Here is a 144,179-nt window from a genome sequence, read left to right on the forward strand (position 1 = left end):
GGACTCAAATTACAAGGTAGATTCTTCAATATTCATATACTCCAATTAAGTACAAAATATTATCATTTTCATTTAATATGAAGGAAATCAAGCACAAAGAAGTTCAGTGTTGGGGCCGGCCCTGTGGCTTAGCGGTTAAGTGCCCGGGCTCCACTGCTGGAAGCCCGGGTTCAGATCCCAGGCGCACACCGACGCACCGCTTCTCCGGCCATGCTGAGGCCGCGTCCCACATACAGCAACTAGAAGGATGTGCAACTATGACATACAACTATCTACTGGGGCTTTGGCGGAAAAAAAAGGAGGAGGATTGGCAATAGATGTTAGCTCAGAGCCGGTCTTCCTCAGCAAAAAGACGAGGATTAGCATGGATGTTAGCTCAGGGCTGATCTTCCTCACACACACAAAAAAGAAGCCCTCTCCACTGATGAGGGTCTTCTATAATAAAAAAATAAAAGAAGTTCACTGTCAAAACAGGTTTGTCAGAAGATAGAAGTAACATGCACTTTCCACTTGCTCTCTATTCTTCTTCCTGTTTTTATCCAGTAACAGAATTTTGTTCTGTCTTTAGAAGAGCAATATTAGATTCTGCTTTGGAAAGAAAAATAAGAAATCAAACTTCAAGTATTTTAGACTTCCCATTTGTAAAAACATTTAATTCTGAGCTTTATGGTAGATCCTCTTTAACTAGAATATTTATTTTAATTTAATGAATATCTGACTTATTTAGCCTTAATAGTTAACTAAAATAAGATTTTGATATTTTGTTAAACAACCAAACAAACCAAAATACACAAACAAAAACAAGTGAACTTTCTTTCTAAAATATAGTCTATTAAATCTAATTGAATCTGCCTGATGATTGAGACACATAAATATTATTAAAAATATTCCCATAGCTAGAAAAAAAAATTTGGAGACAAAATGTGCTAGTATCAGGTTATGCTCTGAAAGTTGTTTGCTAAAATACATCCCTGATTAAAAGTTCTTATTTTTGTTTTATTTTGGGGGTTGTTGGGGCTTGCCCCCACCCTCCCATTTACCTCTTTCTAATGAAAGTGAAATAGCGGAGACCATTCTGTCAAATTCATTTTGTGAATTTTGTCACAAACATTTTGTGTTTTGTTGTGGACATGTTACAGATATAACTCGTATTTCCTAGTTTGCTAGGAGTAAGGGAATGGTAAATTCCCATCTAGAGATGTTCTGGTGGAATGTCAGCACCCCGTAATTTCCTACCATATATGTTCTTTGAATCCCTAGAGGGCTTTGCTCTCTTGGCATCCATTGTTTCTTGCTCTGGACCACTGTGACAATACTGCCAATTATTGCCCACACCAAAAGTGGTAGATGGGCCTAACTGTTGACCAGCAAAGAGTCTGCAGTTGTTTAATAACCTTTCAAGATTAGCGGAGGCTGCTGTTGAAAACGGGAGGCCATGTGCGAGGGCCACGGTGAGGATGTCCACGGCAGTAGCCTCTACACCTGACTCTCTCCGTGCACCATCTCTGGAGATTTTAGAGAGGCCATTCTGCCGTTACAGTCCCACATATTTGACCTGTTGGTTGACATCTAAATGACTAACACAAAGTCACCACTTCCTTCCCTCCTGTGCCAATTGCCTTTGAAGTGAATTTGAACAGCTCTACTCTCTTTTCCTTTAGGATGAATTCTTCATCAGTGGTTTTCTTTCCTTCAAAAAAATATATTCTCAGAAGACCAGCCCTGCTGGGTCTCTAAAGATGTGCAGATCCTAGGGTAAATGTGGCTAAAATTTAAACTAAGACCCCCGATGCATCAACCCATCCATGCCTTTTAATACAAATGGCTATTCAGATAATCATAAAATGCACTTTTTAACGAACGGATGTTAATGGAATATATATTTACCTAACTACAGTTAAGGAAATGACTGGGTTCACACAAAGAATATTCATCAGGCATCTCTTATGTGTGCAGTTGTTTTTTGTGCTTGAGGAAGATTAGCCCTGAGTTAACATCTGTGCCAATCATCCTCTATTTTTGTATGTGGGTTGCCACCACAGCATGGCTGGCGAGTGGTGTAGGTCCATGCCTGGAATCTGAACCCCTGAACCTGGGTTGCCAAAGTGGAGTGCAGGGAACGTTAACCACTCAGCCATGGGGCTGGCCCCATTATGTGCACTCTCTGCTAGGTACTCAGAGGACATCAATGTACAAGTTTGGGCAAACAGCCTTCAAGTAGCATAAACACTTTTGCTGTTAGTTTGGGGTATTTGTAAGACACTCATGAAAACTTGCTGCAGCTTCTGATTATCCAGACATTCTCTTTTTTCTTATATCAAAAGTCTACTATAGGGGCCGGCCCGGTGGCGCAAGCGGTTAAGTGCGTGCGCTCCGCTGCGGCGGCCCGGGGTTCGCTGGTTCGGATCCCGGGCGCGCACGGAAGTACTGCTTGGTAAGCCATGCTGTGGCGGCGTCCCATATGAAGTGGAGGAAGATGGGCACCGATGTTAGCCCAGGGCCGTCTTCCTCAGCAAAAAAAGAAGAGGATTGGCGGATGTTAGCTCAGGGCTGATCTCCTCACAAAAAAAGAAAAAAAAAAAAGTCTACTATAACCCACATACTTGGAACAAAATAGGTTCCCAGTATGACTGTTAAACAAATAAATGACCCAGATTGTTGAAACAGATTGTTAAGGCAGAAATGTCAAATTTGACCTGTTATACTTTTCTTTGTTAACTCGAGTTTTCTTTTGCATATCTTTTGCTTCTGTTTCTTACTGCTTTCAGCTCAGGTAATTCCACCTCATATGAGTCTTTTCCCCAGGCAGGATACACATTTAATTCTTCTTCTTCTTCTTTTTTTTTTTTGGTGAGGAAGACTGGCCCTGAGCTAACATTTGTGCACATCTCCCTCTACTTTTTATGTGGGTTGCCATCAGTGTGGCCTGATGAGCAGTGCTGGGTCCGGGGCCGGGATCCGAACCTGCAAACCCCGGGTCTCTGAAGCAGAGCGCGCGAACTCAACCACTACGCCACCGGCTGGCCCCACGCATGTAACTCTTTTTAATGCCCTTGCATCATTACCTAGCCCAATTACCTCAGGATGGATGGTCTTTGATTCCTTAAATCAGCTGAGCCTATTAATAAGTTTTCTTTAGGATGGCCACAAAAGTAAAACCTTATCTATTTCCCTTACTATCCCATTGAACCAAGTTTTTCTCACACATCAGCATTTATGGCAAATGGACAAAAAAAATCAAAATTTGTTTTTACTTAACTATTTAAAATTATACTTAAAAATCAAATTTGCCTTTAAAAGGACACTATTTAATTCCCAATATACAGTATTTCAATTGCATCTTATTCTGTGATATAAGGGATATGGTTTTTTCTAAGGAAATTGCATTTTGAGTTTTAAATAACTTTCAAACTCTAGGTTATTTAATGTCACTAAGTGATCTAATACAAATGCACCTTTAGAGTATTTTACTAAGTTATCCAAATGCAGCTACCAATTTTCCTAATGAAATAGATTCTCTATTTTTCAAAGTCACAAATTATTTAAAATAACTACTATATTCCAGTAGAAATAGAAATAAAGAGAATGAGTATATATGATTTTGAAGAGTATTGTCACTGGATATCAAATATGGATAAATAATTGTATGAAATATAATTGCTAATCAAAATAAAACCAAAAGTGTTTAAGCTATGATTTCAAAATTCATAGAGAAATATTTTGAAATGTATAAAAATCTAAATTCATGATATAATGACTAAGTGAAAGCATGAGCTTACATGGAGAAATCCAGTGTATGCAAATAAAAAATAAACACGTTACAATATATTGATATTTGTACAAAATTATTTAATATTTATTTGTTAAATCTAAAAACAACTTGATTTGGAAGAATATTTCTTTGCTAACATTGTATACATATAAAAAATTGACTCTTCGGTTCATAATTTCATCCTTTTTGTTTTAAATATTCTAGAACCAAACTGAATATTATGATAAACGTTTTTTTCTTGTTTTAAACAGCATCACACAATAGTTAACGTGAAACAATGATTCTACTTTACGTTGTTAGCCATAGGCACTTTAAGAATCAACAGATACTCATGAAAGACCAATATCTGTGGAATAATAGTTGAATAACCAGATAATCTTGAGTAAAGTTCAAGTTCAATGCAGCCAGAGTTCAACCTTCTTCCTTGCTTATCTGGATTAGAGTAGATGTCATCTTAATGAAACAAGATATTCCTTCCACAAACGTAGACTGCCCACATATACCCATACCTCAATACACCATGTCAGAATTGCGGCTAATCCCAACCATTACTATAGAGGGATATCAGCACGTGTAGGATACAGGCACTTAAACTATTCTGAAGCTATCTGCAAAGAACTACTTTGAATTCGTACCTATTTTCTTGAGTTTCTCCTTAGAAACTAATGTAGTATGTAGAGTAAAAGTTGCCTTACCAAACTTTAATATGAAAGTACATTTAAGTGATATTATCTTTCCACCAATACTAATATGGGGAGAAAAAAGAAAGAAAGTATATTGCTTGAAGTGATAACATCCATGAAGTTTGGTAGTGTCTGTTTAAAACTTAAAATCTGAGTAAATTATTTGAAGTATTATGTACTAGCTCAGTCTTAACCCTGAGGAGTTTCTCAGCTGCAGAAACTTTGGAACTTTACTATGTATAGATTCTGACATACAGATATTTCTGGATGAAAAAAAGTGAAGGAAAATAATCAAAGAAAAAAGGCAGAGGAAAATTAATCTGCTGTGCAAGTCTAAGCTATCCATTACAGGTGGGTGAAAGAAAGCATCCCGCATTGCCCAATGCCATCAGGGAAGGAGGAATTCAAGAACTATTGAAAAGCTATCTACGTTTCCAAAAATGATGGCAGTTGCTGTACAAAAGCCTTTATGTAGTTTTCTGAAATTAAAACTCTAGTCTTAATTTCTAGCTGTAAATTCAGCTTTAAAGTTACATTGCTCTAAATTTCAGGACTTTGAATTTCAGAGCTGCCTAACCACAAGTAGCCCATTATCCCCTTAGCTCTGAAAGATGCTCCATCTAACACCAGCAGAGAGTGAGTAATAGTGAAGTCAGTCTGGTTTGGTTAACTGTGGGTTCTGCCTGCTGTAAATGGGTAAAGGAAATTACAGAAGTGAATTTTGTAAGAGCAAAGTGAAAAATCTCTTTCACTCATTGGACCCCAATTCTAATGCTTTTTAATAATCTGTGAAGATCATACGATTTCCAGATGACTCTAAATATTAACCCACTAACAATTAGAAACATTTTTCTTATTGCAACTGAATTCCTTATCTAAGGAAATACACATTCCAAAGGTTTTTTTTTTAAATTCAGATTTTTTGTAAATATCCTTGGCTACCTTTCCTATGAAAAATGACTGTTCCCTCTCAAAGTTTTCTTTTTATGCTATTAATTTATTAAGAAGTGCGCAAAATGTCCAACCTATTATACTTAGCTTTCAGAAACAATAAAATCCCATGTTGTAGTACTTGGGAATTCCCTATGTTATAACAGGAGTTTTAAACCCTACTTTTATGAATGATGTGAAACTGAATATTATATTCTGGATTTGTGTTTATAAAACGCTATTGCTGTACAGTTACTGGTATATTTCTGCAATTTGTAAAGAGAGTGCAAAAGACAGAGACAACTACTTTCAAAGAAGTTTCCTCAAGCATAGTGGAGTAGAAGCCAGCAAGGTATGGTGTGGTACAGTATTAAAAATACAGGCTTTTGTGTTCAAACCCCAGTTGTACCAACTCAGAGCTGTGTAACTCTTGGAAAGTCACGTAACTTCTCTGAGGCTTAGTTTTCTCATTTGCAAAATGGAGGTACTTACTTCCCAGGGTTATTGTGAATATTTAATAAGATAATGTATTTAACATTGAGCTCCATCCCCTGCCTAGCTTCCTAACCTTCCTTTCTCTAGCACAGAAGCAGGTTACAACTCACTTATGGTTCCCTTTCCCTTCCTCTCGTCACAGGTCAACAGGAAGGAGATCAAAATGGCTGCCTAGCAATTAAAACTGGCCTGCTATGTTACATTCAGAAATTAATCTCCATTTAATCTCCTAATCTCACCTACTATGATTATTTTAAGCCCTGTGTGTCCTTGTTGTCTAGTGGAATTCAACTAAACCTTTCTCAGTTGATTGCTGTTGAGTTAGGAAATATAAATGTTCTCTTATTTAATTCTCAATAGTTTGGACGAGGCAGTTTGAACACAGTTGGGAGGTAATGTAATGTGACAGAATGTTACAGACACTTTACTATCGCTACTTATTAGTTACATGACTTGGGGCATTCCCTCTCTGAGTCTCAATGTCTCAATTATCACCTCAATCATCATCTGTGAATAATGAGGACAATGGTACCCACAAAATATTGTTGTGGGGACTTTAGTTTCCAGTTCAAGACCCCGTCTATAATAAGTGCTCAATAAATGTTTGGTTTTCTTTTCCTTACTGCCATGTTTTCTCCTGTCATGTTTCTTATCATGGTTTTTAAACACTATGGAAAATCATTTTAATGACACAGACATTTTAATGCCATTATTTTAATTATTTCATGGCATAAATATTAATATTTGATTGAATCTTGAATTTTTAAAACAACATACTGCCCCCTATAGCAACTTAGGTGTTAAATAATATATTTAAAGTATTACAGAAACACTTCACACTTCTCAAATGATACATTGTTTCTTGAATTCTGTTCTTTGTGGAAGAAGTAAAGCCAAGTTAAAGTCTCTATAATGGATATGGAGCTTTCATTTCATTACTCCAAGAAAGGCAAGGAGTATCTTATGATCTGAATATCATCATCAAATTAAGATAGGGAAAGATTTAAAACTTTCAACCAGGCCCCACGGTCATGGAAGAACTAGGCCAAGGATGACTTCTCATTTTCATCATGGTACCATTATGAAAACACTATGCCGTCACCCCGTATTTGGCACAGCTTAAAAAAGAGCAAAGAATTTTGCAAGCAAAACACCTAAGCATTGTTATCCTAATCTAAGATAAAAATTTATGCAGAAGTTTACATTTCTAAAAACCTTTTTTATATTAGAAAAAGGAGAGGAATAATTCACTTTTTCCAAATTCCTGCTGGCCTGCAATAAGTTTGAAGGAAGAAAGAGCGATAAAAGTTCAGCAGCTGATGGGTAAATAGAGTACAGGCTCCCTTGGTCCAGAGTAGAGAGAAGCACATCCTGGATGGTTTTCAAAGTATTGGGAAGATAAATTCCTATGATGTACTTGTACTATGTGAGGCTGATACTTTGCAAACACCTCAGGCAAAGTAAAAAATGTGCTGGGCTATAGTTTAAATGGCAGCTGTGGCTGCCCAACCAACTGTATATACTCCACAAGAAAATTAATAAAACATTAATGAAATAGAAAAGTTATCCTGTAGAATTTAAAGGTAATTAAAAACCAAAAAGGCCTCAGTCTATTTTCTCATAATTTTAAGATATGAAAACCCCAAGAAGATATATTATAAAGGGTGACTGAGAGGATTATGATTCTTTTTTAAAAGGAAAGACTTTAGAATGAATGGTTAAAATCCATACACCATCTCTCCACTGAAGTTTATATTTAAGATTTAAGAAGATCTTCGGTCTGAAGAAAACAATTGAATTACATTTTTTTACCATTACTATTTAAAAATCATGTGTTTATAGAGACATCCCATCTATGGTGTAATTAAGCACAGCTAACTTTATCACACAGAACAATAACTTTACTGTACATTAGTATGTGAGTAAACATACCCATCACACACCAAATTCTGCCCCTATAGAAATCTATTGGCATGTTAGAAAAACTGTCCCCAATGTTCTTTGAACAAATATTTATAGCCACATTTGTTTTGTATTTTAATATCTATTTTTAATTACAGTATTTCATTTATTTTTGTGTATGAAGTTTCCAAACTTCTGCATAAATCCTCGGAACTTGTTTTCATTTGGCTGATATGAGTGGTAAACACCAGTGTTGTAATTAAGCAGTGGGCTTGATCTGCCATAACTATTACCTACAGTTGCGGATTTTACTTCTGGGCGGTGTATACCAGTATTTGGCATGTTGCTTGTTGGCTGAATAGAGCTTTCAATCTTACAAAACGGCTCAAAACGACTATAAACGCGCCGGTCAATTGAATGAGTTCTTAGCAGCTCATTGGGCTTTAGCCTTGGAGAAGCTGGTTTTCTTTCAGGAGCAACAACTGTATTCATCTCCTTCGAATCTCGGTATTGGATCTGTTCAGTGTTAAATCTCGGGGCAGAGGCATCTCCTGCCTTTTCCAAGAACTTGCCTTCAACTGGACCTGGAGAAGGTATTATTTTATTACTTTCATTGGATGGGGAATTTATCCCCTGAGATGAGCTCACTGTTACGTCTTCCTTACTTTTGTGGATGCTGCCTTGAGAGTTTGATGAGGAAGAATGCTTTCTTCTAGGAGATGAATCAACTTTTGGTTCTGATTTTTTGGGTTTTTGATTCTCTTCAGCCTCAGAAACTAAGGTGTCAGAACTACTACACATTCTATAGAAGGCAGGTGCTTTATTTTTGGATAGGTTTTCTTTCTTTTCTGGGGTAAGGCTAAGTAACGACCTTAACTTCTGAGATCCCTTTTTCAAAAAACTTGGGGAACCCTTAACTTCCTTCTTTGAAGTGAGTTCCTTGTTAGGTTCCTCCTTATTCACATCAAGCAAAGCAGCAATGGAAATGGACTTGGTAGCAGTCCCACTCGGAGGGTCTCTCTTGATGACCTCTGTCTCCTCTTCCGTGCTCTGGGTCACATTGTGCATGCTTTTAGAACTTTTCAGCAAATCCTCTTTGGGTGTTTCAGGCTGTCTAACTCGATTCCTGGTAAGTGTACTGTATACATAATGCTTACTATTTCCATGATCTAAATTGGCTTTTGAGTGGTCAAAGAATGGGAAACTTCGCCTTTTAAGCAGATTCTCATTTTGTTGATTCTTTAGATTTTCTGTCTGCTTATTTACACACAACGTTGTATATATATAGTTGTTTGACTGTGCATGGCCATTTGCAGCTTGGTTTATGACTGCTGAGTGGTCTTCGGGAACCTGCAAGTTGTGCATTTTCGGTGCCTCTGACTGCAACATGATCTTGGGGATTGATTCCGGTAAGGGTTTGTCTGTCAAATGCTGTGCACATGTAGGGCTGTCTGGTCCCTCTTTAGGTGGGTCACTTGCTTGGGAACCAATGATAGTTGAATTTGAGGAGCCGGTTGTACAACTGTTAACTTCCTGCTGCTCGGGTAAAGTTGGTTTAAACACAAAAGAGGAACGAAGCCGAGAATGAGTATAAAGGGCATTGGCTTTCAAATTCTCAGCACCATCATAGCCCTCAAACCGGTCACCTAGAGTGGATCCATTTGAATCAGGTGCAGCTTCTGAATGATCATTTAAGTAGGATTCAATTCTCCAGTTACGCAGGAATGACTTTGTGGTGTGTTCAAGGGTTGGCATTCGTTGTTGCAAAAAGCGAATATGATTATCCGTCCCGTTAAAAGACCTCCGCACATTTGAATTCCTTTCTGGAAGATTTGCTGTTTTTCTCTGGGCAAGCCGATCAGCAAAACTCTGGGCAGGTGGGTTATGGTGGCCAGCATAGCCTCCCCGTGATGAGGATGCCACGCTGAGACTATCTGAAGGCCTTTTCCAATTACTAGGAGGATTAATGTTTCGATTCAGAGCTCTGTTAAGCAGCAGGTATGGTGCTGTTTCTGGTTGTTCCCCAGCATAACTATGCCTCTTCCAATTTTCATTCATCTGACTGGGTTGACACTGACGGATTGTATTCGGGCCATTAAAGTTTGGAACAAAATGAGGTTTGTATACATAATTTCTTATGCTATATCTGTCATGTTCATTTAGGGCATATATCCCTCTGTTTTTGAAGTAACTAGAATCTAGCCTATGCATTTTGTCCTGTCTACCAAAAAGGTTTCTTTGGCTGGAAACAGAGGCTAATGAAGAAACTGAACGCTGGTAAGTGCCATTCTCCCAGAGTGCTTTCCCATGCTTCACCCTTGCTGATTCTTCCTGAGCGAATGAACTGGGGACACAGGATCTGGCATAGAGAGTTCTAAATTCTTCATCAAAGGACTCAACAAGTTGTCCTGTGATAATCTGGACCATGCTGAGGTGAGCTTTTTCAAATGACCACATGTAGCTAAAAAACAATCAAAATTGGAAAATTTTAATTTTGCTATTAAAAGATTAATGACAATATAATAGCTCTACTAAAACAAATGTCATTTAGTGTTGACAAAAGAGTATTTTTGTTTGTTTTCCTTGGCTACCATAATTTAGAACATCTTCAATCATTAAATTCTTGCCATACATATGTCTCCCCACTCCCAGGTTCCTATTTTGAATAACAAAGCAACTCAAGTCCTCACTTTTAATCCGCCCAAAATTTCTTACACTACTTTCTGGAAGTCCAAAGAAAAGCCTGCTGTGCATTTTGCATGTCTGTTTACTAAAATTTTATGGAATAAAAAATGGTATTATATTTCACATGTAGCATCCTGGAATGGTGCAGGCAAGCTAGTATCAGAGGAAAAGTTGAGAGACCTAGCTTCTGCAGAACTATCTATCCACATGAGCTTGGGCCTCAGTTTCCTCATGTCCAAACTGAGGACATGGACAGCATAATCGCTCCAGTTCCTTTTGGTTCTAACATATTATAATGCATGATAGGTCTGGCTAATACATGTGTGTATTACTCAGTATGTATTACATGGCTTACTCAGTAAGTGTAACTTAGGATGCCAGGAGGTGTAAACAGAGACAGGATTTGTGGACAGCGGCCTCAGTCACTAAAGGGCACACTTCACTGCACTCAGTGTACACAGGATTGGTAAACTGAGTCCTCAGAAACCATGAGGAAAAAACCATGCCAGTCAGAACGCCAATTAAGTTCTTTAAATACAGAATACAATTTCTAGGAAATTAAAGTTTGTAACTACTTTATAGTACTTTGTTGAACTTCTAACCTCTTTCCTAGAGTTTCTGGGTGACAGTTATCTTGAAATTTCATAGAAAATTTTAAATCTGATTTTTAAAAATCTAGATAATGTAACATACAGAGTCACTGAGCTGAAAAAGGAATTGCTAATGTGTTATGTGTCAAATAATGTAGATGATATAATGGGGGTCAATACAAAAAAAAAAAGGAGACAGAGACATTCTCCACAATGAAGAAGCTTACTGTTTTACAGGGGAGACAACAACAAAGGCAAATGAAAATATTAAAAGCATGCATAGAGTAATAATTTAAAACATAAAATATCATAAATGGCAGTATACAACTTAAGAATCTTGCTATTCTGATATGCTTAATTTTATCCAGTATGCTTATTGAATGCATGGTATGAAAAGAATATTTACGAGGTGCACTTTAAGTACAGATGAGCAGGCCACCAGCTCACTGAAAAGAAATGGTACAAAAGTGAATCATTGAAGGAATTTTCAATCCAACCGAAGACATGAATAAAAAATTTGCTAGATACAGCAAGTAAAGAAATGAATAGTCAGCTATCAAATATGAGAAAATCCTTGGAGACAGTGAAAGTTTAGCAGTATTTTGACAGAGACTAGATACCCAGAAGTTCAGATATGAAAAGTGTGGGAGGACAATTTGTGTGGAAGAAGAAACACGGAAAAAGGAAGGAAGCAATGATGGCCATGTTTCAGTTGAACACAGAAAACAAATTATATTCAGCTGAAGTAAAGAAGCTATATAAGAGATGTATGAACTAGTGGAGAAAATCTTGAAAGCAAAGCAGAGAGTTTGGTTGTATAGGATTTGTTTCCAAATTTGGATAAATTATAATAAAAAGAGATGTTTGAGGAATGACTTTTTCTAATAGCTATTTGCAGTATAGACTTGAAAGACGAGGGACTGAATTTACTAGGATGAGTTAAGTAGTTGGAATAAGATGATAAGAGCCCAAACCAGAGTAGAAATTGGACAATCAGTAAAAATGTTGAGCCAGTAACAAGAAGAAAGAATCAGAATATCTGTACGTCATAAAGGATGTGCATAGGATATGAAATAAAAATAACCTCCAGGTGTTGAGCTTAGGAAACTGAGAAGATAATGGTACTGGTGAATATTTTGCAATTGGAAAAGCTTCCCTGCTTTGGTAAATCAGAATATAATACCGTAATATAATTTTAAGTAACAGGAAGACATTCAATTGTATATATTCAATATAGAGATTATTCTTTGGAAACACTGAATAGCCCAGATAAAAGAGCTATTTATACTGACATTTAGGGATCTTCCTGTAAAACTGCCAGGATCCCAGCCAACCGCTGTGCCATAAACTCAACTGTTGATAAGCATTTCCCACACAATTTCCAATAAGCTCTATAGTCTCTAAATATCAACACATAGTAAAAGACCGACAAACATTAGAAGTTTAGAAGATAGCTTATAAAGCTTAAAAGCTTAAAAGTAAAACAGAGACCAAAACAAACAGGAAAAAGGCAGCTGGAGGAAACAGAGAAAATGAACAAATAAGAATACATTTAAAAAAACACACACAAAAACTATAATAAGTATCGTCAAAGAAATAAAGAGAGAAAATAATGCACCTATAAAACATGAACAGGATGATATGTAAATGGTGCAAGTAGCAGATGTTCAAAATATTTTACAGCAAAATTTAAAAAGAAAGTTATAATAGAAGGGTTGGAAGATATAATTGAGAAAATCCCCCAGGAAGCATAATGCCCCCCACCCCTGGATGAAATTGGAGGAAAAAAACACAATGGGAGCAGAAATCTAGTTAATAATAATTCCAGAGAGACAGACAATCAAGTTGAACACAAGAAGAAATTATCAAAGAATAAATAAGAAAACTTCCCGGAATTGAAAGACATGAGTATTTGGATTGCCCAGAACAACAAATGAAAAAAAGCCTAGACCTAGAAACATCATAATAAATTTGAGAATAGTGGGGAATAAAAAAGAAACTCTAGAAGTTTCCAGAAAGAAAAAAAAAAGTTATATGAAAAGAATGGGAATAACAATTGTTTGAGACTTCTCAACAGCAATTTTGATTGCAGGCAATGCCTTCCACTTCTGAGGAAAAATTATTCAACTTAGAGTTCTATCCCCAGTTAAGCCATAAATCACCTAAAATAATGAATTTTTGCACTTAAAAAAAATCCCATGCTGATGGAAAGTGTTCTTGAGCAAACTTGGGAGAAAGACTGTGACTTGGAAACAAAAATGAGAAAAAATACAGGATTAAAAATGGGAAACTGTGGCTCAAACAATGCAGGAACACGGGAAACACCAGGACCCCAGCTGAGCTCCAGGTGAAAGACCTGCTAGTCCGGACTGGACATCACAGATTGTTGGTAGTAAACGAGCATTTGGAAAAGTTGTTCATGTGCCAAGAAATCTGCAGACTCAACAGGAAAAGAAATATCAATAGATAAATAGAAAACAAAGACAATGAATAAAAACAAAGCAAAATGGTCCTTATTCACTTTATACAAAAAAGGAAACGTCATAAATCACTGCATGGCTCATCAATGATCAATTCTGACACAATTTCAGTAATGTAAACCCACACTTCTCATTTAACCAAAAAATTGCGGTAAAACTGTATTGAGTGAATGGGGACCAGGAGGGTAAGTGGATATGAGTGGGTAGGAAATATAATGCCTCAATTATCATAATATAAAGTCAAGAGGTCATATCTAAAAGTGATAAATAGAGAAATAGCAGTATAAACACATACTTATAAAGAGAACAGAATAAGTATCAGAAAAACTAGTTAAAAGAATTAAATAATTGCATCTGGAGGTCAGGAACCAAGAGTAGATAGAGACAGAGAACAAAAACTATTGTTTGTGTTGCATATCTCTTAGTCATATTTGATTTTTAAGAATATGTGCATATATTTACTTGGATAAAAAATGAAATTAACCTACTACTCTCACACCCTCCAAACACACTGTCATACATTAGTCATGAAATGAGGAATGTGGTTATAAATTCACATGTTAAATAGTGGCTCAAAAACTCTGAGTTCCTGGCTGGGGGTTAGAAAGTGAGGTTTATGGAGTGAAAGTAGCAACAACACACTGGTTGTAGCATGGATCTTTAAATGTGACAATTTTCAAGTCTGATCAAAGACGGCACCTTGGAGCCAACAACTTCAATGAAACTTGACTTTTGAAAGTAACTTTTATAGAGATCATAAGATTTTAAAAAATAAAAGCTTATAAAATTCTGTCAGTCAATTTGTGGACAATAGTAAATATCTTCCAGATTTTCATATGACAATTTCAAATGAAGGTATCCAATTCAAAATTTGATTTACACACTCTGATATACAGTATATAAGTGTTTTATCTCATCAATGTTAGTATCATGATACGGCAAAACACCTGTTGTGTTTTCCTGATAAAACCATCATCATGATGAGTGATCTGTCACACAATGTGTGACTATGTTGGGTACAGACACAAGGCCTCTTTAAAAATGCTGGGAATTTAGAATATGAAGACATTTTATGACAAAGAATTTTGAATTAAAGAAAAAGGCATTTTGAATTTGCCTATGAGTAAAACAGTGGCAATACTAGAATATGAGAGGCCAAGGCTGTTTATAACCAAAAAGAAGTAAATATTTTTAGCCAGTTTCTATGAAGACTGGTTCATAACTGTTCCATCAAATCCTGTTAGAATATTGTTACCAACAGGAAAAGTCCATGATAATTAGTCAGAAAAAGCAAAAATGACAAGAGCTGACAACCATTAATTATTTAAAGAAGTATACTTAAAATTAACATGAAATAATAAAGAACATAGAGTTGTTAGATAATAGTTTAGCTGAATTTTTATAATCTGTGGTCCTGGGCATTCTATATTCACTTCCATAAATAATAATTTAAATACTGCCTCTGGCTTACGATAAAGATAGAGAGATAAAAAGTTTTTGTTGCTGTTGTGTTTGTTTTTCCCAGCATCAGTTCTAAAGTAACGCAGCCACAGTCATCTCAACTTATAGTACCTAGTAATACCTAGTGGTAGCAAAACAAAGTTGAGGTGAGAAAGCATTCATTATGATGAGATTAACTAATAAACACAATATTACAAGTCAAGTGAAGTCCCAATTTTAATTAAAATTGCAATTAAAAACCCTCTAAAACCAAGTGGGTCTGAACAAATACATACACATATAATGAGTCTTTAAAAGGACTCATTAATTTCAAGCACTAGTTGTAATTTCTGCTCTTAACAAGTTTCCCTTTAGAACTCCAAACAGCATTTTCAAAAAAGGGTCCCTGAGCTTAAAGAGAAAGCTAGCAAATACTAACAGTTAAAACAGGCCCAAAATAATAGCTAACATTAGGAGCCTTGGATGCATTAACTCATTTAATTCTTACAACCATGACATGAGGTAGGTTCTACAATGATACTCATTTTACAGGGGAGCAAACTAAATTACAACCAAGTTAAGTAACCTGCCCACAGCTGTCCACTTCAACACGCTGCCTCTTTCTGGTGGATGTTTTAAACCCTTAAGAGAAGAGGGAAAGGTTCCCCTCACACTGTCCTGTTCACATCCATAGCTCTCCTGGCTTCCTCCCTTTATCTTCAGTAATGAGTCTACTCTGGCCTGGTGACCTAGCAGTTCACATGTATTTGTTGATGTTTTTATCTGCCTGTTGATACAGCCTCACTGTGTACCCCATTCAGGGCTGGTGCTGGGATTTATAAGGGGGTTGTTAGGGCAGCATTTGTACTCTGGAGCCAGCCTGACCCGGACTGTGCTGCCAGCCCTGGACTGCCTCTGGTCCTCAGCTGTGGGGTTTTAGACAAGTCACTTAACCTTCCGGCTCTTTAGTTTTATCATTGATAAAATGTAGAGGAAAACAACTGCCTTGCAGATAAGTCATAAAGACTGGGGATGAAATATGTAAGAGCCAAGCTTGAACAGAGTAGATATTCCACCAGTGGTAGCCTTGAGAGATGCCAGAGAGGAGCCTCTGGGGCTCAGTAATCTTGTCTAGTGTCGACCATGGCATTTTTAATAGCCAGACTCTTAAATGCCTTCTTGTTAGCACTATAGTGACCACACGATAATTATCAGATTCTTAGGAATACTAAAATAAGAACAATCCCTTCAACACGTTCTTCAAAGTGATAAACAGCTTCTATTTTTATGAACAATTGTTATTAAGTCCATACTACATACTGTTTTCATGAGTAAAAACACTTATAGTATTATACAGCTGGAAGAAACCTGAGATAGTAGTCAACCCCCACTTTTTGGGGATGAAGAACTTGAAGCCCAAGGAAGTTATGTGACTTGCCCAGTGTCCTAATGTTCTTTAGAGGCACAGGCTCTACACAGATTCCACTGAAATTTGAAACAAAAAATTCTACAAATGATTGATAAGACTGGAGGTAAACGCAATAATCTTACCTGTAAGAACCATACACAACTTTTTGGCAATCCACTAGCAAAAATTTCTGTTCCAATTTTCCATGAAATTTTGCTCCTGTTTTTGAAAGATAATCTTGGCCTTTTACGGTCCGCACTCGAATATTCTAGAATTATATGTAAATATAAGGTAAATATTATGCTTAGAAAGGGGATATTTTGAAAAGTAAAATATATGTCAGTATAAAACCTTAATACCAAACAACCATACTTGAAATAATTTTTAAAAACACATAACAAAAAACAATAACGAGAAGCAAGTTTTGAAACGTCACCCAAAAAAGAAATACTCAAGGGAAATAGTCACTTAAAATATGTATTTTAACATAACTTAAATAGGAGATATTACTTTTCATTTATACAGAATGGTTTCATGAATCACTTAGGGTCCTACTGCAAGAGATCCTTTTAGATTTTAGTAGAATGATGCCAAATAACTAAAATTGAAAGACACTCTTCTTTTAAAAAGTCAAATGTAACTGAAAACATTACGCCAAATGTTTGTGATAAGCAACATCTACTGAATGAAAGAATCACTCGAGTCAGCAGTTTCAAGGTTGCACATGCAAAATTGAAGCATTAATTATGACGGGCAGCAAAGTTAACTCAGAAACTTAAGTGCCCCACCATCAAGAAAAGCACCAGATAAAATCATCACGAAGATGTATGTTTTCAGTCACATTCCGAAAAGTACAAGGGGACCCTTCTGTAATCGATCATTATATCACCTTAAATATATACATATTTTTCTGTTTTACACTTGGAGTAATACAGTTTAACATGCCTTAAATTCAGCTGAGATAAAAACGGTACACAAAATACTTAAAAAAAAAAACAACACATGGAATTCTTACCCTGAGACGCTGAAGTTGACAGCCCTGTTTCTCAGTCATACTTAGGAAATGATTAAAGTTGGACTCATCGAGCAGAATGTATACAGATATCCCTCGAGTTGATGCTTCCACTATTTCTTTGAAAATGTCCACATCTGTAAACATATCCATCACTAAAGCAATAACCTGTTAAAGGTAAGAATACGAAACAATTTTAGAGACCCAATAGAAATTGCTTGCTTTCAGTAAAAACTGGATAAAATAGAAAATGATTAAATACAAAATACATATAAATGTATACATAAATATTTGTGCAGTTTTCTAAAATAGAAGATAAAAAGTATATTGGAAATAAACAAATGACTGTATACAGATTTGTAAACTAAGTAATTTCATACCAGCGTTAAGTCAAAGGGAATCTGCTTTTCAGTAGTTTATTGTGTGAAGGGCAAATTCGAATCATGTATAGCAAGGTTGTCTATAGGGTAGATGGAGGGGACAGATCGACGGAAGGTGGAAATCGTTGCTACAATTTTCCATGGGGAAACATTTCCAGGGATAAGCAAGATTTGTGGAACTAGCTGTTAAGAATAAAAGTCTTGGGGAACTAGGACAGAGGAAAAAAATCTAGAAATAGAAATATAGCTAAGACTGGGCCAAAGACAAGAAAGGGTATAAGACTTGAAGACCAGAAAATTAAATACATGTGCCTAAAATTAGCTTAGCAGACAGAATAAGCAAAAGAAAAAAATGAACAAAAAAGGCGATATGATTAAAAAGGTAAATGCAGAGATAAATATTCTAAAGAACATGTCCCTAAAATGGAGATAGTCCAGGTCAACTATTGGAAACAGAACCATTATTGACTCTGAGAAGCAATGTGAGTGAGATAAGGCTCAAACAAGGGGAAATCATTCAAATGACCACCTACTATGCACCAGACAAGAACAAAATCCCTGCCCTTTGTGAAGTTTCCATTCTAGTGGGGGAAGAAACTATATGCAATAAATATAATAAATAGATCAATATGTGATAAGCTATAAGACGATAAGCTTACTGGGTAAAAATAGAGGAGAGTAAGGGGGGATCATGGGTCCCTGGAAATCAAGAAGGAGAGATTTAGGGCTTTGAGGGTAAGTCTCTTTGAGAAAGTGTCCTTTGAGCAAAGAAATAAAAGGAATTGAGGAAGTCATCAACATGGACATCTTGAGAAATTGTGTTCCAGGCAGAGGAAACCAGCAGTGCAAAGGCCCTACATCAGGAGCACGCCTGGCATGTTCAAGAAACAGCAAGGAGATAGTGGAAACGAAATGAGAAACAGAGAGGGTAATCACAATGCCTTGAAGGCATTATAAAGCCTTCAGCATTTTTTCCTGAATAAGATTGTAAGCTATCAGATGCTTTTAAGTTGACGTAAAAATATGATCTGATTTATGTTTGAAAAGGATTGTTCTGGCTACTGTGTTAAGAACAGCCTTTAAGAGTAGGAGCCAAGGTGGAAACGGAGGGGCAATTAGAATTACTGGAACAATTCAAGTGGGAGGTGATGGTGGCTAGGACCAGATGGTCCTGGTCCTAGTCACAATCAGTGATGAAGAGAAATGGTCAGATACCGGATATGTCTGAGCCCAAAGAACTTCTGAATGGATTGAATGTGGGATATGAGAGAAAAAGGGGGAAAAGAGGATGCCTCTAAAGTTTTTAGCCTCACCAACCCGAAGGAGTGAATTGTCCTCAATTGAGATAGGGAAGAATACAGTTACACTAAATTTTAGGTAGGAGAATAAAAAGGCAAGCTAAGTTTGAGGGGCCTAGATATCCAAGTGGAATGCTGAGTAGAGAAGTCTCGGCCAGAGAGGTCAACTGGATGTCAGTGGTGTAAAGATGACAATTAAATCCAAATCACCAAGGGAGACTTAACAAATAGAAAAGAAGACCAAGGACTGGGCCTTTGGACAAGAGGAGGTACCAGCAGAGGAGACTGAGGAAACTAAGAGAAAGTGGCAACCCAGAAGCCAAGTTAAGACAGTATATCAAGAAGGAGGGTGTACTCAAGTGTGTCAAACCCTACACAAATCCTTATGTTACCAAGTAACATAAGGATTAAGAATTCACTAGATTTAGTAACATACAGGCTATTGATGACTTCCACAAGTGTAGTTTTAGTGGAACGTAAGAGTAAATGCCTTATTGGAAGGGGTTTAAGAAGGCATGGGAGGACAGATAGTGGAAACAGCAGGTACAGGCAACTCTTTTTGAGTAATTTCAATAAAATAAGAAGCAGAGAAATGGAGAGGTAGCTATGGGTGAAGCTGGGTCAAGGGAAGTTGTAATTTTTGTTTTGTTTTAAGATGAGAGAAATAACAGCATGTCTGTATGCTAATGAAATGCTCCAATAAAGAGTAAAAATTAATGATGCAAGAGATGGTGGGAGGTGGGGTGGGGAAGAAGAGAATTTCTGGAGCAATGTCTTTGAGTAGGCAATAAGAGATAGGATCTAGGACAAAAGTAAAGTAATTAGAGCACATAGAAGAAAGACCAGTAAAAGATTATCTGTAATGTCAATCCAGAAGGCCAAGTATAAGGGCGCAGATGCTGGGGGAAGGGCAGATGTGGAAGTTCTCTTCTGAATGCTTCAATTTTATCTAGGATGGTAGGAAAAGGAATAGACTACAGAAATATAGTATGATTGCAGGAAGCATTAAGGACTCACCAAGTCATAAATTTAAAATGAGACCAATCAACATGGTTGTGAGTTATTCTCCAACTTTGTTCATCTGCAGGGGTGCAAGCATGGGGCAGGCAAAGAGTTTGATTTAACCATGGATGTAGTTCTGGCCATGAGACTATAACAAAGGGAGAGAAGGAAGTGGAACTGAGGGTGTATGTAATGTGGAGTGGCTAAAATGATTGACCACGGGATTGAAACTAGATAAAGAGAGGAAGGAGGATGTCATGAATGTGAGAGGCAGTGAACTGGGAGTGGGATCTATGAACTCAAGGTCTTGCTGGGGTTAAAGGATGGTTAGATATTAAGGAACTGTTAATTTTTTATGTTGATAGTAATATAATAAAAGATATGTTTATCTTTTAAATATACATATTAATACAGTTACAGATGAAATGATACATTGCTTTGTATTTACTTCACATTATAATAAATGAAACAAAATTGGCAATGAATTGATCATTGTTGAAGCTGGTTGATGTTACATAAGGGTTCTATATACTATTCTCTCTATTTTTGAAAATTTCCGTAACACAAAGTTAAAAAAAAATTAAATAAAGGAATATTGGATATTAGCAGGTAGCAGAGGAAGTAAGCCAGAAATATAAGTAGAAGTGGTAGTCAGGTGGGGATGTATGAATTAGGTTATACAGGATCTGCAGTTATAGGCTATGATACTATCAAGGATTTGATTGGAAGTCAATGGGTGAAGTATATGTAGGACAAGATCATGGGAGGAGAGAAGGACAAGGAACTGGTCTTTAGAAGGCTCTCTCACACATATACTGCAATTGCCAGGAACTGAGAGAGGAGTAGTGCGGAAAAGAGTGATAGAGACCAAGGAACAAAAACTGTCAAGAAATGAGAGGAAATGGAATGACCCGGGAATAGACACATGGCAACAACAGCCATGGAAATGTAATGGATACAATGCAAATGTTTGAAGATGAAGAAAGTCATGGATAATATATAAACTCATTTTTATTTATTCTTAAGAAGATATTAAAACAAAATACTGGACCATGCTCAAATCATACAAGTTGATGACATTCTTCAAGCAACCTGTGAAACATCTTCTGATTTTCTCTAGAAGAACAATTTCAATCATCCTAGTGGCCTCTTATGATCTTTTTCTTATTTACAGATGGTATGAGGTGCCAGAAGAAAAGAGAAGCTAGTGATAACAAGCTCACCCATGTCTTGTGCATACTCTTTATAAAGTCAAATATGTGAAAAACCTCCAAATCACATCCACAGATATTAATTAATGCATTCAGTATGTCATAATGAGTGGTGTGATGATGTATGGACATTGAGATAAAGAAAGGAAAATTTCCATATTATAAACTTATTTTACAAAATAACTTTTAAAAATGGATGTCTGGGGCAGTCTGGCACTAATTTTTTTCAACTAGAAAGGAATTTTTAAAATAAAGAAACATTATGATACAACATGATGTTCTTTAAGAAATTAATCAGCATATCTAAAGAATTTATTTTTAACTTGCCAGATAGTCTCATGTAACAAATTACTTGAGACTTTGGAAATGAACAAAAACACATTACCAGGATAAATAAAGGTTTTTGTTTGCAAAAAGTAATTGAAGTTAGCCAGTGGATGATTCTAGCACACCAAAGGTAGAACAAATGACAGTCTCTCTTACATGACAGATAATACACGCGCCAGGATCCAGGAGAATAGATTACATATTTTTGACAAGTTTATCTGATGTCAACCGAGTCAGGTAGCTTATCAGGACTTCTGGTTCCCTGAACTCTCACTAGATATGTTGAAAAATTATATAAAGTCTGCAGAAAATTTCAGCTGTGCCAAGAAAGGCAAAATAAAATGTAGCTCTTTTTTTTACAGTGGGTTGCATTCCTGGAAAGGAATAATAGTTAGAAATGTGGTATGCCAAACCTGATCTGAAGGTATTACATTCCCAGTTAGTTAACTAAATCACACTGTGCTGTAGAAATGACCACAATGACTACATATAACGAAAGAAAAGTTATATACCTGATTAGTATAAGGCTTTTCAAAAGGTATATCAACTGATTTTACGTCAATTCAGAAACCAGTTACATTAAATGGTATTCATTAAACTACCATGACATTATATACTATTTAAATTCTTCTCTTGCTTTTTCATTAATTCTTGTTTTATTCTTGCTTTATAAATTGAAAAAATAAACAAATAAATGCATTCATCAGCAACATGAGACTTAGAAAATTTTATGGAGATATTCCAGGTCATTTTTAAGAGTGGAGTGAAACTTTGCATCTTTTAGTAGTTTCAGAGAACCTGACTCAAGATTGTTGGTTTTCGCTCATATTTCTCACAGTAGTAAATTTTCCTGAAGTGACCCAAACACTGGAGGTCACACTGAATTAAAATATAAATACTGACAATGAATTTACGAGAAGTTCATATTCATGACACAATTCAAGGTCATTCAGGAGAATGTTGTTAAGTAACACACTGTAATAGTAATTCAGAGAAAAAAAATTGCGTTGTATGTGCCTGGTTGTTAGTAGTGGGTACATAGTAGAATGAAATAGACTAACGGAGCTTCATGAATAAGCCTTAAATAATGAATAAAGATTATTTTTAACCATCTAAGCTAGAAGATTAGCATTGCAAAGTCATAGAAGCAAAGATTAGAATGAAGATGATAGTAATATTTCAATAAATGTTTACTGAATTAATCTAAAATTAAACACAAAGATCACTACACTTATGAATATGGAATAAATTTAATTAGGATTACACAGATTATGAAGGATCTTGAAAATCTGACACATGTTTAAATTCGATCTGATGAGCAATATAAATCCTGAAAAAGAAAATATCTGGTCAAAATAGTGTCTTGGGAAAATGCGTCTGAGGGCAATATTCATATTGAAATATCTAAATTCTACTGAATCATATTGACTGAAGAAGATTATGAAGCCCCCTTTATTATTTTTATTGTAATGTTCATATTTATAAATGCACTGACATACCAAAAAAAATAGTGAGGTAGAAACTAGTGATAAGAAAGATAAAAAGTACAGAACTGAAAATTGATGATAGTTTTGATAGAAAATTTTCATTACAACGTTGACACTGAATACTTGCATTTTCTTAGAAACATGCTTCACTATCTTCAGAATTCTAATTTTGAACCCCAAATTGTTTTCCCCTTTGTAATCCATTAAGATAGAAAGTATCAGCAATATGCTTCTATATGACCTAGATACTTAATGAAATGTAAGTATACTTTGGGTTAATGTTCTGTAGTCACAGAACTATCATTATAACCCTCAAAATTGAAAAATTGGATATTATACCTCTTATGCTTCAAAATGCTAAGCACCATTTGAAAGGATTCGGACTTCCTTGGTAATTGCCAGCATAGATACAGGAGGATTTATTTTTTCCAACAGAAGAAAAGCTAATAGGGAGTTCAAATTAAAATAAAACAAAAAGATCAATGGAGCTCTATGATAATTGTATTTATAATAAAATTCGACACAACTAGAACCTAACGTTAAGAAATGAGTAATAGAAATCAAGGGAAATGCTCACTTAGAGAATCTATATTTCTCAATCTGTGAAGCCTGTGAAAAGAAATGTGCTAAATGGACATCAGAAAAAAGAGAGGCTGATAATAATAAGTGCTTTTAGCCCTTATCCTTCTGCAGCCTATACAAAAGTGTCCATTTTCTGTGAAATTTTATATATGAGATATTGTGTGCACTATAATATTGTTTAGTAAATTACAGCTTTATATTCTGAATACCTTAATTGTTGCCAATATTTAAGTATCTATACTAATAGCTGTATTGATATATCAACTGGTTTGGCCTGCCATAAATTAAGTGATCTTGGGGAAGTCACTGAAATGATTTTGAGTTTCACTGACCTCTCTTAATATTAAGTAAACCAGAGAAGATCTTGCATGTACTAAGTTCTAAAATTTTACGTTTCAATAATTATTCATTCACTCTCAATTATCCAACCATTGAATTAAAATGTACACTGCACTTAGTTTATAAAAATCACACCAATCACGACTTTGTGAAAGCAAAAAAAATTTTGAGTACTGTAATAAAAGCCAATAGGAGATGTAAAGTGGAATGTTTGGGCTCCGTTATGGCAACAAAATAAATTTGTAGAACTAGTACGTATGTTTCACAACTCAGAAGAGAAATCACATAAATTATTTCCCACATTTTTTGCACTGTATTACATGATAGAAAGTACTTATGCACCACTATTATGGACTGACTGACTGTGCCCTTCCAAAATTCACAAGTTGAAATCCTAACCCCCAATGTGATGATGGTATTTGAAGGTGGGGACTTTGGGAGGTGATTATGTCATGAGGGTGGAGCCCTCATGAATAGGATTAGTGATCCTATAAGAGACTCCAGAGAACTCTCTGGCACCTTCCACCATGTCAGGACAGAGTAAGAAGACAGCTGTCTATGAACCAGGAAGGGGGTCCTCACCAGACACTGAATCTGCCAGCATCTTGATCTTGGACTCCAGAACTGTGAGAAATAAATGTTTGTTGTTTAAGCCACCCAGTCTATGGTTTTTTTGTTACAGTAGCCCGAATGAACAAAAAAGAATATTTTTATCTTTGTCATATTTAAGCACAGCCTTGTATCAGCTCTGTGCAAGTAGGAATCTTTGCTTTTTAAAATAGCTTTTACTCTAATACTTCAAGGAATTAGAAGGAAAGAAAGACTGAGGAGCAGGCCTAAAAGAAACCGCAAAGAAGAGCCGTAGTCCTTTTACAGATTTCACAATTCAATCCTCTTACGTGTTCTCATTTCCCCAGCAGTTCCCAAAAAGTGCCTTTTCCTGAAACTTGGCCTGGCAAGGCTCCCTAGCATGGGCCCCAAAAGTCAAGAGGATCTAGACAGAGTAGTTAGTGGTGGAAAAATGAGCTCGGGACTCCCCAGCCTATGCGATCACAGAAGGGGTCCACTTTACAGAGCCTCCGAAGCAGCTCTGTGGAGAGTCACACTGAGAGGTGGGAGAGAGAGAGGGAGGGAGCACCAAAGCCGATTCTTCTGTGCAACTAGCAAATGCTTACAACACCCCTAACTTTGTGCAAACTCAACTCTTGGTGTGTCAAAGGGATGCTCTTTCAAATAAAGATGTGTGCTTTGTCATCATAGCCTAAAAATGCTAGTCTATTCTGCTGCTACAGAAGAATCAGAGCCACATTTTAGTCAAATTCTGGCAACATTCATAAAAATAGAAGATAGTTCAATTTATATATTTATTTAAAAGTAATAATAGAATTTACTAGGAAACTACGAAGCATTCATAATTTTTCAAAGATAAAATACATGCTATAGCACACTAACATGTCAAGGTACATACATTATAGCGGTGTAGGTATATATTAGCATTACTTCACTAGGAATGCACTAAAATACCAAAATGTAACATTTATGCATGACTTTTTTTACTTAACTTTTATTATTAAAATTGTCAAACCTACAGAAAAGTTGAAAGAATAATACAATGAATATCCATACTCACCACTAATATTTAAAAAGTGTTAAAATTTTGTCATATTAGATTTAATTTTATGTAAATGTATTAAGAGATTTGAGATCCAAATTCAGAATAAAAACTGAGATAAATTTGATTATGGCTAGAATTTTCACCCAGGATTTGGGAGAAGGCTTGAAGTGGATGCATAGGGCAACTTGCTAAAATAGAAGATTTACTAGAGACCAAAAGCCATTTCTCCACTTAATTTCTTAATAACTTGCTATTATCTTTCAATTTTGCACTAAAATCGTATGTGCAATTAGTTATTTTCACTGACGATATTTAAGAACTTACTATGGAGAAAAACAGTTTATTATCGTAACTATTATTTTAAATCATTAATTTGAACCAAGCAAAACTACTCAAAAGTCTAACCAAGGAGGTAAAAATATAGGAAAAGGTAGATTGTTATTATATTTTTAATTTTCTCTGGCTTTTTAGTTTTCAATAAAAACGAGTATTAGCATGGCATTAAAATGAGAAATAATTTTTAAAAACTTATTTTAAATTTGAGAGGAAGCCATTAGGAAAGAAATAATTATGAACAGAAAATGTTTGAAATATCATTTTAGAGTCTTCTGAAAATTTTAATTATAAGTAAAACCTCTATGGTTAAACTAAAATATATTTGATCTTCCTGAATAAGTGTTTTTTAATTATTGGGTTAGTTAGATCTTTCCATAATTAACTCCACATAATTTGAGTGTAATTACATTGTTATACCTAATTCCCAAGGTAGGTATAACTAAAATATATCAGGTGTTCAATAAATTTTTGTTGTGATAACAGTGGCCACATGGTGCCTGCTCTCAAGGAGCATAGTTTTATGAGAAATTCGTTCATGGAATTATAAAGCAATGTGACACTTGCTATAATAAAATTATAACCAAACACTGTAAGGGAACAATTGTTTCTAACTAAGAATTATATGTCATCAGTACTTGGAGCCTGCAGTGAGCGAAGTATCCCCTTAGATCTTGTTAAATAAGGGACTGAGACTGCCTTCTGAGAATTAAATGTCAGTGAAGAGTGGATCAAAGCATCCACACAGAGTCCCTTAGCAGAGAGAATGAAGTCTGCAGGGTATGACTAGAGGCAAATGAATGGCAGTAACATACACAAAAGTAGATGCTTCAACAGCAGAATATGGCCATTGGTTGGTAAGCTGCGGAAACAGAGTCAGAGACAAACACTGCCCGTGTCGTTTTAAGTACTGTCCAGAGGGGTGGGTGGGTAACCAAAGGCATGAACTTGACCTTTCTGTAATATAGGCCAGGTATACCTGGTTTAAATAATGGCATCTGAGCCAGACGCATTTTAAACATCAGGTAATGAGTTCCTCTTATTCTGATTTTGTGGCCTTCGAGTATATCAGGGCTTCCTATACATATCACTTCAGAGAGAGAAGGAGCCAGCTGGATAACTCAAGTCTGTTAGGACAGTGAGCCCTTACAATGGGCAGTGCAAAGTGGCATTCTTTTGTCAGACATCAGTGTTCCAAACTTAGTCAATATGAATCTACTTTAAAGAAATGGATCTGGCTTTTAATTCTTAAGGCTAAGATCCAGAGTCTAGATCTTGGCAAATTGCCTAAAGTACCCTTTTTCCTGAGACTCTGGGGAGATCTCTTTTACTCTGTAACACAATCATCCACCAGCCAGGGATAGCTATTATCTTATCTGGGTGTCTGTCATGAAGAACAGAATGAAGGTCACCACAGGCGGAAAGAGAAAGAGGGAAGAAAGGAGTAAGAATCGAGGTATGTTAGGAAAACTGTAGAACAGTGCATGAAGAGGAGGAAAAGTTTGGGTAACAGGAAGCTGAAGCATTAGGAAGGCAGCACTACAGCAGGAACAGCTAGTGATGCAATTTTGCTGGGACCTGGAAATCTGTTGAGAAGTTAGCCATAAGGCTGGAAAGATAGAATGGTCAATTTGTAGGGGGAAGCCCTTGAATGCCAGGCTAACTACAGATTCCATAGGCAAATGGGGAACCATTTAAAGCTTTATAGCCAAAGAATTATGCAATTAAAACAATACTTGAGAAGATTAATAAGTTAGTATATATGGGATGGGTTAGAAATTGGAACATCCACCAGCAGGTAGAAGAGTTAGAGGGTTTCAGTCCTAACATAGCATAAATGTATAAAATCTTAAATGGTGGATGGTAGCCGGAACAGAAGGAAGAGATGGATGTAAAGTTTAAAGGACGATTCTACAAGACTCAATGGCTAAGTGCTTGTGGAAGACACAGAGAGGGGCTAGTTAGGGACGGTTAGGGGTTAGAGACCTGAATTACGTGGAGAATTGTTGTACCATTATAAGAAAACTTGAAATTCAAAAGCAGTATTTCATACATAAGGAAAGCCAAAATAATGTGATAAACAATGTGCTAAAAAGTTGTGCTCTTTGTTTTTTCTACCCACTTATCTATCCATCTAGCTATCCATCCATCCAGCCATCCATGCTTTTTTTCAACCATTGAAACTTGAGCATTTTTAGGCATCCAGGAGAAGTTGGGTGGACACCAAAAGAGTAAAATGGGAAAGAGGTGATTCGGTTGATGGCGTAAGATCTCATTAATGTCAGAAAGGAATGGGATGAGCAGAGGAGGAAGAGCTTGACCTAGGATTAGGTTATACAAATGTGCTCAGACTATGGGGAAGAAGAGAATGGGTGATAACTGAAAGAAATGTTTTGATGGCGTGTAGGGTATAGTGAGAGGAGGAGAGGGAAACAGATTAGGGACTGTCAGCAGATGCCCTTAGCACACACTTCACGGTTGGAGGCAAAGTTTTCCTCTGGGTGTACGGCCAGTGAGGGCTCAGACTGTGGGCTTGTATGGGAAAGAAAAAGATTCAGAATAGCTGCTCTGAGGAACACAGTAAGAAGTTAATGGGAAATTAAAAGTTTTGCAGTGTCACAGAAAGAGCCTAATTGAGGTCAAAAACACATAAACTTGAAGTTGACATTTTAGGAAGTTTTTAAGAAATTTTCCAGCAATGCTCAACAACTGTCAAAAGACATTTATGTTAGGGAAATTGGGGAAATTTCAATACTGACTGGGTATTTAATATTAATGATTTTTTTTTTGGTTTGGTAATTTATGTTTTTTAAAAAGCCCTTATTTTTCAGAGAATCACATTGAAACAATTACAGAGGAAACACAAATGACCACAAGTTGATACTTACTGAAACAGGGTGGTAGGTACATAAGGATTCATTATATCACTCTCTCTTCTTTTATATATGTTTGAAAACTTCCATAACAAGAGGATACATAATCAAGAAAGTATCTAGACTTTTAGGCCATCCATCTTATTCCTCCTCATTTTTTTCTATTTTTATCTTATTAATTCATATACCATCCTTGCTAAATTTTCCCTTTATTTTTGTACTCATTCTTCCTAATTCACTTTTCAGCGTTTCCTTTCTTCCACAAATGTCTGTCTCTACATATCTACTTGAATTTGGGATCTGCCATTTTCTAGCTGGGTGAACTAAGAGAAGAAAATTAACCTTTTTAAGCCTCAAATTTCTCATCTATGAAATCAAGTAAATAAATCTTATCCCAGAAGATTATTGGGAAAATTGAGATGATGAACATCAACTTGTTAGTAAGTTATTAAGTAAGTAAGTTAGTAAAGGATACTAAGCATTATAAGCACATGGCAAAGGATCATTAAATAGTTGGTATTGTTAATAAAAATGTTGGTGATAACACAGCTTGAAAAATAAACATTTTTGTTTTATTTGAGCAGAACTTTTTAGTCCCTAATTTAAAAAGAAGATGAGTGAAGTGTTTCACATTTCTCAAGCCATTATTTTCTTAATTTATAATGTTGACCTTAATCAAATACTTCCCAATAATTAAAACAACAACTACAACAAAACAGAACACACCTTTCTATTCCTGTTTTAAGAGGCTGCATTCTTTACTTGCTTTAATGTCAACTATAAACAATTAATCAACCTGACATAAAAAAATCAAACATACTGCATAGCAAAAATACCCTGAGTCCTATTTATTCAACAGTAATTTCTCTTTGAATAAGAAACTTAAATATCAAGGAGTTACATTAAAGTCATGAAATACTGCACTAGCATTTTTGTATTTAATGTAACTCATTCCTATGTCTTTACCCTATAGTAAAATTATATGTACTTAATCCTCTGTTTATTTAACGCTACTATTCTTTTCTCTTTTGGGTAATTTTCACACTACTAGCTTCTGTGAATTGTGTGTTATTTTTCACTTTGATGCCTGAAAGATGAAAGACAGCATACCTTTAGTGGGAGGGCACAGTCACTCCAAAAGCTAAGAGATATGGGAAATAATTTTCAGGGGACCATCAAGCTAAATTGAAAAACTTTAGCCACGTTACTTAGAATATTTCTTGAATAATCCCTCTCCTACACACTTCAGGTTTCTTAAGTATTTTTGAACACCTAATGATAGTCATTCTATGCAGATAAGCAATATAGAGACACAAAACACCAAATATTTTCCAGTTGGGATATAGTAATAAGGCAGATTTTGCATTTTATTAGCAGCTATTTTATTTTCAAGTCTTCAATAATATGATCGAAATCTCATTGTCAAAATCTGCATTTTATCTGCTGGGAAAATATTATAGTGTATAATTTATTTATTTTCCTAGAGTATGTTCATGGGAAGGAACTTGTCAGAATTCCAGATTGAAAATTTGTTTCTGTTTATTACACATTTTACATCTGAAAATCGAGGTTTTATCAAAATTGGGATTGCCTTTATCAAAAGCTGAAATAACCACATATATTCCAACCATTTTCATTAGATTAAACTAAATTCTTTTATCTATAAAATTAAGGAAGTTCCATGTCCTTATGTATCACCCTTGATTGATATTTGATATAAATACGTTGTTTGAAAATTAAAATATGTTCCATATAAATACATCGTCGAGTAGCCAGTAAAACTGTAAATATAGGCAACATGGAAGTCAATGATTAAAAGAGAAGAAAAGAATGAGACAAGGACAAAAAGGAGGAGAAAAATGACATTAAAAATTCTCTTGGAGTAATACATTCAATTTGGTTACTATACCAAATTCATAAAATGGCATTTTAAACCTCATTTAAATTCCAAGTATTTCCAAAGGCCAAATAATTTCATTTTTTATTTATAAGGATACAAATAATATTTAAAAGGAACTTCCATTCTAATGAAATTCTAGGTAGAGTTTCAATTTGGCAAGTGAAATATTTTTGGAACAATTTAAATACGCCCATAATTTAGATTTATTTATACTTTTAGCATAGCATTTATTTCATTCAGCTTCGTTGCTTACTAATTACTTTCAAGGGAGTAATAAACTACCAGAAGGTGCGGAATATATCTCAGTCCTTTTTTTATCCCCATCAACTTACCAATAACTGAATAAAATTTATCACATTATTCATGTTGTTTCTCCAAAGCATCAAATGTAGTTATTTTCAAATGGTAAACAAGGAAATATTTTTTAATGAATATTCACATTTCTTCTTTTAAATTCTTATGATTTTCTAAATAAAGCATGGTCTCAGAAATCTCTCATGGTACTCTTCATTTAAAACCTAGAATTCTGGGAAGGAGGTGGGTTGGAGCACAAGGACTGTTATTATTACGTACCTAAACTCATTATGGATGATTTCCAATAAGTGATATGCGATATGAAAGTTATGATTAGATTTTTTTTCTAAAAAAGTATAGCTGAAAACTGGTTATTTGAAAAATCCATCTCATTAATCAAGTTAAAAATTAAAAATCAAATAAGAATAAATCATATATATTCATCACAATAAAATGCATGGAATATTTAAATAAGACAAGTTTCAGAATGTTTAAAGGAGTTCTTCTCCATGGCGATAGAGCTATAATTTAGGAATATTTCTGAAAATGGAAGAACCTTACCTATTCAAGAGTCAGAATGCCAACAGTGTAAATAGAATAGCTCATGAAAGAAACTGCTTAGTTTCTAATAAAGAAATGGAGGAAAGAAGAAAGTGGCATGAGGGAATAAGGAATTTGAGGGTGAATAAAATTCCTGAATATAACTTCTATTAGTAGAACATATTTTTTTTTTTTGAGGAAGATCAGCCCTAAGCTAACATCCATGCTAATCCTCCTCTTTTTGCTGAGGAAGACCAGTTCTGAGCTAACATCTATTGCCAATCCCTCTCCGTTTTTTTTGTTTTTTCCCCAAAGCCCCAGTAGATAGTTGTATGTCATAGTTACACATCCTTCTAGTTGCTGTATGTGGGACACGGCCTCAGCATGGCCGGAGAAGCGGTGCATCGGTGCGCGCCCAGGATCCCAAGCCGGGCCGCCAGTAGTGGAGCCCATGCACTTAACCGCTAAGCCACGGGGCCGGCCCAGTAGAACATCTTTTACACAGCATTTTTGCCAGTATTTTCTCATGAAATCCCAAGAAGGCAGAGATCTCCATTTGGTCAACAAATGGGGTAGCAACAGCTGCCTTGTGTTTCACAAGCATCAAGTTCACTTATTTTTATCTCCCTCTAAATTCTGGGAAAGGACAGCCTTAAGTAAGTAATGGTAATTTTTTTTTATCCCTTGAGTGGATTTTCTTTCATAACAGGTCCTATATAACAACTGTTTAACACCATTCCTTTGATAAAAATCATATGGCCTCTTACTCAAGCTAAACGTGTTATCATAATATTTATGGCATTCTCTTTCCAAGCCATTACAAAAAATGCGTTAGCATTAGAAATAGAGATTCTTCAAACGTGAATACATTCTCTGAAATTTGGTCAACACTACCATGTTTAATTGGAATCCTGCATAGAATAGAAGAATTTCATTCATTGAACAAAGGCATGAATTAGATCAATTCTGACCTCTGAGTTGCCTTCGGACTTTGAGAGTCTATGCTTCTATTAAAAAAAAAAAGTCATAGAACATTCCCTATGAAAATATTACCAAGAATTCTCTTCTATTTCCTCTGTCTCCTGCCATTAGGAGGCTCCTTATATAACAAGCTAATGAGATGTTAGGTATAGAATTGAAAGTAAAGATCAAGATATGAGAGCAAAGAGAATAAGCAACTGAAGTGGTACAGCACTCGGCTTATGAGAATGACTACAAAAATTACTCAGAAATGTTAGCCATACTGAAATTTTTTACTTTTATATTTTAGCAACATTTAACAATGCTTTAGAGTTGTTTGGCTGTTTTCCATGGTAACACTTCCAAACAATTGAGATCAGTAAATAAAATTGCTGTCTAAGAAAACTAACATATGCTTAAATACCATTTAATTGAATAAAACAACAATAGGAATAATCTTCTTTAGCTGAATTAAAAATATAATAAGACTATTCTAGATAATGGCTTTTCTACACTAAGGAAATAACAAAAAAGGCAGGAATATGTTTCTAACATTTGTTTTTTTACAGTTAACCAGCACTCAAGAGAAGGTACAGGATGAAAATGAATGCACAGCACATATTAAAAAGCAGGCTTTCTCCATATAACTGTAATGAGGTTTATAGTTAATGGTACCGTTTATCCTAAACACACTACAGTGGAATAAAACAGAATCTGGCACTTCATAAAACAGAATGAATTTTAATATAATCAGGAAAGAATGTCTAACCAAAAAGATTCATAAATACATATCGAATGAAAGAGATTGCAGAATGCCTGCTGTACCAGTGAATGGATATTTCACTATGTTGTTAGTTAGTCATATTTTACCTGGACTTAAAGACAATTCTTAGCAACATTATATCAAATCACTATATATACATATATATTTTTTTTTTCCTGGCAAAGATTTGCCCTGAGCTAACATCTGTTGCCAATCTTTCTCTCTTTCCTCCCCAAAGGCCCGGTACATAGTTGTATATTCTTGTTGTAAGTCCTTCTAGTTCTGTGTGAGCTGTTGCTATACCATGGCTACTGACAGATGAGTGGTGTGGTTCCACGTCTGGGAACCGAACCCGGGCCACCAAAGAGGTGTGTGTCAAACTTCACCTGCCAGGCCATCTGGGCTGGCTCTCAAATCACCATACTTCTAAAATCACCTATTAATTGTGGGAATAGTCAATAACTCGTTTTGCTTTGACTATATACTATACTAGATTGAGTTCTGAGTCTACGAAAAAAATGAGTTTCCTCTTAATTTAAATTTAGATGATCAAAGCAGAGAAAATAGATAAGGAAGCACCAGCTCAATTCAGCCCATATATGTGACCTATATGGGGTCATTGTCACAGGTTCCGGTACTTTTATCTGCTCTTAATAGTGCAAAAGACCTAGCTTATTTCTAAATTAAGCTAGACATTCTGTAAGTTGTAGTCCTTTGAAAATTCCATTCAAATGGAATTTAGATTTTCCATAGGGATACAAAAGGATGAACAGCTGAAACACAAGTTTCAGATTCTTAATTTAGTCCTTTCACAATCACAGGTACACGGATAGCTTCAGGTTGCAGCGGGGCGGGAACCGGCTTCCTGCGGAGTGGATTCCCGGCAGCTGATCAGTAGGAAAGCAGCTATGAGAGGCAGAGCTGGAGCCAAGAGCGATTTCACGCTGCTCCACAGCCTTACCTTTTCTCTGCAGCAAGTAACTGCTCCCTGCTTACTCTAAGTCCTTTTCTCCGCCTCTCCCTCTCACCGTGAGTGGAAGCAGAGAAGACTTTCCTCTGAGGAAGCAGCATGACAGCAGCAGGTGGCCTGCAGCTACTCCTCACATCTGCCCACTCGATACCTGCCTGCCACCTGGCCTCTGGGAATCATAGCCCTGCCTGGTCAGAATGTCCTTCCTGCCTTTCCAGAATGTCCTTCCTTTTCCTTACAGGCAATTAATGCCCCCTCTCTCTTTTTTTTTCTTTCGTGAGGAAGATCAGCCCTGAGCTAACATTCGATGCCACTCCTCCTCTTTTTTGCTGAGGAAGACCGGCCCTGGGCTAACATCGGTGCCCATCTTCCTCTACTTTACATGGGACACCGCCACAGCATGGCTTGACAAGTGCTGCACTGGTGCACACCTGGGATGCGAACGTGTGAACCCCAGGCCACCGAAGCAGAGCCGGCCCATTAATCCCCTCTCTTCACCCCTCCTCTCTCTTCTTTTCTCTTCGCCCTCTCTCATTTTCTCTCTCTCTTTTTTCCTTTTTCTGTCCCTTTGGATATATTTTTTCTTCGCTTCTCCTTACTGCTCGTCTTCTCCACAAAGTAGTTTTTGCCCCCCACTGCCACTCTGCCAACTTTGGCTTGCGTGAGGTTCATGTAGCCAGAGCTAAACTCTGGTTCTTACTATTTATCGGCCTCATAGCTCTAGTACTGATGTCATCTGCTGACTCAGTCTCTGAATCTCTTAGTCTAATGTCTTAACAGTCAGAATCTCTTTGGCCCACCCATGGAACAAACACTAACAACTGCAATGGGCAGAGGTGGGGCCATATCCATCTGTTTATTTTTTGTTGAAAAAAATATGCACCAAGCTCTCATTCTCTGCCAGACACTGTGAGAGATATTAAACTGAGGCTGGAGGAGGGGGGCAGGGTACCACGGAGGAGTGTTTATCTTCAATTATCTTAGAAAGAAGTGGGGAGGCAATAATCTAGGTTAAAACTGTACTTAATCTTTGGACAATAGTACTTCTAGATAGAAATGGTAAAAAACTGTAAATTCACACAACAGGGTATCTTAGGACTTTTGGAAGACGATGCTACTCTCTGCTTTTAAATAAGTTTCGTTTGCTCAGGTGGACCTGTTGATAACTGCCTGCTCTCAGCATATTTACTGATCATCGTTCCCTAACACCATTAAATACCTGAGAAGAACAACTGCTTTGTAGAGCATTTTAAAAGAGAGAAATAGTTTTATACTTACAATTTTTTAAAAACATTGACTCATTACTTAACAAGTGAACATTGAACAGAACAATATATAAACAAAGACTTTATTTGTGATTAGTCATAGGAGTCTTAAAATAAGAAGCAAATATCTTAGCCAAATGGGGTGGGACAATAACAATCTAATATGCACAGAGCAGTTTTCAGCCTAACAAAGAACTCTTCTCCTAATCACACTGGATAAGGGCTGACACTAATTCCTTAGTGAGGAGGAGCTGGAAGTGACATCAGAACCTACATTGTACATGCATGATCTATAAGCACAGAGAGAAATTCTAACATTCGCCTGGGAAATGAAATGTGAATATATAGAAAAATTCAGAGAAAAGAGTAATTGAGAAGTGTAATATTATACTAGAATAAAATAGTATGATACTGGCATATAAAGAATAGACCAAAAGAAAGGAATGGAGAAAAAATAAAGAAGAATGAGTAAAACACATATTCAAGATGCTTTTTCATAAAGATGATTTTAGAACAGGTAAGAACAATGTATTACATTAATGGAGTTAGGAAATAAGAAAATAAAGACTAATATCCCAATAGAAAAATGATTAAAACCAATACACGTGGCCAGTAAATATATGAGAAGATGTACAAGACCTCAATAACAGACAGGATTGCAAATTAAACTATGTTTTACCATATCATTGTGTCAAAAAATTGAAGTGATTGACAACACTCAATGTTGGCAGGTGGTGACAGAAAACAGTTATATGAAATCTCAGCAGTAGTGTGCAGTGAGACAATTTCCTACATGACAATATGGTAATGTTCTTTACAGTTAATAAGTGACCAAACTACACCCTTTTACCACACCAGACCAATTTTCTAGACTTACCCTACAGAGAAACTCTACTCAAATGTAGAGCTGTATGTACTTGCAAGTTCAACACTACGCTCTCTATAATTACATAGATTTTACATATAATTACATTTGTAAGCAACCTAAATGTCCAATAAATAATAGGGCATTACAGTTATGGTACATTCATATAATGGAAAAAAGTGGTGAAAATAAGCCAGGTTCAAAGAAGTATGTAGGATATAAACTCATTTGTTGAAAAATAGAGAAATATACACATAGAAAAAAATCTATAACTATAATCACCCAAATTAATTCAGGTTATTTTTATGGTCTTCTACCTATCTCTTGTATTAATATTATTATAAGTACTAGTTCTATATTTTTGATTATCAAAATGTATTTGTTTTAAATATTTATTAAATTAAACTAGATAAATTTCACCTTACATATTGAGAGTTCCAAACAAATCATTTTATTTTATCCTAAAGGCTGAAGTTAGAGTCCCTCAAGATTCTTGTGCATAGAGAGAGCAAATAAATTAACCAGCACTCCTTGAAAAACTCTGTCTTCTTGAGACTTATTGCTGCGTGAGAGAGCTACAGGTTACCTATATAGAGGATGTTGGACATCATCAATAGAGTGCTAGAAATAAAATGAAGAGAATAATCTAACTTACATAAAATAAGGGAAGTTTGTCTGGAATTCTACAGTCCTTTTGTCTTAGGACAAAGACAAAAGTATTGGAAATTGTCAAAACCCAGAAAACTATAATGATTAAAAAGGGCTTGTGTAGCCTTCCCAGTCACCAAGACAAATGGATTAGAATTCTCAGAAAGACTACGATCACAATATAGTTGAAGACTGAAATCATGAAAGACCCGGACAATTCCTACTAATGTAGCCCCAGATAAGAAGAAATTCCATAGAGTACATATTGGACTTGCAAAATTTCTATCTCTGGAAGTTGGTAGAGTCAAAACAATGGAAATATGATCCAGAATTAGTAAAAGTGAATTCATGATTTAAAAATTCACAAATGCCTTTGAAATAGAACGTGAGGGCATTTGGGGACAGAGTCTTCCATTTTTGGAGTCAACAACATGGAACACAACTACTCTATCTCACAACATGCAGTTTGATGTCAAGGTCAAAAACAAAACACAGATATACATGAAACAATGTTCAACCCAACAAGGCAATCCCTTTGCAATGACCTAGATGAAATAAGCAACAACTGTGCTGAAAGTGATTCAGGCAAATGGTGGCAAATTCGTATGCTGTGATTGAGAATAAAGTCAGTCTTAGCCTCCCTAAATAAGAAAGACCAGGGATGGGAAGACAGCTGACCTCTAAAGACTTGAAAAGGAGGCAGGAGAGGAACTCCTGGAAGGAAATATAGTCTGTCACATTAGCTACTTGCCATACAAATGACACACCTGTCACTAAACATAGACCTGTCAGACTTAAAGTGCTTAATTACCTTAAATTACCTCTTTATAAATCTGGTTAATAAAAATGATCTGAACGCAAAATTCTGACTTCTCTTCAAAGTCATTCCAAGGTAGAATTTAGTACCTCGCCAGCATAACTTCAGCCAGCAGCTGTTTTCCTTTCTTTATGTTTCAATTTTAAAGGAATGGATAAATGAAGCCATGCTAGTTTTATGAGAAGCTACATAAATTATTTTATTAACTTTCTGTATCGTAGCAATGCTGTGTCATCACATTTTTTTTTTTTTCTTGAGGAAAATTGTCACTGAGCTGACATCTATGCCAATCTTCCCCTATTTTGTATGTGGGACGCTGGCATGGCATCTCTCGATGAGTGGTGTGTAGGTCTGCGCCGGGGATCTGACCCCGCAAACCCCGGACTGCAGAACTGGAGCACACGAATTTAACCAGTAAGCCACCGGGCTGGCCCCACACCACAACATTTTTAGAAGCTTCTTTCAGTAAGTATGTGTTGTGTTATATATTCTCTCATATGACAGGAAATTCTTCCACATAATGGTGTATCACCTCTTTGCCTTACTATAATAGGCTTTCCCCACACTTCTTTCAAGAGGATAACAATACACAACTTTTTATAAGGGTGAGCAACCTGATACAATTTTACTTAGTGAGTTTCTATATTGGGCTAGATTTTTACCAAATTCCCCAGTCCCACCGTGTTTCCAGTCCAGGAAAACATGGTAAATGTATTAAGAGGAGGGCAACAGAACTCAAAGTTAACAATCTAAAAAGCAGGATCAATAGAAATTGTATTCTGAGACATGTGTCATCTTTAACCTTCAGACTTTGTATTTTTATACTATTCAAGATTCCTAGATTGGCTAGATATATAGACAGATTCCAAGTTCTTTCCACATGTGTCAATAACAGCTTTTGTTGCCAGCAACTCAGCAAAGATGACTAGTGTCAAAAAAGTCATGTTCTATTGAAAAAATTTAAATTTTGACCTATGATAGCCCTTTAATGTCTGAATACACAATTAGAGTTGCTCTGAATGTTGAGTACACCAGTGCCTGATATTACTTAGTGGTTACACATGGGGACACAGTTCTTCTGGTCCTGCACCCACATTTCCCAGCCATTACTACTAAGCAGAATGGGGTGGTTTCTCAGTCTCATAAGTTTTGGCATCTCTCACTTTCTTGTTAAAGAAACTTATTTGAGGCTTGCCACCATTTAGAGTCAATTCAGCCTTCATAAGTCAAGCGTTTTATTTGCTATACATATTTGTTAGATACAAATGTATATATTGTCACAGACATGTCCGTTTTCTTTCCTCAGTCATCAACATTGACTTGATTAACAGAAAAGAAAATCTGTGGCACCAAAATTATTTTATTAGTGCTTCATTTTGAGTATGTAAAGATATAAAAGGCATTTTATTTTTGGTATTTTTGAAATATAAAACAGAAATCATATCAACTGCTGACTTATTTCTTCAATAGTACTCTCATTTTTTCTACCTCCACATTCTTCAAGAATACCACACTCCTGTCAAGCAAAAGTTTTCTTTATACATAGTGATTCCTACTGGGGCCAAGGAGAATGAACAGTTTGCAAGGGTCCCCCAGAGGTTCTGCTATGCTGCCAGGGGGTGGAATGAGGCTGTGGGTGCCTCACTCTCTTCCCACCACTCCACTCCCACCGAAAGGCCATGATCTAAAGACAGATAAGTTCTTTGTTCTTGCTTTCAAGTTGTGCCTTGTATTTACAGGAAAATACTGAAGCTGCAAAGCCCCACCACTAAGCTAAAGTATGCTATAATAATTATTACATAAATAACTTCATGTACATAATTATATTTTGCATATCAAATATTGTGCATTTTCACAAAATCTTAATCATTTTTAGATGTGGTACTGCATTTTGTAATCATCTATAAACTGTATATCATGGAATAAACTATTTTAACCTGTTTCATATATCAGGTTTTATTTTTGTTTGTTTTCACCTGAGTCATTTCATTTCCTTACAATTAAGAAGTGTGCTCTGGATAGATACTAGCTCAGAGCCAGTCTTCCTCAGCAAAAAGAGGAGGATTAGCATGGATGTTAGCTCAGGGCTGATCTTCCTCACAAAAAAAAAAAAAAGAAGAAGAAGAAGAAGTGTGCTCTGTGTCATTCGGCTCCTGGGGCTCAACTTGTGTTCAGTCACCAAAATCTGAGCATGAATACTTGAACAGCATTCAGTTTGGCAATTTCTACCAGCTTTTGAACAGAACATTGACAGAACCAAGTAAAGAGAGCACTGGAATTGTTCAGTATGACAAATGTGAACCTATTCTCCCATTCACATATTACGTACACAAATGCTGTACGTAATGTCTGTTTGAAATATAATAATGCCTTCCTAATTTCTACCTTATCAATTGATACCACTAATTTTGGATTTCATAACAAATCAGAACCCACCTTTTCTGTTTCTCATTTTCATTTAAGAAATATGCTGGTGTTGGGAGCCAGGGCAGGCCACCCCAAAATATCCCACAATGGCATATTGATTATTTTGAATTAAAGTTACTTGAGAAGCAGAAAGGGCATTCTGACCCCCCCGTCTCTGTTCCCTTGAAAGCAGGAAATAAATCTCCCATGGGAAAGGTACTCTCCCTGCATCCTTATCACCAGATCTGGGGAATTCAGGGGTGAGAAGCCTGCATAAACAACCCTTTCTAATTTACTACCTGGAACCTAAATTCTGCTTAAATTCCTCTCTAATTATCTCACATTTAAGTTTCTTTGTCCTGTCATTCTTCACAAATTTATTGTTTCTTTGTGTAAAAGATATATTGTCTGCTTTGTTCACTCTCCGTGCATCATTTTCATGATTCTCTCGTGCATACATAATTAAATTGAGTTTTTCTCGTGTTAATCTGGTCTTGCATCAATTTTATTATTAGTCCAACCATAGGAACACAAGAAGGGTAGAAAGGGGATTTTCCCCCGTCCCAACACTGGGCATATACTGTATAAAGAATCTTAAAGTGTACAAGATAAAGTTCCTTTCTCATGGACATCAAAGTCTAGTTGGAGAAACAGAGGCATAAACAAAGACTGGAATCACAGCAGGATTAAGTGCTGGAAAGACGTGCATGGGGGCTTGGAAGGTAATACTGAACTAACTTGGGAAGTTCAGGAAACGCTTAGCAGAGAAGACACGTTAATTAAAACTCGCTGGTTAAGAAGAAATCAACAGGAAGTAACACTGCCAGAGAAAAGAGAGATAAGTTAAGAGGTTCTCAAAACAGTCCAGGCAAGAGACCATGCAAGCCTGAAGCAGAGCAGATGGAACTGGGGACAGAGCAGACAGAACCGATTTGGCATATGCTGGTGATAGAATCAACAGGTCTTGATAAAAATTTGGATGGGTGCAAGGGAAGGTATATGGAAGAGGAAGGAGCCAAAAAAAAAAATGATTTCAAGGTTACTATTTTGAACGCATGGTAAGATGGTGATACCATTATCCTAGTCAGAAAATATAAATGCAACATCGGATTTGGAAGCGGGGTAGAGATCAGGAGTTCAGTTGTGGAAATACTAAGTTTGGGGTACATGGGACACTCAGGTGGAGGTGTCCAGAAGACAGTGATTATGAACAGGTGATAGGCAGCACTTCATTCTTTCTGGACTTTGTCCTAATTCTCAACAAATAACAAGTGACCTACAAAGACCAGCCATCTCCACATCTGAGTCCCCGCAAAGACCAGAGAGCCCCCGGGCCTGCTTCACACCTAAGCTAGTGAAGGATGAGTCTCCCAAGCAATCCTCTTATTCCTGCACTGCCGTGGGGCTGGCGGGGAATTGTTTTCTGTGTTAGAGACAGCTTGGGAGAGGAACAGCATTAGAGAGCGGCAATACGCAGGTTAGAGTATGCCAAAATCTTCTTGTGCACCTCAGACATTAATTCCCAGGGGATATATAGAGAAGGCAACGTTGGATCCTTGGAAGCCTGTTTAAGCAAAAAATGTTAGCTAAACATCCAAAGGAGGAGAAAGAAAATAACATTAGCCACTCTAAGAAAGGCCAATCTGAGTAGAGGAGGGAAAGAAGAAATGTTTTAGTTATATACAACCAAGCTGCATAAGTGATATCATGATGTTTGGAATGTCTGATGATGCTAGGTAAAAATGTATAATAATTCAGATATTTTCCTTATTCAAGTCTTCTCTTTGGCCTAAATAATTGATTGTTTTTCTTGATTATGCTATAATTATAACACCAAAATTCCTTAAACCTTAAGGTGGCTGATTAGGAAAATACTACAGGCACAATTCCTATTTTATACAGGTCTCATTCCTACCTGTTTGCCAAAAGCATTGCTGGCTATGAACTGGCATGTGAGCTGCTTAATTCTTCCTCTGTTAGATATCTTAGCATTACTTCCATGTCTTTTATACTGTCACATTATCCTACCAGTCCAGAAAAAGAGAGAGTGACTAAGAAGCTCCAGAATATAAATCTACCAAACCAAAGCTTAACCACTTTGACCTGCATCTGACAGCTAACTTAACAGTTAGGTTTTTGTGTTCTTTTGTCTTTTTCCAGACATCTGCAGAATTTTTCAGATGGAAATTGTTATGAGGTTTCTGTCAGAAGTTCTGTCTAAAAGTTCTCAGCATTCTGTCCCTATATTCTATGCATAGAGAATTCAATAATATGTAAGTAAAGGTCAGAAATTTCAACCTCATTTCAGGGCTTTCTTACTTATAACATTTAAACTACTCAGACGACACAACAATGCAATCAAGGCTTTCATTATCAGCAAGGAGAGATAAATATTATTTTAGATTAATCATGGTACTTATGGTGATTCCCAGATGTTGTTTGTTTCCCTGAGGTCACGTGGTGGATTACTGCCACACCTCTGTAGCAGCAGGGTTAGTTGGGAAAGCTGTCCCAGGACTGCTGGAAGGTAGTAAGCAGCCTACAGGGTCTCAGAGAGAGGACATGGGAAGGAATGTAGCACCAATGGATAGGAAAATAATAACAAAGGCAATAATAATAACAACAAAGAAGACTCAAGTGAAGGAACTACAGAGAGAACTTCCAGCTAAAAACTAACAGGGGGATGTCAAATTTATTTTCATACTATTTTCCATTCTGCTTGTTTCCACATGACCTCTAAGAATCTAGATTTGACTATAATATTCAATTACATTTAATTTTTAACAAATATAATTGATTTTTATTAATGAAGTTCCTTCCAAGGATTTTGGCTAACATGTATAAACTCAAACCAGGTAAGTTTTCCTGATAGTTGCAGAAATGTGATTTTAAGTACCAAAACATTTTTGTTGTTTTTCTTCTATCAATTTTAAACAGAAAACATCCTTCAATGTAGAATAATGTTCCCTGACTTCTCAAGCATGGTACACTGAATATAATTTGTCTGGTATTATTCGAATGTACTCTAAGACAATGACAGTTTTAAAGGTTGTTGACAATGGCAATCACCATATTCTAGGGCTCAACTGCTATGCTGATGGTATTCTTTGTGCTTCGTATTGTTTGTCTCTTGCTATCAGGATGTCAAGCTGACACTTCCTTTTCTCATCAGTGTGACTCCTTGTACTCTAACTTAATACTTGTAATGTGATCTGGATTTGGAAAGATCAGGGAGCTTCTTTGAATTGTGTGTAAAATAAGAGTAGAACCAGGAAGCCTGTTCCACCAAAAAGCTGTCATTTTTTGTCATGTCTATTTTGGCTGTTCTAGGGCTGACTTGTTTGTTTCTTGGTTCTCTGCATCATCCTAGAAGGATGCTATAAACAGGCAGCCAAATCTGGAAAGGTAGCATGTTAGGTGTATACTTCCGTTTTAAGTAATTGATAATGTATTTTAATCAATAATTTTTTTTAACCTATGCCATGTTATTGGTTATTGGTTTCGGAACTCATTTTTCCCTAATTTAGTTGAAGCCTCTCTCAACAGAAACAACCATTACACACCACACATACAAAATAAAAACTATGAATATGAACTTCACATGTATACTTTCAGAATATATGATGCCTTGATATGTGAGTATGTGATGCAGCTCTCTGATGTAACAACTGTGTTTGAACACACACTGCTTCTGACAGTAAAAGTCAGAACCACAAATGGGTACATCTACCTGAGGACAGAAAAGACACACATATTATAAAAAGAAATGTATAAGTCTCAAGGAAGCATAATGAGCTAGAACAGCATTTTAGGCAAGGCTAAAACGAAAAAGACTGGAGGGACTTGACGTGGTATTGAATCTATCCCTTTACCTTTCCAAGAACATACCTGCTCCAATCAAACCAAAACTTGTTCTCTTCAGGCTCAATAGTGATCATTTCTTAATATCTCTTTGCAATGCTCATTCACGCTGATCCAGATTTTGGATGTTGTTGTTGTTGTTGTTTTCCCACATCCCTGCTGAGTTAACAGAACTTACAGCAATAAAGTCTTTGTAACTGCCCTGGCAATATGTCAGAGACTTATTGGGTCCAGTCTTGGATCTACCATGTATCAGCTGCTAATCTGGTTCATATTACCTAACTTCTTGAAATCTCAGTTTCTTTATCTGAAAAAATGGGAAAATAAAACACACCCTACAGTGTTTTCAAGGATCAAATGAAATAGTCTCGTAGGCACATAACATCACACCTCGCATACAGTAAAAGCTAAGTGGGAGAGCTGAGACTCAGTCAGGCAGGCTGGACCCAGAGTCCATGCTCATAACCACTGACCTACGTGCCACAGACATTTGTATATTCTGACATTCCTTTATAAAGGGTATAATATCAGATTTGTCCCTGCTTATTTCTAATACTTTTTCTGGCAAAACAAAGCCATTCTCAATTAGAATCCTAAATTCCAAGGGTCTGTTACCCTTTCCAATATGCCATCTACTGAAAACTTAAGGAACGGGCTTTCTATTCTATTCCAGTCACAAACAAAAATGTTAATTCAAACACCAGATGGTTTAGGACAAACCCCTGTAGAGTTCTGTTTCCGAGGTTCCCTAAGATGACACATACTCTTAATTAAAACCTCTTCAAGAATGTTCTCACAGATATAAGATACCTGCGTGAACCAGATTGCATTTGTACATGTTTTTGGCATATGTGTGTTTTTTATTGGCAGACACCACACATATGTGTTAAGTTACAGAAAGTCGATTATATTTCCTCAATCTACCTATAAGACTGTCTCCTAAACAAAACCAGGAGATTCTTCAGAATCCAAAGAAACGACATGAACCATCTGATCACTATTTTATCAGAAAAAAAATGCTTCTAAGACTTGGAGTTTGCAAATTCTTGGCAGATCCACTGCCTCCTGAATTTAGATATGGAACACATGGGAGAGCCGCTTAAATCAACGGACACCACAGTCACGGAAGGCCACTGGCTACATATACAACAGCATTTATGTAATTAAAGTGCAAAAGACACACTGTTAAATAGGAGCCTAGAAAGAACTCTTCTCCTTCACCCTTAAATTAACCCTCCACAGACAAATATAAATGTCCAAATGGAAAAGAACAGTTTCCTTCATGCAATAATTAAAGAGTACTCTTCTCTGACCACCATAAAACATACTGATTTGGGTTAAAATAAGGTGACAAGAAGCCAATTACGTTTTAGCACTTATAACACTTAAAGTGATTAAAATGTCAAATCATTTCCAAAATGGAGGGAGAAGTAGGATGGCTACAGCAATCAATATTGAGGCCTCACACATATACACATATGCACTATCAAGTGTTCTTAGGAGATTCCTTTTTATTTCTCTGCATATAAGTATTATCAAAGAGAATCCTTGATGCTAAACATTAGAAGGTTTTTATAAAAAAGAATCACTTTCCATCTACATCACTTTGTTCAGGTATTCGACCTCAGATTTAATTCAGAAATTGGCTCTGCATGTAACTTGATTTAGTAGAATCATAATATTTTAATCGGTTCATGGGTGTTGGCATATATCATAATCGGAAATGTGAAACTTAAGATGCTGAGAATGACTTTTAAGAACCACCAGGTGATGGCAAACATTCATATCTGGAACTCTCCTAAGATATAATGTTAAGTTACTGAACTGATATCAGAAATTGGGTTCATACTTTAAGCTCTGATGTATTTACATAGTTTATTAAACAATTTAGACTTGTAAAAATTTGCCCGAATACACCAAGTTGTAAAATGTATTAACAAATAACTGCAATATGAATAGACTGTGCCGAGGAACATGTCAGTGGTATAAATCAAGAGGATTCTCAGGAGTAATGTCATCTCACTAGTAGAGATCAGGCTTCCTGTATTAGTTATCTATGCTGCATAGCAAATTACCCCCAAAATGTAGCAGCTCAAAATAACAAACATTTATTACCTCACAGTTTATGAGAGGAAAGAATTTAAGAGTGGCTTAGTTGGTGGTTCTGACTCAGAGTCAAGGTTGCAGTCATCTGAAGTTGGAAGGAATATCTGCTTCCAAGATGGTTGACTCACATATTTATTGGTAGGTCTTAGTTCTTCATCCCGTGGGCCTCTCTATAAACAACTGAGTGACCTCGTAACACAGCAGCTGGCTTTCCCCAGAACAAGTAATGAAAAGAGAGCAAAGAGGAAGCAGGATGTCTTTTATAACCTGGTCACTCCATTACGTCTGTCATGTTCTGTTCATTAGAAGGGAGTCACTAAGTCCAGTCCACACTCAAAGGGAAGGGATTTCAGCTCCACTCTTTGGAGGCAGGACTGTTGAAGAGTTGTAGATATATTTTAAAATTAGCACATGTAACATTAAAAGTTAGTGCACAAAAATATATACAATAATAGTGGGTAGAGATGGAGAAGAGTATTTCTGGAAGAGAGAAGGGCAAAAGCAAAGATTTAAAGGTAGAAAATAGTAGCATGTCAAATCTAGAAAGGCAGCTGCTGGATGAGGTCAGTGCTTCTGTGGCACTTGTAGAATGCAAAGGTACAAAGGTTTGTAATCATAAAAGGATCACATGGTCATTGATCATTCCAGCAAGTGGCTGTAGGAAGAGTGAAGAAAGCAGAATTGTTATATACCAAGATGAGTTAAAGGGACTATTGCAATTAACCATGAAAAGTAGAGAGCAGAAAATAGGCGACAGCAATGGAGAGAGTCAGGAGGGGGAACACATGGCAGAAGTCCAAAACTCAGGACCTGATGACAAAACTGGAGGTATAAGATGAGAGAGGGATGAACCACATGTGATTCCAAGGTATCGAAACCTTGGTGACTAAGAAAGCGATGATGCCTTTAACAGAGAGAGAAGACAGGAGAAAAAGTTTAGTAAGCTTCATAAACTTCTAGTTATTATTTTGGACATATTGTATTTGAAAGTCTAGTGGGCCGTTTGGTAAAGTTGTTGGACTGTCAGCTAGAATTAAAGACCAACATTCATAAGACAGGCCACACCAGAGCTGTAAACAGCAGGAGTAGCTGAAGGTGTGGGCATAGAGAGTAGTACTAAGGAAGAAAATGCAGAGAAAGAACAGACCCAAGGATAAAAATCTTTTAAAACATTCACTTTCAGGAGACGGAAAGAGAGTTACCAAAGGACATTAAGAAACAATAGTGAGAAGTACAGGAAAAGAATGAAGAGAGAGAAACCTCATAGAAACCAATGGTAAGAGAATTAGAAGTGAACACTACTTCAGAGAAGTGGAAGAAACTGAGGGTCATTAAAAGCTTGCTGGCATGTCTTGACCCTGTGGCCAACAGTGGCCTATGAGGCACCAGGTTAGGAGAGGAATGGAAGAGAAATCCAGAATGCAGGCCTGGGAGGAAAGAGAAATAAGGAAGTAGACAGTTGATAGGAACTACTTCTTAAAGGAAGAATAATGGTTAAGAAGTAAGAGATCAAGAATGGTAGCAAGAGATGACAGCAGGATGGAGGCAGGTAACCTACTCAGAGGAGTGTCCTATTGGAAAGCAGAAAAGAAATAACCATAAATACAAATTAAAGGTGTACAAATCAAAGTCATGAATTGCAGGGGCAGGTCAAGATCACAGATATTTTTGTTTTTTTTCTCTGAAGAAAACAGATAGAAGAGCTAAAATGAGGCTTTTGAGGTGGAAAAGCTGGAGGTTTAAAGGAATTCACCTGGAAAGTCCTCAGGACGGAAGGAAGCATCAGGGATTTATCAAGGGAAGCAGCCATTGGCGTTTGAGGAGAATAAAAATGTTCAATTCAGTTTTAAGTGTTAAGCTCCAGGATAAACCTGTCCAATTTGTAAAACTGCTCTTATCACTGTTTCTTCTCATTAATAGGATTACAAGAGTTGAATATATTGTTACACAGGTTATAACAATCTGCAGTGGTTTCTTCAGCAGTAACCAGGAAAAAAAAAATGTGGACTTTTTCTACTTCTGGGGTCGGGGGGGCAGAATTTCACACGTGTAACGGATCAGTATATTCTTTGGGTCACGTTTCCTGAGGTGTTATTTTTAAATAATTGTTTGTGCTCTCAATTTTTTTGATCTCACCCTTAAAAATAAAACAATGTGGACAAACACTTGAACGTGAAACCGAGCTCTGGGAAACCTGCGGCTTTGAACTCCAGGGATTTTGCTGCTGTGAAACTATGTACATAAATCCTAAAAGCTCTGCTAATTGAATTGGAATCGGTCTACTTTTACAGAAACATAAAAAAGCAGCTGACATGACAATCTTTTATTTGAGGAATGAGCTGCAAGGTTTTTCAAAGTGGATTGTTCACTGAAATAAACTATTTGAAATGTAACTTAGAGAAAAAGGTTGGTGTACTTGGCTCAGTGAATACATTTATTGTTTGAATGTGGCAAATGTTTTTGAAAAAAGATGAAATGAACATACACTTGAAAAAATTAACTAACGTTACACTTGCCCAAATCTATGTATTCTGGAATATAACTGTGAAGAATATAATGCTACGGAATTCTTGTATTTGGTTTCATTCGGAGCTGTTCATTTTCATCTTTATGTTTTGAATAGATTATGGCATTATATACTTTTGTTTAAAAAATTAAGTTTAAGAGAAATATTTAAAACAGAAAAAGTTATATATATAAATAAAGTTTACATATAAATTTTACTACTAAATTATATATGGCCGTATATGATATTTATAATGTTATTTTAAAAAGACACACACAGAGTTAATTTTTCAAGGCTTTAAACCTAGGTGCACTTAATCCCTATTAAATTTCCCATAGAGTTAAACATTTGTAAGTGTGTTTCAAGGACTTGAGGTTTCTCTCTAAGATTTAAACACGAGCAGTTGAAAAGTCTGTACATATATCCTCATATGTATACATGAACATCTATCCTTACACAGATAGAATATCTGAACATAAACATATTCTCATACATATACTATTTTAAGTGGTTTCTTAAACACAAGAATTTATCATGTGTAACTTAGATAGACAAAACTTCATTGGGATAATGGTTGAAATAATGAGTTTCATGATGTGCACTGCACAGAGAAATGTTGGGAAAGCAAGGCATAAGAAGGAAAAATAAAATACAGGATGGCTTCCATCCACAAAAAGGTTGGAAACGCTCAAAATAAGAGCAAAATAAAAATAGTTTTTAACTGACTTGCTGAATGAGCAATATCTATGTTTTAGTACTAGACATAAATTTTAAACAATTTTTTCTAAACATTAAAATAGTGATAGCTTATCAATCCTTGTATTTTAAACTCCTTTAATACATATGTAAGATATGTGTAATTTTTTGCTTAAGTTCACACGCAGATTTTGTGATATTTAATCATATTAATTCATTCAAAATAAAACAAAAGTGACTCCTCTGACACAGGACAATGATAGCTTGCATTGGACCAACTCTCTTACTGGAAACAGTGGTAAGGGCTGGAGAACAAAAATAAAGGCAGCCAGGATTTGTGGGGCCAACATCATAGAAAAGGAGAAACAACAGCGTAAGCCAAATTTTCCCTGCTACTTTTTCATCTAATGTTTTTTTTACATTTGCCAGTTCTTTAAATAAGTTTGCCAGTTATCTTTAAATAAGCAACAACAAAAGCCAGCTGACTTTACAATTGAAATGATAGAGTTTGTTTAAAAAAAAATTCTATAGGAAGTACTGTTCATAGTTCATGTTATGTTCAACATTGTAATGGAAGACCTAACAAGGAAGGAAGGAATCCTTTTGATTACTAAGGTAATCAAGAAATATAAAAGTTATATGGATTGAAAAAGAGAAAACAAAAGTAGCATTATTTATAGATATGATGATATATCTATAAAATTCCAAATAATCTATATACAAACTATTAGAATTAATAAGTGAACTTATCGAGTCATTGAACCCAAGGTCAAAATATAAAAAATATAGGGGCCGGCCCGGTGGCGCAAGTGGTTAAGTGCGCGCGCTCCGCTGCGACGGCCCGGGGTTCGCTGGTTCGGATCCCGGGCACGCACCGACGCACTGCTTGGTAAGCCATGCTGTGGCGGCGTCCCATATAAAGTGGAGGAAGATAGGCACCAATGTTAGCCCAGGGCCGTCTTCCTCAGCAAAAAAAAGAGGAGGATTGGCGGATGTTAGCTCAGGGCTGATCTCCTCACAAAAAAAAAAAAAAAATATATATATATATAAAAAATATATTGTATTTCTATATACTAGCAAAGAAGAAAAATAAAAACTTAGAACAAAAAATTTTTTAAATATTATTTACAATAAGATAAATAACATAAATACCAGAAATAAATCAAATGATGTGTAAAACTTATATACAGAAAACTATAAAATCTCACTGAGAGAAACTAATCATAACTAAATAAATGTAAGAATATGCCTTGTTCCTGGATTGGAAGATTCACTATTATAAAGTTCAATTCTGTTCAAACTGCTCTATAGATGCAATGTAATCACAATCAAAATCTCAGATTTTTTTTTTTGGAAAGTGATAAGATTATTCTAAAATTCCTACAGAAAAACAAAGGATTTAGAATAACCAAGGCAATACTGAAGAAGAACAAACCAGAGGACTCACATTACCAAACAGAGAGGCTTACTATAAAGTTATAATAACTAAAACACTGTGGTCTTGGAATAAGGATAGAAAACAGATCAATGGAACAGAATGCAGTCCAGAAATATATCGATATATAAGTGGTCCCTTGAGTTGTGACAACAGTGGCACTACACAATAGCATGTAAAGGATGACCCTTTCAATAAATGGTGCTGGGTCAACTAGATATTCATACAAAAATTAAAATGGACCCTGACATCATACCATATACATAAATCAATACCAGAAGGATTTGTAAATCCAAATATGAAAGATAAAATAAAACTTCTAGAATCTAATAAAAGAGAACATCTTCTTGATCTTATGATAGGCAAATATTTTTTCCATGAAATCTCAAAATAGCTAACCTTAAAATAAAAGATTAAAAACAATTGGGTTACATTAAAATTAAAGATTTCTGTTTATCAAAAAAATACATTATCAGGGTGAAAAAGTAAGCTGCAGGAGATATTTGCAATACAGGTATCTGACAAAGAATTCATATACTGCATAGAAAATTCTTACACATCAATTAAAAAAAAACAAATAACCTAGTTAAAAAAAAACAAAGATAAGAAAAGAATGAGTAAAGAATCCTAGGCCCTAAGACAGAATGGAGAATATATCTCACTAAAAATCAAAGGACAAATGTAAAGGTGACAATATTATAGGGGGCAACTAATCGAAGTCTGGCAAGGGAATTGATCAGAGCTCAACCAAACAAGTAAAATTTAACATGGATTTAAAAAGATGAATGGAAGGCAAAGAATATGGGAAAGGATGCTCCAAGTAGGGGAAAAATCATGCACAAACACAGGAAGGAATAAGCTACCATGGAAGCCCCAGAGAAGGCAACTGGGTAACATGGGAGCATAAGGTGACTGGAGGGAGGTGGGGGGAGATAAAGCACAAGGGTAAGGAGGCATGAAGAGCCTCTTTCAACATGGAGAGCCTCACATACGCCGTGTTATCGAGTTGGACTCTATCTGGTAGATAATCAGGAACTGAATGTAACAGTACCCGCACAAATATGTCGGGAGAATTCAGCTGGTTTGCATGGTACCTGAATGGAATGGTCTCTCAGAGGCAGCACTGATGGTGAAGGGCTCTGCCTGGGCCCACTGCTGGGCTCAACTACCAGTGCTGCCATTTCCTCTAAACGCTAGTATAAATCATTTAACCTCCATTCTTCACCTCTGAAAGGCGGTAATAGAGGGACTTATCTTAGAGAGCTGCTGTGAATATAAATGTTAATATAAATAAAGACCTTAGAACACTGCCTGGTACATACCACTCAATAAATGCTAGACATTATTAATGACATTAACAAATTTAGTTCTCCTTCCCAGTAGAGAAGCAACCTGGTATAAAAGAGTCTTGGGATGGAAATCAAGATGCCTGAACACTATCTGTTCTGTTACTAATCAGTCGGGTGACTTTGGACTTTCGGACTTTCCCAATTTCCCACTGCCCCTTTGTAAAAAGATTACATGGTCACAAACCTAGATTCTTTCTTTTGTTTCCAGTAACTGCTCCAGAATTTCAGCAGGCTTCAATATGACCACTATGACTCAGATACTGATTTTTTTTCATGATTATGGATTTTTCAGTAGGACATATTGGATTGATATTTAGCCAAATGGCAAGGTTGTTTCTGTTCACATCTACTTACTTGTTTAAAATATTTGTTTGAATTCTTGGGGGGAAAATCAAAATGTGATTATTAATACAGCCCAAAGGAAAGCTTTGGTTTGTGAAAGAAAATGTACACTTACTGCTTTTTCTGCTTTTAAAACTTTGAGAGTCAACTAATTATTGAGTGGCTCAGGATCACACAAACACAGTTATGAGGCTTTCTTCCTTTCTAAAGGAATATTATCATAAGACTTTCATCATATCAGCACTGGGGTACCAATGGGTGGGAGGAGGGGCAGGGGTGGCTGGAGGCAGCAGGGATCTGCCCTGGTGAGGAAGTGCATTTTATCACTGATATTATTGACAATTGCCAACGCATGGTGTAACAAAAAGCAGACGGCCGTTTAGTCAATCTTATTACTGTTCTTAAATTCTCTAGAAACAACGAACTTCCTTATTACCTGCACCCAGGGCAGGCAGCTCCAGCTGCCCCCTATTTTGTTATGCCACTGCTGATCCATACAGGAAATCAAGGGTTTTATTACGGGAAAAATCCTAAGTGAAAAAAGTAGGAGGCAAATTTGTATACATAATCTCAAGTATGATCTCAAGTATACTACATAAGAACATTCTATTTCACAGATCTATATAAGGTATTAAAATGCATACACACATGTGTGTGTACACGTACTTCTCTATCCATCTATTTATCTTACAGGGAAGAAAACTTTTAAATTTTATTTTCTTAATCTTTTCCTATATTTTTTCCATATTTTTATAAGGAACATATGTACTCTGATAAGAAAAAATAAGCCTTTATTAAATATATTTGTTGAACTAGTAAGCTGCGTTTGTCAATAAATATTTTGAAGGTATTTTATCTATATCAAAATTTTTCTACTTTGAAACTTCAAGAAGTGTCTCTATAATACTCTGATACCTAAAGAGTAAAAAGGTGGGAAAAAAATCCAGACCCTCTGTAATACAAAGGTCACTCACACAATGTCCATACAACCACAGCATTTTATCTATATATCTCCATGAATCTTTTAGCACATCTCCCAAATATTAGACTTCAAAGCATGAAGTGTTTCTTTTTCTACTTGCATGACCTAACAGAATGCCTTGCACATAGCAGGGATTCAATAAGTATATATAGAATTAAACTATGTGTATAGAAGTTGAAAGTTTTTGTACAGAAATACACCTTACTGAATTAAAATCAGATAATTAAAACATTTTAAAAATAGCTTTAAGACCCAAAAAACCACCTTCCTTAAGATACAGACTTAAGTAGTTATATTTTTCTATTCTAGCAGGAAATTGAAGGTATATTCTCACTTCAAGAAGACATCTTGTTTTATATTGAATTTTAGTAAGCTCCAGGCTATGGCTAATCTGTTGGTGAGCACTATTGCAACCTACGTTACAACCTGTTTTATATTTTCCCTTACATTTCAACTAACCAACAAAATGTTAATATGTCCAAGATCAGACTTGATGGCATCACTGACTTAAAAACATCTCATGACTTCCCACCATCCATATCCACAAAGCCACATTGAAGGACCTCCACAATTTGATCTGGGTCTACCTCTCTCACCAACCCATGTCTTCGTTTTTTCCAGCCACTCTAATCCGCCCACCTACATTCCCTGTTGCCTGAAAACACCAAGCTCTCCATCACACATCTCTTACTCCTCAAAATTTATTCACCCAAAATGACCTATGAAAAAAGTGACCTCTCAAGTGATACCTTTCCAGTTTCTTATTCTCTCTTTCACTCATCTGACCCAGCAAGTGGGAGTTGCTTAATAATTGCCTTTGGGAGGGTCTACTTCTCAGCAGGTTATATAATCTCCTGTTTTATTAGGGCCTGGGTCAGCATCCAGTCAGTCTTCTAATCTCACACGCTGTATTTACCCACTTCTTTGTATCTGAATCTTATCCAGGTTACTTACAATGCCACCCCTCACCTACACCCTCAGGATCAGGATGGATCTCCAAGTCCGGCCACTCTGGGTTTAGATTCTAATGTGAACCCTAATCTCTACTTAGATATGTCTGTAGGGCTTGGTGGCTGGGGTTACTGGTCAACCATCCCAGCAGGGCTGTGGTGAAAATAATTTAAAGGCCTCTGTAACTTGGTCTCTGTGCCTGCTTCCTGATTCCAACACTCTGATGGCTCTGATGCCAACTTCCAATGACAATGCCAACATTCTTGCTACTTAGGCCAAAAATTTTGGAGTAATCGTGTATTCTTCAACTTATTTCACACTCCACATTTTACTGTCTTCAAAATATATCCAAAATCTTCCCATCACTGCTACTATCCTGAGCATGTAAGACACTATCATTCCACTCGAATTATTTTAATAGCCTCTGATATGCTTATTCTTAAGCTCCTATAGTCAATTTTTATATTTTTATTTTATTTATTTATTTATTTATTTATTTATTTATTTATTTATTTATTATTATTTTTTTTGTGAGGAAGATCATACCTGTGCTAACATCTGCCAATCGTCCTCTTTTTTTTGTTTTTGTTGAGGAAGACTGGCCCTGGGCTAACATCCGTGCCCATCTTCCTCCACTTTTTACGGGATGCCACCACAGCATGGCTTGACAAGAAGTGCGTTGGTGCGTGTCCAGGATCCGAACCGGCGAACCCCCGGCCGCTGCAGCAGAGCGGTGCACTTAACCACTTGCACCACCGGGCCGGCCCCCCTCATAGTCAATTTTTAATACTGCAGCCAGATGTATCCTTTTAAAATACAGCATATTGGAAATTGATCACATCTCTCTTTTGTTCAAAATTCTCCAGTGGCCCCCCCCATTTTACACGGACCATAAGCCAAGGTCCTGATAATGGCCCATGAGAACCTCCATAGTCTGAACTCCATGTTACCTCTCTGAACTCACCTACTCTTCTTCCCTTTGCTTTTCTGGGTCCAGCAACTGGCATCCTTCTGTTCCTCTAACAAACAAGAAGCTATGTTCCTGCCCTAAAGCTTACCCTAGGCTTCTCTGACCACAAAGAGATGTATGGCTCATTCTCTTTCCCCAAATCTTGACTCCAACGTCACTTTCCTGACAAGGCCTACTCTAAGCACCCTATTTAACACTGCAAACTAACCCTCACCACCACTCTGGAGTCTCCTTACCCAGTATACTAGTGTTTTGTTTTGTCTTTCTCCATAACACTCCTCACTTATTATGCTTATTATCTGTCTCTCTCCATTTGTATTTAAGCTCCATTCAAAGGCTAGGTTTCTTTGGTACTTTATCCTCTTATGTATCCCCAGAATATAGAACAGTACCTGACATACAATAGGCATTAAGTAAATATTTGCTGACTAAATGAATAGCCTGCCAAACTTTTCACCTATAAGGTTGGCAAAAGACTGACTGATCCCCCTCATAGTTGAATCCAACAGAGGCCAAAGGAAAACTTTATTGTCTGACTGCCCTTCTCTTACTTCTTCGAATTTCTCTTATATTTGAACTCGGAGAACCCATTTCTTTATAGTGCCTCCTGATCTAGTCTGCATTCTAGGTGCTACACTTCATCTACTTCTCATAACCTTCTGTCCATTCCATGTATGTTACTTCTGACTTCTAATAGCAACCCTGTAATGGCCTTCTACCTGGCCCATTTAGAAACCAATGCTTCCACATCTCTACCAACTGGTTTCAATCCTAGATCTTCATAACCAGGTCTTCTAATACCTCCATTTAGGAATATGTAGTCATTACTACTTTCCAGTTATGATCATTTTGGATCATTGCTACTGACTAGAGTCATACCTATCACAAGACAGCAGATTATTCATCAGTAAAATATGGATAAAAGTATATATTTCACAGAGTGGCTGTGAAGGTCAATTTAAGGTAATGCATGTAAGTTGCTTAACACAGTGCATGACACATAAGTGCTCAATAACTATTATCTGTTACTGTTACTAGACTATATAATGTAAATCCATTACTCAAAATAAGATGCTGGTTCCAGCCTTGATGATAAAAGCTAACCAATTTGTTCAAGATAATTTAAGAGTCACTAGTTAAAATATCAGTCTGGTGTTACAGCCCTCATCATCTCAAAAAGGCTCCCACAGCAAACCTCCATTCCACTTTACATCTTATTAGGAGGACAGATAAATAAAGGAAAGTTATAGCCCCTTATTCTCACTAAAGTTAACTGTTGATAAGATGCCTCCAAGTGGACCTGAGGTCCTAAGCTTATCATCTCATTCAGCTGCAAGCTACATTTTATTTAGAACATTTTGACAAGAATGCCTACATAGTCAAGTTATTTTCTCTTCTTCTGGGTTCCTTTCATTCCCTATTGGAACACCACTTGCTCCCTTCTCTGCAGTTATTTTTCTGGCTCAGCCCTAAAGGCATCCGAGTTTCTAAGACCGCTAAATTCTATCCCTATGGAATTTAGGTGTTATTCAGACATTAGGGAAACTCAGTATTTTACGATCATAATGTTTTATGATGACAATTAGCTTTGCCATTCCAACAAACCACTAAAGGTGTATTGTCAGTCACATATTATACACCGAATTAAACTGTATAATTCAATGGTTTTAAGTGTATTCACAGTCATACAAACTGCAGAATCAATTTTAAGGTATTTTCATCACCCTAAAAGGAAACCTGTACTCATTAGTAGTTAATCTCCATTTCCTCCCAACACTCCTCCCAGCTCTATGCCACCACTAATCTACTTGTTGTCTCTAACAGTTTGTCTACTGCCAACATTCCATGTAAATCAAATCCTACAACATGAGGCCTTTCCTGACTGGCTTCTTTCATTTAGCACCATGTTTTCAAGGTTCATCCACATTGTAGATGTTTCATTACTGCACTCCTTTTTTTTATTGCTGAAAGTACTCCATTGTGTGGATACACCACTTTCTGCTTACCCATGCACCAGATGATGGGCATTTGCACTGTTCCCACTTTGGCTATTATGGATGATGCTGCTATGGACATTCATGTACAGGTTTTCGTGTGGACATGTTTTTGTTTCTCCTAGGTATGTACCTGAGGGTTGGAACTGCTGAGTCATATGGTGACTCATGTTTTACCTTTTGAGGAACTGCCAGACTGTTTTCCAGAGTGGCTGCACCATTTTATATTCCCACCAGCAGCGTACGAAGCTTCCAATTTCTCCAAATTCTCATCAACGCCTGTCACTGTCTTTTGTTACTATAGCCCTCCTACTGGTGTTGAGTGGAATCTTTGTGGTTTTGATTTACTGTCCTCTGATGGGTAATGATGCTGAGCTGCTTTTCATGTGCTTATTGGCCATTTGCATATCTTCTCTAGAGACAGGTCTATTCCAACCCTTTGCCTGTATCTAAATGGGGTTTTCTATCTTTTATTATGGAGTTGTAAGAGTTCTTTTTATATTCTTGATATAAGTTCCTCAGGAAATGTGATTTGCAAATATGTTCTGCCATTCACAAAAAAAAAAAAAGGTGTATTGTCAGAAAAATATTATACATGTCAATAAGTAACTAAATAAGTCTTTGGTTTTTATTTTAGTCCTGTGATGGGAAGGAAAATGAGTAAACAGAAATAATCATAAAAAATAAGCAGTCTACTTCAGAGATCCCAGAAAACACAGAACTAAATTTTATCCCAAAATCAATAACAATCCCTCGAAGTTCAATAGAAACATTGCACACACCACATGCAGTCTCTATAGGAATTGTTTCTCACAGCTCATTCTGAAAAAAAAAGAATTAGAGTACCAAAGGGTAATAATTGAGTAGAGAAAATGGTCTTAAAAAAATGTCCCTTAATCCGATAAATTGTATGCACTCTGAAATAACTCAAATTTTAAATCGTTTCTTTTCAACTATTAATAGAGGTATAGGTTAATGTTATCAAGGCAATGTTTATGATAAATTTATTGTTTCCTATCAGTAATTCTAATTTTTCTTTCTAAAGCTAAACTTTCCCAAGTTGCCAATTTTCAAAGAAAAATCTGTTAAAAATAAAAATTATGGGTGATCTTTAGATTTTACCGATAACACACTGCCAGGTAAAGCATCTGAAACTCACAAATTACAGATGACTTTTTAGTGTGCAAACATGTTAGAGATCTTGTATAACAATTTTACTTTTATTTTTTCATACTCTTCAGATTTCTTGCTCCAACAAAGCATAAAATAGCACCTCTATCAGGAAAGCAGAGTTTTTGAAGCTAAGAAGACTAATTACGGTCGGCCTGAAATAATACTCCTTATCACTTTTTGAATTATATCAGAAATATTCAGTAAGTAATAATACTTCATAAACTCAGAGTTATTTAAACCAACCTCTGACACCAAATGGCAGGTCTATAATAAATATGAACTTTAAAAATTTATAAAACCTTATTGTTCTTTTTCATAAATATGTAACCCTTGTATAAAGTGTTTATTTAAAAATGTAATAAAATTATCACCTTTAAAATTCTGATGAAAATGGGAGGATTATTTTTTTTCTCTTGGTCTATAGAACATGCCCCTCTCCTTAGCTTTTTAGTAGAGCTCTGTACCTTTTCCGACCTTCAAATCTTTAGGTAAGTAAGTATGGTTTAGAATTTTTTCTTCAACACTTAACAGCTTTCCATGAAAGAGGATACCTTGTTTGCATATCTTGAATATAAAATACATATATCTAAGCTGTCTTCACAGGAAGTCTTATTTTCAAATATATGTACTTATGTTGAGTCAATAGTTTCCTATTTTGAACCTTCTAAGCAAGAACACTGGGAAAATGCTCTGTTGCTCTTCAACTAATGCAGTATACATAATCATTATGATACTTCAGAAATGCGTTTAAGTCTTTTCGGGAATAATCCTTTCATAAACAGCTAATGATCCTAGCTGACATTCCCAGTAAGATACTGTCTTGTTAGATAATGAACTTGGTCAGACATTACTCTCACTTTTAAAGAACAAATGCCAAATCACGGTGATGCAAAAATACAGACAGACTGCTGAATTTTTTGACAAAATAAGGGTCTGGAATAACACAGTAAGAGGAGGAGGGAAAGGAGGAGAAAGACGATGAGGAGGAGGAGGAGTCTCAACACCACACATAGGAGATGAAATGTGCGGTGGGCATCATGTTCGATACGTCAGCTACTTCATTCCATTCTCACAAGGATCCTATGGAGTATTAGCATCTCCATGTTACAGATGAGAAAAATAAAGTTCAGAAAGGTTGTAGTATAATGTCTAACACAAACAGCTATTTGAGCTGGGATTCAACCCAGCCTAACTGACTCCAAGATTTAGAGCCTTCATACCATTCCACAAAACCTCTGTAAAAAACAGCATTATTTAAATTTGGGCAATTAAAAAAAAAAAAAAAGAGGCTGAAGCTTTTTGCCCATAAAATTATCAAGTCAATCAAGGAAGCCCAAAACTCTATCTCACAATCATGTTAAAGAGTCCCTACATGGTAAATTCTTTCCTCTCTTCTCTCCCTTAAGCAACTGTGTTAAAAATTGTATACTTACTATCATCAGGGTTATTGGGAGTAGTGGAGCAAGGGAGTGGGTGAATGAACTAAAAAGAATGTGGAATGTGTTATCTCTCTGTATAGCACCAGGAGTTTGGCATAGAAAGAGTATTCCCAGATAGCACAGCAAGAGTTAGCATGGCGAATTTAGCGCAATTTTATCAAGATCTCTCTTTCTCTCTTTCTTTGTCTCTCTCTCATACACACACACACACACACACACACACAGAGAAATATATATATTAACATATAACGCATTTTATTCAGAGGTGTTCAAATTAACGTCACAGGAAAGTAATGTCATTAAATCTGACTAAGCAAAAGATATTTCCTGGAAGAAATTAATTTTGAGTCAAATTTAAAGAATGAAAGTATTCACAGTGAGAGTTGGAATAGGGAGGGGGCAGAGACGAAATTCTTACTAAAAACTGGGAACATTAAGAAAGAGATGATCCTAGTTTAATAAAGGCACTGATAAATATATAAATATTACTTAGCTGAGCAGGATATGGTTGCAAAGTAACACAGAGGGAAGTGCACTATGGCTTATATTGGACCTACAATGGAATTATTGTTGGACTTACAGGAATTATAATGGACTAATCTATTAAGGAGTCAATAACACTGAAATAATCTTGAGTCGGTAAGCACTCTTAGAGATCTGGATAGGAACATTAGATGAAAAAAACACTAAAAGGTTTTCCTTCGTATCTTTCACTAAATAAAGATATGTGGGAAGGTGCAATGATTTGTCCAACTCATAACTAGTTAGTGGTAGAGCCTCGTGATCAAGCCTCTCGTCTAGTACTATTTTTATAATACCAGTTAAACCCCAGGAAGAGCCTCCATCATCTGTTCACCTTTCCAGTAGCAGCCATGGGGCCAACTGGTAGTTAATGTTTCTCTGTGTTACTGAACTCCCTAGGCCATAACAGACACACCCAGGAACAGTGAGTCAGGGAGGAAGCAAGCCCTGAACTCAGGAGATACAGTACAGATCACCTGGGGAATTACTCTGCCCTAGTTCTCACTAGACTTTTGCTTATGTGTCTGCTTGATTCCATATTTCGCAAGAGTAAGATTCACATCTCACAGAAGCTAGCCTGGAATTAGGAAACAGAGATGCAAATAGCATGCTGGTTAAACATTTACATATTCAAAACTATCAGAAATTATAACTTTATGGATATCAACCACAGAGGGGCTAGAAGAAAAATTACTTTAATGAAGGATGACTTTTTTAAGTAATTAGAGGGGATACTTTCCTAAGAGGTGTTCATGGTAATTAGGAATCCATGCATATGTCATCTTGGGAACACCTCTTGAGAGAGAAATAATTACCTGGGAAAAAGACACTATCAGACATTATAAAGTTGACCCAAATGTAATTATGTCAATCATGTAGTGAAAAATAGAAAGAGGTTGGAAAAAGAGCCAGTAAATAAAAATACGGCTCTTTCAGGGCACAGGTAAGATGTTATCTGTGATTGGACTTTCCCAAAGGAAAATTTCTAAATAACAAAATAAGCAAACATACAAAAGGAAAAAAAAAAGAAAGAAAAAAAAAAACCTCTAAACAACTTCTAAGTGATAACTGGCAAAAATAAAATGAATAAATAAAAACAAATCTATGGATTTTTGTATACTATAAAGATTATATTCTGCTTATAAAAGCAGAATGATTTGAGATTGTATTACTTTTGACAGAAACAAATGCACATAAATTAGTGAAATTCAAGAATAAAATATTTCCAGTAAACATAGATAAGCTGTAGTATCATCTTGATTTATTTTCTCAAGGGACTAGAAGGTTAACAAGGTGGTTATGATCAGACTTCAAATGTTTGGACCTCTAAGAAAATTGCTTTTGGATTCTTCTCATTATTTTAAGATTTTTCCATAATATGACATTTATTTTTGTAAGTACCTTATCTCAATTTCAAACAGAACAGGGAAATGGATTTAAATTCTGCTCTGAGATCGCTTCCTGGGTTCTGCTTTGCTGTTCCTAGTCCTACTTGTTTGGCCTCATATCTCCAACGAGTTTCAGAATCATAATTCTGATTACGGAAAGAATCTCTCTGAAATATCTGGAGGCAAGAAACTTTATTCTATCCCTTAAAATATAAATTCTTCAAACACTTCATTAAAAAAATGATCACCCTCTTTATAATGCTATGACAAGTCACTGCGAGTTACCAATAAAGAGAATTTGTCCTCTGAAAATAGTATAGAAACAGAAAGTTTATCCTGATAACTAATAGGCTTCCATTGCTTCTGAAGGATTTTAAGAATCTGTCTTACCTGCTGAGTAAATGATAGTTACAAAAACCATGCTTACTCTTTAAAATGCAATGTGTTCTGAGAAGCTTTTATTTCATAATAATATTTGCTCTTATTTTGAAATTTTTCACAGGACCTTGTCCAGTTATGGGCTAAATAGTCTAAAATTTTATAAAATGGGGTCAATAACTTTTTATTTTTTGGAGTACTGGATCCTTCAAAAATCTTTAAATAAACAGTCACATATGAAGACATTTCCAAAATACTCGAGAAATCTGTATTCCATGCACGTATAGCCCATTTGACCTCAACATTTACCGCATCTGGGTGGAAACTAACACATTCTCCAATGCTTTTGGGGGAAAAAAAAACCCACTAAGTTACCTGTTATGACTTATATTCAATTGCAATATACTCAATTTACAAGGTTCAAATAATTCTCCTTTGAATTCAGCTTGGATATGTATATACAAATTGAATAAAGGCAAAATTCTCTTTCTTATTTTATGCCACTTTGATTTTGTGAAAGAGACGCAGAACATTACATTATTGTTTTACAGTGTGGACTTCAAGTTCCTCAGCATGCTATTGCAAGTGGGAGTTCCCAGCAGACGATGACCAGGCAGAGGATATTACTTTTAGAGACTCAGGAAATAAATAGCTGCTACATTAGAAAGAAAAATACATCAGTCATGACTAATGTTCAGTTTCCAGTTGAGTGCTAGCCCAAGAACTAATGATATCTCCTGAATTTCATTTTGCATCACAGAAATGCAATGCTCCAAAGGAAACTAGCTGTGTGTAGGCTGATGAATTCATAACTACTAAGTTTACCATAATAATAATATTAATCTTCACTGATGTATTTTTCAATTTTCAGTTACCATTTGTGATTCAAAAACATATTGTCTTCCCAAAGAGAAATTAGCAAATGTTAGTACTTGACATTTGTTATATTTGCTTTACAAGGACTCATATATATTCTTGAATTTTGTTCTGCTGTTTTACAGAATACAATTGGATAATGTGTTCACAGAGTGTAGGATAGTACAGTTTTAAAAAGACTCATGGCTCAATTCAGAAAACTGAACTGACAGTTCAATTCATTCAATAAAGTTTGGACACCTACCATGTGCCTTAGAATCAGGCTAATTTTTAACAGCTGGAATAGATTTGTGCTTCCTTTAACATAACCCTGCTAAAGGAGTTGACACAACTAAAAAGTCATGTTATTTGAGCTCAAAAGGTTTGGGGAAAAAAAATCACCTTACTTTTGCAAAGCCTACATTTGCCATTAGCCTCAGAACATCGTGTCTTCCTAACATGATTGCAAAGCTTTTAGTTGCCTGTCTTGTAAACTACCACATCGCTGTGGATTTCAAGGGTCTTATATTTCTGTACTTCACAAAAGCATGCTTTTCAAGCATTTCCGTGTCTTGTTGACATGAAAGAAAGCAATGCCATGTATGTGTGCATCCTAAGGTCCCTTTTAGATCTAACTTTCTGTATTGCATAATATCTGTAACTAAGATATAGACGCTTTTAGTTAAAAAACATAACTTTTTGTCCACACATTTTAAAACTCCAGGTTCAGCTCTTAGGCAATTGTGTTGTAGTCTCCACAGTGCCTACCCTGATGCTGAGTACATAGAAAATGCTCAATAAATTCAATTTGATCGATTAAAAGAAAATTTCTACAGTTTTACCTGAGCTCTAAAATAAAATTTTGAGATTTATAAGCCAATATAAATATTTATTAAAGAGCACCGAGGCCCTAAAATGCTAACTACCTCAGGACTTTACTTCAGAATTTTACATTATCATGCCTGATTTTATACTGTTTCCACACAACTCAAGAAATAAGTAATCGTGGTTTATTTAGTAGCATAAACTATACGCAGAGCAAGAATTGGGGCTCAGTCCCGTTGAGAACAAAGTCAAATTCACCAGATTTACCAGCAACAGATTTCCTTTCAGAGATCAAGGAAAATTTAAGCGCTATCGACCTATGAATATATCAAATCATCCTCATTTGCAGTCTACACACCTCAGGCTTCCGGGCAGAAGTTCTCTTGGGTGTACGTACATTATGAAGAGAAGGAAATCTCCAACTTCAGCAGGGACCTAACACCACTCTCTCAGATATATGCAATATATGGCAAGTACAACCTTCCTATGTATCCATATGTATATTTCCTAAAAATAATAGGCATGGTCCATACATACAAAGATTCTTTTAACATACGTATCTGTTACACTCCGGTGCTTTTCCATATGTTTCAAATTTTTCATTTAGAAATGGAAATATTATTACCTTTCTTGCTTCTTTTATCATCTTCCGAATAGTTTCCTTGATTGTAAGTAGCTGTGCTCTTGGTGGATGAAAGAGGAGGTCTATATGGGTCCCCCCTAAGAGTCCGGGCATCACATACGGCCAGCCTAAGTCAAGATTTGGAGCTTCCACATCAGACTCAATGGGCCAGTAAGTCCCTGAAGATGAGGTGTCATCGTAGGAATTATCAGTACCCTGTGCTGTACTTTGTGCAACTTTCTGGACATTTTTCAAAATATAATTAATTTCTTCCACAGCTAGAAAGTCTGATACTCGTTCTTTGGCAAGAAATTCATGGTATGCTTCTAACCCATGTTCAATCAGCGTATCAATGGCTACTCGATACCATTCCTTGTAGTGAGGCTCAATGTAGTTGTCTGATTTACACTCATCGTTCAGTGAAGACAGCACTGATGAAGTCTCCATGCTTGCAAGAGTTTGACAACAGTGCTTTCAAATGTCCATTTGTGCAGTGACGAGAGGTATCTGGATGTTTGAAAAGGAGGAAAGCAAGATCAATTAGAATTCTGTAATAAACATTTTCTGGTATCTGTCAACTACTCTTTTTATATTTACTCATTTCTAATACCAGTAGCTCAATATGACATGCATTTCATTCCCAAAATGGCATTAATTGCACCATAATTCACATATCTATCACAAATAAGCTAAAATAAGCTAAACAGATTTCCTTATACAGACTGCTAGTTGATTCTCCTCTTCCAAGTTACCTTTACTTTCAGTTTCTTACCTAAGGAAATACACCTTTCTTCTCTGATATCCAGAAGTCCATTGGTCTTAACTGTAATCTGGGACTATATGCGGAAGTATTAGTTTCTATAAGCCTTTTTGATGCCTGGTCAGCCATTAATACAAGTCTTTACTGAGTACTTATGTCTATATATTCACAAAATATAAATAGCACAAACTACTTGCCTTCCAGGAATTTATTAATTAGTTGAAGAGGCAAAATGTACACACAAAACCGTTTGCTACCACTTTGAACAAAGGCATATTTCTAAGGGCCAAAATGAGTACTGCCTGTAGTCAATGCTTTCAGAACAAAAGCAAGTAGAGATCAATATGGACTTATGGATAGCCCTGTGCAGGAGCTGGGCTCCAGTTGAACCTGGGGCAGCAAGTAAGAATACGACCAGGTGGAAAGAAGGAATATTTTCATCGCACACAAGAGTGAAAAACACAAGCAAAAGCACAGAGCAGGTATCAACTTGCTACATTCAAGAGTTAGCAAAAAAACTTGGCCTGCTGGAAAGCAGGTTCCTTTTACTAAGAGAGAAGGTACAGTTGAACAGACACGATGGAGCCAGGTGTGAACAGACACCGGAGATTTTTGTGATTCAGCAAAACTAGTGTATAAAACAATTAGTCAGGCAGTATCAGGGGAATGCAGGAGAGATGAGTAGCTAGGAGAGTCTTTCAGCATTCAAACCCCCAGTGAAGAGTGACAAGAATATTCAAGAGATGGTTCAAAGCAAGAACTCTTGCAAGCTGATGGCTTGACAGCATACAGGTGATGAAGAAATTTAAGACATCAAAGAAAATTCAGAGATTTCTCTTAGGAATCAAAACTTGCCTATCCAAGTTCACACCCCACCCCTCACTATGCCCACAAAATGTTATTCATTGAATCATTCACTATGTGAGATACTGGACTGAATTTTATCTCAATCAAATCAGGGACTTTCCAGTCTTTTGAAGTCATGATCTCCATTGTCTGGATTCAAACAAAATACAACTCCGTGACATGCAACAGCACAAAAGGGCTAATTTGACCAAAAATATCTTTGTCAGTGGCCCTGGCCTAATTTTAAATTTTCCCTTTAACTCAGCCTTTGTGGTCTCAGGCCTACCAAAATTCAAATGTGATTTGGCAGCGTAATCCAGGAAGCCATTACCATTTTTATTAACTCCTTAGGTCAAAATGTGTAACAAGACTCACTAATCTCACAGAGACGTCACGAAGGAATCGACATTATGGCCTTGAGTTTTGCTGTGGGGGATGGGATCAGAAAAGATCCAGCAGATACTAAGGCAGAGCTGAGGGTCAAAGAAAATAAAGAGTGCTTTGCTTCACTATTTTAGTGGAGACAATCCTGTCCCCATCCCAAGGCTCAGAATTTTTATAGAGCAAGTCTAACAGTATAGAAAGCCTAAAGATTAAATCTGATATAAGAATAAAAACAGAACATGTTCTTTTCTATCTCCTGGGGACCCCTCAGCTTGAGTCATCACTTGATCTAAGCCTAGGCAACTAGAACTGTCCCTGGATCCTAGGGGCGATCCAGGCTCGGTGACGCTGTATCTGAGATGGGAAAATAGTCTTCCTGCCCCAGATGGTATTACGGTGGAGCTTTAGAGAAACATGTTCTTACCCCTTCATGGGCAGAAGGAGGAACACCAAGCTTGTCTGCTAATGTGAGATCTATGGTCTAGGAGAAATAAAATTTGGGTCTTTTATTACCTAATTAAAATTAACTTAATCTATTGACATGCACTGGGGATGCAATGCTGAAGCTTTCATCAACTTCTCAATCACTGTATAAGGCACCATCTTTTTCCTAATGACATTTTATTCAAGTATCAGTGGTTCTCTAGATGGGAGATTTACCCCCCCTCCACAGAACAATGTCTGGAGATACTTTTAATTGTAAGGATTTGTGGGGACCTAGCGTGTAGTGTGGGGCATGCAGTGTGTAGGGGCCAGGGATGCTGCTAAACATCCTTCGATGCACAGGACAGCCACCCACATTAAGGAATTATCTTGCCTAAGATATCAATAATGCCAAGGTTGAAAAATCTTCATTAAGTTGCTCACTCCATATGCATAATATACTATTAATTAATGACTTTTTCGGGGTTTATTAAGTTCTCTTTTGCACATAATACTCATTTTTAACAAATAAATAAGGTTTTTATTTGCTTGACAGTATCAATCCATTTGATTAAAGTATAGTTCCCTAAGGTTTAGTGAGGTGTAGTCTTCATTTGACAATTCCAGTCCACGAAGGACAGGCATCCAGTGATCACACGAAAATCACATATACCATATGTAACTGTTAAAAACTGTAGGTAACTCAGACCGTTCATAAAAATCCCAAGGTTTCTGAGCCCTTATTTCTTAATTTTTGAAATTTAACTTTTGAATTCCTATAATGTGATGTTAAACTCCTGTTACCTATTTGAAAGTTAAAAGGCATAAAGTGCTTTAAAAAACCGTATTCATTTCTGAGCTTTATCTATGCAAATATATAATCTGCAACTGTAAAATATTCATTCTTGAATTACGTGTAAACTGAGAAATCATAGAGATCAAAGGGACTATGAAAGCAAAATAAGGGGCCGGCCCCGTGGTTTAGCGGTTAAGTGCGCGCGCTCTGCTACTGGCGGCCCGGGGCGGGCTCGCACCGACGCACGCTTCTCCAGCCATGCTGAGGTGGCATCCCACATACAGGAACTAGAAGGATGTGCAACTATGACATACAACTATCTACTGGGGCTTTGAGGTGGGGGGGAAAGGAGGAGGATTGGCAATAGATGTTAGTTCAGGGCCGGTCTTCCTCAGCAAAAAGAGGAGGTTTGGCATGGATGTTAGCTCAGGGCTGATCTTCCTCACACACAAAAAAAGCAAAATAAAACCATAAAGACAGAGATGAAAAGTTAATTATGAAGGAAAAAAAACAATTGAAAATGAGAAAAAAATGAAACACTATAGGACTAATCAAATTGCAACCCCAGATACAACACAGAAAAACACATCACAGAAAAATGCAACAGCCATGAGCATGAAGTTGAGATATTATGTACAAGAGTTAAGATAAGAAATAATTACATTTGATATCATCTTGTTGGAGAGGCTATATTCTAACCACTGTCTAGAGATATTCATTTATCACAAGAGCTGTTTACAAGAGATACTTGTGAAGGAACCATCTACAAACAAATTTTAATGGAAGACAGCAAGGTAATGGCGCTTGCCTACATGGCCACTGCAATAACATAGCACCTGTATTTAGTTAGAGACTTACATAGTGCTCTCAAGAGTTCAGTCACTGAACATTTTTTTTTTATAATTTTATTTATTTATTTATTTTTCCCCCCCAAAGCCCCAGTAGATAGTTGTGTGTCATAGCTGCACATCCTTCTAGTTGCTGTATGTGGGTCGCAGCCTCAGCATGGCCGGAGAAGTGGTGTGTTGGTGCGCGCCCGGGATCCGAACCTGGGCCGCCAGCAGTGGAGCGCGCACACTTAACCGCTAAGCCACGGGGCCGGCCCAGTCACTGAACATTTGAAGGGCTTTATTGGAGGACAAGATTAATTGGGTGTGCCTTTAAACATATAAAAGAGCACTATTTAATTAATAACCAGTAAAACTCCTAGAAAGTATATTTTTTTAACATACATGATAGAGTTAATGAGCAGAGAAAAATAAAATCTCGCTATGATGTAAAAGCTGACCAGACCGCTAGGCTCATCTCCTAGTTAAGTGACTCACTCCAGAAAAACAGCCTTATAAAATATGTGACTCAAATCCACGCCTCAAAACCATTACAAACTGCATTTGATATCGCATTTTTAGGGTAATTTGTGGAAAATATAAATCCAAACATTAAAACTGTAAATACAAAGAATATAAAACAAGGAATAAAAAAACAGATTTCAATTCATGGGCTGGAAAACAGCCCATGATTGGAAAACAGTTTGGCAATTTTATTTATGAAACTAAACATGCAAGTAACACACGATGCAGCAATTGTACTTTCAAGATTGACCCCAGAGAAATGAAAACTGATCTTCACGCAAAAACTTGTCCATGAATGTTCATAGCAGCTTTGTTCGTAATAGCACCAAACTGGAAACAACTCAAATGTCCTTCACCAGGTGACTATCAAACAAACTGTGGAGCACTCATACTACAGAATACTACTCAGCAATAAAACGAACTAACCATTGATACAGGCAACAATCTGGATGAATCTCCAGAGAATGATGCTGGGTGAAAAAAACCAATCCCGGAAGACGACATGCTGCATGATTCCATTTATATAACATTCTTGAGATGACAAAATTACACAAATAGAGATCAGATTAGTGGTTACCAGGGGATAAGTAAGAGATGTGGTAGGAAGGAGGTGGATGTGACATAAAAGGGCAACAGGAGTGATTTTTGTGGTGATGGAAATGTTCCGTATCTTAACAGGATCAATATCAATGCACTGGTTGTGATATAGTATTACAGTTCTGCAAGTTTTCACCACTGGGGGAAACTGAGTAAAGGATACAAGGAATCCCTCTGTATTATTTCTCTCAACTGCATGTGGGTTACAATCATCTCAAAAAAAAAGTTTAATTAAAAAATTATACTAATGAGCAATCTCACGTGCTTTGAATAGAACACACAGAAACAAAAACAATGTATAGCACAGAGGGTGAGAGCTTGTTTGTAGGGTCGGGCTGCCAGGTTCAAAGCCTGCTTCCCCAATCACAGTGAAGTTCTTGGACAAGTTACTATGTCCACAAGCCTCAGTTTGGTCCTGTGTAGAAAGAAGGGTGATGGCAGTCTTCACCTCATTAGGTCATTGTAAGGAATAAATGAGGTAATGCATTTCAAGTATTTAGCTTTTCACATTATTATTATTATATTATTACTATTTTACACGTTAACAATCTGTTACAATATAATTGCTATTAAGATACAAAAAAGTTTGACCACAAGAGTTTTTTAAGATTCAAAAAACGGTAGTGTTTTCTGTCATACCATTAGCTACATCATTCCCCATTCATCAACTCCAGTATTGAGCAAATAGCCAGACCCAGTCTGAATTTGTTTATAGTTTCTGATCTGGTTAAGATTCACTGGAAAAGACTTCTGAAATAATAGGGCAGTGGAAAAATGTTCAAAGAGAAATCATAACTTTCTTAAATGACAAATAGTCTGAGGTTATAATTACTTAATGTGCAAGCAGATGACCCCAAGTCAAGACACACAGGATCACAGCTGCAAATATCTCCAAGGTCCCTTACCCAACTCCTGTCCTAGGCTGTTTCTATTTGACTACTGAATGCTGTTATAGGCTCAACTGTGTCCCAACAAAATATGTTCAAGTTGTAACCCTCAGTACCAGGGGATGTAATCTGACTTGGAACTAGGGTCTTCCTTGAGGATGTAATCAAGTTAAGATGAGGTCATATTCTATTAAGGTGGGTCCCAATCCAGTATGACTGGTGCTGTTAAAGGAGAGAAGAGACATATGCAAATACAGAGGGAGAACTCCAAGAGACTCCAGAGGCAGAGATTGGAATGCTAGGGATTGCTGGCAATACCAGAGCTAAGAGAAAGGCCTGGAACAGACTCTCTCCAAAGCCTTCCAAGAGAACATGGCCCCTGACGACACTTTGATTTTGGAGTACTAGTCTCCAGAACTGTGAGAGAATAAATTCTGTTGTTTTAAGCCAAAATTTGTGGTATTTTGTAGCACCACTAGGAAGCTAAAATAAATGTATATAAAAATTGTCTTTATTTTTAAACCTTAAAAATTTTTAAATAAAGGAACTTAATAAATAAATAAATAAATTTACTGACCAGAAATTATTTCAGGAGTTTCTTCTAGTTTATGTGATATTATAAAATGAGTTCTCTGACATAACTCCAAAATTAAGCAAATTTCATTAAGGGACATTTTACAGTCTTTCAAATATTGAGGAAAAAACCCTCAAATCAGTCTTTTTTGGGGTAGGAGTAATTGACTCTATGATGTGTATCAAATATCTACTTACAGAATATGAAAATATGTTTCATAAAGGATTGTTTTAGAACATCTCTGTCTTATAAAATCATAATCCATGGTCCACAAGAGTTAAACATCATATATCTCATTTTTATTCAAATTTTTAGCTGCCAAGATTGTGTCTGACTTTGAATTTGATTACCAGAAATTTAAGATGACAATTACAACATTAAAGAAGCTACTATTAAATTAAAAATTCACTATAATACTCAAGCTGTCAAGTGCAATTTGATATCTAATTTTGGCATCGAAACATTAAAAGATTCTAAGCTGGCTTCATAATAACACATAACAAAATGGCCCAATAGCACAGATTACAGATATTCAGCAGGCCCAGGAACATATGAACACATGACACATTCAGTCACAGGGTGGTGGGCACAAACATCTCCATATGTGGATCACCAATAAAATCACCCATCTTATTAAATTTACGAAAAGGACATACCTAAACAGCTCCAATTCATTTAAAAAATCCCAAATGAAAATTCCATTTGCTCAATATCTAATCATTTCTTAGTTTCCTTAATTTCTTTTAATTGGGGCGTGGGGCAACTTTCACATCAAAATAATTCCAGGGTTTGTTTGTATTGGCTTCTATTCAATATATTTGCCATCCTCAGTCTAAACTATAGTTCAGATATGAGAACCTAAAGACCCCCAACTGATGTTAATGACAGGAAAACATAATCATTCACTGTCATTTGGAAGTATTTATTGAGTAATTCCTGTAGAGAAATTTGTAGGAAAAATAATAAACTCTTTACTGAGAAAACATATACTCAATAGTCAAATTACAGAGATTACTCTATGCGTGGCTTAAAATGCAAGTGAAATTACAGCAAATTACTCTTTTACCAACACCTAAACTATTCTTGAATTGCATTCTGTCGTGATATTAGCACTCCAGAAGCTCCAGTGAATGGGACAAGGTCATCCCGATGCGGTTGTATTTTGTGCAGCGCCAAAGTGTGCCCTCTTGTCCTGGTCCTGGTCCATATGTGTAACAATCATTTGGATGAATACATAGAGAAACATTGATACAGTTTGCAGAACTAAACAACAGTATATACGTTAGATGACAGAATCAATATTCAAAATGATCTGAAATTGGTGAAATAATAAATCAACATGAACAAGATTAAGTCCAACACATTACATTTAAAGGTTTGGATTTACATTAAAAATTAACTATACAAGTACAGGATTGAGCATGGTTTGAGGCAGATTATGTCACGAAGAATAGTTGAAAAATTGGAAGGTTTAGTCCACAGAGAACACTAAGAGAGACACATAAGAGTAGTCATCAATTATATGATCGGCGAAGTAGAATTATTTCAAGGGGCAAATGACAAATCACAGATTGGCTCAGTGACCCAGTGGTAAGACGGCCCAGGGTTTGAATTCCGATTTGCCACATACTGATTGGAAGACCTTGGTCACTTTATTTCAGGGCTCTAAGCCTTATGTTTTTCAACAGCAAATGGATAGAATAACAGCACTGACTGCAAAGGGTTTCTATGGGAACTAAATGAGATAAAAGCCTCAATTCTGTATCAGCCATAACAACTGCTAAAGACTGTTAGGTAATAATATAGTAAGGAGTTTTATTTACTAATAAGGCTCTATTTTTCTCTTGCTTTCTTATTAGTTCCCTCTTCCTGGATATAATCAAGCAGAGGGCATATTTTTGGACAGAGTCCTATAATGTGCAACAAATTAGGTTCCGGGGCCACCTTTGCTTCAAAACTCTAAGATGATACATATTTTGCCTGCCGAAAAGATCTGTGGTACCCACAAACTCGCTAACTTTGCTTGGAAGTAGGGAGGTGGTTAGGAAAGTGTTTCTTGCTCTGGGGTGACAAGGAACTGCCTACTATCCTTCTTCCCAGTTTCTCCTGAGTCAGCGTTCACAGTTCAGCTTCATTTTTTTGAAGTTAAATGAATAATATTATACACACTCATTTTCAAATGAAAAAACAAGGTCAAAAGCTGCCTCTAGTAGCTTTAATAACATGAAAAACTGCTTGTTATGATGCTATATGAATAACAAGCAGGCTAGCAAACTACATAAGAGCAAAATTGTAATTAAAGAGAATTCATCCAAAAACAAAAGGAAAAACACAGACGCAAAAATGAAAGTGGCTGTCTTTGAGTGGTGGTTCTGCCCGTGATTTTTTAAAGCTTCTGATATTTTTCTGTATTTACCAAATGGTTATCAATGAATATGTATTGTTTTGCACTGAGGAAAAATAAATTTTCAAAAGGAAGTATCTTAATACTTCTTTTTTACTTTAGAATATTCTCCCCTTTTTTCATTCATGTATTAAGTAGATGGTAACTGGTGATTCAAAACCCTGCAGATAAAACAGTATAATAGTTCTGACAGAGCAACAGGTAAGTACAGAACATCCAGGAACTAAAGATCTGTGGGTACAGAAAAGAAAAAGTAAAAATAACTAGATGCACTTAATGAGGTCTTAGCGCATAGCTCATTGATACACAGCATCCTCCCTAACTCTCAGGGGCGAGGACTAGAGTCACTGAAGGCACTCTCCCAGCAAGCCCTGCACGTGTCATTACTTCTCACGCATTATTTAAGTGCATCATTCTCTACCTTCTTCACTAGACTATAAGCTCTGTGATGGCGGAGATTGTGTCTGTTTAGCACAATTCTTAATGCTCGGTACATAACTGTTAAATGATAAGCTAACAATATGCTGCCTTACTAACTCAATATAACAGAATGAGAGTTGATTCAAATATGATAGGCCAAAAACTGCTGAAGAATAAGTTATTAAGAAATGGTAATACCCATGCAGAGCTCTTTAAGATTGAAGTAAATATTTATGTTAAAGGGAGGTTAGTTTTTTAATAATATATTTCCCTTTTGTAAAGGGCTTTTAAAAAGAATAATTAGAAACCCATTAAATATGTAAAAGAAATTAGATAAATCTATAGATCTCTATCAAAAAACATAAATACTTATTTCAAATGAGCACTTTGTCAAAAAAATAGAGATGTTACCAAGTGTTGTCTGAGGATTCTCCTAAAAACTGGTATTTTGAAATGTTTAATTATGTTAAAGTCATTCTGCAAATAGTTTCTGTGCATTTAAGTTAATCTTAATGAAATAAAGTTCTAAAGTCTTGTATTTTTCCACATGAGTAGTGATGTAAATCACCTGTAAAGCACGACTCCTTTCTCCTGTTTTTGGTTTAGTTCTGTTATTCTATGAACTTATTTCAGCAGGAAGAAGGGATTCACTGGGTGTTTAAATGAATTATGATTATAGATGTTTGGTATATCATTAAGGTAAAATTGGAGTAAACTATATATTCCAGAGCAGTCCTGAAAAGTTGAAAAGTCTATATTTTACCACTTGATAAAACAGAGCAGCGTGAGGCTTAAGTTGATCCAGTCACCCAGGTACGAAAACAGATTCTGGCTTTGAGAAGTATATATCTCCCTCTCTCCAAAGGTAGGCAAAACTTACAACAGGATCAGGATCTACTTTTCTCTTGTGTATGCTAGATGCTTGGGGAAATTATTTTTAATAGTGACTATTAGTGCCAATGGTATCTGAAAATTACTGCTGAGATATCCTCAATGCTGGGTTCTAGGACAGAAGGCTAAGAATTTCCCTCAAATGCCATCAAAGCTACTTCTTTTCCCATTGTCAGGGCTTAGACTTGGGAGCTTTACTCCTCTCTATCTTCATTCTTCTCTGTCAATACTCTGCCCAGGATGATCTCATCCACACTTACAGAAGGAAATCCACATATCCAGAAATGACTCACAAATCTCCAGGCTTGTCTGCTCCCCCAGGCTCCAGACTCATATATTCAATTGGTTTCTGGATACCTTCTCTGGATATCAAACACATTTTCTCTTTTTCATTTAGCATGTTGAGTTAATTCCCATCTTGGGATCTTTGCCCTAGTCTCACCTGCCTGGAACACTCCTTCTTTTCATTCCTATCTTACTTATGTGTCACCTCCTCAGAGAGGTCCTCCAGCCTACCCATTTTAAAGAGAACCCACCCTCTCTGCCATGCTTAATTCTATCACCCAGCTTTATTTAAATTACAGCACTTATCATTACGTAAAATAATCGAGGTATTTATTTACTTGCCACTGCATGTATCCCCCTCACTAGAATGGAAGGTCCTCAAAGGCCACCAGCTGGTGTATTCTAACTTATCAAGACCCTTGTCATATTGGTTATTCCATATCTTGAGCATCACTGCTGTCTTGGATAAGGCCTATTGTCTTACATTACAAGTATGTTGGGACCTATGTTCCATTCTTTCCTTACTGTATAATCATAAAGGAGAAATAACCGGGGATCGATTGATCAATCCATCTATCTACCTAACCCTTCACTCGTCGTACCTCTCCTTCTCCCCACTTCACAACATCTATCCACAATTCCCTGAATACCACAGGAAGTGGAGTTCAGGATCTTTCAACCACAGTTTCAGAAGCTTAGTATAATTTATAACAAATACATGATATATTTAGATGAGAACACCACAGGTAACAAAGGGCCCATGGAGTGAAATGCGGATCATGTGTCATGTGCACTCTTTTGAGTCTATTTAAAACAATAAAAAGTCAATCTTGGTACACGTTGACATGTATAGAGGGACGAGTGCTGAAGGAAAACCTAATAAATATGTCCTCCAATATGAACTATTAAAGTGGCTTTCCAAATACCTTTAACAAAGACAGTGTGCTTCATCTATGAAAAAGTGAAAGTTTGCAAATAAATGTCTTAAAAAATTGTGTTTTGATTAGGTATGCTGGGAACAGCTATCAAAAGTCAAAGTGTTATATATTTTTAGCGGCAAAAAAGCAATCCTGGACTGTTAAAAAGTAGAGGTTTAAAAACAGTAATAATTCTGTGGACATTGTACAAATGGACACAAATTTATTCAGTTAAAATGCCAAAAAATATTAAATGTTAATATATCTAACCTAGAAAGATTTTAGTTTTAATTTGTATAAAGAGCCATATAAATAATCAGAACATCTAAAATAATACCAATGTCTAGCAATCCTTTATTAGTCTTTTCCCTTAGGATTCACTTTTAATCAAGCCTGCTCAGATAGCTATATCACAGTTGAAATAAAGTGCATTTCTTTTATTTTCACCCAGAAATTCCCAAGAAAAATCTGATTGGAAAACTAGCCCACACTAGTTCAGACCTTTTCTTTTTTTCTAAACAACCTCCTTCATTGTCTCTTCCAACTTGATTACAGAATACTTGCACACATGGAAGTTATTCAATGAGGTATAAATAAAGAAATACATTTTTAAAATACATACAATGCTGCTGGATTTGTATAGCTAGGTCTTGTGGATTACGATTAAACAGCAACATGGTTCCCTGCGAACTCGCTTCACAATCGTGATGAATTCCTCTGACAGCGGTTCTAACCTGGAGACTGTAATAACCGAGACAAAGCTGATGTTTACAAAACTCCAGTCACAGTTGCCCAAACCAGACCTGAACCAGAAAATGCACCTGGCAGCTCCTTTGTTTCACTTTCATTTGTCTTTAAGGCCCACGTCAGTGTAACAGTAAGGGAGAAGGAGACAGCGTGGCCACATGGTATCGTGACTATTCCTGGGCACTCTCTAGTGCCCAATTTACTGTGTGTGTGTATTTGTCTGTAGGCATGTAAATTTTGCTCTTTCCATTCCTTCGCTGCTCAGAGTTCTACCTGATTTCAAAGGCAGGGCTCCTCTCTTAGTCTCTCAACTTACCTCTTCTCCAAAAGACGTGGCTAGTATGGAGCAATTCCTACAACAACATACATTCTTAAGTGGAAAGACCTTAGTACTCTTCCCATGGTGTTACCATTGATTACATTATCTGAAACTATTTTCTCTTTGCTTCAGTTTTAACCATCCTCTATACAAATCAAGAAAATTACTCACATGCAATGTACACAAAATAAACTGAATTATTTGGGGTCTCCCCCAGATAATAGTATCACTGCACTGTGATATTAAAATCAAAGATGATAATTAGTTTCTTTAACTCAAATAATAAATTATTTTATCAAGTCATTTACTCTATGTGTGTGATACCTGCACACTCCTACTTAGGATACTCAAGGGCTCCTGTCTCAAATTTCTAGAGAATCATATTTTGAATCTGATGCCCTTCGGGAGATTTTATGCTCTTTTCTTTTAAATCTTCTTATTCTAACTCTTCAACATACAAGACTTAACCTGCTAAATGGGAGTAAATCTACTCTATAAACAAAATACAGAATTTAATATAGTTTGAAGACCCTATATTAATAAGAGGGCTCTGACACAAGGCTTTGAATATGCACCAGAGGTGACCAATTTCTCTGAGAATAGGTTTAGACATGAATGTATAAGAACTGGCCTAGTATTGCACAAATAAATGTTTTTGCAATAAAGCACTTTCTATATTACTTTTGATGTATACGGACTGACACTTTTTGTCTGATATTAACAGACACAGAAACTGTATACATATGCTGTAATTTTAATTTTCTTTAATACCATTTTCCTACTGAGTTTTTTTTAAAGAAAGGATAGATTATATGCATAAGTGGTCCCCTACTTAGTTCCTTTGACCTCTGAACTTTTCTACATTAGACATTAACACTCAAAGTACCTTTTCTGTGATAAATCCAGATTTTAATCCATCAATTAACAAATATTTCAACTAACTAGGCAGTGAGGCTATCAGAATGTCAATATGCAGTTTCAAAAACATCATCACCTTTCTTTCTACCGTCTTTCTACTCTACTATTTGCACTCTTATTTGAATATTTTATTGCAAACTTGAACTTATTTTATAAGTTTTTGGAAAAATGAAAAAATGAAAGTCTTTATGTTAGTGATAAAACGCTTATCTAATAAACTGAATATAATCAAGGAGAAGATGGAAATCATTGGACTTGCCAAAAGAGGTAAATCTTTAGTTTTACTCAGACAACCATTGTACACATGTTCCATTGTGAAGGAAAAGAACAAATTTTTAAAAAATTGTATAAAATGCTAGAAATGTACCGTTGAATATCGTATTTAACATTCAAAGTGTAAATGGGAATTTTATTTAGAATATATTTTAGCTATTAGAGAATAGAATTTCCCTTGTAATAGATGTTTGTTATTTGATTTTCATATAATTTGACTTTTATAGATTTTTTTTAGAAACATACAATGTACCAAAGTAGAAAACTGTACTGATAGAGATGACAGAAATAAAGAAAGATAAATAAATAAATAAGTGAACAGATGGAGAAATAGACAAATAAATATAAGTAGGGAATGCGAGAGAAGGAAAAAGAAAAATACGCAAGGTGAGGTAGGAAAAGAAGACAAGAGAAAGGATGAGAAGGGATGAGTAAAGAAGGGAAGGGGAGCAGAGGAAAGAAGGAAAGGGAAGACACGCACAGGGAAGGAAAGGGAGGAAAACCACAAGGGACAAAACGAGGCCAGAAAAGATAAGATTGGACAAAAGAATAAAGGGACAATAAGAGATGAGAAAGAAAAGGAAGGGTTGAGATGAAAAAAACAAATCACTGGGGAATGCTGTCGATCAATAGTTCCTTACTCTAAAAACAACTGAGCTTCATTTCACCCTTCCCTAACAAATAATTTAGAAGTGACATTTATTTGAGAAAAATACAATTCTTTTAAAACAGCAGGAAACAGCTGTTGAATGAGTCAGACGAGACTAAGTATTTGGAGCAACATGCTGTTAAGAATTAAAGCCATCAATGCCTGTGCATGTATATCAATTGCTTGTGCATGTATATAAACGACAGCCCAGACAAACAGCCCACGGTGGGTGATTGATTCTATTACAGCCATTGAGGTGGAAGATGCCACTGTTTAGCGCTTTGAAAACTGCCTTTTCTGCCCCAAGTGAATAATGCTTATACAATCAGAGAAGAAACCAGATGACAAACGGAGAACTAAAACCCTTTGAAATGAAAATCTGACAACAGAAGTGGAAATAATGAGCTTCCCAGTGATACTTTGGGGAGACCTTAGTTGACATTATTTTATGGTACCCTCAATAAGAAGTGATCATAGAGAATTTCAGAGCAGAATGGGACACGCTAGTGATCATGTAGTCCAAACCCTTCACAACGCCGGTGAAAAACTCAAGAGGCCAACAGAATTTAAGTACTCGATCCAAAACCACAACTCAGGTCTGCTACTGTTCAATTTCACAAATGATTAAGAAACCTATACAACATCTGCTTGGACCTTCAGAGAATATGAAGAAAATGCTAAGCAAATGGACCCGATCCACTAATTTCTGTTTGTACTTATAATGATTATTAGGTACCTAACTGTGAGCTTCCTGAGATCCAGGAACAGTATCTTGTTAGCTTCATACCCCCAGGGCGGAACACACTACCCAGCGCACAACAGCCTATATATACATACAGAAATCATATCTATATGTAGAGTACATATATAGAGATATCATGACTGCACAGCTTTTGTATAAACTCTTTAAAATGGGCCACTGCCAGTAACATGGAGATTACACCTGACCCTATGCCAGTACTCAAGAGGCTGACCATCACTACCTTACCTTCCCCAGGGATGAGTGCAGTCTACAAATTACATATAGCTCAAAAGATAAATAGCATGTGCCTTTAGGAGACATCTGGCCTCGCTCCTAAGGACTGTGTGAAAATAAAACAAAATACAAACTGGGTAGTAATTATACGTCCTCAGAGGAAAAGGTTCCTCATATCATTCATGATCATGTGATTCAAGCACTTCCCAACAGAGATGTGCCCAATGGGTGAATATCCCTTATATTTGGATCACCTCTAACACAGGCTCATCTTCCTTCCAGCATCATAGCTGCTGAAAACATCTTTTTCTCCCTGATCTCTCATCCCTACCTCCTGTATATGTTAGCCTCCTGACTCCTTAATAAACCCTCCTCCCCAATCCTGGAGCCAACTTGCTCCTCCACTCCACCTCCACACATACCCTTTCTACTGGAGCCTACCATTTCCCCGGCTCCTGTGTCAGAAGCCCCCACTACTCAGTCTCCAACCATTGCTAGTGATTGTTGGTGCCAATCCCCCTGGGAACCCTACTCCACCCTTGTGGGCTGGGAGAGAGACCTCAAAATAGTGCCAATGCCCACTGACCCACCTCAGTAGGAAGGAAGCTCCACCTGAAGGCTCCAGCACATTTTCTTAGAGAAATGTTGATAGATTTCATTCTTGATAGAGCTTAGGTGTTATCTGTATAAAATTTAATCCCTGGTATCCTTAAAATCCATAACCATCATTTAGAACTCTCTTTCCATGGTGGTGGGAGGGTAAGAGGGGAATGTATTCAGATTTTCAAATGATAAGTTCATGAACAAAGTTCTAAAATACATCCCACTTCTAGACCAGAAATAATTAAATGAACAAAGTACATTTCAAAATTAACAGTAACATTGTGTTTAACAGACTCTGTGAATTGTGAAACATCCTGAAACACTCATATTTCGCAAGTTACAGAGGGATAGACATGTAAACTTACCTAACTAGCTAAACAAGGACAACTGGTAATTTTACAAATAATTAGTTAAATTAAGCTAAGTGGGCCTGTTCAAAAGGTCTCCTCCAACCACATTTACACTATAGAAGAGGCCTGCTTGACTGGGATCACATTTTCTCCACAAGAATCTGCAGACTTAAAGTACAATGTTCCATCTTGGAAACTCATTATTGTATAATTTAATTGAATGGGAAACAGGTAGGTGAATTGCTGCAGGGTAAGTCACAGCCAGGAAAATATTCAATGTACGAACCTCCACTGTAAACTGTAAGGGGATATGGCAGCAGGAGGGGATATAATAGAGAGAATAATAAAATTAATTAACACATCCCAAAAGAGTTTAGTCAGTTCTAGTTAAAGTAATAATCTCTGGAGAGTAATCATAAAAGACATCACTGAGTCAGCACCAGAGGTGTGGTTCCTCTCCATCTATGCAATCCCTTTCAGCAACTGTTCAACTGCTGATGCTTCCCACAATAAATTGGGAGCATCTGCCATCTAGAATGTGCCAGCTTTAAAAGCAGGATCCACCTAGCCCCTCAGGCAGGCTCTGAGGGTGCAGCCAGCACCCTTAATACGTGTGTGCACCACGTGTGCCCTAACTCCAAAAGCAATGGGGTGGAATCTGGAACTGGGAGGTGCGGGGCTTTGCACCATTCTGGGAACCATAGGAAGAGGAGGAGAAAACAAACAAAACAAAGCCTCACCCCACCCCCACTTCATCCTGTTTCACACCATTCTCATCCTTCAGTTATTTTGAAAAACCAAGAAGACCAGCTTTCTCTTTTAAGTCCCTTTCATTACCGTCCCCTTTCTGATTTCTTGTTAGGACTGACTCAGCCACAGTCATGGATTTCCCTGGGGCTCCTGCATTTGTTGGGGATGAGAAAGGGAAAGAGGGGAGGTGCCTGCCAGTAACTTGGCAAAATGTGTAGCAAGTGGGAATCTGGAAACAAGCTGTTGGACATCATAGTCTAGCCTTGACAGCTTGTCACCAGCAAGGCTTTTTCTTAGTGTTCTGGCCTCCTGGGTTCTTGTTTCCACTTCTGGGTCACAGATCCTATATCCCATAGCCTCATCACTCCATGCATAGTCAACAAGCTATCCTGTGTTCCCATAACCTCCAGTCTCCTCCCTATAAAGCACTATTGTCTCTTTACATACCCACGATTCTAGCAACTAACACTTGCACATTCTCTGCCTCCTCACCCACCTTATACAGGCGATAACTCTCCCAACGTGTCACAAAGAATAGGCCTAACGTCACCAAGTACCTTTCCAGGAGCCATCTCCTCTAGTCCCACTCTCCTTTTAAAGCCACCACAACCGAGAGCAGTGGTTCTCAAAACTGTATGTACTAGAATCACCTGGCGAGCTAATCGAGGACACAGACCCAGTCTCAGGACGATCCAAGTTTGAAAAGCACAGGTCTTGACTAATCTGAGCGCAGAAGAGGGATCGGATACAAATAGGAAAATAGATTTTGTCAAGAAAAACTTCGTCTTTCTTTTTGAGTTCTGCTCCTCACTCGAGATCTAACGCACACACCCATGACCCTCTGCAGCCTAGGCTCCCCACCTTTTCTCCCGTACCCTCCCAGGCCCCTCCACTTCCACCTTTTACTTCCTCCCACAAGGCTCTTCCCAGAACCTCTTCACCCGCTTCCTCTCCCGGGGTCCTCTGTGGACTCTTCGAAGCAAAAGGAAACGAATCCAACGTCCACGGTGGGCGGCGCCTGTCCCTAGTGGAACCCGAACCCATCCCGCGTGAGATGTAACTTTTCAAACTTCCCAACTCACTCTCCCCTACACGATAATTAAAGTAGGCAAGACAGAGGAAACCGAACAGTGCGCCCTGGTGAATTTCCGATCCCGCGCGGGCTCCCAAAGGGAGATCCCTTTCCCTCCGCTCCGCCGGGCCGGCCCCAGGTGGGTGCAGCCCCGGGGCCCTGTCGCACCCCCTTCCCCGCGCCCGCCAGTGTCCCGCCCGCCGAGCCCGGGGAGGGGAGCCGGGAGCCCCACTTACCGCCAGGAGCGCCCCGGCGCAGCGCGCAGCCGCTCCCGCCGCCGAAGGTTTGCCTCCCAGGAAGCGGCGAGGGCGGGGAGGGGAGGGGCGGGGAGGGGAGTTACCTGCGAGCGTCAGGTCGGTGGAGGGAAGCTTATTCCCGCCCGGGACCGCGCCTCCCCGCGACTGGGTGCAGAGCTGAGTGAGGGCGGGTGTGGGGACGAGTTGCAACAAGTCCGAAGTCTTGTCACTCCAAACCCCGCGCAGCCAGAGAGCGCCTTGGAACCTGTCTGAACTCAAAAACCCAACCCTCTACCAGCAAAGTATAAAGCCTTTCTTTCCGTCCCCCCTCGAGGCTACAGGGCATTACAAGTCCCGACGTCTCGGCTGGGCGAGCAGCGACCCATGAGGACTCTCACCTGGGAGGAGGGTGGACCTGGGAGGAGCGGGGCTGTGCTCCCGTCTCCCCGTCCTTCCTGGGCTCCGGAATGCACGGGGGGGAGGCCGAGGGGGCCGCAGGGTGAGCGCGAGGGTTGTTCCACCCTCCAGAGAGTGGGGCGGATTCAGTAGGTAATTCCAATCGGCAGCCACGGTGCAGATCCCTACCCAACCGCCTGAGTGTTTCCAGGCTTGGAAAAGACCAGAAGGTGGAAAGTGGAAGAAAAAGTGTTTGTGCGTTTACGTTTTGGTATGAAAGAAGAGTTTTATATATCATCAAAGATTTGGTACTGATTTTGGACTGTCCTGGTTGCTAGATGGGATGAAAAGACACTGATTAAAATAAGGATACCTGCATGAAAAGCGGGTCTCTCTAGGTGGGATACTATGGAGCAACGTTGTGGGAATATAGTGTGGTTTTAACATATAATAATTACAGCAATTAATAAAAGCCATTTTTGATTTCCTTGTCTACATCTCAGTAAATCTATCATGAGTCCTTGTAGTAATCGTATAACTCTACGTAGTCTTCAAGATAGAGCCATTTGCAGCAAATGTTAAAAATGCAGCCTAGAACAGAAAGAATGAAACTTAGGGTAATAATAGGCATATTTTAAGCTTCTGGCATGATATGTAAATTATCATAAAATGGAATTGACCTTAAAAATGATTTTTATGGCTATTTTGCCCTGAATAAAAGACTTGGAGAAAATGCTAAACTGTTGGGATTTGAGTTAAGTCCTGACTAATAAGTAGATCTAGACAGGAGAATGAAATTTACATATTCTTCCTGTTGAAACAGTGCAAAGGCCAAAGGCCAGAAGTAAAACTAAGTTCCAGGACAGCACAAAGCTAAGCTTCCAGAGCGTGCTGTTTGTGAGCTGTAGTGTCTTTTCTTCAGCAGCATGTAGAAAATTGTCTTGTTTTACATATTTAACTTTTTCCATCTGTTCCTACTAATTTCCATGTCTCACATTTTAATATTTTTGCAATTCTGGTCTTGATTTTTGACATGCAGGCGGCCGACTCACGCAATTCACGTTCTTTGTGTGGTACTTCATTAGCTGGTATCCTTTCGCAGTGTTCAAAAATAATTCTGGACGTTTCTTAAAGGAGCAATATTTATGAGCATTTTGAGACTGCATATCTAAATATACACTTTTTAAATAACAGCAGGAATATTTAGACTAAACAAATTAAAATGAGCCCATGGGGTCTAATTTTATTAAGATATACATTTATACATAAATCAAGTGAAATCGCAAAGAAGGATATCTACTAGAGTGTTAATTATTAAAACCAAATAAAAAAGAGGAAAATGTAAGTGGAGAGGGAGAATCCATTAAAGGCTCTGTCTTAAGGGCTTTCCATCCTTTGTGGGATGGGAGAATATATAAAATTGACCTCACCCCTTCAGGAGCCTAGAAGCCAGGTGAGGAGAAAAGACATAGGCACAAGGAAAGGGAGCTAATAGTAGAAGCCAGTGTGAGAGACTTGAAGTGGAAAGGCCCCATGGACTTTAAGAGGTAAGAGAAAGGAATGATTAACTACTTAGATCACTGGGGAATGCTGACAGAACTTTGTAGAATTGTTGAAATTTGAATTGGTTCCTAACTGATGAGCAGACTTGGTAGGAGACTGAAATTGACTTATGACTAGAAGCTGAAAGAGCAGAGTGAAAGCTAGATGTGAGAAAATAAAAGCAAGTTCCAAGACCATACAAATCAATGGCCAGATTTAGCCATGGGCAGGGCATGGCTGTGTTGGAAGGTAAGTTTAGAAATAAAGTTCAGAGTCATTTTCTCACCCATGGAATGAGGTCAGTATTATTTCCTATCTAAGATTATGAGAATGATGAATTAGAAATAGTATATGTAAAGCCCTTATCACAGCATCTGGTATGTGGTAAGACCACAGTAAGTGGCCACTATTATACTGGGGGTCAGATTGTGAAAAGCCCTGCCTGCAAGCTGCAAAATATGGACTTGTGTCTACTGATGGTGATATAATGACTAATCTAAGTGGTGGTGGCAACCATGAAGGGACTCAGAGAGACTGCCTGAGACCACCCGGAGCATCGAGAGGACCCAGCGCCCTGGTACCAGCAAGGGCCCTTTGAATCCATCCAGCTCCCCAGAGCTCCAGCTGTGGAAGGGTGAGTCTTTCCCGGGTCTTTGATCTCCTGATCAGCTGCTGAAGGTCCTTGAGTTTATTCGATAGCAGTTCTTATGTTTGTCTGGGTGGGATAGGTTGTCCTCTGTGTTGGCAGAGAAGAGAATTCCAAACCTGGTGCTCAGGTTCCCTTGGCCTTTGAACCAAGAAAATAAGGAGACTAGCCGGTGGCTTGAGTCAGAGTTTTCCGTTTGCCTCCTTGACTGATTCAACTAGCCAAAAGCAAAACTGTTCATGAATGAGGGCCAGCCTTGGCTGACTCCAAAGAATACCCTGGAATGAGTTAGTTTTGGCTAACTCCAAAGAGAAGGGACATTTTGCTCCCTCTGACTGGCATTGCCAGTGTCTCTGGGTGACCAGGGGACAAGTGGAGGTATCTGAGATCAATTCTCAAGATGTGCAACAGTCCTTTGAGGAATTCCAAACCACATAATTAAGTAATTTGTCTCATCTAGGGATGTGCAATAAGGGTGATTGCCAGCCCTCTGAGCCACTATAATTGTTTTAGGCAATCAATAGGAGAAACCAAGACACATAAGAGGGCGGAAGCAACTCACTGATGACACTCTGAGGAGCTACACCTATAAGCAGCACACTTTGATCCACCACCCTGAACCACTAGATAGACTTGCTGAACCAGAATGGAAAACAAAACATCAAAACCAGAAAACTGTGCGACGTCTGACAGCCAGCCGCCAGCATAAAATGTCTAATACTTACAGAGCACAGACTTCCAAGTGGCTTCCTAAATGGAAAGATGTTACTAAAGGAAATCTCACTTTAAAATGGCCAAGATGGGGCAGTTTCAATTTGCCCCAACTAGGGTGTTTGAGAACGCAGTTAGAGAGAGGCAAGTATAAAACTAGACAATCAGAATGCGATGCATGTTTTGATTGGTATTTGGAAGCATCCAAGTGAGAAAATGATAGAATTGTTTCCTGGAAAGAGATTAGTAGAACTCTATCTGATACTGTCTTTGAATTGAAGAAAACTGTTGAAGCTAGCACAGCACTTAAATTGGCAGATCCTCTGACAGCTCTTCCCTTATACCCATTGATTTTGGAGCTGCCGGGTCCGGATGCCATTTCATTGCCTCCTCCTGCCTCACCAGTACCTTCACCCAAGGCGCAATAGAAAAATCCAGACCCCTGTGCTGTTGTTGTCCCCTTTAAAGAGAAAACTTCTATTAGGGAAGGAGGTGGAGCTGTACTGATACCTCAGTCTATTCCTTGGACCAAATCAGAACTCAGAGACATAGCCAAGGATTTCCCAGATCCGCTTATGGATCTAGAGGGTTGTGCTCAGGAATTTGAATTAATGATCAGAGTTTATGTACCAGGATTCTCAGATCTTTACCAGTTACTTCACATGATTGTCTCAGAAAGTAAAGTTAAGGAGTAGATAGAAAGAACAGAATGGGCAAAGCCAATGGACAACATTAGACGTCAAGGAGTGGAAGATAAAGAAAGATGTTTAGAAACAGCATAAGCTTTTGAGAGCCATTGCAAGAATATTTCCTAAGGTAACTAACGAAATAAAATACAGCAATGCAAATGTAGGCTTGATGAGCCTATTCCAGATTTTTATGAGAGATTCCACAAAATCTTTAAACCATATTCAGGGATGGCTCTCGAAACCTTTGAGAACCATCAAAATGATCCGTTACTTAATTCAGCCTTTTTGGAGGCTGTTGATGAAAGTTAGCAACTCTCATCAAACAACACGACTTAGCCTGGTCTGCTTAACACACTAACATATTAGTAACAATGGCTGACCAACTTTCTAAACTATTAAAAACAAAGAAAAGAAGACTGCTGAGAAAACAATGAATTTGTAATTGAAACAGCTTAGTAATCAAACAAGAGCTCACCCCGTGGAAGACCAACAGATCTACGAGAAACAAAGGAATCAGGTCTTTGCTTTCACTGCAAAAAGCTTGGGCGTCGGAAAAAGGACTGTAGAAAGAGAGGGACCTTGGGGAGGGTCAGGATGAACACCCAGAACACAAAGGCAAACAAGAATAGAGGTGCTCCGAGGATTCTGAGGGGGTCTTCTCATTTCTCCTTTCAAATACCTTAGGAGACATGGAGATACAAATTAAAGGAGTCACAGTAACAGCCTTAATAGACACCGGAGCCACTTATCTGTTCTAAACCCTACCCAGTTTAAGGAGACCCTCCCTGGGAGTAATATAACAATTCAGAGGATAGAGGTTTCAAACTCATCTGTCACTGTATTCAAATCTGTTCCAATTGATTTGCAAATTGGAGAAATTAAAGAAAAACACTCCTTTCTCTTAGTCAACAGTGCTCCTCTACATCTGATTGGACAGAATCTCTTAGAGAAATATGGAGCTTATATTTGTTTTACTCCAAAGGGAGAAATGTATTTAAGTTTGGGATTAACCCCTTCCAATAGGACAACTAAACGTAAAATAATGATTTTAACTCAAGTAGCCATTCAAGATAATAAGGAAACTCTTAAACAAGTTCCTCAAGAGCTTGGGGCTTCTACTCCTACAGATATAGGCAGGATTCATTCAGCAGAGCCTATTAAGATTTCATTAGACACAAACAAACTGTTGCCAAATGTTCAACAGTAACCATTGAAGACAGAAGCCATAGAAGGCGTAAAGCATCTGATACAGTCCTACCTAGAGAAAGGACTCATAATACCCTGTACCAGCCCCTGGAATTCACTTGTGTTTCCTGTAAGGAAGACAAACAGAAAGGGATGGAGATTTGTACACGATCTAAGGGTAATAAATGCTGTAGTTATGCCATGCCACCCTGCGGCACCAAATCCACACACCTTACTGTCTTTCATCCCAGTGAACAGCATGTACTTTTCAGTAATTGATTTATGTAGTGCTTTCTTTAGCATACCGATCCATCCTGGGGATTTAAACCTGTTTGCTTTCATGTGGGGAGGATGACAGTATACATAGACAGTAATGCCACAGGGGTACACAGAAAGCCCAACTTATTTTTCACAAATTTTAAAATTGACCTAGACAAGCTTGAGTTCCCCCAGTGGTCAACTCTGATCCAACACGTGGATGATTTGCTTCTCTGCTCAGGAGATTTAGCAGATTCACAGCAGGACACAGTATATCTTCTTCAACAGTTAGCACACAAAGGACATGAAGTGTTCAAAGAGAAATTGCAATTTAGTCAACCAGCAGTTAAATATCTAGGACATGTGATACCAGCATAAGGACTGTTAATTGATCCAAATAGAGTCAACGGAATTCTGGCTGTTCCAATGCCAGAAACCAAAAGACAGCTTAGAGGATTTTTAGGGTTAGCAGGATATTGCTGGAATCGGATTCCTCAATTTTCAACTTTAGCCCAACTTCTGTATGAACTGTTAAAACAAGAACAACCAGAACCCTTAAACTGGGCTGAAGAAATGAAAAATTTAAAGGAAGCCTTAACACAAGCACCTTCATTGGAGCATCCGATCTATGACCTGCCCTTTTGCCTTTTTGTCCATGAACATAAAGGAATAGTTTCAGGAGTCCTAACTCAAAAACACAGGGACAGTCACAGGACCGTTGGTTACTACAGCCAACAAATAGATCCAGTGGCAAAAGGATTACCTTCATGTCTTAGAGCTGTAACAGCAGCTGCACTGCTATGTAAAGCTATGGAAGAAATAGTAATGGGTAAATCTCTATTTGTCTATGCTCCTCATTCATATGAAGCTTTGTCAAATTCTCATCATACTCAACGTTATTCTGTGAGTTGATTAACTTGTTATGAAATTGTTTTGTTTCTCCCAGTATAACCGCTTAGATGTAAAAGGTCGAATCCAGCCATCTTGCTTCCGGATAATGCCGAACCATCTAAATTTGATCATGACTGCATAAAATTAACTGTCTAGTTCTTGACCCCTAGGGATGATTTACATGAAAGTCCCGTAACTAAGGTTGACCTTATATTGTTCACAGATGGCTCATACTTTGGAGGACCCACTCCCATGTCAAGTTGGATACGCTGTGGTTTTTCTAGTCTCCATTCTTAAGAGGGCCCCCTTGCCTGACGCTCACTCAGCACCACAAGCGGAACTTGTTGTACTGACTAGAGCCTGTCATTTGGCTAAAGGAAAGACTGCAAATATTTTTACTGATAGTAGATATGCATTTGGAGGAGCCCATGATTGGGGGATGCTCTGGAAGCAAAAGGGTTTCTTAACCTCTACCGGACAGCATATTAAAAACGAGAAACAAGTGGCTGCTCTGTTGGAAGCCATCTTACTCCCTAAGAAATTGGCAATAATAAAAGTACAAGGCCACTCCAAGGCAGTCACCTTAGAGACTAAAGGAAACAAGTTAGCAGATCAAGCAGCTAAGGAAGCTGCCTCACAAATGGTGATTCCACAAACTTTGATATGTTCCTTGTCCCTCTCTAATTTGGCTGAGGCTTTGTTTGATTTTCAGCAGACCACCACAGAAGAAGAAAAACAAATGTGGCTTCAAAAAGGAGAGAGGGGCTTTTGATTCTCACAGGAACCTATGGATTGGACCTAATCGATGCTGTATACTTCGTTTAGAAGCTCAACTTCCATTTCCACAGTATATTCAGGATTTGACTCATTGGGCCCCAGAGAAAATGATCTCTTGGAGGAAAAGAATACTTTTGGAAAACTTCTTTCACTATAGCACAGAGAACATATTCCAAATGTTTAATCTGCCCTAAGCATAACGCAGGGAGACCCCTACATAGTTCAAAGGGAGTTTTCCCTTTGCCAGTGGGACCATTTGAATTGTGGCAGATAGATTTTATCCAAATGCCTCCCTCTCAAGGTTATCAATATGTACTTGTTATGATTTGCATATTCTCTCATCGAGTTGAAGCATTTCCAGCTCAGCAGGTAGGTAAATTACTATTGGAACGTATTATTCCAGGATGGGAAGTTCCAGCGGAACTACACAGAGACCAAGGGACTCATTTCACCTGACAAATTATGAAGGAAATTTGTAAGATCTGGCCTATATTACAGCATCTTCACTGCACTTATCACCCCCAAACATCAGGCCTAGAGGAACGAACAAATGGCATAATTAAGAACTAGTTGGCTAAACTCACAGATGCATTTTCTCTGGCATGGACTAAAGCCCTTCCGCTGTGTTGCCTAACCTAAGACCAACACCCTTTGGCAAACATCAGTTGTCTCCATTTGAAATTATTACTGGCAAACCTATGCATCTTGATGAAGGATTATATGAGCCTTCTTTACTAAAAGGTGACACACTTCACTGTTGTAAAATCTTGACCAAACTCTTGAAAGAACATTCAAAATTAGTTGTTGATGCATGTGACGCAAACTTACTCATGGAGGAAGACATACAGACTCATGACTTACAACCTGGTGACTATGTTTATTGGAAACAACATCATCTGAAAAACTCTTTACAGCCTAAATGGAAAGGACCTTATCAGGTCCTTCTGACTAATTCCTGCACAGCTAAATTACAAGGAATTGACTCTTGGATCCATATTTCTAACTTAAAAAGGGCACCAACTCTGGATGGTCATCAGAACGTATTTCGGACTTATGACTGAAACTATAGTGATAAGATGAGGAGGAGAAGCAGCCAACAGCCTGTGTGGATAGCTCTTCCAAGAGTCTGGACCAGGCCAGTAATTAAGGGACAATATACATTATTTTTGCTTATTACTGAACTCATCTATTCTTATCACAGCATTTGTCCTTCCAAGCCACTCCAATTCTTAGATATTGACTGTTGGTCTTGGGAAAAGGTCACAACTTTAAATCTTGCGAGCGATGACCCAAATCATCAATTTAACTCTTTCAGTCAAGTATTTATGTTTAACTCTAAAACCCAGAATTTAGGATCTATCTTACATGATCCTGTCCTAAATCTTCCTATTGATTCTGATTTCTCAGGGTACGTCTACTAGATGGGGCATGCCCTGGGAAAAACCTCCAGCAAGATTCTGCCAGATGACATTTTTGGAAGGGCAGTTGCAAGAACTAACAGAACAGACTGATATCAGCATTACTGTGTGGCTATAAGGATAGATGATGAACCCCTTTTTAAAGCTGATACCCAGTTACAATAATAAATATTTGATCAAACCTTGTGTTGCTTGTCACAGCACAATGAGCCCCCATTCCCCACAACCTTATTTTTGTGGGTGGACGCCCAAATCTAGGCCCTATGGTAACAAAGGATTGCTGAATCCTGTTGGGGTGAAATGATAGACTACTATAGATAGTCATCCTCCAAAAATTCATGAGGGCTGGCTGTGGGAGGCCCTCTTGTCAACACAAACTACCCTATACTTGGAGATTACAACTACCCAGTTAAGTTTGGTCTGGGGGACTCAACATTTGTGGTCAAGCAGTCTATATCCAGATTATAGCCAGATGATTATGCCCCAATGGAATCAACATGTTTGTTGGCTAAACCAGCATTGGCCTAAGAGGGCAAAAAAGTGTATTTTAGGTGGAATAGGTGCTGGGTTATGCATACTAGGCCAGGTTAAAGCAGTATTTAATGAATACCGCCATGGCCAAGAAAAAAGATGCTTAACTGAATCAGGAAAACTTAGGGGAATGCTCCTTCAAGAGGAAGGGAAGCTTGGGAAGCTACATGGAAAACTGATGAGAACTTAAGCCAATGGATTGACCAAAAAAAATCATGACAAGGAGTGTTAAGTCTCAATTATAGGAAAGAGCTTGTGTCTCCATGCAACAGTCTCACGGCCCTGCTACTCCAGATGGAATCAGAGGGAACTATGAAAATGGCCAACCATATTAGCTGCAGAAGCCCGAGAAACTCACTTATGGGAAACTTATGGGCCACTAAACCTATGGGAAATAATTGAAGGAACTTGCAACTTACACCGTTGTTCCCTGACTGCCTTAGTGCCTGCTAGGCCATGGCCTAATAATAAACGCAAGGTGGTGCAACTTGTAGGGATAGGCACTATCCATGAAAACTACCAAATACTTCCTATAGGGACATAATGGGTCCTTCTTATCAAAAATGAGATGGCACCACAATGGGAACCTCAGTCTTAGGTTGTGAACAATGAAAAAGGATATGGTTATACCCACAGGAACAATGGAACTCAGAAATAACTCTTACTTGGCCTATCGTAAAAACTCCTGTCCAAAACAACATATGGTACATGAGGAGAGGTTGCTTTGCTGGGAAGGAATAAGAAATCATACTGTTCAATTATCAGACCATTATCGTGACTTAACTGAATTTAGGATAAACAGCTCAGGTGTTTGGTGTAACAGAAATTATAGGAAAGATTGCCTTCCATAGGTCAATAAGACTTATGATAACACAGAAGAAGAAGAATATGTTTATCATGAACTCGAGCTGAGACCCCCAACTGAAGTTAAAATTGTGGGAGATGAGTGCCCTGAGGAGAAGTTCAATTTGGTTTCTCAAGAAGTACAAAACTTACTTCAGCAGTCCAATGAAACATCATAAAGTACAAGTAACTGTAGAAAAGGGGGGAAAAATTATTAAACTAGTCCAAAAATATATTGACATCTGTTTGGGATTCACTGGATGGGTTTCTTGCCTTTTTCACTCACCTACTCACTTTGATACTGTAAATACTGTATTCACAATTGTGATTTTGATCATGTTAATTATCATGTTATTCCAATGTCGTGCTAGGTATCGAAAGAGGCAACAACAGGACAAGTCCTGGATCATGTTATCTCGGAATGTGGAAGTGATCTGGAATGCATTTGAATAAGTGACTTATTAGATAGGTAGGCATATGAGAGGTACACCACCATGTCGGAGGAAAATCAAATGAGTATCTCACTGGTCATGAATGCAACCATAGATTGATGATGACCAAAAGGGGGGATAGTGAGCAATAATTTGGACCCCTCTCCCTGGTCAAGCAGGTGAAACTAGCAAATAAGCTGTATAGGCTTAGAGCCAGTACAAAATCTATGCTGTACTGTGAAGCAGCGTGTGTGAGAATGACTTCGCAACCCCTCACCTGATGACCGAAGACACCAGCGGGAAAAGATCTGCAACAAGAAGAGATAAAGGGCACCTGGCTCTCACACTCCCTAGCTGCGTTTTTGAGATTGAGAGAATGATTAGTGATCCTGGCACTTGCCTCCCTCCACAAATAGATAACATCAACATTCTAGGATTTGTTTGATATACAACCCAGAAGTTCCTGTTAATTTTATCTTTAATGCATAATCTAAAGAAAAACCAAATGTACCCTGGCATGGACGAATAGATACCCTCTTGACATTTGATGTGTAAGCCCCTTTCTGCATAGACACTGCTTTGTAAAAAAATATATAAGTTGCACTCAGATCTGTAGACCTCGGAGTGGTTTCTTCAGAGCACTCTGTTGAACTGTTTCCCAGGCTTGAATTCCTCACTCTTGATTATCAAATAAACTCTTTCACTTAAGCTTTATCAAGATTCTTTATTTCAGTCAACAGTGCCTTTCAGTGTAAATTCTAGGGAGTCAAGAAGAGCAGTTAGCCAGCTGTGGTGTGAAAAGGGTGACAAGGGACAGAATGGTGAAAATGGAAAGGAGACCAATTTGCGAGCCAATGAGACTGAAAATCAACATGATTTGGGATCAGATTGGATGTGGAAGTTAAAGGGAAAGAAATAGCTGGAGTTTCAAGTACTAAAAGCTATCAGTGGAGGGAAGGAAAGAAATAAAATAGCCATGGATGTGAAAAGTAGGAAGAGGCAGGAAGAGGGTCACATGAATGGTTATTTTTAAGATGTTGGGGCCCTCTCTGTATCTATAGGCCCTCAGAGAAAGACTGTGGAAGGGAAATAGCAGAGGATAGAAAGAATAGTGGGTAGAGAACAAGGTCCAGATGATGTGGGAGGGAGACCCAAACCTCTGTCTTTCCATATGAAAACTACAACTAATAAATTCTCAACTTTATGATTTTTTTTAAACAGGTTATGTTGAAAACAGGAACTAAAACTAGAATTTTACAATTAATACTAATGAGATGACTGAGAAGATTGCACTCATGATAAGAGGCTCCCAAGACAATATTTATTGATAAAACAGCAAGTCAATCTTCATTGCATCTTTACATCATTCTACAAAATTTAGTCTGAAGTCCAAGAACAAAATAGGAAATGTTAAATTATATTCAATAGATCTTGTTTTACCTCCTCTATTGAGTTCAAGTACACAAGGGAATTTGAAAGCAGTACGAGCTATTTTTTTCTGTCTCTCAAAGTACTTCTGATTTAACTGAGAAGAAAAAATGTATATGAAATAGAATAAGACAGAGGGTAATATACATATGCACAAAAATACAGATAAAAATATGAGATACAGAAATCATAGAGAAAGTTAAAGTTTATTGGAAAGGAAGGAAATTATATTCTTGATGACATTCTTTTTCTAATTGTTTATTTTGCTTTTAACAAACCTGTGTTCCTTCAAAAATTCTTAGAAATATGATAAGAAGCTATTTCAATTGGTCACCAGGTCTCAGTCATTATTTGTAGACAAAAAGAGCGCTAAGCTTCTAGTTCCTTTGAGAGCCTTAAAATACAAATATTTTAATACACTTCAAAGCAATGGCTCCCAGGCAGACAAAGCCATTGATACAGAAAGAATGTCAAATCTAACAATAAAAAACTTATCAAAAACATTTTTCCCAAGTACTTTTGGAGAAGTTATGAAGCAAAATTCCTATTAGTGTTGGCGAAACCTACTGCTGGGTGAATTATCACCTTAGTTTAATAGTCTCATGACATTTCATGTAAGACTGCTGTGAAAATTATTAAAATGAACTTCATAATCATTTTATATACCTGTCACATTTAAATTGTTACTTAAAGTATTCTGTAAGTGTCATTAATTCAACACATATTTACTGAGAATTTTCTGTAGGAAACACATTGTGCCAGGCACTGGTTGGGGCTGAGGATGGAAAGATTAATAAAGCATAGTAGATATAACTAGGAATCATCTGTGTTTATCTGAATCCTTGACTTGTCCTGTGTGTGTGTGTTCATATGTGCGTAAAGATGGAACAACTTAAAGTCCAAAAAGATGGGATGAGTATTTGTGAAAAGCAGTGTGGAAACAAATCTAATTAAGTACAAGTAGGTACATATGTAGATTAATAATTGTTTTTCTGGGTTTCTTAATCACCAAATTCCTTTAGAAGGATGGGAAACACAATATTATCCTTTGTGCTTCCTCCATTCTTCAAAATTATGGTGTAGTACTGTGTAATTATTTTTTTTAATCTATAAGTATCTGTAAAAGGTTAGATAATTTTAACGAATTATTTTAGGGAATGAGGTAAAGAGAAATAAAATGACAAAATATCGGAAAACCGTGGTCCTTTATTTTTGAATAACTAAACTCATTAGATCCTATCCTCTCGTGAATGCATTTTCTCTTCTCTTTCTCTTGGGCAGATCAAATACATAATATTAGGTTGCTTACATTTTTCATAAGACACATAAAAAATCCTTAAAAGTCTTGCCAGTATTTACTGGTAAAATGCATAATCATGAATTAGGTGGAGGGACAGAACATGGAGTGATGCTAATGGAAGATATGTGATATAAAGTACTGATTATTGTACTCCCTTGTTTTGTATTCCTTTTTTTAAAATATCCATTAGTCTTTTGTTATCGGTTTTGCTAAGGTATACAAAAATTGTCCAATTTAAATGTCTTTTAAAACACTTCACCTGAAAAGCTGTTAGCTATTTATCATTGTTATGAATGAATATGAATAGCCATCTTCAGAGGAATTTTATCATGGCAGTATGTAACAGTCATTACCACCAACATTATTAACACAAGCACAGACATTCTATTGCTATCCTAGATTGTATGAATACGTAGAAATACATCAGTAGTGATCATTCTAGGTGTCCTCAGAGTCACTCATTACCTAGACTGTATTTCACAGAGGTCAGCTGAAGTCTGGAATATAACTTGTACTTTTGTAATTGAGAGAGAGAGAGAGAGAGGCAGCATCAGTAAACTGCCTTCCAACTGCCTTTTCTGGAAGGTCTAATTTAAGGATGTCTGCACTTCTGGGTCACTGTCTCCCAGACGTATCGTGTTTATATGTACCTCACGCCTTTGCTCACCTCTGCTCAGTGGATCTCCAGTCTGTGTTGCCTCCCTTCCTCCTTTCTGTCTCTCTGCAGGATGGCCACAACTCAAGACCCATCTCTATTCCTACATTGTCTAATTCTAGCTTTGAGCGGTGTGGGCTCCTTAAAATGCATAAGCCTTAATCCCTTTACTACTTCTCTGCCAAAAAAAATATGTGACCTTATAACATCCCTTTTATTTTTTTTTTTTTAGTTGTTATTGAAATCTTCTGGTATAATTTAACCTTCCCAGTGTTTTGTCTTCTAGTTATATCAGTAGTTTTCAGTAGAAGGGATACGAACCCATAGGGGACATTTGGAAAATGCTACAATGATTGAGGGCTCTACTGGCATTTGGTGGGCAAGGACCTGGAATGACATACGTCTTGTAATGTATCCTGCACGATGGAAAATTACCGAATGTCTTGTGCAAATAACAGCAGTCCTGCCAGACATAATGACGGTGAAAAATCCATTAATAATTACCTAAGACTAGAACTTCTCTTCATTTTACGTACAAACACAAGAATTTATTGCACAGTTTTAACATACATTGAATTCCAGAAATCCAATTACAGTATATTTTGCTTAATTTAGACATTTGCTAAGAATTATTCTTTACTTTGTAAATCATAGCACTAAGAGAACTGCATCAGAGTTACCAAAAAAACTCATCAGTCTCCCTCAGCATCTGTAGGTCAAGCATCTGATGCGACTTCAAGTTTTCTGTGAATATTTATATACTAAAACAAATAATATTTTTAATAAATTGCTTGTACTTATATTACAATTAGGGCATGACATTACTTTTAAAAATATGTAGACAGGTTATTTTATGAATAAATTTTATTTTGTTTCACTATAATAAGGGGACATTAACCTTATTAATTTTATTTGTTCAAAAACATAGAAGGGTATTGAGTCTCAGAGTTGAGAACCATAGAACCAGATTATACCCTTTCATGGGAAAAGCAAGATTGAAAGGAGGAGTAAGTGAAGTAGAAAACTAGGATTTGTTGAGTAATTTCTTTGTCCCAGGCATAGTGTCTTAGATTCTAATATATACACAATACTGTGCAGGACCAGCCCCGCGATGGCATGCAACAGCTCAGTGATGAAGGAACAACCAGTTCAAAGGTATACAACATTTACTGAATGATAAAAACAAAGTCCTTAATGTGGCCTATTCTTGCATGGTCTGGCCTGTCTTCTTCTCCACTGCACCTGGCATCTCCTTCTCCCTTCACCTCACACACCCTGCCCTGAGCTCTAGCCCCAACAACCTCCTTTCAGTTCACCTGTTTCCCCAGGCTCTCTTCTTCCTCAGGGCATTTGCAAATGCTGCTCCTTCACCTGGCAAGCTTGTCTTCACCATGCTTCCCCTCTTTTCCCTTGAGCAAACCACTCTCTAGAATTATTTCCATGTTTTTTTCTTTAAGTACATGTTCCTTTTCTCACTCAGTATTACTTCATGGAAATCCCTTTATGTCAAAAGGCAAAGTTCTAATTGATTCTTTTAGTGGGTGCATAGTATCCCTTTGCGAGGATAGACTCTATTATATATGTGGCATTTCCCTATTGACTAAAATTTTATAGCCAGATTAGATTTTTCTATTCACAATGTTGCAATAAACATCGTTGTGCATTTAAGAAAAAAGTGTACTATGAACTCCTCCTTCAGAGTTAAAACACAACCCTTCCTTCCACAGGAAAGCCTTCCTGCCTTCTCAGACCAAGTCAGTGCTAGGTTTATAAACTTTCATGTGCTTTTGCTTCCTAAAAACTATCATAATCATAATTTTAGTTTTCTTCATAGAGAATCTCAACTCCTCTAGTTCTCAAAGAACTCCCATTAGTTCCCAGAGAACGAGCATCCGTCTGTTTCTGTCCACCACCGTGCCCCTAGTGCATAGGAAAGGCTCGGTGAATGTGTGAGAAAGAATGAGGGAATGAATGAAGTGAATGAATTCATAAAGTATTATAACCAAGAGCACCTCTCTTTAACTCTTCCACATAACGCTTGCATACTTTCCCTTTTGTCTCTTAACAACTCCTGTAACTGACATCTACTTTTTTCCTTCTGAGAATTGGGAGTTGATATACAGTGTTGAAAAGGATAAAGGGAAGAGACTGTGAGCTTCAAAGATCTGACTTCTACGTTCCTCAGTATCAAACTTCCAATATCAAAATGTCTCTCTTAATCACTGCTCTAATCGTTAGAGTGAAATTATTCATATTTAAACACGAGCAGACAGACTTTTGAACAGTGCACTTTTCTGCCTTCACTGCTGTCCATATTCCAACCAAAAGTATATTTCCCCAGTGGGGATTAAACAGGCATTTATTTTAAATACACTAAACTTCATTTAAGCAGATATTCCCTAAGGTTCCAATTCTGCTTATAACCATAGGCAAAATAAAATCCACCATCATTATGATTATTAGTTGGAAAAAAGGAATTAAAGGAGAATGTTTAACAAAGAAAAAAAATTTACAAAAACATATAGGATACTATTGCTGTGGACAGTCAGATCACATTGCTATTTGTTATTATATAAAGAACACACTTTTTGTTTTTCTTTTTATTAAAAAAAATCACGGCCCAGGTTCAGTTCCCCAGGCAAGGACCTACACCGCTCTGTTACTGGTCAGGTTGTGCTGGCGGCCCACATACTAAAAAAAGAATAAAGGAAGATTGGCACAGATGTTAGCTCAGGGCAAATCTTCCTCAGCAAAAAAATTAAAAAATAAGATAAATCTGTTATGAAAAACATTTAGGACATTAGAGCACCTGGAATCAGATACAGTAAGAAGACAGATATCCAGATGGAGCAGAGATTGAAATCCAATACCATTACCTAAGTTTACTGAGCCCAAGTTTTAGAGCCAGTTGATTTTCATTCAAATCCTGGATTTGCCATGACCCCTTAGCACAGCATCTTAAATTCCTGTGTCTCCATATCTACATCCCTAAATCTAGCATAATTATAATAATACTGACCAACCTCAAAGAGATGTTGGGTAGCTTAGAAAATCTGCAATTATCATACAAAAGTCCAACATTACTATGGTTATCATTACTGCAGACATCCCACATCTATTTCAAACATCAAAGTGAAGACAAGCTCTAAGATGAATTAGGACAGAAACACAGTCTTATCCTCTACGTAGCAGAATTCCATTCTAATGGTTCACCTTGGATGTTCATGTTCTAAAGACATCAAGTGATGTTTTAAAATAAACCCTCCCTCCCCCAATTAAGTATTCACCTAGCACAACCTATGGACTACGGGAAGGCATTTGTCTTCAGTCAGTTAGATTTTCTCTTGGAATTTAGAGACAACTTCAGGATGTGTCTGGAGCTATAAAATCAGTCTGTGGAGTAGCCATATTTAGTCATGTAGACAGAAAGCCAAAGAAAACTGGTCTGTAAAGAGGATGAAAACACAAAGGCACAGGGCAAAGTAGAGACAAAAGATGTCTTAATTGCTTTCCACTTCCTAGGTCCCCATTCTGTTGTGGACTTGAATGCAATTCTGTCCTTGGGCTCTGGGAGGTATGCATACATCCTTATAACAGATTTCCCATTCCTACATTTGTAAATATGATCTGGTTTCTGTTACTTGTGATCTAAAGAATTCTAACTAACGACCTATTTTAGTATAAGGTGAAGGGCTGAGAATAACAGACCCTCAGACAATATGGAACTGGCTAACTCAGGAAAGGGTTAGGTCTAGGGAGGGTTTTTCCACCCCAGAGGGAGAAATTGATAGTCCATGTCATGCCACAATGAAGGATTTGATTAAGATATTATCTGTCAGCTTTTGAGACTTAAGCTGAATGCTTACCAATGATGAAACGTTTATGGAAATAGCAAATAACAGCATACGTGGGCTTGTGTTGTTTACACCTTGAAATTTTTAGTTTTAGCACAGGATATGCCTCAGTCCTGCATTCAGCTGCAAGCATGGAAAGAAAACCTAGGTCACTGATTTAAAATATTTGAGGTCTAGACAAAAAAACATTAATCATGAATCACACGAACTGTAGTAGATTTACCAGGTACCATGGATAAGATTGATGCATTGATTAAAAGACTACAGAATCCAAATATTGGGTGTATATATATTAAACTTGACCATCCGCTTCCCCACTCCTGATGTCTTAAAAGCAGTCTCCTAATATTTCATTCCCAATGGTAATGATCTCTGCATTTCGCTGTAAAGCTCATTCCACCACTACATGGTCAGGAGGAAGGGGCTGGTAAGAATGGTGATGGCAAGAAAGGCTTCTTCCTCATCCCATTGTTACCCATCCATGGTCTGTGGCTGAGGTCAATCAGCAGGGAAAAATGGGGATGGCTGAGCACTGAGGACAGCTCATAATTACAGGCAGGGAGCTTTCATGGTAAAATAGGGTTTAGAGAGTTTCCTGACAGGCAGCGTCTTGCAGAAATGTTTTTGTTAGCAAATTGAGTCCCCCAAAATGAAGTCGAAAGACAGCATCTGAGGTTTCAGGGCAGTGTGAGACTCTGAGGAACAGTGACTCATGATAACAAACAGTGTGGGGAGTGCTACCCACTCGGGGCACCCTCAGATCTAAATTCAAGCATGAGTAGGAAGTGGTGTTTGCATACCTATGTTTGTGTGCATACACACACCCACACACAGAGGAGTCTTCCTCATGCTCCTCTCAGGGGTGGCCTCGAATGACACTGCCCAGGGAAAAGATTAAGATTTATTTCACTAAAGATTCATCCTGTTTTTCCCCCACCATTGTTTATCAGACATGTTGGCCATAGGTTTACTTTATAATTTCAGGTCATGGTATATAATGTGGTGAGAATCCATACCTAGACAGATTGAAAATGAACTGGAGAAGGAATGAGTTTCACTTATGAAAAATTAACTCATTAAATTGTCCCTCAGTTGTTTTTGTACAACCAACATCCCTTTTTTTTGAAAACCATATATTCTCTGTTCCTTTTGGATCTAATGGGGCTGAGAATCACAGTACCTCCTCACTCTACCCACAGCCACAGTGGTCAGCATATGACCTAGCCTTCCACATTTTACTGGGGAAAAAAAAAAATGAGCCAGGTTGCTCAAATCATCCAAAGAGGACCAATCAGAGGTTGTCCCTGTAATCAAAACCCCTACATTAGTTTTTTAAAATTATAAAATATCTTGGCCATGCTGAAATGTTTAAGAACTAATATCACAAGGATCCATGTAACCAGTACGGCTAGAATTCCTATGTACCCCACCACAGCTCATTCTCCTGTTATCTCACAAACGTAACCACTCTCCCCAATATGGTGTTTATCATTTCCATGTCTGTCCTGATACTTTTTTCTTTACTTATGTATGCATCCCTAAATAATACATAGGATTGTTTTGTAAAGTTTAAAACAATATCAATGTATCATAAAGCAGTTAGAGAAGTTAGAAACTGTCTTTCTGCTGAGATTGTTAAGCTGGAGTGAGGGATCCTGGAGTATTGGCCTCCATCTTTCCTAACTGCATGGAGGAATGTTGAATAAAGAGGAAATCAAGCCTTCTGAAGGAAAATAAACCATAAATTGTTGAGAGAGGGGAAGAAATTTTACTAAGTTGATTGAGCCCCAGATACAGCCAGATATAAAACCATCAACCCAGTTCCCATTTTAAATATAATGTAATTTGAGTTGTGTTTTGTCCCTGGCAACCCAAAGAGTCTTCATATATAAATTGATATCTTAAAAAGGAATACTGCAGGTAACAAAACTCCGAAATGGGAAGTCGTCTGAGTCCAGATGTCATTATGAACAGCGATGATCTCTGTCTCTGGATGGGAAGTTGGAGGTATTTTTTAAGTCTCTGATGTGTCTTAGAATTCAGACCCCCTGCCTTCCTCAGGTGGAACATTTTGGGACCTAGTAAATAGAAGAGAATGTTAGTAAACATCAGTCATTTTTAGCAGCCTCCAGTAAGATCCTGCAAGAATGGAACAAGCTTAGCTTCTCCAGCCAGTTATCTGCAAGCAGAAAGGGAACAACATTCAGCTTTGTTCATAAAGCACAATACGGGAATCTGAAATGACTGAGAGTCATAACATCAGTGCCTCGTGAATTATAAAACAAAATAAATTATTTGCTCCAAAGAAAAAAGCAAGCAAAAGCAAGGAGGTGAGAAAATAAGATCGGTACCCAGGAGTGGCTTAAATCATAGACTTCATCTTCCAAACATCTCCTAGTGTTTGTACCTCGACTAACAGAGGTAATACTCTCTCTAGGTGGTAGGCAGTGTAAAGCATTTTCTCTTGGGATGCAGCAGGACAGGGCAGAGATGTGCTCACCCTTACCACCATCAGCTGAGGGCTCAGTGGAAGCCATTTAGCAGTGGCTTTGAGAGATCAGCAGAGTACTAAGGACAATTATTGGGAGAAACACCAGTGGGTTTAAGATTCAGTGCTCTTGATCCAAGATTTCTACTGCTCTTATCTTGTGCAGATTTCAGAAGTAAATTAACAAGTAGAAAATTGGGGATTTTAGAAAATTCAATTGTCAGAGAACCCACAAGCCTGGAAAACAAACTGCTCAACTGTTAATTCAATGTTCAGGTCGTTATAACCATACGTACAGAAAGTGGGTGGACTAAGCAATTACAGTCCTACAGACGGAATCCTTCCATACGCTCCTTTCGGACATGGCCCTTGAGGGAAATGGACCCTGGCAATCATCATACAAGTCAGAATAAAGGGAAGCCGATGTGTGACCTAGAATTTACTCCACGGCCAAGGAGGGGTTCCTTACTATCCCTTCCTATGGAATATGATTTATACTAAGGCTCAGTGACAGCTATTTGTTATTTCTTCTTCTCCTCCTTTTCACAAATAGTTAGGTTTATTGCATTATCTTTCCCTCCCTATCCTCTGTTTGGATTACAAGTGTTAGGGTGTTTAGACACATCAAGGAGACCCACGTCTGTACCTGACCAAGAGGGAATACACATCAGCAGATGTGTCATCTGGAGATAATATTGATTTCTTGCCTTTTGGAGAAGGACTAAGGAGATATTTGGTGACATTTGGAATTATTATAGCATGTTAGGTTAAGATATTTAATAATTGGTCATAATGTGGATGATGGGCAGCCATTGTTGGACTATAGGAATGGATCAGAAAATATCTTATCACCATATCTACCTTTGTGGAGCCATTCCTTCCCCATTTATGTGGTTCCAGTGGGGCTGTCAATCATAGTATGTCCGTACCCTCACCTATATGCCCAGCCTCAGAAGTAAACATATGACACAGGCATGGCTATAGATAGAACTCCGTTTTTCTTAAATAGGACAATTGGTCCTGGGTGAACCTATGACCAAAACAAGATCAATCACAAGAGTCCTCCACTAGATTATATATTTGGACAGTGAAAGAAAACTGGGAAAGTATATTGTGAATCTAATAGTGACCCATCTTCCCCAGACACATGGAGAAAATCCTTCTGAAGTAGGTTATATGAAGGTTACGTGCAGAGGGAAGCAGTGGAGGTAGAGATACACATATGGGAAAATTGTTTGAACTCTGGAATCTAGTTGAGCCTGAATCTGGAATTACTTTTGGACTTCCCAATTAAATGATCTCATAAATTTCCCTTTTAGTATTAAGTTAGTTTGAGCTGTTTCTGTCCTAAAACATCCTGATATACGCCCTATGGCATGCCTCTGGGTGAAGTAATGGATATTACTTCAGGTTTCCTCCACTTATGGAGTAGTTAAGTGTGTTTGTTGTTATGCATGAATTAGTTGAATCGTGGATAGAGTATCTTTGGATATATAAAACGAAAGACATATATGTGCCAAGAAATCAAGAGTAGGACATAGCGTGTCTTTTTTGCAGTACTAACAATAATCCTCCTTCCTCTGGAAACTATCCCAAGCATCAGGAGGGCAGATGGCATTTTTAAATTGTATCAGCTCCTCGTTCCTAACAAGGTCAGGAGGAGATTAGTGAACCGAGTTGGGCTCATCACATTTTCTCTCCTAATTAGAAATGGTCTTGAGAGTCAGCTAGTTAGTCATGGCGTGTGACTGGAACTACATTAAACTCGAGGTTTGTGATAATGTCATTTCATTCTAAAGATGAAAAGAAGACAAAGCCATTATGCAGGAACGGAGAAACTGATGCAGATGTGCAGAGATAAACACGAGAGAGGGAAAGAGCACACTGATGGCTCTCGTGGGCCTAATCCCATCGTCTGCCGAGGCTCAGGCCCCTTCCCGTCCTTCTGTCACTCCTCCGTCTCTGCAAATTCAATTAAACTGCATTGTGTGCTTGTTCTACTACTAGTTGTTCACTTGCAACTGTATGTTTCAAAGTGAAACAGCTGGGTACTTGTGATAATAATTTTGATGGCAATGGTAATAATAATATTAGCTAACATTTACTGAGCCTTTTTCATAGCTTTACATACATCATTTAATCTTCACTATAACCTCATGTGATAGATGTTATTATTATTCTCAATTTAAATATGATGGAATGAATGTTAACATATATTGTTACATGTTTAGTTGAATAATTATTCAAGCAATTTTTTACCATAATTAAAGAATCCAAAAATATTGAGTTCCTTTAAATAAACTGTGATATTATATTAAACTTCCAACAGAAAAAGTGAGGAATAATACCAGGAAAAAAGTAAATTCTCTTTTTGGTATTGGTTATCCACTAGCATGCTATGATATTAAGAGGTAAATACCAACCATCAGGTGGCACGATGAGTCATTTTGACCGATACTATTACTTGATCCAAAAAAAGCCCAGAAAAACAAAAAAAAATGATACCCTACTGATACTGAACCTATTTTAAGTTCTCATATAAATCTTGTGAATACGTTCAGAGAGCTAACACTTCATGCACTCTGTCTTCAGTAGCCAGTTCTATTTTCCCCTGGTATTTTTTTTCAGCTGGAGTTCTGGCTTTAAATTTTAAGCAAATACTTACGTGACTCAGACAATTTGATTAACATGAAAGAATAATTTTGCCCCTAGCTGAACAGAACTCACATGGCTGCCAAATAAAATTTCTGGAAAAAAATTAACCATGGGAAATCTTACCTATGACATGATCCACCATAAAATAATTCAATATACAGACAGGGTTTGAATCTAATATATCCTTGGATCTTCCACCACACTTTGTACACTTTCATGTAGTACTCACTTTTTTGAGAAAATCAATGTGAGGTGACTCCAATTTTGAACTGCATCCAGAGATGACTTGTATATGATCTAGAAAGCTTTCATTTCAACAATTCACCACTATCATAATTTCTTCTTGTTAAATGTTCCACAGATTGCTGGAATGCATTTTCATTGCATTATATTTGTGTTCATGTCCGTCTCCCTTATTAGACTGATTTCCTTAATATCAGAAACCTGTGACATCGTTATTCACCTTTCTTTCTTTGGTGCCTAGGACTTTGTGAGCACTTGATAAAAATGGGTAAAATAAATCAATATTATATCAAATATAGGATTATCTCAAGGTTCCAGTGCAGTCACATAGCTAAGACAGTTTAATTTAAGGAGTACATGAGTAGTTTGGCCAGCTATTATCTCTTCTTGTTGCTATCATCTACAGATTTCTTAGTATCTTTCTAATTTCTTGAAGATTCTACCATTTTATTAGCTCTCTAATTCTTGGTAAGTGCAGTATCCACATAGACTGTCTTTCCAATATACTGTGGTCACTAGATTTTTTATCTCTTCTCCAATAATCTTAGCCTCCAACCTACCTCAAGTGACCACTCCCATAGTAATATCCTGGACTTTGCCATTACTAAAAACACCTTCTCCATAATTTTAATTTCAAATATCACATCCTCTGACCACCACCTTTGTTTTTCTTGGTTTGTTCCCACTAGATCTCTGATCTCTAAAACCTCATCTCCAGTGGACATTCAGTTCATCAACTCTAACATCTATTCACTCCTCTTTGCCTCTCTCATTACTTACTTCTCTCCTACCTGACTTAGATTCCATGGTTCTTCATTACAATTGTTCCCTTATATATACTCTCCATCCCCTTGAGTCTCTTCCCCTCCGTTGTAATCTCAGCTAAGTGCCCAATCCTGGGTGAATATAACCCTCTACCTATTCCACACCTACACTCAAGGAGAGACTATAGCTGGAGAAAAACTCACCACCATGCTGACTGGTCTCAATTTACGTGTATGATTACTAACTCCCAGGAGCCCCTGGGACAGCCCTCCTACTACACTTCCCTCGTTCAAGTCACTCATCTGACTGTTTGCCCGACTATGTCCCATCTTCTCCTCTGTTCCCAAACCTCTAACATCTCCTCCACCATCCCACTCTAAGCTAATGACTTTGTCTCTTATTTTACTGAGAAAACTGAAAAAATTGGAAGAAAACGTCCTGACATTCCAGCAACCAAATATAAAAACCTAAAAATGAAATCTTGCTCTAATCTTTGAATGAACTATCCTCACTCCCGAAAAAGGCCAATCCGTCCGCATGTACACTAGATTCCATCCCCTGTCACCCACTCAAAGACAGGACATGGCTTTCTCTCTTCTCCTTTATCCTTTTCACTGATTTTCTCTATTGAATCTTTTCCATGAACATATGAACATTATGGTATTTCCCATCTAAAAGAAAATGAAAAAAAATTAAAAAGCTGCTTCCTGATTTCTCTGTTATCTTTACAACAAGGTTCTAAAAAGAGTTGTCATACCAGGAGTCTCTAATGCCTATCTTCTCATTCTTTCTTGATGAAAGCCTTCCAATGAAGGCTTTCCCCCACCCTCCACTCAATAAGAACAGCTCTTGACAAAATCGTCCATGTCATTCACATTGCCAAAGCCAATGATCCGTTCTTGATTTGAATTGAACTGGATCTATCAGCAGCATTTGTCACAGTCTATCACTATTCTTCTTGAAACACAACCATCTACCCCATGCCCTTTGGCCTCCAAGACACCTCACCTCGGTGGCTGCTCCTTCTGAGTTTTCTTTGCTGATTCACTCTCATCTTTTGGATTTATAAACACTGGTGCTCTTTAACTTGTCCTTTGACCTCTTCTTAATCTATACTTATTCCCTAGTTGATCTCTGATGAGTCCATAATTTTATCTCCAGGCCAGTCGTCTCCCTTAAATTGCAGAATCATTTATCAGATGTCGCTGCCGTATTTCAGTTTGGAAATATAATAGCATCTAAAACTAACATATCCAAAATAAACCCTTGCATAGGCCTGCCCTTCAAAAACAAGACAAAACAATCCTGCCCCACTTGCAATCTTTCCCAATCAGTACATAGTAATTCTATTCCTTCTTGTTGCAGCTAAAAATATGAAGGCATGCTTGATTTCTCCCTTTATAATACAATCTACAATTCAATCCACCAAAAAGTCCTCTTGAATTGTTCTTTAAAATACATCTTGAATCTCACCATTTATTATTATTCTGCTACCTCTTAATCCTGCTCATTTTCTTATTTGGACTGTTGCAGAAGCCCCCAAGCCTGTCAACCTACTTTCCCTTTTGCTCCTATGTTCGGTAAGCTTAGATTCCACTATATTTAATAGGAACATACAAGCAGTGGCATAAACAAGAGAGAAATTTCCAGGACATTCCACGGTCATCAGGGACTGGGGTCCTTCTATCTCACTGTTTCACCATACTAAGAGATTGCCTCATAATCTAACATGTCTGCTCTAGCGCGGACACCTGTCTGCATTCTGAGGAGTAAGGAGAGAGGAAAGCACAAAGTGATTGCTCCCACCCTTTAAGGAGTCTTCCTGGGAGTCTTCACAGAAAATTTCAACTTACTCGTTATTAGCCAGACCTTTGCAACTTGGCCATGCCTCACTACAAGAGAGCAGGGAAGTATGGGAATCAGTGTGTCAAGCTAATAGTCAGGGTTCTGTTACAAGAGAATAAGAAGAAAGGAAATATTGGGACGTATTTAGAAGTTTCTGCCACACTTTCCTACAGTCAGTTCTTCAGCACTTGCAGTTGTTTTTAGCAAGAGCAACAATCCAGACACCTAGTCACTGTATGACTGGGAAGAGACTGTCACCTTCATTACTGGAAGAGCCTTTTAGCTGGTCTTCCTACCCCTGCCCCAAACGTCTATTCTCACAGAGCAGCCAGAGTAAAATTTTAAAAAAAATATATCTTTATCATATCATTCTTCATCATAAAACCTTCTAATGGCATCTCATTCCACACAAAGAAACATCCAATGTCCTTACACTAACCTGCAAGTTCATACACAAATTTTCCTCTGGCTGCCTTTCTCAGTTCATACCATTGACTCCTCCCACACTCATTGTTCTACATGCACATTGTCCTTCTTGTTGTTATTCATGCATTTCACACACGGTCCCTCCACAGTGCCTTTGCACTCACCATTCCCTCTGGTGGAATATCCTTCCCCCAAATATTCATATGGCTTACTAGATGTGACCTCATTAGTGCGGTCTTCCCCACCACTCTATACAAGAGAAATGCCCCCGGTCACTTTCCAATCCCTTTCACTCCTCTTTATCTTTCTTTATACACTTACTCTTACATTACATTTTCTTTGCTTTTATCATTTTTGTGATCTCTTCCTATTAGCGTGTAGTCTTTTTAAGAGCAGGGGCTTCATCACATTTGTTCACTCTCTATCCCGAAACACCAAGAATAGCATTTGGTACCAGAAGGCACTTGGTCTATAGTGAGGGAGTAAATTAAGTTAATTAATGGGAGTTGGGAAAAAGTGAATACCTATTGTAGGAAAGAATTTTTTCTGTTCATTAACATTGCTTTCTGTATACCTTTAATAAGAATATTAATTATGCATTTAATGATGGCTTCGTAGACAAGATTGGAAGTGCTGCTACAGGAATGTTCTTGATGATTCTGACCTCCAGTTGTGAAACATGACAACTAAACACACACATCCCACATAAAATTTCATGAAACTTAAACACATTTTCCTTACCAAGAGGTTTTGCTCAAGGAAGTTATTCTTTAAGTTAATGAGGCTTCTTAGAATTACACTTAAATAGTTACAAAGCTCACTAAAGCCACATTTCTCACGGTGAGCGAAGACTTTTGGAGATCTTCATGTATATAAATGATGTGGTTGGCTATTTCAACCTCTAACAATGAGGATGTTGAAAGAGATTTTAGTAGTTCTTCCTCCAATAATCTTCTATTGCTGATATCCAAAAAGTTCCAAGATTTCTTCTCAGATGTTTGGATGAAAAATTTCTCTATATTCTTTCTTTAGCATCTGTAAGTTACAACTATACTGAAACTAACTTGACCTGATTTAATTCAATAACCTGGCTTACATTTTAATACCTCAGGCCAATTGGTTGTCTCTTGGACCCTGGTTCTGAAGATATTAATTCTTTTTAGCTGAGTTCTAAGTTAAGAACTATTTTTTCTTTTGTCCCAGTCCCAAGTAGTCTCTATTTCCTCAAGACTCAAATCTTGAATTAAAACATATGAAATTTATTCATTGATTACTTACCATTGAATCTGAACATCAGCCTAATGCAGTAGATATCATTTGAAGGTGAGATGCAGAAGTTGATGACCTCCGCTGAGCCCACACAGCTACTATATAGCAGAACTGGGATTTAAGTTAGTTAATGTATGACCCCAGAGACATGGTTCTTAATGACTACTGTAGATAATACTTTTGTCCTTACATTTTGTCCAAAGAAATGTCTAATTCTTTACAGTTCTTGTTTCTGGCATTAGTTTAAGATGATTTAAGAAGTAATTTCATTTTCACTTTTGCCTTTCCCCACATCAAGCATTATCATGGTCAAGTCATCAGATCTACAACCACGTTATCTGGCAAACGTGCTTTAGCCACTCCATTTAAATCATCTCCCATTAATGGACGTTTGTGTTGTATTCATTTGTCCCTATGATGAACAATGCTGCAATGAATAATCTTGAACATAGAAAATTCCACTTAGGTATGAGTCCTGAAGTGGACTTGTTAGGTCAAAGGGTATATACATTTGTAATTTTCATAAATTGTTAAATTGCTCTCTGTTCTAGTTATTATGGCTACATAACAAACCTCCTCAATTCTTAGCAGCTTATAACAGAATTTGTTATACTCATAGTCCCTGTGGGTCAGAAACTTAATAAGGACTCAACTGGAAGAGAATAAGAAAAAATTATTTTCATATCCATTAGGATGGCTATTAAAAAAAACTCAAACAAACGGAAAATAACAAGTGTTGGAGAGGATGCGGAGAAACTGGAACCATTGTGCATTGCTGATGGGAATGTAAAAGGGTACAGCTGCTGTACAAAACAGTATGGCAGTTCCTCAAAAAATTAAACAGAGAATTACCATATGATCCAGCAATTCCTCATCTAATATATGCACAAAGGAATTGAAAGCAGGGATTTAAACAACTTTCAAGCAGTATTATTCACAATAACCAAAAAGTGGAAACAACTCAAATCTCAAATCTCTCTCAACAGATGAATGAATAAACAAAATGTGGTTTATACATATAATGGAATATTACTCAGTATTAAAAAGGAACAAAGTTTTAATACATGTTACAACACGGATGAACCTTGAAAACACTGTGCTAAGTAAAATAAGCCAGGCACAAAAGGAAAAGTATTGCATGATTTCTCTGGTACGAGTTGCTTAGAAGAGCCAAATTTATAGAGACAGAAAGTAGAATAGTGGTTACCAGGGGCTGGAGGGAGGAGGGAGTTACTGTTTAGTGAGCACAGCATTTCAATTTGGGATATTAAAAAAGTTCTGTATATGGCTAACAGCAATGGTTGCACAAGAATGTGAATGCACTTAATTCCACTGAATTGTATACTTTAAAATGGTTAAAATGGTATAGTTTATGTTATGTATATTTCACCACAATTTAAAAAAGAATTATCCCATTGTATCATTTAATGCTTTTGGAGATTTATTTTGTCGATTTCAGTATTGGATCCACTGGTCTGTTGTAGAAACCAGGCCAATTTTAAATAAGAAGAATTTATAGGAAGACATTTATTTATTCAGTTTTATACTAGTTTTTTTAGCATTAAAATGGAATTTATTTTTTATATGCTCAAAAAACCCAAAACGAAGACTTCTTTGAAATGAATATTTAAATAGAAAATAAAGTAAAATCTGCTTTTATTAATTTTAACAGTGATTTTACTTCAAGAAAGGAAAAGGAGGGACTACTTCTCAGGCTTGCTTTTTGCTAGGTATTAACAAAATTCAAATTGGATAATCATACTCAAAGATAAGTGAGGGTCAGACTTTTGTTTTCATAAGCTGTCTCCATTTAGAAAATGTCAATATATTAACAGCTCTGGCGTTATGTTGTTTATTAGTGGTATATTATAGCTAGACAAAATGAATTTTTTCAAAACCCAGAAGAAAGTTAGGGTGACCTTTAATCCTCGATTTTTTTCAAATACAGAAGTGTATAAAAAACCATATTTCTTCAAAAACCACAACTATAATGAGGATTGTTTTACCTCCAAGAATTCAACCAATATTTTTTATATAAAACCCAAAGTTTTTATCTTATTTTATCTTCACGCTCCAGGGAGTCATACTATATTTTCAGAAATCTCTCCTAAAGATGCATCTGCTAACAATACCACGCACCAATGTGGCTAGTACAAAGTGATCAAGTGCAAGAGGGGAGAGACATAAAGTCAGAGAGCTTGCTGGGGCAAGGACTTGTGGATTTTTATCCTATGTGATACAGGGAGATACTAGAGGGATTTTAGCAGAGGAGTAATTTATGCTAAAACAATGTTTTGACTGCAGTGTTTGGAAGGTTCTGTAGAAGGGTAGGGGCAGAAGCAGCTGGACCAGTTAGGCAGCTGTCAGTGGTCTCGACAAGGCATGGAGTTATGTGATCTAGGTGGTGGCAGTGAAGGTGTTGAGAAATGGTTGGATTTGGAATATGTTTTGAAGCTAGAGTCAGTGAGATCTGCTGATAGTTGGGCTATAAGATGTCAGAGAAAGAGAGGAGTCACGGATGACCCCAAGGCTTGGGAATTAGGAAATCTGTGCTTGGACGAAGTGGAAGATTAGATAGACACAATGGAGCCGAGTAGAGAGAATCTTCAGTGACAGATGGAGCAGTTTGGACTTGCTCCTGTAAGCGTTACAAAGTCACTTAGGTTCTTGGGTAGGAGAATAACATGATGTAAGAGGTGCACTGGGGCACCTGGCAGCATTGTCTAGTGAGGCTGAAAGAAGGATGACAAGGCAGACTAAGGAAACAGGACTCTACTAGTTTCTGTCTGGGGTGGAAGGACTTGTTCCTCCTCTTTCCTCTTTTGGTAATGGAGGCCCTCATGCCCAGTGTTTCCTTGTCTCTATCAAATATGCCCTCCACTTCCCCACGGAATCCGTCAGGGTGAGAACACATTAGAAATAGTATGGTGGGTCACACAAACCCCCCAAGGCACCCATGGAGTTTGTTGCCTCTCCAGGCAGCATAGTGAGCAGGTGGGTGGAAACGCTCAGCCCAGGCTATCTGATTTTGAATCCTGGCTCTACTACTTATGTTTGCCCAACCTTGGGCAAATAATTTAACTTCCCCATGTCTCCATTTTCTCTTCTGTGAAATGAAGTCAAAATAGTACTTAACTCATAGGATCAAGGTGAAAACAAAATAAGTTATGAATTTTGAAGCATTTGGAATGCTGCCTAGGTCATGGTAGATTGTTCAATAAATCTGAGCTGATTTTTTCCCTTAACTTTCAAATAAAAAAATTAATATAGACTAATCCTTAGATATGTTCTTATAGTAATCTTGGGATTGATTGATTAGGGTTCATGGTAGGCAACAGTGAGAATATTACTTCAAAAGAAAATAACAGAATTTGGTACCTGGATAAAGGAAATAAAAGCATAAATGATAACACTGAGAGACAAGGAGAATAGTGGTGTCCTCAACAAACAATGAGGAAGTTTGGAAAGAACCTATATTTTTAAAGGGGGAAGTTGACAAAGTTCTTTTGGAAATGTATTTATTTAAATCAATATTTTTTGATAACCATATGATATAAATTATATTTACAGTTAAAAATGGTTCTATAATTTCTTATAAAGTTTCTCTCTAGCTTTAATACAAAGATTTATTGATTAGGAAAAAAAAGAAAAGAAAGAGAAGAACAAAATCCTCAGGGAGAATAAACTGTGTGTGATCACATTCAAATATAAGTTTATAAGAAAGGAACTGATCACAATTATTCCAAGGTAGTGTTTTGTGTTTCAAAATGCCCAGAAACATTCCTCCTCGATTGAGCTTCTATTCTTATTAGCATGCAGATATACAAATTCTACATATTCATGCTAACTGGCTGATAGTGTTACTGGTAACATAATTACATGATTTAATTTACTGTTTGTTTTCAAGTAATTATCAGTCAAGAATATTATCATCTTCATTAATGATAAGAAAAATATATTTAAGATACAAAAGCTTTGATTTTGGGGAAAAAAGTTGTCTAAGTAATTAAGATGTTATTTATACTAAAAAGTTAGAACTTTTGAGATTAATAAGGTTATTTATAGCAACATTTTCCTATATCTACTGCTCATTTGAGGGCCTCTATTTCTTAACATCTGTGGTGGGCAGAACAATGGCCCTCCAAAGATATCCACATTCTAACAGCCAGAACCTGGGAATATTTACATTGGATGGTAAAGAAGTATTAAGATAGCAGATGGAATAAAGTTTACTGAATATCTGCCCTTGAGATGGGGAGATTATCCCCAATTACTGAGGGGTGAGCAATGTAATCACAGGGTTATTATAAATGTAAGAAGGAGATAAAGAAGGACAACCAGAGAGAAGGCAATGTGAAAAAGACTAGATCAGCCATTGATGGATTTGAAGACGAAAGTGTACTATGAGCCAAGGAATGTGGGCAGCCTCTAGAAGCTGGAAAAGGCAAGGAAACATTCTCCCCTAGAGCCTCCAGAGGGAACACAGCCCTGCCGACATCTTGATTTTAGGCCAGTGAGACCCATTTTGGACTCCTGAGCTCCAGAACTGTAAGACAATAAATTTGTGTTGTTTTAAGCCACTAAGTTTGTGGTAATTTGTTACAGCAGCCATAGGAAACTAATGTAACATCTAAAAGTGATATTGCAAAACATGCGCAGAATAAAGCTTGAGAAGGAGTTTTGGACTCTCAGCAAGGTCAGGAGATGAAAAGAATGAAGAACAAATGTTTTCATTCAGGGTTTATAAAATTCGTAATATTTTTCACCAAAAGATTGAGGTTAGATGTTATACGCACTGCTCAAATTAGCACCTATAACATTTTCATTTTAACTCCGTTTTCAGATCACTATCTCATTCTATCTCTAGTATTTTCACAGATTTTGGCACAACTATAATAGCAGTGAATATTAAATATAAGAACTTTAGAAGAAAAAATATTTTATAATATCTTGTTTGTTACATTAGAATAGCATTCTTTTTAAAACTTACCAAACCAGTCAGAAAACTCTACCTAAAACAAATAGCCAGGAAATTTCTTTGATTCTATTCAGATTTATACCAGTGAGTTTTATAGTCATTAAACTATATTTCTAGCGCTGTCCCTAATTTACAATATTACTTTCAACACATCACTTAAGCTCACCATTTCTTAGATTCCACATTCACAAAGATATAGTTAGAGACACTTAGTCCAAGAAGTGAAGTGATAGTTAATTAGATTATGTCTATAAAATGTTCTATACATTTAATAACATCTTTGAGTATCCCAAAGCACAGTGTATAAACATTAGTATTATTATCTCAATTTTAAAAGGGGAAAGAAGGCAGAAAGGATCAACTAGATTTGAAAAACCCATAAATTACCCACTGGTGGTAGTAGACTCTCAGAGCCGTGTTTGCAGTACTTCTGTCTATCTGTTTGTCAGCATTTTAATCTCTATTTTATACCACTAGGCATTACCAATAGAATCAATAATATCACACGCTCTAAAACTCGTAAAAAATACTTGAGAGAGCCTAGCCTATGCTTTATGTGGTATGGAAAGGCTTACTTAATCTGTGTAACATTTCCAGGATTATTGCTTTCAGATCTAAGCACATCATGAAGAGAATGAAGCTTTTAATATTTGTGTCATTAATCACATTAGCTTCATTAAAATTGTGGAGGGCTCTCAGAGTAGACAATGCATGGATTACGTAGAGCAATTGAAACTGCTTCTAAATAATCTGGTAATTAATTTAAGAGACTTTTTGCTATTGCATAAAAGCTACTCCTGGGCCAAATTGCCAATGAAGTCAGTAGCATCTTATCTCAGACAGACATGTGGTGCAGATACTTAGCAGTGAAGAGACCAATGATTAATGTTGTAAATACATATATATGTATATAATTTTTTTAAATGAGGAGAATCTTTTGCAGTATCTTTAATGGGAGTAAAGGGGAATATATAACCATATTACAACACCAGGACTAGTAAGTGGGAGAATCTAATACAATTTTTTAGACTAATAAAACTTGGCAAAAAAATAATTAAAACATTTATGCAGTGAGGCACATAAATTTTCTATCCACTCGTTGTATTGCCAGTCACTTCAAAATATTTCCATATTAGGAAATTATAAGTTAGTTCATTGTCATAAGAATATTTTTGATCCAATCTGACCTTAATTAATATATTTCTAAAGTGTACAACAAAAATCTCAGGGATCCTGGGGCTGGCTTGGTGGCTCAGCGGTTAAGTGTGCCTGCTCCGTTGTGGTGGCCCAGGGTTTGCAGGTTCGGATCCTAGGCGTGCACCGATGCACCACTTGTCAAGCCATGCTGTGGTGGCGTCCCATATAAAGTAGAGGAAGATGGGCATGGATGTTAGCTCAGGGGCAGTCTTCCTCAGCAAAAAGAGGAGGATTAGCATCGGATGTTAGCTCAGGGCTGATCTTCCTCACACACACACACAAAAATCTCAGGGATCCTATTCCAATGAATTTCATAAAACCAATAGGCATAAAATCCACTGCCAAACTGAATTGCCAAAATTTCCGTATCATAATTGAATTATCTATTTTGCATATACATCAAACTCACTAGGATCCATATTTTAAAATAAATGTTTAACCCACTCATTATTGGGCAAAATAATTGAAAGAAACATTCTAAATTGTTGTCGATATGGCATTATTTTTAATGTTGTTGTTGTTAGTGCCATGAGTCAATTCTGACTCTTACTGACCCTTAGTACAGCAAAGTAGAACCCTGCCCCATCTTTTCATGCCATCCTCTCACCTTCCAGCGCTATGTCAGACAATGTTGCACTGCCATTCATGGGGTTCTCATGGCCAATTTTTTCAGAAGTGGGTGGCCAGGTCCTTCTTCCTAATCTGTCTAGTCTGGAAGCTGTGCTGAAACCTGTCCCCCATGGGTGATCCCTGCTTGTATTTGAAATACCGGTGGCATAGCTTTCAGCATCACAGCAACACACAGCCACCACAGTATGACAACCAACAGACAGACAGATGGGTGGTGTGGTTCCCTGACTGGGAAACAAACCTGGGCTGCAGTGGCAAGAGTGCCAGATCTTAACCACTACACCACCAGGGCTGGCTTTGTTTAGTGCAATAGGTATAATTTCCTCCACTATACCATGCTCAAGGCACAAAAGTGGTGTCATTTTTATTTCTTTTTCTTGCCTAATTGTTCTGGCTAGGACTTCCAACACTATATGAATAGGAATGGTGAAGGTAAGCATCCTTGACTTGTTCTTGATCTTGGAGGAAAAACTTTCACTTTTTCACCATTGAGTATGATGTTACCTGTGGGCTTTTCATATACAACCTTTACATGGCAAGGTAATATTCTTCTATTTCTAGTTTGATGAAAGTTTTTATCATGAAAGGATGTTGAACTTTTGTCAAGCGCTTTTACTTCATCTATTGAGATGATCATGTGGTTTTTTGTTGTTGTTGTTATTGTTGTTGTTTTGCTGAGGAAGATTAGCCCTGAGGTAACATCTGTGCCAATCTTCCTCTATTTTGTATGTGGGTAGCTGCCACAGCATGGCCACCAACGAGTAGTGTAAGTCAGTGCCTGGGAACTGAACCCAGGCCGCCAAGTGGAGCAAACTTAACCACTACACCACCAGGCTGAAACTGATCGTGTGGTTTTTACCATTCATTCTGTTAATGTGGTGTATCACATTGATTGATTTTCATAGTTTGACCCATCCTTGCATATCAGGGATAAATCCTATTTGATTGTGGTATATGATATTCTTTAATGTGCTGTTGAATTCAGTTTGCTAGAGTAATTAGGCAAGAAAAAGAAGTAAAAGGTATCCAAATCAGAGAAGAAGATGTAAATTATATCTGTTTGCAGATGACATAATGTTATATGTTGAAAACCATAGAGAATCCAAAAAGATAAAAAGCACTTAGAATTAATAAATGAATTCAGTAAAGTTGAAGGATACAAAATCAACATACAAAAATCATTTGTGTTTCTACACACTAACAATGAATTATCTGAAAAAGAAATTAAGAAAACAATCGACAATCCCATCTACAATAACATCAAAAAGAATAAAATATTTAGGAATAAACTTAACCAAGAAGGCAAAAGACTTGTACATTAAAAACTATAAAACATCGATGAGGGAAATTAAAGATAACACAAATAAATGGAAAGACACCCTGTGTTCATAGATTAGAAGATTCAATATTGTTAAAGTGTCCATACTACCCAAAGCAATTTACAGATTCAGTTCAAAAGCCCTAGAAAAATCTCAATGACATTTTTCACAGAAATAGAAAAAATAATCCTAAAATTTACATGGAACCACAGGTTACCTCGAAAAGCCGAAACAATCTTGAGAAAGAAGAGCAAAGGTAGAGGCCTCACACTGCCTCATTTCAAAATATATTACAAAGCTACAGCACTCAAAATAGTATGGTGTTGATATAAAGACAGACATATAGACCAATGGAATAGAATAGAGAGTCCAGAAATAAAGTCATGCGTATACAGTTAACTGATCTTTGATAAAGATGACAAGAATAAACAATGAAGAAAAGACAGCCTCTTCAAAAAATGGTCTTAGGAAAACTGAATAGCCACATGCAAAAGAATTTAATTGTACCCTTAGACAATACACAAAAATCAACTCAAAATGCATTCAAAACTTAAACATAGCATCCAAAACTGTAAAACTCCTAGGAGAAAGCACATAGGAAAAGCTTCATGACATTGGTCTTGACAATGATTTATTGGATGTAATGCCAAAAGCACAGGAAACAAAAGCAAAAATAAACAAGCGGAACTATATCAAATTACAAAGCTTCTGCACAACAAGGGAAACAATTAACAGAGTGACAAGATAACCTGTGGAATGGGAGAAAATATTTGCACACCATATATCTGGTATATATGGTATATTATGTGGTATATTAACCATATAAGGGGTTAATATCAAAAATATATAAAGAACTCATTCAACTCAATAGCAAAAAATAAAAAAATAAACAATAAATATGGGTAAAAGGCCTGCATAGACATTTCTCTAAAGAAGACACACAAATGGCCAAGTATATGAAAAAGATACTCCACACCACTAATCAGCAGGGAAATACAAATCAAAACCACAATGAGATATCACTTCACAATCTTTAGGATAGCTATTATCAAAAAAAAAAAGCAAAAGATAATGATTGTTGGCAAGGAAGTGGAGAAAATGGAACTCCTGTACACTGTTGTTGGGAAGGTAAAATGGCGCAGCTGCTATGGAAGACAATATAGAGGTTCCTCAAAAAATTAAAAATATAATTCAGTAATCCCATTTCTGGATATTTATGCAAAAGAATTGAAATCATGATCTTGAAAAGGTATTTGCACTCTCATATTCATTGCAGCATTACTCACAATAGCCAAGATGTGGAAATAATCTAATGTCCATCGACCAAAGAGTGGATAAAGAAAATGTAGTATAACTGTGCAGTGGAACGTTATTTAGCCTTAAAAAGGAAGGAAATCTTGCCATATGTGACAACATGGATGGATCTTGAGGACGTTATACTAAATGACATTAGCAAGTCACAGAAGGATAAATACTGCATGATACCACTTATACGAGTTATATAAAATAGTCAGACACATAGAAGCAGTTAAGTGAGTATAATAGGGGTTACCTGGGACTCAGGGGAGGGGAAAATGGGGAGTTGCTATTCAACAGGTAACCCCTTCAGTTATGTAAGATGATTAAGTTCTAGAGATCTTTTATACTCGTCAAAAATTAAATACAAAAATATTTTTTAAAAAAGAATAAGCCATCTCATTAGAAAATATCATTGTTAACTAGGCAAATTTCAAAGATTGGAAACAAATATGTAATGAAGCCCAAAACCTGCAATAAAGTATTATTTTTTAACTAAAAAACAGTCACTTTCACAAAAGTATATAATAACACAAATTTCCTCTTACCATTATCAATAATGAATGCTGTAAGTATCATTCTTGCCAATCTGATGGCTGAAAAATGTTGCTTCACTTTCAATCATATTTTATTACAAGCTAATAATACTAAAAAAGCAAGAAAAGTTCTAGAGATCTGCTGTACAGCATTGCATCTACAGCTAATAATACTGTACTGTACACCTAAAAATTTAAGAGGATAGATCTCATGTTAAGTGCTCCATAATAATAATAATAGCAATAATAAAAGTAGCGTCGCATGTTTTTGGATTGCCCAAATCAAGTTCAAGGCAGGTGGGGCTACCTCTATCAATGTTTTTCCAGAAGCTCCTTCTCCATCCCTGAGTTTGTATAAACAGCCATGCAGGCCTATGTGCTTATTTGGTTCAGAAAAGAGGCCCACAGTTGCCATAGCAATTTCAGTTTCTAGTGGATGCAGAAAATCTTGGTGGGCTTTGGTCCGTTATCCCTGTTCAGTGCAGAGGTTGCATCTAATGTGGGATCTTTCCCAGCTTCCTGCCCAAACCAGTGGAATCCATTGAGTTTGGTAGCTCCACTTGAGCCTCTTCTCCCTCGGGTCCAAGCTCTACCATGGGGGGCCATTGCTTGGGCTCCCAGGCCGTGCTGCTTACTTAGCACCCCCACCCCACCCAGCCCCAGTGCTCACAGGTACCCAGGAAGCTTGATCTTAATCAAGGTTGAGATCTTGATTCCTAAGAAAGAGACTGCAAATAAGCTATCTCAGGTCCCTGTACCCCTCACAGAACTTTCAGTGCTGGGACTCTCCCCTGTCCATAGGTAGATGTCCCCTCTTCTTATGCCATCCCTCACATACACAACTGAATTCTAAATACATAGCTGTCATGCCTTTCTCCTTTTGGACGCTTTACTTGATCTAAAAGTCATAAAGAGGTACCATCAGGATTTCAATCCCCACTGCAACTTCTTCCCAGTCCTGAAACACAAAGACTATTTCTTCTCTTTTTCCCCTGACATCTTCATGTGAAAAAGGAGAAATTATGCTTACAAATAAGAACTGGCTGCACTCTTGAGAAGGCAGAGGAGAATAACTATCTTTTCTTCTTAAGAGCGCTTAGCAATGAAAAGTAAAACCAAGCTAATTTCTCATTGGGTTACTAAATGAACTTGCTATGTTAAATTCTCAATAAATCACTATATTCTAACAGTCTTTAAAGTGTCTATGGCTTCCTGGTTTTATATAATGCCACACTTGTTTTTAGGTATCACTTCTACCAGGAAGTGAATCTCCCAGTCAAAGGAGGATTAAACTTTCTTTCCATACTGCATCCACCTTATCCTACATCCTAGAATACAACTCAAGAGTCCTCTTCTCAGAGATACAGAGAACTACAACACCCACAGTCATGCCCTGCATCTGTCAGATCACTTTGGAGAGATGGAAAGACTTCTGAAGAAACCTATTAATGAACACTGGTACTTTGAATAAGTCCACTAAAAAATACAGACATAAGAGTCTAAAAAGAAAGAGCTGACATATCATGAATAGACCAAGTAGCATAGAACAAGAATTACATGAGACACCTGAAAAAGGGAATTGGACAGGATATGACTATTACTTTAGGTGAGACTTTTCTCAAGGTCTTTTATAAGGAAACACTACGGATTGATAACATAACCCACTCTATATTCAGTAGAATTTAATGTGTGTGTGTAAGCCTCTCCTTACCAACCAGTAGAAGTGAATAAAGGCACGTTAATATTACCTTCAAAATATTGGCCTCCACCTATATGAGAGCAGAGTCTCAGTTCCACCTTTTAAGTCTCTCCGAGTTATTCATGGGAGTTACCATGTGGTCCCAGAACATTGCTCGGATTCTGCTCTGTCATCTTCACTGAATCCTTTTGTGATGTTTGCAAAGTCTCAAGGTAAAGAATTAGATAACAAAAATGAATGTACCCTCTCTGTCTACAAGAGTCAAGATTCAGGTCATCAGAGTGTGCAGACCAGGTAAAGAACATCTCTCATGGAGTCTGTCCTAATGATATTATTTTTGTAAAAGTTTCATGTATTTTGTATATGATGTGTCAACATGTCTTGTGAACATTTTACAAATATTTTTCTATACAAGGTGCCTTTTTTTAATTGTACTTCACCAACTCTGATAAATATTTCTTGAGCACCTTCTATGTGAAAACTACGCCTTGTGAACCAGGCATAGTCTCTAATCTGTAGTCTAAGGGAAATGAGTAATGAAAAATGACATGATAATTAAAATAAAAAATATGATAAATTTCATATGAGAGATATAAATAAAAGAAAATACTTTGTAGTTCAGAGGAGGAAAATACAACTGCTTGTTGCAGTCTCCAAGAAGGCTTCGAAGAGAAAGTGGCATTGAGATGAACCTTGAAACATGGGTATCATTTTAAAATATAATTTTATGGGGCCCGGCCCCATGGCTTAGCAGGTAAGTGCACAGCGCTCTGGTACCGGCGGCCTGATGCAGATCTGGGTGCACACCTACACACCGCTTGTCCGGCCATGCTGAGGCGGCGTCCCACATACAGCAACTAGCAGGATGTGCAACTACGACATACAGCTGTCTATTGGGGCTTTGGGGAGAAAAAGGAGGAGGATTGGCAATAGATGTTAGCTCAGGGCCGGTCTTCCTCAGCAAAAAGTGGAGGATTGGCATGGATGTTAGCTCAGGGGTGATCTTCCTCACACACACAAAATACATATATATATAATTTTATGAATTTATTCTATATTAAAACTGTTTATTTCATATAAGTTAGAAAAAATGTTTCAAATAGAAGGAAGTAAAATCACCTATAAACCTATCAGTCAAAATTAATTTTGTGATTGTGGAGGGTAGAATTATTGGTCACAATTTTTAATCTCCTCCACATACCCATGACCTCTGCCATTGACTTGCATTTCCTCCCACTAAAGGTTGTATATACCCCCTGTGTCTTGATTGTAGGCTTAGCCATTGTGACTTTCTTTGGCCAACGGGGTATTAGCAGATGTGACACAAGCAGTACCTTGAAATATGTCTGCCCTCTTGTGCTTCCCTCAATGCCATGAAAAAAAAAATAAGCTAGACCACTGGACCAAAGAGAATAAGAACTCATAGAGAAGACCTGGACCCAATCAATAACCTGGAGCCAAGCCTAGATTAGCCAATGCCCAGACAACCAATAGACACATGACTGGGAATAAATCACCATTTTTTTAAGCCACTGGGTTTTAGAGTGTTTTTTTGTGATAATTTTGTTAATAGTTAATACAGCGTTTTCTATGCTTTCAGATCTTACTGTAAATGCTATTTTGTAATCTGATTTTACTACTCAGTATATCATGATTATCTTTCTATTCTGTTACATCATTTTAATGTCTGAATAATTTTTTTAACCAGTTCCCTCAAGTAGAAAGCTGTATTTGTTACATTTAGGTTTGGCTGCAAGTGAGAGAAAAACCAAAACTAAGAGTGGGTTAAACAAGACAGAATTTTCTTTCTTACACGCGTAAAAGAAGTTCCGGCCTGTTATGATGCCACCTGATATAGAATCCCAGACTCTACCATTATCTCAAGCTTCAGAAGGATGGAATAAAGTGAGTAGAGAGGAAGAACATTTCCCACAAGTTGCAAAAACTATTCTTACTCATATCCAAAGGGGAGATTTTGGCCACATAGCCATGCCTCTCTGTAAGAGAATCTGAGAAAAGCAGTCTTTGTTTCACATAACTGAGACCCAGCTAAAAATTAGGGGTTCCATTATCAAGTGAGAAGTGGAAAACAATAGTGGACTACAATTGACCTTCTCTGTGATTGACACTCATGTTGTTTTCAGTCTTTTAATATAATAAACAACACTGTGATTGAATTTATAGTTTTTGACAGGCAGAAACAGAAGGATATTAGATAGAAAATGGAGTGCATGTAGGAAAACTTAGAAACTCATTTAAGAACAAGTAATATAATTTTGTAATCATGTAAAAGTTGTATACGGGAATAGAAATATACTTTTTTCAAAAGTATATTTAATCTTGTGTGCTCAGAAAGAGAACAAAGTCCTTAGTTCCAAGATCAATGATACTATACCCTCATTTTCAGATGGTTATCTAATCAGTATATGTAGCATTTGTTTACTAAGTGAACTGGTTAACCCAACAAATAAAGCCGTCCTTGAGGGTTTAATTCCTTCTATGCTTTTACCAGAAGGTAAAATTTTTTCTTTTTCATATTAAAAAAGAAAATCTTTCTTGGAATAACTAGTTAAAAATATGTATGAAATATATTCTATTTTCATACATAATTTACATTACTCATTAGGATAATAGAAATAATAACTTACATTTGTAGAGCTCTCTATAGTTCACAAAACACTTTTACATAAATGGTCTTGTATCATATTCATAATATATCAGCAAAATGAACAGAGATATTATCATTTATAGATGAAGAAACAAAATCTCAAGAAATGTTAAATATCTTGCCAAAGATCACACAGCTAATTAGAGTAAAAGCTTGGAATATAGGCTAGAATTTAGGACTTCTGATTCAATTACATCATTTTACATTGCTCTTCTAGCCACAAGCCATAAATGCTTAATTTGAATGTAACTGGATTTAATATAATGCATTTAATAAGAAATAAATAGCATATCCTTAATTAGAAATTATTAATAATTTGATATTATTACCCCAAATCATATTAATATCTTAGCGGTATTAATATTACTCAGGTTACCATTACTATATTTGTTATTTGATCTTAAATTAAAAAGCTAGATAATCAATATCTCCTGATAGGAAGTATTCCTTTACTAGTTCCTTAACATCTATGGCCAAATCATACGTATGCCCATTGGTGGAAAAAAACCTCTTAGGTGACCAAGCGTTCAGTCAGTCCAGAAAGCTGTGCTGAACCATCCTTTGTCTCAAGTTCAAAACCCTCGTTGTGATCTATGGAGAGTCCACCTTGAGTGGGAATCAGGAGTGACTGTTATGCACGATTCGGCTCATTCTACTAGCAGCCTGTGTTAGGACAGTGTGAGTAGTGCTTTCTTTGACTGTCGCTGTCCAGCTCTTTTGGGAAGCCTTTCTGTAGTGACACTTTCAAATGACCTTGTCTGCCTCCACACACATGCCATCCTCTGGGCCCAAGTCAGACCTTTACTTGGATTGTCAACCATTCAGTTCCTTTAAATTTTACCCCATGGAGGTGGAAGGGTCTTTGAATGTATCTGATGAATGCCGGATACAATTGAAAGTAACTCTCAGGGTGAAGCATCAAAATAATCACGTCTTTCGTCTCAGAGAGAGTGAAAGCTTCTCATTCAATTACTTTATCCTAAAGTGGTCAATCTATCTTTCTGGATTTTATTTGAATTATAAAAGTCTGTCACTTACCCTAAATTATGGGTATGGCCTTTATCCTAGTTGGGTAGGACAGAAACAAAACACAAAGCATTGCCACAGAATAATGAATGAAATTGAACATTACATAAAAATTGCAAATATTTTACTTTCATCAAAATTACTTTAAGAATATTATAAATATAGTTGGCCAGAAAATTTCATTTAAAAAATATTATCAACATTTTCTAATTTTTTACTTTCACAGAGAAGCATACTGATTTCCATTCTGAAGATGTTTTACAAATATAGTTCATATTCATAGAGCTATGTTTCTCAAAGGTAATCTGAAATTCTCTTGGAGAATGACTACAAGCCTAGTGATTTGTGGTTATTGAAATACAGATTCCTAGCATCGCCACCAGGTCGAATGAATCAGAATGTCTAAAGAATCTGCATTTTTTTTTATTGGTTTATAATATTGTAAAAATTTCAGGTGTACAACATTATACTTCTATTTCTGCATAGATTACATCATGTTCACCACCCAAATACTAATTACAACCCATCACCACACACATGTACCGAATTATTCATTTCACCCTCCTCCCTCCCCCCTTCCCCTCTGGTAACCACCAATCCAATCTTTGTCTCTATGTGTTTGTTTATTGTTGTTATTATCTACTACTTAATGAAGGAAATCATATGGTATTTGACCTTCTCCCTCTGACTTTTTTCACTTTGCATTATACTCTCAATGTCCATCCATGTTGTCACAAATGCCTGCATTTCATCGTTTCTTATGGCTGAGTAGTATTCCATAAAAGTCCCATTTCTTGTGTGTTCTTACATTAGAGAATCTCTTCTGAAAAAATAGATGCTTCTAGAACGTGTAAATATAGTAAATATTAATAGGTAAAGATTGCATTATTATTCATATAATTAATGATATAACATCTAGAGTCTCTTAACATATTATGTTTTCAGAAATCCATCTATCTTTCTATTTTAATAAATTTAAATAGGAGATTTCTTTTTTTTTAAAGACTATTTTCTTAGAGCAGTTGTAGGTTTACAATAAAATTGAGAGGGAGGTATAGAGATTCCCATATACTCCCTGCTGTCACACATGCACAGACTCCCTAGTTATCACTCATCAGAATGGTACATTTTTTACAAAGGATGAACTTACATTGACACATCATAATCACCCAAAGTCCATAACTTACCTAAGGGTTCACTCTTGGTGTTGTACATTAAATGGGTTTGTACAAATGTATAATGACATATATCTATTATTATAATACCATACAGAATATTTTCACTGCACTAAAAGACCTCTCTTTTCTGCCAATTTATCTCTCCCCTCCGTCCCATTCACCACCACCCCTCCCACACACTGATCTTTTTATTGCATCCATACTTCTGCCTTTTCTGGAATGTCATATTGTTGGTATAATACACTATGTAGCCTTCTCAGATTGGCTTCTTTCACTTCGTAATATGCATTTAAGATCCCTCCATGTCTTTTCATGACTTGATAGCTCATTTCTTTTTAGTGCTGAATACTATTCCCTTGTCTGGATGTACCACAGTTTATTTATTCATTCACCTACTAACAGACATCTTGGTTTCTTCCAAGTTTTGGAATTATCAATAAGCTACTGTAAACACCAATGTTCAGGTTTTTGTGTGGATATTAAGTTTTCATCTCCTTTGGGTAAATACCAAGGAGCACAACTGCTGGATCATATGGTAAGAGTATGTTTGGTTTTGTAAGAAACTGCCAAACAGTCTTCCAAAGTGGTTGTACCATTTTGCACTCCCACCAGCAATGGATGAGAGTTCTTGTTACTCCACATTCTTGCTAGCATTTTAGCATTGTCAATGTTCCACATTTTGGCTATTCTAATAGGTGTGTAGTGGTAATTCATCGTTGTTTTAATTTGTATTTCCATGGAGACATATGGTGTGGAGCATCATATGCGTGTTTGCGATTTGAATATCTTCTTTGGTGAGGTTTCTGTTAAAGTCCTTTTCCCATCTTTTAATTGGGTTATTTGTTTCCTTATTGTTGAGTTTTAAGAGTTCTTTATATTTTGGATAACAGTCCTTTATCAGATGTGTCTTTTGTAAATATTTTCTCTCAGTCTATGACTTGTCTTCTAATTCTCTTGATATTGTCTTTTACAGAGAAGAAGTTTTTAAATTTAATGAAGTTCAGCTTATCAATTGTTTCTTTCATAGACTGTGTCTTTGGGGTTGCATTTAAAAAGGCATCACCATATAGAAGGTATTTTGGATTTTTCTACGGGTTTTATAGTTTTGTGTTTTATACTTAGGTGATGATCTATTTTGAGTTAATTTTTGTGAAGAGTGTAAGGTCTATGTCTAGATTCATTTTTTTGCATGTGAATGTCCAGTTGTTTCAGCATCATTTGTTGAAGAGACTATCATTGCTCCACTGTATTGATTTTACTTCTTTATCAAAGATCAGTTGACTATGTTTGTGGGGGTCTGTTTTGGGATTCTCTATTCTATTCCATTGATCTATTTTTCTATCCTTTTGCCAATACCACATTGTCTTGATTACTGTAGCTTTATAGTAATTCTTGAAGTCAGGTAGCATCAGTCCTCCAACTTTGTTTTTCTTTTCAAATATTATGTTGGCTATTCTAGGTCTTTTGTCTCTCCATATACACTTTAGAATCAGTTTGTCAATATCTATGAAATAACTCACTGGGATTTTGATTGGGATTGTATTGAATCTGTAGATCAAGTTGGCAAGAACTGGCATCTTGACCCTATTGGGTCTCCCTATCCATGATCGTGGAATATCTCTCCATTTATTTAGTTCTTTGTTTCTACTCATCAGAGTTTTGTAGTTTTTCTCATATAGATCTTGTACACGTTTTGTTAGATTAATACCTAAATATTTCATTTTGGGGTGCTAATGTAAATGGTATTCTGTTGTTAATTTCAAATTTCACTTGTTCATTGTTGGTATGTAGGAGAGATTTATTCTTACTGTTGAAGAGTTGCAACCATTTTCCTCTCTGATAGTAAGATTCTTTAGTAATAAAATTAACAAAAAATGTGTATTGATAACTGTGGCAGAAATCTGACTGATGAATGAAAATTCTTATTCAGTGAATGTCTGTTGTAAATGAGCCAATATGTGTAACTTATTAAGATTTGGCTGGGATAGAGAGGCAAATAAAGGAAAAGTTCCATTAAAAAGCTAATAATTTCTACCAATCTTGTTGGGACAAGGGAATAAATCATTTGACCTGAACAGCTGTTTTTATTTTACAAAACAAATCAGCCAATGCTTTTAGGTTTAGGCAATTCTACGTTATCAACAATAATATTGTTGTATTTTTGAATGACTTATATTTGATACCCTTATTGACTTTATCCTCTTGTTGAAATCAACAATAACTGTTTGTTGAGTGAGTAATCTCATAAAGGTTAATTTTTATGAGTTTACAATACCGTTCAAATACCTTGGCTTCAGGTTAACACCCTCCATTAAACAATATTATTCAACTTGATTTTCTTACTCTTTGAAACTCTGTTTTTGGTGAATGCCTTTATAAAGCTCATCTAAGATCTCGTTCTAAGTATTTTTCTTAAACTGTAGTTTGATGAATCAACAACAGTTTTGTATATTTGCTTATATCAGTCATATAGTTAAATTATTAAATATTCGTGAAACATTGGAGTTAGTAAGAAATTTAGCATTACCAACAACATGTAAATCTTCCAGGAAGTTTCTTTATTTGTTTATTAACTATTTAATTTGTTAATAACTACCTGCTTTTTCCAAAAACAAGCTGCTTACAAAAATTTATACAAAATGATGAGATAAATTTTTTTAAAAAATGAAGATATTAGAAAGAAGACACAATAAGTGTAAGAAATAAAATAAAATCAGGAATAAAGTTGCCCAAATTTATATATATATACTTCTGTAAGAAATGCATTACACATCTTTATCTAAGTTTCTAAAAAGCCAGCGCTAAAAGAAAGGTAGTATCAGATATCTTATTTATGATGTCTAAAAGATACAAGCACACTGGTGAGGTGTAAATATATGTAGAAACGATACCTAAGAGAGTTTTCTCTTACAAATTCCCTTAAGATAACATTTTATAAAGGAAGGAACAATATCTTCGACAACACCTTAAACAAGCTACTGTATCAAATTTACTAGTGTCTTTTCTCGTAAATTATCTCAATATAGGACAAGGATCTGAAGAAAAATATATTAAACATACTTTACAAAGAGTCAAATGACGTGATCTTGAAATTAGGGTTAGTAAATTTAGCAAATAATATATAGATTTTCTAGTTAAATGTGAATTTCAGATAAACAACAAGTAAGTTTTAGTACAAATATGTCCCAAATGAGACATGAGACATACTTATACTAAAAAAACAAATATTCGTTGTTTATCTAAAGTTCAAATTTAACTGGGCCTGCTGTATTTTATCTAGTTCTTGACATAAAGTTCTCAGTTGGCCAGGTTTAATCCAGAGAAATACGTCAGAGCGTTGAAGGAATGAGTAGTGGACTGAATGACCTTCTGAATATCCTTCCTAGAAATTGATTGCTTTTGACTGAGTTTTTGGTAAACATTAGACATGGGGCATGTGATCTCTGCAGTCCTGCCTGGCCCATACTTGTTTAATGCTTTGCTGTCACCATCTTGAAATTTTAATTATTTTCAAACAAAAGGTTCAACATTTTGTTTTGTGCTGGAATTCATAAATTATGTAGCCAATCTTCTATCTAGCAGCAGTGAATTCAGTGTCAGGTTCTGGATTTCAGATCTTTAAATTGCTGGTTAAGGAAAGTACCAAATGTTTCCACAGTTGAAGCATCTGACAGAAGAATTGAAATCTTCATAGGAAAGCTGCAAAGCTTAAGAAGGACTAATGTCTGAACAGAGAGCCTTCCAAACACCTATGGAGGTTGGCTCAGGGAATTACCCCAGGGCCATAAGTAAGAACAAAGAAATTTGATAAGCCTATCAAAATGAAAAATGAAGAAATTTGGAGGAAGAGATTGAGAGAAAAATAGAAATCACATCTAAATTGCACAGAAGTATTCCTACTTTGAAAAATCTATTTCTAACAATCTCTAATCTGAAAGAACTACTTTCCATCTATGGTCTTTTATTTTTTTTATAGTTTTCATTATTTTTTAACTTCTCTGACTCTTCCTCTCCTGTTATTCTTCTACTGTTAACTAAATCATTTTCCTCCTCCTGCTTCCTAAAGCGAACATTTCCTAGTGCCCATACTAGCCATCTGCTGTTTTCTCCATACACACTCTCTGCCTCAGAGAATTCATTTTCACCATCTCGCCCACTCTCGCTGGAGTGTGAGCTTCAAAAGGACAGAACCATCCAGCCATGTTTTTTCCATTATATCTTAATACCTAGCATTGTGCCTTTGCATATGGAAGGCAATGAATAAAATTGCTGAATGAATAAAAGAATGAACATTGTTTTCTCTCTGTACATAAATCCTGAGTCTAGATCTCTGGCCCTGGCCTCTCTCAAAAGCTTCGGAAATGGGTTTCCAAATATTTATTGGATATATCCAAATGAGTGTCCAACCATTGCTTCAAACTTAAAATATCCTCAATGAACTTCTGTGATTCCATCAGCGATGTTATAGTTCCCTGAAGAAAACTTGAATTTTCTTTGATTTCTTTCTCCTCCTTGTTGCTCAGACGAACTAACAGAATATCTAAGGAGATAATCATGAATAAAAATAACTAAAATTCAATGTGATAAATGCAGCTCTTGGACTAGTTCAAAATAACTATCTATAGAAACAGAGTAGAGAAAACAATTAATTTGGAGGAATTCAGGGAAAATTCCAGAGGAGGTGATGATTGAGCAAGATCTTGGAGATAAGTATGATTTCACCTGGAAGAGAGGAGAGGAAAGTTACTCTAGGATATTGATTCTAATGACTCTATATCATGTAGGTAGAAAACTATTTCAAATGTTCCTGGAATCTTGAGGGATCGATTGTAGCCAGAACACAAGTATATATGCATGTGTTGGGGGCAGGGCTGGGGGCACAGGAGGGACTGAAGATGAGGCTGGAAAACTTATTCAAATTTTCATTTATTTTCTTTAGTATTATTTCTAATTTAAAATAACTCCCTTTTCTCATTATAAAAGTAATGCATATTCATTATAGAAGTCTTTATTATCTGGCAGCTGGACTCAGAACAGCCTCTTCTTTGTCTCGCTTGCCTCTAAATTGCATTACCCTAAATTCATTCTGCATACCATCCTATGATTGACCGTGCTAACAGTGATTCTTCATGGCACTCTCCTAATTAATATTACAGATAAAGTAGATGCTGGGACCATCTAGACTTACCTCAGCTAATGTAGTGATTCACAACCCTACTGCTTAATAAAAACATCAATGCCCATAGGTAAGCTTTACCACCAAAGGTTCTGATGGAGTGATCTGAGGTAAGGGTCTGGGGTCAGTGTAGCTTTAAAAAACTCTCAAGTGACGCTGATGTGCATACAGAATAAAATCACTGAGTTCACTGATAGCTCCTTCTTGCCTCATAAACAACTGATCATCCACATTTGGCTTGAATATTTCCATCTTCATGAAGCAGGCTAAGCTATTTTCAGCAAATTCTATAAAACATTTCTTACAAAAAGCTAAAATCGGCCTACATGTATCTTTTACCCACAAAACTAGCTCTACCTGGTGACACTTCAAAGAATAAGTTTATCCTTTTCCACACAACAGCCTGTTAATTACTTGAACATTGGCTAACACGTTCTTTTCCCCAAGCTAAATATATAGAATTAACAAAAAAAAAGACGAAAACTGATGTTTTGCTGTTTAGCCCATCCTGGTTCCACATAGAGCTTGCCACATTCCAAAGCTCAGAAAGATTTACATTTCTAAATGCCTTGCATTCCTGAAAGACACAGTTTACAAACAGACTTAGATAGCTTTGCATCCTGCTACAAGCCAGAAAATTCCTTTTTCTTGTTATCAAACACAGGAATGCCTGGTCTATATCAAAATGACTGAAACTTTATCCAGCTGGAATTTTTTGCTTTAAATAATTATTTGAAGGCTAAATACAGAGCAGAAGTACTATACTATAATGTACTACAAGCTATTGTGAAATATATTTATGGTATATATTATCGCATAAATACTTTAAATATTTCTCTTTTTATTTTGGGATCCCAGTTATTCTGAAAGCTGGATTCTCTTGTATTTGGCCACATGATCACAAAATGAAGAAGAAAAAAACCTTCACTCAAGCCATCGAAAAATGTCTTTGAGCTTTTTCTTTAACAATACTCAGACTTTTCCATTTTTCAATCACAAAAGTTTCTAGTTTCTGAATTATCATGTTCACTCTTTTGTAGACTGTGCCCCCCTACTTCAAGTGGGGTCTGCTCAGTGAGAAATAGAATGGGGCTCTCAATTCTCTTGCTCCAGAGAGGTCTCTGACTAATTGTGCAGGCTAGGTCTTTGATAACCCAATTAAAAGGTCAGCGATGAGAACAGCCCTGCAGGTTATGACCACACATCTCTCATCTGTGTCACACTGGTCTATGAGTCATAACCCAACCCATTATCAATTATGTACAGAAAAGAACCCAAGGGCTGGCAGATATTCAAGATCTTCTATAATCAGGTCCCAATCTAACCCTTCCTCCTATATTACCTGTGTCTCCCTAAAATGGATTCCTTATTAGATGAGTGTACTATCTTTTTAAATCATGTCAGGGATATTTCTGTCTGCACAATCACTGATACCATTCCCTCTTTAATAGAATGAAGCCTCCTTCCATTCATAGTATCCTCTCTGTCTATACACAATCTCCTCAACATTCAAATATTAGCACAAGCCCTGTCTCTTCTGTAAAACTGTCCCAGAGTGCTCAAGTTCACAGAACCTCATACTTTTCTTTGAACATCTATTGCCTTTATTGTCTACAGTGGCAGCTGAGTAGCAGCAACAATAATAATCATTGTTTAATAACAGTTACTATTCTACTGAGCACTCTACTGGACTGTTCATGTATATCTGTAACCCTGATGGGTAGATCTTATTTTATCTGTTTTACAGATGAGGAAACTGAAAATCAAACAGTCTAAGCATCTTGCCCAATATGACAAAGCTACTAAGGAGTGGAATTAGGATTCAGTTCCTGGTTGCCCTGATTCTATAACACCCAGTCACCGGATTTCTATGACCTGCTTGGTCCTGAGTCATGCACTGACTTGTATTATTATTTAAATTTGCTATATCTGATATAATTTATGCTTAACTTGTAAAATAGTAATTTAGAGCAAATCAGTTTCGTGTTAATACTATATATTAAGTTTAACTATACAAAACTCAGGTCTGTTTTAAAAGCCTGAAAGAACCCTAAGGACACTGTAACATTCGCTACTCAAAGTCAATTTACATCTATTTCTATTCAACTGGTGTGCCCTTTCTTTGCTGGAATTTAATTACACTCATTATAATTAAAGCATTGCGTCCAGATGAGATCTACACCCTTTAGAAAGTGAGAACTCGACACAGATCTGTGGAACTCGAGTTGGCCATAATTCTCAGGGGACTTCTTAAGGAATTCTCTTTCCAGTGCCTTCTCTGAAAGATTTGGCTCTTTCTCCCTCTCATGGTCTCCATGTTACTCTCTTGCCTGCCTATGGCCAATCTCTATTTTGCCTCTGGCAGTCCTGCCTTCTATGTACCAGGCCATCTAATTTAGTTCTGTGTCATGTTCACTCAGAGCTCTACTCTCTTTCAAAGTTGTGGACAAACGTGCGCTCTTTCTCCAGGCCTCTCATCCTCACCATAGCAACCTGCATGCATTTTATTAGCAGACAGTTGGAAAAAGCTCATGATCCAAAGTGCTGACCTGAATGCTAGCATTTCTGGCACTGTAAAGGTATTTCTGGTAGTAGGAGTTTTCAACCCTCTTAAATCAAGCAACATATTCTGTCCCTGCCAAGGGTCCTACTGCAATGACTTGGTCTTATGACTTTTGATAGTAAGCAGAGAAAGAAAAGAGCATATTTCAGCAGCACTGAAGATGTGAAGGAGGCAGTGGAAAGTCGCCAAGGATAGAGTTGGCTTCAGTGTTGGTACTTTCCCATTTTAATATTATACAGAATGTATAGTAGAAGAGAATCTTTCTTTTCCAATCCCTTGTCAAGTAAGACAGAGTAGGACATTGATCTTAATAATTCTATATAAATAGTATAAATAAATATATATACCTAGTACTTTTCGTGTGGTTTCTAAATTACATTAAGGTCATAGCTGCTTTTATTTGAAATATTATACACATTTTAAGACAAGTAATTAGCTAATCCTCAAGCACTCTTATAAGGCAGTGCCATATTATTAACCTCATTTTATCAAAGACAGACATTTCTGACTTACCCTTTAGTCCTACAGAAAGACCAGGGAGAACAGCAGAATTAGAAGAACTTAACTATAATCTTTATAGTTATGAGGGTTTCTTCGAATAAATAAGATATCTAAATCTATTGGTAAAGCAGGGTAAGACATCTATACTTAGAGAGGATTTAACTCTGCATATGAGGTCAACGGAATGCTTGAAGGAAGTAGCATTGCTAAGTTTTAAATTTGCCATTATATGTTCAAATACCAGCACAAGCCCTGTCCATTGACCTCATCTTCCAGAATAAAGTATTTCCAGAATATAATTGACACATTCTAACTCAAATTAACCTTTACATGTTCTTATAAGCCAAGTTTACTTTTATTGTTATCCACAATTTTAAGAAACGGGTATCGGGCCTGCCCCGTGGCTTAATGGTTAAGTGTGCGTGCTGGGTTCGGATCCCGGGCGCACCGCTTCTCCGGCCATGCTGAGGCCACATCCCACATACAGCAGCTAGAGGGATGTGCAACTATGACATACAACTATCTAGTGGGGCTTTGGGGGAGAAAAAAAAAGGAGGAGGATTGGCGATAGATGTTAGCTCAGAGCCGGTCTTCCTCAGCAAAAAAGAGGAGGATTGGCACGGATGTTAGCTCAGGGCTGATCTTCCTCACAAAAAAAAAAAAAAGAAAGAAAGAAAGGGGTATCAATTTTTCTGGGACTAACATTATTACTTTCATTTATGGTATATATTTAAAAAAAATATAGTCCCTCAAACCCAATCAATCATTGATTAATATAAGGTTCCTCTTAGGAACATAAATTTTAAAACAGTGAACCTTATTAACATGAACAATGTATAATACATATGAGGTTCATATTCTTCAGGAACATTCAGCAATGAAGGAAAAAAACGTTTTGACTAAAGGTCTTAGAAATAGCCCTGCTTGCCTGATTCACTGTGGATCACTAGGGTGAGTCAGAAGTCCCAAAGCTCAATTACAGGTTTGTGACATCATGACATCACATGTGCAGACAGGCAGAGCTTCTGAGCTCTAATTTTATAATTAACTTTTTCAAGGTAAAATGGATCAGGCATCAGTGGTAGTTATAAGGCTTTCAGTGAAAACCTAGAATATACGAAATATTTTATTGGTGATTTAGAGTCTGCTGAGTGTTGGTCATATAATTTAATGCTGAAGAGATTATCATTTTACTTTTAAGATATTAAGATTATGGGGGCCGGCCCTGTGGCATAGCGATTAAGTTCGTGTTCTCCGATTCAGCGGCCCAGGTTTGCCTGTTTGGATCCTGGGAGGGGACCTACGCACCACTCATCAAGTCATGCTGAGGCGGTGTCCCACTTAGAGCAGCTAGAAGGATGTACAACTATGACATACAGCTATCTACTGGGCCTTTGGGGAGAAAAAAAGAAAAGGAGAAAGATTGGCAACAGATGTTAGCTCAGGGCCAATCTTCCTCAAAAAAAAAAAAGATACTGTGATTACGGTAACTGTGTAGCTTTTTTAGCTCTCATGCTATTTTTGTTTCATGATGGCTGATATTCCAAGAAAGGGTTACATTCTAGTAATTTTCCATTTGGAAAATTCAAATACCTCCAATGGTGCCAATGGAAAAAGAGAGTGTCAAAGTTTTACCTACATTTCATGCACTCCACAAATTCTTTTCAGTTGATTGATTGACTGATTGGTTGATGTAGATGAGGAGAGAGTTGGCATATTTTCTCTTTGAATTGAGTGCATTTGACTGTCAGGTGAGGTAATTCCACTGTTTACAGTACATGACTTTGGATTTCCTGGAAAGACGGGTATTTTAAATGATGAGTAAATTGATAAATTAATATTTTAATGATTTAAATTGCATCTAATAATCTTTAGCTTTACATCTAACTGATTTTCACTTTTTCAATCTCTCTAATCAATTTTCTGTACCAATGGAGGGAAATGATGACAGGAATAATCTAAAACAAGAGAAATATTTGTAATGTATGTTTATATATGTGTTTAATTCTGAAACTGAAGAATGGTCTATCTCATATTCTGCTCCATTGTAAATCTGCAAGGGCACAAACCCTCTCTTATTTGACTGTATCTCTAGGATACAGCTCAGGGTCTGGCATATAGCAGATATTTGAAAATATACATTGAGCAAAAGAATATATTCCCCATAATTGTGAATAGCCACACTAACAAGGCGCATGCTGGCAGAGCAGGAAGGAGTCCATTCTGAGTTAATTCAGCTCCTGAGGCTCTGTGGTTCCCTGCACACTAGAAACTGACTAGTAAGTACTAGATTTTAATTCCTCTTGTTATGGGTTTTTTTTTTTTTTGAATATTTTACTTTTAAATTGCAACTAGAAATGAGAAAAGTATCAACAGCCTCCCATGTTCTTCATGTCCGCCCAGTTCACTACATTTCATAGCAGTGATGCTTTAAGTTGCATGGCGATTTTCCCAGGAAAGTTTTAGTTTAAGTCTTTTGTCACTTTCACTCACAAAAGTTTCCCAGTTAGGAAGATCTATTATTTGCTGCACCTGTCTGTGAACCTGAACATGATCCACGCTCTCTGAAGATAAAGAGAATTAACTTGTTGACTCTGATAGTAAACTCTCATAGCATTGGCACCAAACCGATATCATTTCTTCATCTATTTTTTGTTTTTGTCAGATGTACATTGAGTGCTCATAAGTTATGTCTAATCCTGCATTTCAGAAATGGTCAGTGAATGATAAGCAAAAAGGTAATAAAAAATATTATGATATTTATTGGATTGCATTTTTATGAATAAAGACTTCTACCAATTGAGAAATTAAACTGCATTTGTTCCTTTAGTGGTTCACTGTGACATTATGGTTCAGTCACTCTAGATTATTTGTTTTGTAGTTTATTCACACATGGGCGGAAGTCATTTCTTCTACCCAGGAGAAAAGGAATCTGTCACCTGAACGCTATACCATTCGGTGAGAGTAGGGTTCAGGGCTTGCTCCTGTGAGAGTCATTTTCTCCGATCAGCAGCCATACTCTCCAGTTAAGTAAAAGTTTTAAAGCGTCTAGATGCCAGTTAATGGATTAGTGAGCATTTATATAATACCTATTATGAACAAGGGAGTTTGGGAGGAACAACAAAGACCAAGAAGAAGAAAAGGAAGAAGAAAATTTTGGCTTGTATTCTCAAAGAATTTACATTCCAATAGTTGAAATGAAATGAACAAACCTGGCCCAAACTAAAGGATTATTAAAAATAGAAGATAGAACAAGAGGCTAGGTGATTCTTTTTATATTTGAACATATTGAGACTTAGAGATAATAGTGTTGATGGTACAAGTTCTTATACTTATCTTTCAAACTTTGGATCTTTGGTCAAGGTCCAGTAAGCTTGGCTGTCTAGACATATAAGACATTTTATAATGAAATAAGGTAGGTAACCAGACAGGGCAGCTATGCTAAGTGAGAGGTTTTATTGTTGTTATTAAGCTAGACGAGACATCTGCATGCTAAAAAGAACTTTGCTGATGAAAATGGAAGAAATGGTGACAACACGAGTTATTTAAGAAATGAGAGAGGAATGAAATCAGTATTTACTGCAAGTAAAGTAGCTTTAGAGAAGTGGAATCTTTCTCTGAGGGAAACGATGAATATAGATGTAGACAAAGAAGTACACTGGGCTGGAAGTAAGAGAAATATGGGAGCTCACTGCAGATGGATTTTAAAGGCATTAGCTAAGACAGAGGGCTGAAATGAGGGAATAGGAGAGAAGACTTGAGAAAAAAGAAGGTCTGGGCAATCACTATCGCATCCTCACTACAGAATTACCAAGTGATCTATGAAATAATTGCACAGGACTGGAAAGGACCCAGTTGAAGTTTGATCAGTCGTTTCTGCCTTTGGTCTAATACCAGTCAGGGCCAGAGCAAGAGCAGAGGGAACAAAGGTTGGAGTTCTCCAGGACTGGGGTTAATGGGACACGCCTAACGGCCAGGAAGGAGGGTCAGTGGAAGGGCGGCACTGGGGGCTGCCCACGCACTGCTGCTGCTGGCGAGGCCAGTGGGAGCGCTGCTGCTCCTTCTGTATCCATCAGGCTGATCAAAAGCTGCCTTAAGCATTTTCTCTCTGTTCTATCAGAAGAGGAAAACGGGCTAATCTCCTCTCTCCTGAGCATAAGCTCAGCTTTATTGGGGATTCATCCTGCTCCTATTCCAGTGTTCAGCAGTATGATGTTAATAACCTTTATATATGAGTCATGAGAAAAGTAAAAGAACCTAGCAGAACTCTGGTGAATTACAGGATACTGGAAAAATCCGTCACATGTTTCTAGGAAATGAATAACCAAGAGAGGTACTAACACTTATATAACACAGTGTAGCACCTTACACAAAAAAGCTCTCAAGGTACTAATTCCAGACAACAGCTGACTTCTTGAAAAATTTACAGACTCAAAAAATTAGTCTGAATCAGGCACATTATAAAGCGCTATCTTTGACATGAAAGAGATAACTAAAGACTCAACAAGTTTGACTCTTCAGAAATGTTTATCTACATGTAATGCCATCTTCCTAGTAATGTGGGACGGTCACTAAAGGTGCTGGCTCAGCGTGATTACAGGATTCCTATGACATCGGAGCACGTTGCTTCAGTGTTGGTCTTTTTCCAATGGCCTCTACCCCGAGGACTTCCAACAACATTGTGCTTAAAAACGAATGTCCAGCCAATCCTAGGACAATAGAAAATCTGTAAAGAGTGTCACCAGCATAAATAAATATCCGCCAAAAAATGCCTCTGGTTAACACCAATATGGAATATTATTTTTCTGAACTTCTACCCAGCTGATAAAAGGAGAGCATTGAATGGTTCCCAATATTATTTACAGCCTATTTAAATGTTTACGTATTAATGTACAAATTAAGAGTAATCATAATAAATAAAGTGTCAGATATGTCGTAGCACTTTTCTGTTTTGAAGATAAATGAAAATTGTGAACAGCTTTCTGTCTTCAAATTGAGTCTGCAGAGATTTCATTGTTCTTTCATCTCTGGAGATAGTGTCACGGAAAAATGTTCCACGTGGAACAACATTTACTTGGATTCAATCCTGATGACAATTAGTCTAAACTTGGGCAAGTTATTTAAAGTTTCTCTTTTTCCTTCAGGGGCAAAGTGGGTACAACCTCTTTGGCACCACCTACTGCAGGTGGATGTTGGAAAAATCAGATAAGGTAACGGAAGAATAGGGCTCTGAGCCTGCAGTCAGTACATGTTATTATTATTATTATTAGCCTAAAAAAAAGAAGACAATAAGAATAAATTTCACAAATGAGTTGACCTAAATAGAGTGGTTTCCAGAGCATTCCAAAATGCTCTGTACATCACAGGGAACTCCCCAGGCAATCCAGAGTGTACAGAAATATTGGAATTTTGCTGTATCAAATATTGCTTTGAATATATGACCTGGAATATAGTTGTTGTTTTTTTTTTTTGGTAAAGGTGACTTTTGTTGCAGTAATTGATCTATGTTTAATTGATATAAACCCCCACACAAAAACATACACGCAGAGTAAATTTTTTCCATAATTAGTCTTAAAAGATAGATATCGTGTCAGAAATTTATGTATATATTAAGTTTATTATTCTGTCCAGTTTTTTTTACAACCCTATAAATATTTTAGTAGATCGTCCCATAATTAAATTGGCACCACAGTGGAGCATACTGAATTACTGAAATGATTATGTGAATGCTGCCAGTTTTACTTTCTAATCTGGGTTTTCTGTCTTGGTTAATAAAATGTTTAAAATTTTGTATATAAACTGATCAGTGTCAATGAAAATAAACTAAATTAGAAGTCTCATAAAGACTACAAGTCTTTTGAGGGTCTGCTTCCATCTTTGCTATTTTACTATTTCCTGCTGTGAGTGTATTTTGTTGCTATTGGTTTCTTGTGGATCTTTCTTTTCAAGCCAGGCACTCTTTTGGTACTGAGAGTCCTAACCTAAAAAAAAAAAAAAGGAAAACCCAGAACTTTATTTGGGGCTTGGTAGTAATAGAAAATAAATTATTATGCAGGGTAATTAACTGCATAATACAAAACAAATTGTAGCCTTAATACAAAAATTGAACTGCTAAAAGATTATGATTAATCCTGTATTGGAGAGAATAACTTGGATCTTTGTATTCCTAAAGTTTTAAATATGAAGATACTTTAAAAAGTAAAATAAAATTCAGGGGATAAAAATATACCAAAAATATAATAAACAAATCATAGCAGGTTATTTTGTGGGTATCGACAAACTGATTCTGAAGTTTATACGGAAAGCCACAGACCCAGAATAATAAACACAGTAGTGAAGGAGAGGAACAAACTCAGAAGACTGATACTACCAGACTTCAAGACTTACTCCATAAGCTACAGTAATCAAGACAGCATGGTATTGGCAAAAGAATAGACAAGTAAATTCATGGCCCAAAATAGAGAACCCAGAAATAGATCCACACAAATAGAGTTAACTGAGCTTTGACAAAGAAGCAAAGGTAATTCCTTGGAGAAGAGATCGTTTTTTCCACAAATGGTGCTGGAACAACACCTGCAAAAAAATAAATCCAGATACAGACTTTATACCTTTCACAAAAATTAATTCAAAATGGATCATAGACCTAAATATAAAATGTGAAACTACAAAACTCCTAGATTATTACATGGTCTAACATATAGCATCCAGGTGACCCTAAATTTGGTGATGGCTTTTTAGATACAACACCGAAAGCGTGATTCATGAAAGAAAAAATTATAAGCTGGATTTCATTAAAATTAAAAGCATATGCTATGTGAAAGATACTGTTAAGGAATGAAAAGACAAGCCACAGACTGGAAGAAAATATTTGCAAAGAGACATCTGATAAAGGACTGTTATCCAAAATATACAAAGAACTCTTGAAGCTCAACAATGAGAAAACAAAAATCCCAATTAAAAAAGGGCCCAAGATCTGAACAGACACCTCACCAAAGAAGATATACAGGCGGCAAAGAAGCAAATGAAAAGACACTACACATCATGTGTTCGAAATGCAAATTAAGGCAACAATAAGATACCACTACACACCTATCAGAATGGCTAAAATCCAAAACACTGACAACACCAAATTGCCTGTGAGCAGCAGGAACTCTCATCCATCGCTGGTGGGAATGCAAAACGGTACAACTCTTTGGAAGATAGTTTGGCAGTTCCTTACAAAGGTAAACATACTCTTACCATTTGATCCAGCGATCACGCTTCTTGGCAGTTACCAAAGGAGTGGAAAGAAAACTTACGTCTACACAAAAACCTGCACGTGAGTGTTTATAGCAGTTTTATTCATAATTGCTAAAACATGGAAGTAACCAAGATGTCCTTCAATAGGTGAATAGATAAAAAAACTGTGTTTTATCCATACCACGAAATAGTGTTTAGCAATAAAAAAAAAATGAGCTATCGAGCCACAAAAAGACATGGGGAAAACTTAAAAGCATATTGTTAATGGAAAGAAGCCAATCTGAAAAAACTACATACTCTGTGATTCCAATTGTATGACATTCTGGTGAGGCAAAATTATGAACACAGTAAAAAGATCAGTGGTTGCCAGGGGTTTGGGAAGAGGGAAAGAGGGATGAACAGATGAAGCACAGAGGATTTTTAGGACAATGAAACTATTCTGTATGATACTGTAACTGTGGATATGTGTCATATACTTGCCAAAACCCACAGAATGTACAATACAAAGAGTGAACTTTAATATCAACTATGAACTTTGGTTAGTAATAATCTATCAATGTTGGCTTATCAGTGTAACAAATGTACCACATTAATGCAAGATGTTAATAGCAGGGAAAACTACGTGTGAGGGGAGAGCTGAAGGGCTATATGGGATCTCTACTTTCCACTCAATTTTTCTCCAAACCTAAAACTGCCCTAAATAAATAAATAAACAAATAAATAAATAATGAAAAAATAATTAGCCAAAAAAATAAAATATTTTACTGTAAAAAATCCTTACTATCATGTTGCAGAACTAAAATTGATTCAAATTTGCCTCATTAATTCAAATATTAAGCGAAAATAAGATGGTTACAATTGGGTCTTTGATACTATCAAAAGTAGAAATAAATTTGAGTGATGTTCAAATTACTTTTGTGATACCTTCTAGTAATCCCTAAGATGTCTTTTACATTCAGCTCATGACATAGACAAGAATATGGTTAAAATAAATAATAATCGTATACTACACTTCTCAGCACATTGAAAACAAAATATTGTGAGCATCAAAAATGAGTGAAGTCAGTTTAAGAGGTAAGAAATAATTTGACAGCATGTTTTAATAGTTTGGACATTTAAAATACAGCATACTGGGTTATTCCAGAGTATGAAATATCTCCAATCAGTTGGGGACTTATTGACTCTTTTTACCTCAATATACAGCACACAATTTTTGTACAATTTTATCTTTACACATTAAGTATAAAATAAACTCTTACTAATTTCTAAAAGAATTAATTTTTATTTAGTACATTCTGGCTAGTATATGTGCATGGTAAGAATATCTATAAAGATAAAATCATAGCAAAAGTTTGCCCAATAGGATAAAAATCAGTTTCCATTTTAGGAGATCTTTTGGTATGATCCACAGCCCTGGGTAGGGGGTGAACTTTAGGTGGTCTACGGGGGAAGCTGATAATATGGCAATTGTATGTAAATTTCTACATATAGGTGTTTTTTTTCTAGAGATACAATTCATAACTCTCATTATGAAGACCTCATCAATGAAGAGGTCTACATATTACACAAAAATGTAATAAAGGTATTCTGCTAGGGTAGATCCCACTTTATTAATATCATCCAAGTATTTGTTATGAATTTATTCAATAATATATATTGACCACCTACTCTATTGTAACTTACTAGCCCTGAAAAAGAAAAAGATAAAAAATATGCATTTCTTGTCTTAAAGGGTGTTACAGTCCAGTAAGAACATTGTCAAGTAAATAAACGTATACGGTTAAAGTAACTGTTAAATTTATACAAAACACTTTGATCTGACAAATGAAACT

The 144,179-nt window shown here is 36.9% G+C and overlaps 1 protein-coding gene across 2 annotated transcripts; it reads right to left on the bottom strand.

Annotated features, from left to right (window-relative positions):
* Positions 1 to 3,834: 3,834 nt before the first annotated feature.
* FAM83B (family with sequence similarity 83 member B) lies at positions 3,835 to 83,275 on the bottom strand. Of its 2 annotated transcripts, none has more exons than XM_058554134.1 (5): positions 83,200 to 83,275; positions 64,670 to 65,173; positions 17,401 to 17,565; positions 16,529 to 16,653; positions 3,835 to 10,243 (listed from the first exon to the last, which is right to left on the bottom strand). In XM_058554134.1, the coding sequence occupies exons 2-5, from the start codon at positions 65,111 to 65,113 to the stop codon at positions 7,945 to 7,947; spliced, it is 3,033 nt and encodes a 1,010-aa protein (XP_058410117.1). In that variant the 5' UTR covers positions 65,114 to 65,173; positions 83,200 to 83,275; the 3' UTR covers positions 3,835 to 7,944. The 2 variants fall into 2 exon arrangements, with proteins under 2 accessions (XP_058410117.1, XP_058410115.1); XM_058554132.1 differs by lacking the exon at positions 83,200 to 83,275 and adding an exon at positions 83,096 to 83,170.
* Positions 83,276 to 144,179: the final 60,904 nt, after the last annotated feature.

Source organism: Diceros bicornis, chromosome 14 (genome assembly GCF_020826845.1).
Source record: "Diceros bicornis minor isolate mBicDic1 chromosome 14, mDicBic1.mat.cur, whole genome shotgun sequence".
Classification (NCBI taxonomy): Eukaryota; Metazoa; Chordata; class Mammalia; order Perissodactyla; family Rhinocerotidae; genus Diceros; species Diceros bicornis.

What these genes read in the sequence shown, in the direction of transcription:
- FAM83B (XM_058554134.1), bottom strand. Translation starts at nt 65,113, where the DNA reads ATGGAGACTTCATCAGTGCTGTCTTCACTGAACGATGAGTGTAAATCA. An exon ending in TGATAAAAGAAGCAAGAAAG is followed by an intron (nt 17,566 to 64,669) that starts GTAATAATATTT and finishes TACCTTTAACAG; the next exon opens with GTTATTGCTTTAGTGATGGA. An exon ending in GTCAACTTCAGCGTCTCAGG is followed by an intron (nt 16,654 to 17,400) that starts GTAAGAATTCCA and finishes ATATAATTCTAG; the next exon opens with AATATTCGAGTGCGGACCGT.